The sequence below is a fragment of the Chionomys nivalis genome, chromosome 25, assembly GCF_950005125.1.
Source record: "Chionomys nivalis chromosome 25, mChiNiv1.1, whole genome shotgun sequence".
Taxonomy (NCBI): Eukaryota; Metazoa; Chordata; class Mammalia; order Rodentia; family Cricetidae; genus Chionomys; species Chionomys nivalis.
Window position 1 is genome coordinate 12355879 of NC_080110.1, and position 144179 is coordinate 12500057.

Genomic DNA, 144179 nt, shown 5'->3' on the forward strand with positions numbered 1-144179 from the left:
ATTATAATAATGCCAGTTTCTTCAAAGTTATCTCTTATTCTCAATAAATATATACTTTTAAAAGAAATTGATATCTGAATGTAAGGTATATGTGTAAAATCTAAAATTATAACAATCAAATATCAAAATAAGAGCAGCATGATTTGGTAATATATTACTTTACTATAGTGATAAAATTCCACTGTTTTATGTGAACAGAATATATTTATAAATCGTTGACATACAAAAGAACTTTGAGAAATAAACCCAGATATAAAATGGATGATTCTTTTCAATAAAAGTTTCTAATGACTGACTGATTAGCTCAGTTGATTAAAAAAATGGTGCAAAATAGGTGTCAAAGTAATTTGATAGAGGGAAATAATCCTTTGAATGAAATATGATATAATAATATTATTTAAATGTCCCAAAATGAGCAAGATAGAGACAAAAGAGAATAAATTTGAAAAAAAGCAAAGCAAAACAAAGCATATATTTAAATCTGAGTCAATAAAATCTGCTGAACAAGTACAAGATGAATTTTGTGTGACCTTGATTACTTAAAGAGCTCAAATATGTTTTAAAATAATAATTAGGCTTTTTAAAATTAAAATTGAAAGATTGGAAGCAATAATATAAACTATATGCTAAAACAAAAGATTCACAAAATATAGCTGATAAATATCTTTCATTTAGTGGGCATAAGAAACATTGTTCTAGACTCATAGGAAAAATACCTTGATTGTATAGATGAGCAACAGATTTGCAAAGTTACATCATCAAAGTTTATATACTAGTGCCAAATACAACTTGAAAACATGTCCATTCCATCATCACTAACCATGAAAGGTAAGCATATTAAGACCAAAGTTTGTTATTACTACATATCTAAGTGAATGTCTATAAAATTAAAAATGATGGAACTCAAGTCCTGGTGACAATGAAAAGCAACTGAATGTCTCACACACTGTGGGTGGGGATGTTAAGAATGAACAAATTCTTTGGAAAACAATTTAAAAGTTAATTCTGTGTCAAATTAAAATTATACTTACCAGATGGTTCTCCAATCATACCTCAAGCCATTTTTTTTTAAAAGAAAAAGACAACCTATGTCCTTGTAAATACCTATATCTTGTGGTTTGAGTGAGAACTGACCCCCATAGACACAGGTATTCAACAGCTGAGGAAGAGTTAAATATATGATGACATTCACTTATAATGAAGCACTAATCAGAAGTAAATAAAAACAGATTGCTACTATACACAAACAAGAGCAGCTGGACTCAAAAGAATAAATTATTTGTGTGACATCTGGAAAAGGTAAAATTATAGTGCCAAAAGTGTCAGCGGTGCTCTTCAGGGCTGTTTACTGGTGCAGTGGATGAATCACAAAAGGAAAACTTTGGCAAGATGGAATCACTCTGCCTTGACTGCAGTAGTAGAAAGAGGAACATATAGATATGTCTAAATTAACCAGCAAACTTAATATAAAAGAAGAATTTGAATTATTTGGTAACTTGATGTCAACAATGGGGTACAGATCTAAACAGAGAATTCTCAAAAGAAGAATTGCAAATGGCCAAAAGACATTTAAGGAATTGTTCAACACCGTTAGCCATCAGGAAAGTATAAATCAAAATGACTCTGAAATGCCATCTTACACCAGTCAGAATAAGTAAGATCAAAAACACTAGTGATAGCTTATGCTGGAGAGGATGTGGAGTAAGGGGAACACTCCTCCATTGTTGGTGGGAGTGCAAACTTGTACAGCCTCTTTGTAAATCAGTATGGCGGTTTCTCAGAAAATTGGGAATCAATCTACCCCAGGACTCAGTAATACCACTTTTGGGCATATTCCTAAAGGATACACACTCATATTACAAGGGCATTTGCTCAACTGTGTTCATAGCAGCATTATTTGTAGCAGCCAGAACCTGGAAACAACCTAGATGCCCCTCAACTGAAGAACATATAAAGAAAATGTGGTACATTTACACATTGGAGTACTACTCAGTAGTAAAAAAAAAAAAAAAAAACACTGACATTTTGAAATTTTAATGCAAATGGATGGAACTGAAAAAAAAAAAGAAACATCCTGAGTGAAGTAACACAGACCCAGATAGACAAACATGGTATGTACTTACTCCTAAGTGGATATTAGATGTAAAGCAAAGGATAACTAGCCTGTATTCCATGATTCCATAGAAACTAGAACAAGGAGAACCCTAAGAGAGGCAAACATGGATCCCTCTGGGAAGAGGAAACAGACTAGATCTCCTGAGAAAATCTGGGGGAGAAGGAAGGGAAGAAGGGAAGGGGGAGATGAGAAGGGAAGGGGAGGAGAACATGATAGAATAGGATGCTCCAGAAGGGGCAAGGACAGCGAAAGAGAGAAAAGGAAGTGATAATCTTGATTGAAGGAGCCATTAAAAGGCTACTGAGAAACAGCACTACAGAAATTCCCAGAAATACAGAAGGATGACCCCAGCTAAGACTATAAGTAAGAGTGGAGAGGATGCCTAAATTGGCCTTTCTCTGTAATCAGATTGATGACTAACTTAATTGTCATCATAGAACCCTTTCAACCACCAACTAATGGAAGCAGATACAGAGAGCTACAAGGAAACACTGGTTCGAGCTACCTGAGACCAGCCCAAGAGAGGGAGGAGTGATAATATGAAACAAATGGGTCAAGATCAGTATGGTGATACCCACAAAAATACCTGACCGGAGCTAGCAAGAGCTTTCTGAATCTGGACTGATAACAAGGGAACCTGCATAGGACAAAATTAGGCCCACTGATATGGGGGTCATTTGTGACTCTCGGGAAGTCTGTGCTTGAACAGGCTTTCTGAAGCCCCTTCTTTTTGGAGAGATACTTTACTCAGCCTAGATATGGGGGGAGGGGGCAGAACTTGGTCAAAGTGAAGTGTCAGACTTTGTTGACTCCCTATAGGAAGTCTTAGACTTTCTGAGGAATGGATGGGGGTGGTGGAGTAGGGGGTAGGTGGGGGAAGCTGGATGAGGGAAGGAAGTAGGAACTGGGATAGTTTTGTAAAATGAGAAAAGATTGTATTAAATAATTCTTAATAAAAAAGAGATAAATTTGGGTCAGTTTTAATACATAAACATTCTAGCTCATAGACCCCCAACTTAAAAAAAAATATAACAACAGAAACTGAATTAGAGAAATAAATGTGAATTACATGATTTAAATTAGTAACATGAAGACATCTATGTTTCTATGCTTTTACCTAAATCACTCAACTGTTAAGCCAGTAGGGATGGAAAGGTTCAATGAGCTAGTGATTTGGAGCTATTACTTGGTCATCTTATATTAAAATGAAACACAGAGTATTAGATCAAGAACAGGAAATTTTGATTAAAAATGTTATGTGCTTTAGAATTGAACTCTTTAACTTTCCTAAGTCTAGATTTTGTTTTCACCTAACAAATTTTAAATTTACGTCAATAAGGGTGTCTGTTAAGTAGAGTAGCATATGGAGAGATCTTCTATAAGACAAACAATGCTACCCAAATGCCGTGATTCTCAGTAGTCTATGGGCTGCCTTTAGAAACCATTGCAATTATTCTGTGGTGTTTAACATTAGTCACTAACAGATTACTGTGTTGGTTTCAGTACTGAAAGCTTATATCGAATAAAAGAAATGAGTCAAAGGATAGAAGAGAGGTATCGAGAAAAAAAATAATATACTGGGAGGGAAATAATCAGAAAGGCAACAAGGATTGGAATTGATCCCATCACCTTCTTATGTAGGAAGAATGAAGGTCATTTGTCACACACACACACACACACACACACACACGTAACAGTTACAAATGTAGGCAAATGTCTCAGTTACCATGGTTATTGCTGTCACCTGGATCTATCTGGTTCAGTTAGTCTACAGGATACATTAATTGGTAGTGAACATTTAAATTAGCTTACCAGTCTTTATTTGGTATTTTGCTTGTCCACTTGTAAGACAATTTCTGCCACCAAATATTTATTTTCTTTTTTGATCTCCTATCTACTTGCGTTTTAGACAGGTAAAAGGTAAGAAATCATTAGTAAAAATAAGTGCTTAATAATTTCTTGAAAAATATACATAGACATACAATTATTTTCTTCTTTTTTAAAACGAGGACTGTAAGTAGGATGTGAGATTTTTAAAGTGGTAAAGATATCCTGTATGATACTGTAACCGGTAGATATGTGCGATTATAGTGCTATAATCTGTACATTACAGCATTTGAGATGAAGCCTGATGTAAAACACAGACCGAAGTTAATAACATATAATTATTACTTTGAAGATTATAACTCTACTACCCTAATGATGATAAAATAAGAGAAATTGCTGAGAGAGAGGAAATGCAGCGATAAATGAGAACATTGTACATTTTGTACAATCTTCAATGAACTTAAAATTAATTTAAAAACTGCATTCTTAATATGTACCAAATTAATTTTACTTCAAAATAAAGAGTATGCAGATATTAAACTAACAATGGTTGCCTGGTAATTCACATCATTAAATATCACTCACTTAATTTTTATTTGATTAATCTCTAGTCTTATTTGAATGATAAATATGATTATCATTCTAAAGTTCTCCATAAGTACATCTGCATATGCAGATGTGAGATAGCATGCTAATATTATATATTTCAAAGACACTTCTTTTAAAATACATTTTTGTGATTCACAAATATTGTGTAGTAAGAAAAAATGATGTTTGTAGTTTCTGCTAATGAAAAGGTAGTGATTTTATTAGGCAATGATACAGAAGTATGAATCATGTTAGTAACACATGATTTTCTATCTACTATGAGAAAGCAAAAGTTAAACTAAAATCTGGTTTAAAGAAATATATTGGAGTTCAGTGAACCTTTATTGAGAAGAGCCCACTTGACTCTTCAGTTGGGTCTCATTGCTAACACTCACTGCTAATTTTGTTCTTTGGGCTACAAAGTAGTGAAAGCTGGCCCTAGCACAGCTGTGGGTACTTCTGGCTCAGCACTTTCTTATATGCTTTGACCTAATTGATGCTTTGAGATCGCTTCTTCAACATTTGACTATAAGTTTTATCAAACTTTTAGGGGAAAAAATACCCCCAACGTCTAGGGCTGTATTATTCTCTTGTTGCCCTCACACACAGTAAACACTTCTGTGCAAATCTTGACCAAACCATCACTTTCCTAGGGATGGTTTTTCTAGGAGAAAATGCAGATATACAGTACAATATCCACCCAAAGTTTGACCATGGATATCTCCATCTGTTTCCATAAGTTGCATATAGCAGAATAACATTAGACACCTTTCAATGACATTTTTTCCCTCCAGTTATGTTTGCTTCTATCCTAGGTCTCTGCGTCATCCAGCCTGCAGGTCCTGGTACTATCTAGCCACCCTTCTCCCAGACCATCCCACAGGCCGTCCAGACTGTAGGTCAAAGGAATGTGGCCAGGTTGCTTTCTCACTCCCTCCACTTGAAGTCTTGCCTGGTCATAGAACTATGGGAACCCTACAGAAGACAGAGAAAAGGATTTCAGGAGCCAGAGGGGTCAAGGATACCACAAGAAAACTCACAGAATCAACTCATCTGGGGTTATAGATGCTTACAGAGACTGAACCAATAACCGGGCAGCCTGCATGAACCTAACCTAGGCAATCTGCTAGGTTATACATTACAGTTGTGTAGCTTGCCTCTCTTGTGGGCCTCCTAACAGCAGGTCCAGGAGCTATCGCTAACTCTCTTGCTTACTTTTGGGACTTTACACATTTTGGGTCACCTTGCTAAGCCTTAATATATGGGAAGGTGCCCAGTCTTACTTCAGCTAGATATGGCATGCTGTGTTGATACTCATACGAGACCTGCCCTTTCCTAAACAGAAACAGAGATGTTGAAAAGGCCTCAAAGTAGGTCTATGTAATTGGCTAAAAACAGCAGTGCCTCTGGCCTCTCTGAAGAGGAAAAAGCACAATCAGGCAGGGTGGTTCAAGTTTACAATCCCAGAACTAGGGAAATAGAGGAACATGATATATTCCTCTGGCTTTAGTAGTACTCTGTTTAACAAAAATCACTAGATCCACATCACACTTACCAGAAGTAGATTATACAATGACATTCACAGCAACAGATGGGAGTCATTGGGGTTATTTTAAGGCTGCCTATCTTAGATGGTGAGATGAACATCTCATCTATCTACAAGAAAGTCCTCAACACATCTGATTATTGTAACCAGTCTTGCTCTGTCCCACCCAAATAATGACACAGATATTTATTATTAATTATGAAAGCTCGGACTTCAGCTTAGGCATGATCCTAACTAGCTTATAACTAAGTTATAAGTTATAACTTATAATTATATAGAGTTATAATATACATAATATAATTATATTAGTTATAACTAATTATAGCTTAAACTAACCCATTTATATTCATCTACATTCTATCATGTGTTGTTACCTTTCTGCCATCTTGTAGCGCCACCTTCTTTCCCATGTCTCCTGGCACTTCCCATGAACCTAGATTCCTCCTCCTCTTCCTTTCTCTCGCAGAAAATCCTGCTTATACTTCCTGCCTAGGTGATGACCATTCAGTTTTTTATTACACCAATCACCACAATACACCGTCATACAGTGTACAAATATCCCACAAGTTAGCTGACTGTTGTCTCTTTAAAATTAATAATATTTTTAAAGAGAACCACCTTTTCAGAACTTATCCCTTAATTTTGATCAGGTCACATATATCATTAAAAAGCTTTGCCTTATTTAGTGTATCAGTCAATCTTACATACATTGACATATCTTTGGGGTGTTAAATATAGTTTACATTTATGATGAGCAATTGCAGGTGATGGTGATAACTGCTTTTTTTTTCTGAAATATCATTCCTAACAGATTTTGGTTTTTCCAACTGAACAATCGTATTTGAAATTCTTCACTGTATTTATTCTTCTCTTAGGTTTAGTTCCTCTCTAAAATTTCTAACATTTGTAAAGCTTAAATAAATACCATTGGCATTTACTTTAAGATTTTCAATAATTCCTGAAAAATGGACTCTGAATTTTATTTTACACTACAAATATAATCCGTACAAAGAAATGCCCCAATGTTTGTTAAATTAGAATGTCTGTGACTATATATTCAATTGAGTCTGTCAATATATTTTCAAATAAAAAACTTCTCAATTCACTGCACAAATTTGAGAAAACTCAGAAGAGAAATCTTACATTCTGAGTCTCTTTAAACCCACAATATTCACTTTATGAGCAGTAAAGGAGAAAGGTCATGTAAAGTGGTAAAGGAGGTCATGGAGGAAGAAGCCATCAATCCTGATTTGTAAGACCTGTTGCGGAGGTATTAGGCTACAATTCTGAATACATTTCTGTCAATCTAAAATAAATACAGCCTGTAGCATTCATGGTCATGAAGATCAGATGGACTAGAGTCTAATAAATAGTTTTAAATCATTAAATGTCATAAAATATTAGTATTACAAGATTGACAGGACACAAAACATAAGTAGACATCACTACTGATGCCATAAAACTTTTTTTGCTAATAAGGTTTCTGTGTTGAAACAGCATCAGTTTCTCTCATTTATTTATCAGTCCTCTGAATTAGGTTTTGTGAGCAGAATGGGGCACAAGAAAATGAGAAATACACCATGATATCCAAGTACTGAAAATTTATTAATAAAAATTGCATTGCAATTAGTTACGTCACGAAATAGATGAAATTGTAAACAGTACCTGATTTTTTCAATAAACTAATTAATATTTGCAATTAAATCTGATCATAATTCAAGGTGACCCTTTTCTGAGTATACAGTGAGAATGACTTAAAAAGATTATTTTAACCAGCATAATTATGGAGGTTTCATTTCAGTAAATAATTAATTCCTTTAGATGCAGTAGGAAGTCCATTTGAAAACTTTTATTGATTATTTATATCCCCACATTATTTATAAAAATAATAATAATAATAATAGTGCATGGATGGATAGATAGATAGATGATAGATAGATAGATAGATAGATAGATAGATAGATAGATAGATAGATGATAGACAAATACAGATAGATGAGAAGGAGTTTGAAGAGTTAAAACTCAATGTTGACTTAGGCAAGTTATATCTTCAGAGCTCTACTTATTAAAGACAATGATTTTTTGCCTATTAAATATTTGATTTTTTTCTAGTTACATTCATAGAAATTTTCCATAGGAAAATATTTCACTTGCGTAACAAATTATACAGTTTAATTTATATAATAATTTATGCGATTTAAAATAATTATTTACTTATGTAATGGTCTACCCATTTGTAACACTGTATCCTCATATTTATTTGTGCTAGCTTTGGCTATGGTGACAATTTACAAAATGAGAGCAGCCATCTGTTCCTTTTCATATTACATGAAGTCTTTTGCTTGTCTATTTAGTCACAGATGCATGGATTAAAAGAAGGTCAGTATCATTTGACATTTCTTACTCTGTTTCCCACTGAAGAAATCACCTCAATCTGGCATAGTCTCATTACAGTAGAGTCAAGGCACAATGCAGCATGTTGATCTAGCCCAATTGCATGAAAATGTTTGTTCATATACTGTACCCACTCATATTCACAAGTAAAACACAAACTGGAATAGGTTCCATAGACAGTCTGTATTCCCACACGTATCTATGACAATACTTTAGCATCACAAAGTAGAAGTTAGATTTTTCTCAATCACTTACAGAATGCAGTAAAAGAGGCATGATGTTTTAGCTCACTTCTTCCATAACACTTATTTGTCCCCATCTGAGAGGGTCATGCTCAGTTACAGGTATTCTTAAGACACACTCTAACTAATATGATATGGGAATTCCAGAAATATTATCCATAGTGGTTCCAACGCAAAATGAGGATCTTTGATGGCATTTATCAGTATCATTGTAGATGTTTTAATTGTTAAATTTAAAAATCTATCTCTCTGTCCTTTATCTTGATTGTAATTAACTGAAATATCTTTGTGAAAGAGGATTTAAATTAACCTATTATGGTTTCACGAATGATAATTTTATAAAATAAGTTACATAATAATTTATCCAGGATCTAATTACTAGTTGTATGTAAGACTAGATAAATATACCGGTTTACTTTCACACCCAGTTTCTCAATACTTAATAAGGCTATAATTTTTTAAATGATTTCAAAAATGATATTATCAAATATATTAAGACATCAGGCTCATCGATATTTTACAAAATTTTCGGGAATAATTATTCTGTTTGCCTGTTCTACATAACTACGTCCTTTCCAATTGTTACCTAGCATTTGAGTCTAAAAAATGCAATTCCCTGCTAAGATCAGCCTCGTCTCAGACAGATGTATTGACAAACCCTGTGAGTGCAAGTTCACTGTACCTCAACGAGTAATGTCACCCCTGATAAAAGAAGGGACAACGAGAGCTTCAGGTAGCTAACTAAAGTTTTAACAGATCAGTCAGCAGCTTACAGAAAAGTATGAATTATACCAAGAAATAGATAGGCAAGGTCCAGGATTCACTATATCAGGCCACTGAAGCAAATAAAATCAGATATTCATTTTCAGAAAGCAATGGGAGTAATCAGATTCCTAAAAAGAAGATCAATTATGGCATTATATCCATTAACACAATTTGGCATTTTTTTAAGAGGAAATAAGAGTATTCTTTGTAAACATTACTTATTTCTACCTTTATTTTTATTTCCTATGAAACACTGTTGTGCCTGTATGTGGTTACGTGTACCATACATATGCGTACACCTGAGGAGACCAGAACAGAATATACAGGTCCCTTGAAATTGGAGTTACAGAAAGTTGTGAGCTGCCATATATTGCTGGAATATATCCAGTACCCACCAGTTCAGTTTTAAGATGTCATGGGCAGCCAAATTTCCTACCTCTTGATGTATTGATGTCACAGTTCATTTTCTCAGGTAGAGATCTCTTACTGATTTGTGGATTTAAAGTTTATAGATTTTAAAGTCCACTGTTCCAATAAACAAATAGTGATCTTCAAACTAAAAATTATTAATGTTGAACTTTTGTCTTTTATTATACAATGGATTATTACTACCAGTTTATATTTTCAATAAAGACACAGAACATTCATTTTAATCCTGCATAATATTATATTGGGAAAACAGTAATTATTTTTCCCTTCTTGCAACACATTTGAATAATTTACTCTCTGGATCTTTTGTGCAAAATGATGGTATAGATAGTTAGGCATGGCTATATATTTGGATGCATTCTTTCTCTTTTTAACTATGCAATATTTATACATATTTATGCAATACAGTGTGGTCACTTGATAATATATATAATTTGTAATAATCAAGTCTGTGTAATTAGCATTTCCATCTCCTCATCTGTTTGTATTCAGAGCCTTTGAAGTCTTCTAAATCTTCACAAAATGTATAATAATTGTAAACTATAGTCACTCTATTATACTATAGAGCATTAGAACTTATTACCATTATCTAGTTCTATTATGCAGAATTTATAATTTTCTCTGTATATACTTTATGTAGTTATTTGCAACTACTATTCCCTCTCCCCTTAGAATAATATAATCCGGACCGTGCTTATGTATTATGCTAATAATCTTGTTTTTTATCAGTGTGATAAATATTAATAGGAGGCAGAACATGATTATTTGAGCCCATGGAATCATCATTGTGATGTAGACGTAGGAACCTTTGTGATGACTATAATTTCTCTGAATATTCTTTTTTTTTTTAGCAGAAAACTAGAGTTGTTTAATGAGAACATGGTAAAGCAAGCATAGTAACAGAGCACAAAATCATGAACTTAGTACCACCCATTCCTAGATGTCTTGCTTAATTTGTTATTGATTTTGCCAAATGTCTAAGCTGTCATGTACATAGGCAAACTATAAGTTGTTACAACATCTTCACTAAATAATCTACTTGCTGTCCAATTGTCTGTGTTATTCCTTAATTCTGGATGAGTACATACTCATTTTCACAGATATAAACATGTCCTGATATGTCCTTCTTGATGTGTTTTATATTTCCACATGATAAATACAAAGGTGAAATGGTCTTAAGATTATCTAATAACCAACACTGTGATCTTTATTATTATCTTCTTGGTTAGAAGATATAATCATGTTTTCAGAAAAGTAGACATTTTGGGAATTCTGATTTCAACTGCTACCCCTACTAGTAAAATGTGCAAAAAAAATCAGGACTATTTTAATCAATAGTTACATAACTATTAAATATGCTTTTATGTCTTACAAATTTTGCTTGTAGACTCAGCAAGGCTTTCATTCTAAAGTATTTTAAGAGTTATCCTATCCATTTGCTTATAGTAGCTTGAGGCTACATGACACTAAGAAAATCAATTTCATAGTGGGCTAATAGATGAGTAATTTTAAAGAAATTATTCTGGAAGTATTGTACAAACCTACTGCCATGCTGAAAGCTAACACTGATTAAATTAAGTCTCTTTTGATTGATTATAACCAAGTCAGATTTGGATTCTATGAGAAAATAAAAAATATGAATATTTCTTGTTCCAGTTAATTAAAAGTACACAGAATTCCCACATGTTTCCCATATTTTTCTAATTAGGTAATCTTTGTCTCTCTAATTGGATAGTTCTTTAATTTATATCAGTAAAGTCATTTTGGTATGAAGTCATTATCTCAAATCTTCTTAAGCAATGCAAGCCTAGTCACGTCTCTAGGAGTTTTTAGAAAATTAAAAGAGTATTAAAAAATAAAACTTAAATTGGAAACAAGGATGATTTCATTAAAGACCTAGAGCAATTTTTAAAAAATAAATTAAATTGGAAGCTTTGTCACTTTCAAGAGTTATCACAAGGACACAGTGATCAGTGAAGTATGCTACTGGCAGCAAGAGCTCAATAGAATGACCTAGTAGTCCATGCAGTAAGAAGGCTTGTGAGCATGGTAGAGACTCAATTAGCATGGTCAATTGTTGCTTTAGAAAACACATATCAAAAGGGAACTTTGGGCCTTCATAGTACTCTCCGGGGCTTGATTAGACAGATGCATTCCAGAACTCTAGAACCGATGCAACGGGGAGCACAAGTAGATAAAACAGAACAAAACATAACTGTTAACTATAACAAAGTTGACGTCCGTCGTTAGAAGAAAGATCTTAAGGGCATCCTTCTCAGGAGACACTGAGAGGACATGAGTCACTAACTTTCAAACGATGAGAGAATAACCAGTGGCAAGTCCAGAACTCAGAGTCCTAGGGTTTCTGTTGCTGTGAAGCGAAACTATGACCATGGCAGCTCTCTAAAGGAAAACATTTAATTGAGAATAATTTATAATTTCAAAGGTTTAGTTCAGTATCATCATGGTAGGATACAGAGACATGTAGGCAGACATTGTTCTGGAGAAGAAGTTGAGAGTTCTACAGCTTGATCTGCAGGTAGCAGAAGGAGGTACAGTATACTCGGCAGAGTTTGAGTATATATGAGATCTCATGGCATGCTCTCACAGTGACACACTTCCTCCTAGGTCATGTCTACTGCAACAAGATCATACCTCCTAATACTGCTACTCCCTATAGGCCAAACATTCAAACACATAAGTATAATGGGATCATACCTATTTAAACCAGCACATTCAGGAAGCTAAAGGTAGAAAACATTAATGAATATTGACCCTGTAATAAAACCACAGGTGAGCCGGGCGGTGGTGGCGCACGCCTTTAATCCCAGCACTCGGGAGGCAGAGGCAGGCGGATCTTTGTGAGTTCGAGGCCAGCCTGGTCTACAAGAGCTAGTTCCAGGACAGGAACCAAAAGCTACAGAGAAACCCTGTCTTGAAAAATCCAAAAAAAAAAAAAAAAAACAAAACAAAAACAAAAAAAACCACAGGTGATGTACTAAAGATCAATGTGGAGCTACCAAAGTATAGCTAATTAGACTCTCCCAATTCTAATTATGTTCATTATATTTGGTTTTGGTTTTGGTTTATAAGAAATGACTAGGTAGGGATGGAAACTCTGAGAGCACTGATCATGTAACAGATATTGTTTGTTGTGATCAATGAGTCCATAAAATAAAAGTAGGAGTTGACCGTGTCAGTTGAAATTGTGTCAGAGAGAAACTCAAGAAACAGAAGCAGACAGAAGATACTGCTGTGCAGAAGATATACACACGAGACAGGGAAAATGTTGTAACACGGACTCACTGACTTCAAACCTTTATGTCTTTGTATGCACGTCTTGTTAAAATACATCAAGTCAATGTTGTTTAAATGTATCGTACCCATCTATATACGGTATTTTTCTATTGCTGTGATGAGACACCATGGCCAAGGTAACATTTAGAAAAAAAGTTTATTGAGAACTTAGAGTTTCAGAGAAACTTTGACCATCATAGAAGGGAACATAGCAGCAAGTAGGCAGATGCATGATAGAATAGACACAGAAAACTTAAATCTTTAGACACAACCAAGAAAGAGAGAGAGAGAGAGAGAGAGAGAGAGAGAGAGAGAGAGAGAGAGAGAGAGGAGAGAGAGAGAGACACTTCAGAATTGCATGAACTTTTGAAAAATCAAATCCAGACCCCAGTGACATACACCTTTCAACACCTTCTCATCTTTCCCAACTAGTTCAAACTAGTTCAGTGAACTGGAGCCAGAGTATTCAAAGACATGGAGCTATGACTGATACTCCCATCTGACCCACCACACTGTCACTCTGTATTATTGTCTTTTCATATAGGTGCATAAAGCCACACCTTTCATAGAACCCTGTGTAGTAAGAGGTATGCTTATTCTCTAGAAAATTTGCCTCTTGCTGACAACACAATGAAAGAAAAACTATCCTCAGAGTTGCTTGTGGTTGTAAACCAGAGGTAAAATGCTTGCCTGGAAAAGCAAGGTCATCTATCCAATTCCCAGCAATCAAACAAACAAACCATTCTGATCGTTCCTCAGTTCATAAAGGAATAGGCCACATTATGTGACAGAAAATCAGGAAAGAAACTATTGAGGACAACAAAGACCAGAGCAAAGTTGATAGGGTAGCAAAAGAGAGGAGTTGACAGTGAGGGAAACTGTGTGATAAGACTTATCTTGAGTAGACAAAACACAGATGTCTGTTCACTCAATACAGGGAACTCATGACATGCCAAAGTCATGATAGCACCAAAGTCTATTCACTTGGTGAATCAATCAATGTATTTTGTTAGGGTTACATACAGGATCAGAAATGACCCAAAGACAGCTGCATGAGCATCACTCACCCCAGCATTGTTGACAACTCAGGAAACCAAGGAAACCTCGAGCACATTGCGGAGCAAGCAGGCAATTCAGCAGGTTAGGGAGTATCTTTTCCAAATGTCTCTGGTGTAAATCTCTTCCCAGGACGTCTGCTTCCTCCAGGCAGGAGGTCTTGTCTGAGAGTCTCCGCCTTCACATCTTGGCTCTTTTACTCTTGGGAAAAAAAAAATGAGTCTTTGCATCTGATATGTTTCAGGGACTTCCAGAAGTTATTTTCAGTTTTTTACCTTTAAAGGAGCTTTCTTTCAGGATGGACTGTCTAAACACTGGAGGAAACTGTTACACAACAGGGGACAAAACAAAAATGTATTTCTGCAAAGCTACAAAGAGACCCACAATTTCAAAGGGTATCATAAGAATACACCATATTAATTATCTATCCTATCTGTTCTTACATTTTCCAATTATGATATTAAAAATAAAAGGAACAGTCACATATGCTACTAAATGTCTTATGCAATTGAAAATTTCAACTTCTAAAACTTAGATAATAATATGAAATCTCATGATCAATATTAATCCTGGACACTCTAGGAATAAAATTTGCTCCCATCCCAGATTATGAACTTTGAGGCAAGTCATTTTCAAAACACAGTCCAAGAAAGGAGTTATACAAGAATTCTGAGCTCTTGTGAGAAAACTCCAAGAAAAAAAAAAGATGAGAGTCTTGTGATCTCAATTTCTTCAAAAACCCAGAGTTGCTCTTGGAGTATAATTTCATCCCCGTCACAGGTGTAGCAGAGTTGACTTCAGAGTACTCATTACCGCTGGCTCTTGTTATTTGTTATGCCTCTATGGAAAGGCATGTTTTTGCCATGTGCAGCTTGCTTTTGTGATTGTATATAACTTAAACTCATGAGACCGTATAATTTAAAAGGTCTGATGCTCTGAATAAAAGTGACTGTTTCATGACACTTTAGTCCACCTCATTTTTCACTTTTAGGTCCTGCTATCCCAGGTTCACGCCGCCAGCTAGAGCAGCAGTACCACCCTAGCTGGCAAGCAATTTGAACTACCGTGTTTTGTTGTTACGGTAACTGTCTCAAATATTTGGCAGTTCTGGATGTATTAGAGTCGCATTGGTCCCGTGATTGTCTCTATCTGAAGTACTGTTAATTTTTTTTTTAACATCACCTATATTTTGACTACGAAATTAGATCAAGATTGAATTTCTGGCTCTATATTGAAAAGTATTGCTTTTATCACTAAAACTGTGAGTGGAGAGTGTGGTAACAGGTTTATGAAAATCAACTTTTTAATCTACAAGCCCAGAAATAAGCTACTATGCCAAGTCTGAAATATTTAAACTAGGACTAAAAGAAAGAATGGCAGTGAAGAAATACAGCCCAATATGCTGCTAGAAGATAAAATAAAGGAACAAGGAAAAGGGTATTGGTAATTCCAAACTGACTTCAGATTTCAATCTAAATTTGACTATAGTCAATTCCAGTCATCTGGTAGGAAAAGATTGTTTCAAAATAACTGGATTAAGGACAACAGATAAGTGGTGTGTGGTGTGTGTGCGTGAGAGAGAGAGAGAGAGAGAGAGAGAGACAGACAGACAGACAGACAGACAGAGAGAGAGAGAGAGACAGAGAGAGAGACAGAGAGAGACAGAGACATGTGTGTGCATGCTAACCTACTCATGGATGTTTGGAAGTCAGAGTTTTATACTTCATGTTTTCCTCTGTCATGTTACATGTTATAATATTGAGATAGGCTCTCCCAATGAACGCGGAGTCCTCTGTTTCAGCTAAACTGGCTGACCAGAAAGCCTTCAGTATCAACACAGTTTTGTACTTAAATTAGCAGTCTTATTTGAAGCATATTTTCCTTCTGCCAAAAAGTTTTTGCACTCTTCCCAATTCACTTTGAACTTGCATCGCCAAGTTGCTAGTTCCCTCTTTAATGAAATAGGTAGACTTTTGGCATATGCTTATCTTTTATGGTCTGGAAATTATGAGGTAAAATAGTATATACTCTAAACAGAACTTCTTAGTATTATGGACTATGTCTCCTGTCATAAGTTAGCATTCCTTTAGGCAATACCATCCTAGCATTCTCTCCCTTGACCATGCTTCTGTCATTTTTAATAATATGATACTTCAAATTAATGGAAGGAAGAAGTAGAAATTGCATAAGCAAGAAAAGTATGACAGTGATGAGTATGGAAAATGTTCACTTCAGCTTTAAGATAGTTATGAATTAAATGTGAGGTGAAAGCATTGATTTAATATTTATTTATTCAAAAGCACCACTTAGTTACATAGCCATAGGAAATTTGTGACAACAATTTCTGAATACTTTCTACATTTTCACTGTTTTAAAACAGGCAGGATTTTTATTCAAATTTAAGGAAAATGAATAAATTTGAGAAAAATCTGTCATTTTTATTCCATTTCCATTTACAATGATTTTTAAACATTTTTTTGCAGTAGTTTGTGTACAGAGAAAGCTTTAAAGGAAGGTACAGAGATTTTTCATGCACCATTTTCTGAACACAGGCCTATTTTTATATATTTATAAAAATCTTAATCTCTTCTGTTAAGGAGGCTATGGATATTTTGATATAAACTGTTTTTAATATGCAAGCCACGTTGACTAAACAATGCTGACTTATACAGATATTACCTTGGGTTTTCTTAATTTACTCTTTCCACAGTGTTTTAGAGAAAAACATCTCCTGTAGTCTCACGAGTATGAACACTTGGTCCCCAGTCAAAGGTGTTGTTTCATATGATTTAGGTGGTTAAGCCTGGCTTTGATGTGAAAAGCCTCAAGCAACTTTTTGCATTTGAAAATGTGAGCTCTTGGCTTTGCTCTCTATTTCCTCCTTCTTGCTGACACAAGTCCCTCCATGATAGACTCTTACCCTACACCAAAATAAACTTCCTTCCATAAGTTCCTCTGGCCATGGTGTTTTATAACAGAAAAATGAAAGTAATTTATACAGAAGTCTTAATTTTGGAGATTTTGCACCCCTTTAGTTAAATTTATATCTAAGTAGTGTAAGATTAGTAGCTACTGTAAATGGAGCTGCTTTTTTAAAATTTCTGTTTCATTCCCTTTATTCTTAGTGCATAGGAATGCTAGAGGTTTTGTATGTTGTATTTTTAGATTAACCTGAACTTTGTTAAATTTCTTTATTCTAATAATTTGTGTCTAATAACAGAGTCACTGCACCATTTCCTGCATAAAAGATCATGTTATCTGTGTACAGTAGCAACAGGATTTCTTTCTTATTTGAATGACTTTCGTTCTTTCCTTTGCCATTTCTCTGCTAAGACTTCAATCAAGGTGATGAAGTGAGCATCCTTGTTTCCTTCCAGACTTTCGGTTTTCCCCAGTCAGCGTGAGTTAACGTTGGCATTAGTGTATGTAGACTTTATTATATCCATCCTGTAACCAATCTGTTAAGGATGTTTTATCACAAAAATTTATTGAAATTTACCAAATGTCTTTTCCGCATCGTTCAGATGCTCGTAAGATTTCCATTATTCACTGTTTGATGCAGTGTTTCATGCTTATTGGTTTGTATATGTTGACTCATCTTTGCAGCCCTATGATGAGTCTCACATGATCCTGGTGAAGAGTCATTTCAGGGGGCTGCTGGATCCAGTGTGTTTTGCTAAGGATGCTAACTTATATTTATATTCATAAGGGACATTGGACCATAATTTTCTATATGTTTTACTAACTATTTTTGATATTGAGACTTTTTAGTATTGACTTGGGTTATATGTCATTATTAAGAACTTAACAATGACCAGGCAAGGTGACATAAACCTAGAACTCTAGCACTCAGGATGCAGGGGTAATAGGATCAGTAGTTCCGAGGGACATTTGGTTACATAGGGTGACTGTGGATAACCTGAGCTATAAGACACACTGAGTGAAAAGAAACTACAAACAAACAACAAGTAAGGAGGTGGTGATTCACTCCTTTAATCTCAGTGCTCAGGAGGCAGAGGCAGACACACCTCTGAGTTTGAGACAAGCCTGGTCTGCAAAGTGAGTTGCCAGACAGCCAGGGCTAGACAGAGAAGCCCTGACTTGCAAAAACAAAAAACAAAACAAACCAACAGAACATGAAACAAGCCAACAAATAAAAAACAAAGCCAAACTGTTTGACGTATTAGTATAGAATCTTTTCAGAAAAGAATGAACTATCCTAAGAAAATCTGTGTTATTTGTTCTTAGATATTTGATAGGATCCAGCTGTGAAGTTACCTGGACCAGGGTTTTCCTGCTGTTGAGAGACTTTTGATCTGATTCAATCCCCTTTGCTCATTAATGGTTTGTTCAGGTTTCCTCTGATTCAACGCTGGTCATGCGGAAGTGTGAGGAAGTCACACACTTCTTATTAACAAGTATGTCGGTGTCTTGACGGCAGCGGTAGTCTTAATTAGTCTTTGCCCTGTGTAGCTGCAATAGGTCTTTTTAATTTCTGATTTTACTAGTTTCAGTCTCTTCCTTTTGTAAAACTCTAGTTATGTTTTCCAAATTTGTTTGTTTTTAAATATCACTCATTTCCTATTATTTGTATTATTTTAAAATGAATATTTATTTAATTTCTATTCTTACCTCTAGTCTTTTTAACTATTAGTTTTTGTTGTTTGTTTTTGTTTTTCTTGCTTCTTTAGATGTAAACATACATTTTATTAGAGATTGTTGTGCATCTTAAATGCTATAATCTTCACTTTCTTCCAAGACTGTATTGGCTATACCCATTAGGATGAATAAGCTGTCTTCATTTTTATTTTAGTTTCCAGTATATATATACATAAGGATGTATCATCCTTAATCTATTGGCTGTTCAAAATTTATTTGTTTGAATTCAACAAACATGATAGTTTCTGTGTGATATTTTTTGTTAATGATTTATAGCCTTGTCACACTATTAAGAGCATGTGTTTGGTATATATTTTATTTTAAGAATTGTTGAGAATCGTTTGCAGCCGATAAATTTCTGTCTCTTCAATAGTGTTCCATGGCTCATGGATGCAAATGTGTATTCTCATGTTAAATGGCATGTGCTTCAAGCTTAACTAAGTTTTGACTGCTATGCTCCTTGTTGAAAGAGGGGACTCATGTTCCATCTTACTATAATCTGTTAGAATTTATCTACCCTTTAGAGTCATCTTTGTTGCATATATATATATATATACTATATATTTACACATATAATATATATTATATTTGTATATATTAGAGTTCTTTTACATGGATTATAAATTTCTATACTTTCATTTTCAGTTTATGTGTCATCAGAAAAGTGAGTCTTTTGTGTGTAGCATATATTGGTTCCTCATGAAAAGTCCATTTTTTTCTATTTCTCATTTCATAATTCTATGTATGCATGTGCTGTTTCGTTTGTTCATTGTGAAATGTCCCATTTCAGGGCTCATAATGGTCTCAAACTCATAGCAATCCTCCTGTTTCAGTCTTACTCTTGGTGAGATTTCTAGTGTGAAGAAGCACACAAGCCTTCATCTCTCTATATCTGCTAATTGAAGAATTTTAAGCATTTATATTAAAGATAATTATCAACTGATAGTGAATGTTTTATTATTGTAATGTTGCTTCTAAGTAGCTTTGCTCATTTTTTGGTGAGCAATTTATTTGACTTATAAGAATTCTTCTGTTTAAGTGATTGTTCTCTAATCATGTGTTTTATTTATGTCTTCTTATGGTTATGTGTATCTATTACAGAGCTTTGATTTGCAGTTATTGTGAGGCTAAAAACGTCTGCTGTTGATTATAGCAATCTAGTTTGTAATGATAGCAACTTAACAGTAATTGTATAGATAGAAGAAGAAGCAAAAATGAGATAAACAGGAAGATGTGTTCTGCCTTTAACTTGCAAAATTCATCAGGTTCTTCTTTCTGTGTCCTGCAGAATGTCTGGCAGTTTCTTCTGAGAAGCTGGATCTGATGGACCATTCCATCTTTTGGAAAGCTAAGCAGTCACATTTCTGTGTGTTCTGCATGTCTAGTTCTTACAGCATACCATCAAGCAGTCCAGGCAAGAGCAGTTTCTTGCCCAAATGGCTAGCAAACTCTATAACGAGCCTCTTCAATGCCCATCATCCTCTTGAAGCAACTGGTGCTGCCAGAAGCAGACATGTCTCACTGTCGAGACAAGTCTAAGTTCTTTGAAGTGCTAAAGATTATCTCATTTCTTAAATTGATAAAAATCTTCATATTTTTCCACAGTTCTCCCTACACTTTAAATTTTTCATCCCTTATCTTACAAGCTTTTGTGGCACTTGTTTATTAAAATATTATTGGTGGTAGATAAATGGCTCAGTGGATAATGGTGTTTGCTGCAGGCCTGAGGACCTGGAATCCCTGGGACCCACACATGGAAAAAGAGTCCTGTGTCCTGTGTCCTCCATAGGTGTGAAGTTCTCATGCATAAATAAACCAATATAATGAAAATATAAATAAATATTTAAGTTAAAAATATTAATGCACTGATTTTTTTCCATGTTTGTCTTCATGGTAATGATTTACAGTGGCTTTTAATCGTTTTTTTTTTTTTTTTGTAAAATTCTCTTATATTCTCTCTCTCTCTCTCTCTCTCTCTCTCTCTCTCTCTCTCTCTCTCTCTCTCTCTCTCTCCCCTCTCCCTCTCTCCCTCTCTCCCTCTCTCCCCCCAGGTTTATAGTGTTAAATAGCCATGCCTGCAAGCTTACGGATTTTTCTGTTTGATCATTTATACAGCACATTCTATCATGGCTTTAAATTTTTCACAGTATGCTTTTCTGCTTGAAGCTTTCAGTTTGTGTTCTAAAACTTTAGCTAGTCTTTTATACACATACTACTGTTCTGAGTGCCCTTTGGTATTCATCGATTTTCCTTAAAATAGCTGCTGAAAACTCTGTGAGTTCACCGTCATTGGTGATTTCATGGTCAACAGTCTAGTTTGCGTCTCTGTTTCTGTTATTAACACCATGGCCAAAAGTAACTTGGGAGAGGGAAAGGTTTATTTTAGCTTCCAGGTTGTAGGAAATTTATCATGGCCAAAGCAGAAAATCAAAGCATGAAACACAGGCCAGGAACTGAAGCAGAGACCATGGTAGAACACTGCTTAGTAACTGGCTCCATTTGATGTTTTAAGCACCCAGGACCACATGCTCAGGGACAGCACTACCTACAGTAGATGGGGTCATCCCATGTCAATGATCAATTAACAAAATACCCCCAACAGACTTCTCCACGGGCCATGCTAATGGAAGTCATTCCTTAAATTGAAGTTTCCTCTCTCTAGGTGTAGCAAGTTGACAGCTGATTTATCTGTGACAACTTTTAATGCTTTGTTTTGTCTCTTAGGATTCCTTTAATTTTCTCGACAATCACTGACGATGTGTTCCCATTTTCATAATCTGTGTTTGTTTCTAATGGTTCCTGGATGCTTTTCCCTGAGATTGTTAAATGCAGCCATTTCAGCACTAGAGGGTGCTTCCAGTCCAATTTTGCCATACACCTACAGTCGTGTGCTCTTCAATACTGATAGAGGGGGTGCTTTAAAAAATTATCTGTTTCCCCAGATCTCTACTTCAGTTTGGGATGGGTCCAGCCTTATCCACTAATTCCATTCTGTGATTATGTGCCACAAGATTCTTCTGATATTGGATCTTCTGGTAGTGAGTTTGGCTCTAGGAGCTTTTGCAATGACTTGCATCTATCAACTTTCTCTTTCCCCAGGCAGTTAGCGGGTCTCTCCATTTTTAGTTGTTGGAATTGTGATAGAGATGAACTAGGAAGCCTTTAAACTGGCGATACTACAACAAAAGTTCCCAGTGGATCATCAGAGCCCACCAAGAACAGCAAACACACGGATGGGAACCATGTCTACGCTGCTCTTGTCTATAGTGTCTGAAGAAACATGCATTCGCCGGAAGTAGTGTTGGTAGAATATATCTGTAACCTTTGTCATATAAGTATTTTAATCATTGCCAACCTGTTTCAATACAACTAACTCTAATTGTAACTCAGAGTCTATATATTCAAGAAGATAAGGACAAGATATTTTTAAGTAACTATATTATCAACATGAGAGATGTCTACTAGTTTCAAAACTTTCTTCAAAATGATTTTTAAAAATGACTTGAGGAGCTGGAAAAAAATGTCTCAACAGTTAAGAGCACTTAATCCTTTTCCAGAGGACTCAGGACAATTCTCAGCACCCGCATGGTGGCTCACAAACCTCTAAATCTTCTCTTCTTAAGTATCTGGGGCCTTCTTCTGGCCACACAGGATATTAGGCATCCACACAGTGAATTTCTCTAAGTGCTAGCAAAATATTGTGTGCATAAGGTAAAAATAAATAAACCTAAAATAAAAATAATCCTGAAATCTTGATTCTAAGCACAACACATACTTTCCAAAGCCCTTAAAAACACTGATAGTTTCTCTCCTGCATCTAGATCTACCATCTATGATGATGCTCCTCACCAGAGTGATTATATAAAGCAGTCCAACTTATTTAATGATGGGCAGTTTTAGGAATTTAGAATTGACTTCAAAATTATTCTACGTTAGAAATATGCCTCTGTATATTAAGACATCCATAGTGACAAACATAATGATTGATTTTATTTACTAACTTTAATGTAGGCAATAATGAAAGATGTCTGGTCATGCATTGAGATTATAATGTAAAAAGTCATGAAAATTAGCACGAGTGCTCCTGTGGCTTCAGAAATGCCTAGAAATTTACACTTATATGGAATCAAGATTGTCGGGATATAAACAATGTAAGAAAAATTCTAACTACTAAATTCTAAATACTTCATTTCTAAAAATATCATTTGCAACTTTTATTCATAACAAAGGTGTATGTGTCTTAAGAAGAAAGAGATTAATTATTTTAAAATATCACATTAAAGACAACAGGGTTACATTCAGAGATGACTGAATAATGATGAAATGTTATCTTACATATTATTAAAGAATTGAAGGTATTACGGCAGCTACAATTAATGACTACTCATTTCTCAAACTTAGCAAATTAATCATTTCTGTGCAGAAAAAGGAATATTCTAACTTGGTGAAGTGGTGCACCCCTTTAATGCCAACACTTGGGTGACAGAGGTAGATGCATCTCTGTGAGTTTAAGGCCAGCCTGGTCTAAAGACGTAGTTCTATGACAGTTAGAGCCAGAAAGAGAAACTGTCTTCAAAAACAATAAAACAAAACAAAACAAAAAGGAACAAATTAGAGTATCTTGGTAAGGTGTATAGTGTTTGGAAATCAATTCCCTTGTTTTGAAAACTAGCAATGTTCTTCAAATATGCAGTTTTATATTTTAGAATCATTATAATGTAACTGTATATGCTCTCCTTGCACTCCTTGCTTTAAGACTTCCAAGCCTGACCCTTGTGATGCTTTACATATTTCATACTATAGAAAATAACACAGTGGTGTTTCCTCTCATGCTGCAGGAGCTGTTTCCCTTCTCATTAAAATTATTTTGTTCTACTTAATTCACTTGTCATAAGTGACAAAAAATAAAAGTAGGTTTCATACTTTAAATTATGCTTGCCTTGGGTAAAATAGCCTGAGCGGCCTTATTTTCTAGTATAAAAGGCTACTGTTAATATGGTAATGAATTTCAAAAGTCACTTTTCTGATATTTTAGTAGCTAGGGGAAAGTATGCCTAAAGTAATAATACACATGCTAAGTGTATCAAGGGATATGTCAATTTTAAACACAAGTATTAATGAAACGTGCAGGCTATAAGTAGAAATTTTCTTATTTCTCAGCTGTGCATTGGCAGAGCAATTAAAGTTTCTTTATAAGTTGAAACAAAAATGAAATGCAAAACCAATTGCCAATTGATAGCATACTAATTCTGGGAAAGAATTTCTGCTGGTAGTAAGGTAAGCATTATTTATTATCAGATGGAGAATCACAGCAGATTCTCTCAGGGGAAGTCAGTAGGGGAGATAGCTAATCACTATGGATGTTAATTAGCTGAAAACATTCCCTCTGGCCATTGGCCTGTGGTGTTCAGTGTTGTGTTTAGAAGTGAAAGTCAAAGTTACTTTCAAATCAAATTGAAACCCAGAGCATGTTTAAATGCTTGGGTTGATAGAGAAGGAATATTCTTTTCATGAACCGGGAGGAGTCTTTTTACAGAAGCAAATAAGAGGGTTGGTAACAAAAAGTAATTGCACCACTTTGATGAAGCTACTGATTTTCATAAAAAGGTCTTCAATGAAATATATTTTTGGTTTCTACTGCAATAATCAGGAAATATGAGTAAATAGCAGTAGCTCGCTCTGGTGGGTTGTCTAGCCCATGTTTGCATACCATGAACTAAATACCCAACACCTACTTCGGAGTGGGTAGTGAGCTAGGATCCATGAGATGATGAACGAGGCAGGGTCCATTCCCTTTCAAAAGGTGAGACTCATGAACCTCTAAGAGATATTAATAATTCTCATATTCTAGTTTACCCTTGGAACTCAGTTCTAGAATCCTGACAGGATGGGATTAATGTTAGCATCTCAGACAATGAAATGATTTTCTTTTTTCTCCTTCCACCATGGGAATATCTGAATAGACCTGAAATGTATCTCAGTTTTGTGGCTATAAAAATGACTACTTTTAGTCTTGGATGATATTCAACTGTAGATATGGATAAATCATGATAAATTTATTAGTTTGGAGAATTTGAGGAAGTATACCACATACATTAGGTTATTTTTCCAAGACCTATAAAAGTTAGGGTAGATCTTAATGAATGAAGTGCATATGTAGTACTATGATAGAATATCTTTTTTAATTTTTGAATAAAAACTGTTCAGATGTTTTAAGTGAAAGCAATTATCGATAGAGAAGTAAGCAGAATTTGTGGTGGACAGAAAGTTGGAACAGAAAGAAAACCCAGAATGTTCCTGAATACTAACTGACAAAGATAACTGAAGGTTTAGGAAGGAGAGGAAAAATGGGAGATTTTTCTATCACACACAAAAGTCCAAGAATTTCATATAAAGTTGAGTGGAAAAAGTTTTCTAAGTTGACTCAAGCTACCATATTGATACCTTAGCTAAGCTGAAATGTTACCTACAGGATTCTGTCGATATTACTACTCCACTTCTGGAGCAAAGCAGGAGATGATATTGTAATGATGACTTTGCTGTGTTCAGAGATTAATGATAGATCTAACAATTGCATTTGCAAAGACCTTCAGTTCCAGTAGCATATTACAATTCTATTATTTACATTTCAGAAAGCTTCACAATATGAAAGGTCTTTTTTTTTTTTTTTTTTTTGTGAAAAGTAGCCACAATCTTCCAAAGCATGCTCTACAGAATGCTTCAAAAATGTTAAAGACAGGATTTGGATAGAAATAAAGTGGTTATCTCTGTTACAGGAATTTCAGAGCAAAAGTTTAGCTCAAGAAAACTCAGCAGACTCAACTAGGTTACCTGTCTCAAAAACTCAATTAAAAAGGTAGTTAATGATGAGAGGCAAATAAAACAGATTTAGTCTACTTGAACATGCTGGTAAGATGAAGCGGTTCAGTAACTCTACATCTTTAAATTTAAGTGAACTTTAATCTTAAGTGCAAGAATCATTGTGCCTGAAAAAGAGCAATGCATGTTAAGCAATCTTGTTCAAGGTGTAGTCTAGTTGACCTTTTTTTCTTTCACTTTTAGCTCTATAAAGGGTTCAAAGAAGTCTTTATCGCTTGATATAGTAAGCAGCTTACATAAGATGGCTGTTGTCTCTTGGGCATGGTTCTTGGTATCCAAGGTGATTGACAGCTTATAAGAATGACTGGAAGGTTTTATGACCTTTATGGAGGTCGGGATCAGAACACTATAAAAGCTGCGAGTAATATGGCTCAGTTACTCTAATTTTCATATCGTTTATTTTCAACCTTCTCTCTCTCTGTCTCTCTCTGTCTCTCTCTGTCTCTCTCTCTCTGTCTCTGTCTCTCTCTCTCTCTCTCTCTGTGTGTGTGTGTGTGTGTGTGTGTGTGTGTGTGTGCAATGCCAGGGTACATTCAGTATTTGGCTAACCACTCCTTGGGTAAGGAACATGTTGGCATACAGGGTTCAGCAGTAGTCTAGCCCAACGTAAAGGAGACACATACAAAATGAAGAAAAAGAGGCTGGTCTTTTGGCCAGTTTCAGTTACCTTGTGGACCCAGAATTAGGAATTAATTCCTTATTAGAAAAAGAAAGTTTTAAATGTCTGTTACATATTTGGTGCAATTTTAAGATTTGAGCACATACTATTGGGCTAAAAGAAAAGAACATGAAGAACTGATGGTATATTTCCTTTTCATTTTTATCTGTTATAATTAGATTAGATGTCTTGTAACTATGATAAAAAGTCCTTACAAAAGTCACTTAAGGAAGAGAGAGTTTATTTTGCCTTACTTTTCCAGAGAGACATGGTCTATTACCACAGGGAAAATGTGATCAAAAGAAAGGAAAGCATTGTGATAGGAATTGGAGGTTGACTAGTCACTTTTCATCTATAGACATAAAACTGAGAAAAGAGAGAGTAAGGGCCTGTTATGGTACCTCAGTGTGTGTGCAGGTTGCCTCTAGTGAGGTTCTAGAGAGTAGAGGTTCTCCTTTAATGAGGTTCTCCTCCAGTGAGGTTCCACTTTAGTGAGGTTTTCCTCCAGTGAGGGTCTCCTCCAGTGAGTTTCTCCTCTAGTGAGGGTATCCTCCAGTGAGGGTCTCCTCCAGATGAGGGTCTCCTCCAGTGAGGGTCTCCTCCAGTGAGTTTCTCCTCTAGTGAAGGTCTCCTCTAGTGAGGGTCTCCTCTAGTGAGGTTTTCCTATTGTGAGTTTCTCCTGTCATTACATTCTCCTCTAGTGAGGTTCTAGAGAGATGAGGTTCTCCTCTAGTGAGGTTCTCTTCTAATGAGGTTCCCCTCTAGTAAGGTTGTCTTCCAGTGAGTTTCCCCTCTAATGAAGTTCTCCTCTAGTGAGGTTCTCTTCTAGTGAGGTTCCCCTCCAGTGAGTTTCTCCTCTAACGAGGTTCTTTTCTAGTGAGGTTCTCCTCTATTGAGGCTCTCCTTTAGTAAAGTTCTACCTCTGGAAGGGTCTAGAAGTTTTCCAAACTGGGTTATTAGGGAGGAATCAAGTGTTCAAACACCTGTGACTATGACATTTCATATTCAAACCTTAGGAAAGTGATAGACTAGTATTTCCTAATTTTGAAACTGAAGAAGTTAAGTGCATGCCATACTAAGATGTTGGGTTGTCTAGAAGGTGGCCACCATCTGGAACTTTATAGGATAGTATAATAGAGAAAAGTTCTCCGTCAGTATAATGTTGTCATTGGGTTGCAACGTTTTATTTAAATATCTGTTGTTACACATTCATCAACAAATAAAAGACATCTTTAAGTAAGGCCTATACTAAATATAAGCATAAGCATCTTATAGATTAACATGGACCTACCTTGCTCATTTTACTGAAAATTCAGTCAATACATCTTAGTCTATACATCAGAGAGTGATCTTGTTTAGCTTGTTAATATTTTATGGAATAAAATAGTATAAAGTGAGAGGAATTCCAAGTTCTAAGACCAGTCAGGTATACATACAGGCATGTTCTTAGATCTTAAACATAAAAGGGCAAACCTTTAAGATCAAGGTACATTTCTTATATTTGTGTCTCCAAGTGTTTTAATAAAATGTTATAAATAGAAAGTAATCATTAGCTCTACATATTGCAAATTAAATGAGATGCAGAATGTCAAAGTTGGCATTAACTGACATGTAATGAAGTAAATGTAATTTAAAGGGGCAGGGCTATATGTGTCAATGAAGTAGGGATAAAAGGATATAACAAAAGCAAAGTGCTTGGGCTTTAGATAATTGCAGCAATTATATGTGTAGGCCTTTACAAAATTGGAGTTGCACCCAAATGTAAGATGGCACATTAAAATTATTTTTAATTATTTTAAATGATTCTTCTCATATTTGAGATCATAACTCTCTTACATAATTTCCCCTTCCCTTTCTTCCCCTTAAACCGTACCATATACTCCTCCTTGATCTGCTTCAAATTCATGACCTTTTTTTTCATTAATTGTTGAGATATATGTTGCTTATGTGTATACGCATGTACATTACTAAATATAACCTGGCAAGTTTGTGTAATACTATTTGCACATATGCTTTCAGGCCTGAAGAAAATCACATCCAACCAAAATTCAGAGCTGTGGAACCCAGTCCCAAAGAGTAAATCTACAAAAAGCTTCTGTACCTAAAGCTGGATCTTTAGATATCTATGTCCTATTTGGAATACACATAGAAGCCAGGAAACTAGTAATGGAGAGGGGCTTTGAGGGGATGAAAGAACACAGTGACTTAAAGTAGAGAGGAAATAATAAAACAAGAAGGTTAAACAGTATGGGATGGGAGGGTAAGGAAATCAGGGAGGGATATTACTACTTTCCAAGGATTTTCCTAAAATATAAACATATATATCTCAGAAAGACATATATATTTAAATGAAGTTACCCTGTAATGGGGCAATAGTGCCCCTATTATACACAATAGGCTAAGAAATAGATAGTCAAAAGTTAGGGATGGGATGGCTAGTGATATCTCATAGGTGCCTCAAACTATAGGCTGCTGCTTTTGTCTTAGATGATCATCTAGAACTTGATAAGACTCCATTGCTGAAGATGCATTTATAAGTCATAGAACATGAAAAAAAAATCAAGATGGCATTGACCTAGAGGAAAGTAATTATCAATTTTATCCACCTGTGAATTCTTCAAACTATAATAATGACCTGCCTGGCAAGATTTTCTTGCTGGAGCAACGGAGGGATAAATGCCATCAGAGTAATCAAGAGCTGAATGGTTGTATTTAATACTCGCCCCACAAAAAAAGACCACTTACCTGATTGGATACCAGGTGAGCCAAGAGCTAGCCTCACCTCATTCAAGGCTAGCTGTTAATCTGTTAATGGGATAGAGTATTAAAACAACTGCTAATGAAGTTTGAATGCTGCAGATCTAAACCCACAGTTATTTCAGGCTTATTTGTAAACGGAGACTACTTGTTCGTTTCCCCACCACCCATACCCAAATGATCACACAGAAGCTATATTGATTACAACGCTGTATGGCCAATAGCTTAGGCTTATTCCTAGATAGCTCTTACATCTTTAATTAACCTATTTCTATTAATCTCTGTATCTCCACGAGGGTTTGTCTTACTAATAAGGTTCCACTGTCTGTCTCCTTCAGCAGCAACATGGTATACGAACTTTGAACTTAAGCAAGACCAGATATTTTACAGAAACCGAACTTATAAAGTGCCTAAAAATTTAAAGACCATGGAACATTTAAAAGTTGAAATGCTTTATATTATGATATTAATTTTAACTTGACATCTTAGGGGGAAATGATTTTTTTAAAAAAGGGTTCTACTTGAACAGTAATGAGTATGTCTGACAAACTGCTAAGGGACCAATTGTCCGGGTGAGTTTTATGTCATCTTGACACAGCTAGAGTCATTTTGAGACAGGAAATCATAATTGAGAAAATGGCCCCATCAGGTTTGCATGTGGACCAGCCTGTGGGGGCATTTTTCCTTGTTGAGTATCATGTGGAAGGACTAGGTCACTGTGGGTACCGCCTTTCCTGGGCAAGTGGTACTATATTATAGAAGAAAGCCTGAAGCATGGCTCTTCCCCACTGTCTCTGCCTCAGTTCCTCCCTGCAGGTTCCTGTCCAGTTGAGTTCCTTTCCTGACTGCCTTCGATGATGGACTGTGATGTAAAAACAAAAGAAACTCTTTCCTCCTCAAGTTCCTTTCTGTCTTGGTGTTTTATTAGAGCAACAGAAACCCTTAGATGAAGAGGCTGCATCTGGTTAACTGTTCTGTGTCATGTCTAGCACATACCTGTGCCAAGCTGTTTTTGTTTTTTCAATTCTTGTGAGTTAGTAGTGGGATTTCAATTTGCATTGTTCTATTGGTTAGTACTTTTATATATCTATATAAATAAAGTAATCTAAGGCAACATGACAATACATATTTATAATCCCGACAGTACTTGGGAGGTGAAGCCAGGAGGACTGAGATTTCAAGGTCATAGAAAGTTTGAGTCTGTCTTGAATTATATGAGACCCACATCTAATAAAGTTAGAGGGAACTATAATTACTAGTTCTTAAAATTATACTTATGACTTTATACCCACTATTCTCTTTGTTGTAGCACAAATATCTTTAAATACTCCCTCATCTAAACTTGAAAAATTTTTAGTGTTTAACATTTTTCTTACTAAACAAAAAGAAGCTATTTTGGTTGTTTTTTTGTCTTTTTCTTTTTTGTTGTTAGATTATTACCAGACTCTTAAGTTGTTTCTAGTAATTTATTATTCTGAAGCATGCCCCAAACTTAACAGACATGTACACACTCATATGGGTATGTGTATATTTATCATTATGTATTATGTATGCATATATACAAATATGTATGTATATATATATATATATATATATATATATATATATATCTCACTAGAAGGCACAGGGTAGAATTTTTTTGTTCAGCTCTTTAATTCTGGAAGCTTCTGTAATAAATATTTCTGAGAACATACACTGTATATATTAACCTCTTGTATAATAATTCATAAATTGTTTTGATGTTTGTTAGCTGTGACAAATATTACAATAAATATGTTTGTCTTACTATAAATTAAATTCTCCATCTTTTCATGTTTTTGTCCAAGGAATTACCTATTTTTAAACCTAATTTTCCAGCAGATTACAGCTCTTTTCTTCCCTGAATATTTCAAAGAGGTTTTTAAATATGAAGAACACAGGTTTAAAGTCTGTGTTGAACAAATGGATTGAAAAAGTTGGGGAAATGTTCTGTGGGGAGAGGAAGGCAGAAATTAAGAGTTTGATTTTTGACAAGCTGAATTTGAGGTACCAGGGAGACATTCAAAGTAGATGTAAATTAGGCTGTTGGAAGTTCCAGTTTGGAACTCAGAGGAGAGAAGTGGGTTGATGGTATAAATTTGGTAGACATTAGCATAGAGATGGTAATTAGAGTTCTGGGGAAGGATGAGGTAATGTAGGAGGAAAAGGTAAAAGGCAAAAGCAACCAGGGCTGTTCCCCAGGACTCAGATAGTAAGGTGATTCTGAAATGCGGAAACCACATCAGGGGCTTCTTGAGTGATGTCTGATGGCCTTACAGCCTACATCACTTCGAGCACGAAAATGACATGCTGAGTCACCATAAAGGCTGATTGTTGGTAAGGATATGTTATCACCCAGAGATGCAGAGTCTGTGTCAGCACTAGCTGTTCCTTCCTTGAGGAACAACCAGACCCATACACCAAAGAGTGACACTATATACTTAGACCCTTATGGTGTACAAATATACACAAATATTCAGACATGTGCATGCATATGTATTCTGTGTTTTATAAAGTTAAAGAAATTTTTCCTGAAACCAATGGCTTGCAAAGGACCAAGTAAAGCAAGGATACATTTTTTGAAGCAAGAACAAAGGTTTATTCCAAATCTTAGTAAAGTGAGCTAGAGGATGGATGTCTGGAGATGTTCCCCTTTGCTCAACCCATGTCTCCGCTGATTTTATCCTTAGGTATGAAGGGAAGATAGGGCGTGGTTCAGGAAAGGATTGCTGACTAGGGATTTGGCCATGTAGAATGGCATCTGTGGCCCTGATACTTGATGATCTGTTTGTTATGGTGCCTCTGAGTTCCGTGAACGTTTTAGTCACTGTGTGTTCTTCAGTTTCAATGGAGATAAGGAGAACAGTGACATTTGAAATAAATTAACCTTGTATGAGACAAACATCACCTAAATAACTTAGAGCATTAACAGAAACATTCCGACCCAATGGCTCAGGTGACAAAGGAAACACATACCATGTAAAGATGAGATGCCAAGTTTTTTCACCTTCTTTTTATCATACATCAGATATCTGCCAGTGCATATGACCTTTAAGACCGTAAAAACTATCCTAGGAAATTATTTCATCATAACCCACACATCAAAGGTGTTATTCCTATTAAAACTCATCTTTCTGTCTTAAAATCTGTCTATATCATCTATCTATCTATCTATCTATCTATCTATCTATCTATCTATCTATCTACCTATCTATCCATTTATCTATTTATCTATCCATCTATCTATCATCTATTTATATATTAACTAGCTACTGTCTATTCTAATATATGTGACTCTCTTATATAGCTATATACTATTGACATCAATTTATCATCTATCAGTTTATCATCAGTCTATGTATCTATTATCTATTCACCTATTTATCATATAAATAGTATCAATATATAAAAATATTGATCAACCCATATCTATTATCTGTCATTCAAATATCTATCTTTCTGTCATCAATCTATCTATCTGGTTGTTTGAAATAAAATTCAGAGTCTTGCACATCAGTGATAAAATTATCACTTAACTCTATCCATAGTCTAAATTAATGATTTTTGAAGGCAAATTACCCAAAGAGTGTGATGCTAGAGCATTTGCTTAAGGATTTCTTTGGCTATATTCTTAGGCTGCCTACTCTCTGCATATAACAAATATAAAGATTAAAAAGTTAACCCCAAACTCTAAAGCAAAATAACAGCCAAACACTTCAAGGGTTGGGAGAATGCCTAAAGCTAGTCAGAGTCTAAAGAGCAGTAGAAATGTGGAGAAAAGAAAACAGTGTAAAAGGTAAAATTTGCATACTTCCTCTAATTTTAGTCTATCAGAGGAAATCACTGTTCTCCAAAATTAGATAAGCTTTACCAAGTCCAAGTCTTTCCAGTTAATTAATAAAGTAAGTTCAGGACAACCACTTCTGTTTGAAGTGAGAAACTAAAGGACCTAAAGAGAATAGACATGGATTCTGTGTGTCAACACTTTCCAGTATGTTGACTGAGGACTGAATCATACATACATACATACATACATACATACATACATACATACATGAAGCTCACTAAAAACAGCTCAGTTCAAGAGGAGGCTTGAGTGAAGGAAGAAATGAGCTGAGATTGAAGCTACACCAGGAGCTTGAGTTGGTAACTGAAATCTGCTTAAACTGATTTTCTGCATTAAGAAAAATATTAACCAAAAAATAAGGTATATTGGACAAGTATAAAAGGATCCAGAATTTTCACTTTATGACAACCAAATGCCCAGTACATAATGCTGAATTACTTATGAATTAACTTCTGGGAAAGTAAAAATCCATCGGGAAGACATACGACCACCTAGGGAGATAGCCTCTACAAGCCAGATATAAAAGACCTAGCTATTAAGGGATTGGATGCGGATTTCAAATCGATGGTGATGAATAGCACACTTCTTGCTTCAAAAGAAGTAAGTACTTCATCTTGAAGCAAATATAAGAGACCATGGCCAGGGACCTGAAATTTAGTTGCCTCAAATGGCATGTTTCCCAATGAAACTTTTATAAACACAGAGCAAAAGCAAGTATTAAGTCAGTACATTTTCCAAACACAATGGGTTGGGGCATCAGATAGACAAAAGAAAGCAAAGTAAGGAAATGTCTGCTATAGTCTCAGATACTGTCAAGTGACATTCTTAGCTTTCCAGCTGGTGGGAGATAACTGTCTGTTAAGTTAAAACATTCTGAATGTTTTTTTTTTTCCTTATAGACAAAATGATGTTAGGTAAGACACAGGGATTGTTGATATATGTATAACAAAGGTACCAAAAAGACTGTGGGTTCTTGTAAAATAAAAAATAGGTTAAATGTTTATCTATTCCAAGAGAGAAGAGTAAGGATACGATCACAATAAGATCAAAGCAAAATAAAAGTCCAACTGTGTAAAACTCTCAGTGTCAGGCATCTGGGACGCACTCAGCATCTTCTGAACTCCATAGGGCCTGGACCGCTTTTCCAGTTCTACTCTTTGCTGCACATGCAACTTGTCCACTAGACTCGGGTTGGATCTAATTCATACACGCTGCTGTCCGTGGTTGCTATCCATTGTACTGACATCTGAAAAATGCTAGAATATCAAGTGCAACTGGTCTGTACCTTCACCAACACCACCGCCCCCCCCCCCCCCCCACCCAACAAACACACCTGCGCTCTCTTCTGGGACTCTGGTTTTTCCATGTCATGCAAAGCCTCGAATTTTCTCCATGATCGCTTAAATTCTGGGGCTTCTACTGCAATTGAAGATCCAACTTCACCTCTCCTAACCTCTCACAGTGTCAAACATCAGCTACTCTCCATGACTGCTTCAGGTTTTCAGAACCAGGGCCACCGGCAAGATTCTTAAAGACTCCCAAGTTTGGCTGACAGTAGAGCCATTGTCCTCTCTGGCCATAGGTTCTATGTGTTGATTCTATGGAAACATTTCCCAGAGCATTTCACTTCAGTGATGCTAGTCTCTTCTGATCAAGGCCAATGTTTCACCTCTAGCTACCCAGCATCAATTGCCCTGTTAAAGCAAAACTCTTAATTTAAAATACTGAACAGCCCTAAGAATCTTCAAGAGACTCTCAAATATCCCCCTGAAATTTCACAAGCCCACTCTCTATTTGTACTGTTCTCAAAATTTTTGTCTTCCAAGCTTATACAAAAAAGCTGACCAATTTCTTAGGACACAATGCCTTTTCCAGCACCACAATCTTCCCAAAAGTACATTGTTAGGTCTGTCACAGAAATACCAAAATCCTGGTGCCAACTTCTGCCTTAGGGTTTTTATTTCTGTGATTAAAAAATAATTTCCAAAAGACCTTGGGTAGGTGGGAAGAGTTTATTTCACCTTACAGCTTGTAGTTCACCAACCAGTGAAGTCAGAAACTCCAGGCAGGAACCGAGAGGCAGGAACTCACAGAGACCTTGAAAGTATGCTGCTACTGGCTTGCTCCTTATGGCTTGCTCACCTTGCTTCCTTAAACAAACCAGGACCATCTCCCCATATTGACCTGGACCTTCTCACATGAATTATCCATCAAGAAAACGCCCCCCTTGTTGGCCTATAGACAAACCCAGTGAAAACATCATCTCAATTGTGGTTTCCCCTTCACACTTCTAGCTTGTGTCAAGTTGGCACAAAATTAACTAGTACACAGTCTAAAATACAAGTACTGGAGCTCTAAAGTCATATATATGTAAACAACAAACATGCATTCAACAGATTGTGTGTGTGTGCATGTTTGTGTTTTAATAGTAATAATCAAAGAAAAAGTGGAAATCAATTTGAGAGAGAGAGATGGGGTCACACTGTAGGAGTTGGACATTTAAAGGACTGAATAAAGAAAAGGAAATGAGTGAGGTGATATAAATATTTTAATTTAAAAATATAGTAAAAAAAGAATTATGTTGCCTCTTTAGAAGTTAATCTTATGTATTTTTTGTATGACTCAGGCACAGTATTTTACCAAATGCTATGAAAGCATATGCCTACAGAGACTTATGCATATACATTGAGTGATACTGTGAAAAACAGGCAAAATTAAAATCAGTTCAAATGCCCATTAACTGGTCAGTTTCAGCTGTGGGAAAATGACTTTGCCTCTGAAGGCTTTGGGGACTTATCAAGGAAAATAATATTGTAATTAAAGATTCAGATTTCAAGGCCTTGTTCTGGATCCAAATGCTGGCCTGTATTGTGAAAAATAAATGACCGTGTTTGTTTTGTGTGTGTGTGTGTGTGCGCGCGCACACGCACACACATATTATTAGCAGTTGGATCATACCTCTGGGGAATGAAGAATTCTCAATTGGTCTTTACCTCGCCAACAACAGTTTTACAAATTGCATATGAAACAAAAGCCAGGGAACCCAAATATGCAGATTCAGTTCCCAGACCTGGCAGATTAGAGCCTGGTTTGGGAAATGAGTCTTTCTCATGTTGCTGGGTGTCAGGCCATATGGGGTAGTCCATTTTCTCCCCTAGAGTGATATTTGCTGTGGGAATCCTGATTCCCAGAGCTCCTATGTTAGTGTGACATTACACATGACTCTTTAACAGGAGTGTTATTGTGTGGGTTGGCTGTATGGGAAAAGTAGTTCTTTAAAGTCTGAGACTATCCTGAAGGGCAGGTGAGGAGACTTCTACTGACAATGGGTCTTTCAGAGAAGAGAGGGCTCAGAAGGAGGCAGAGTAGGTGTTACTACTCAATGGCATAGCAGAAAAACCTGGGAGTCAGAATCATTGACCTCCTTTGGTCTCATCACTAGAAGGCTAAATGTCCTTTAATTGCCAGTAGCTGCAGGTGTTACAGCAAAAACCCTAAATGGATGAAATAAATTTTTGCCATTTTTAAACCAATATAGTTTAATGGGTTGAACTGGGTGCTAGCGTACTTTTCAGCTGAGTGCCAGAGGTTGTGGAGAAACATTTAAGAACAGTAATAGGATCCATATTGTTTCATTTACAGATCAATAATGGAAAAAAATACAATTAGCAACAAGTATAAATCTACAGGAATATATATATATATTTTTCTGCAATACTAACAAAGACAAAACTCTACTGGCAGGGAATTTACTAGTGGTATCTTAGTAAGGAGATACAGTGAATGAGGGGTAGAGAACAAAGTTGTATATATTCATGTGTACAGGCATATGTAATCATGTATGCACATATATACTAGCATAGAGTTTTCTCAGTGTAAAGAATCATTCTCATGTCATGCTATGCTCTCCAGTTGGAGTAGATCTCTGTCCCTTTTGCAACAGTGTGTCACCATGCAGCCTAAACTAGACTCTTAATTTCCTCTACAGCTCAGGCTGGCTTTGAACTCAAAACCCTCTTACTTTTGCCCTGCTAAAAGAATGCTATATATTTTTTATAGCAGTGTTGTTGGTAGTTACCAAATTCATATTATTTAGATAAATAGAACAATTTTTAGTGTAAGAAATATATAAAACTAAAAAAAGTGAAATCTATTTTATATATTAATTATATTCCTCAGAGAAAGAAGAATTAAAGATAATTTTAATCATCTTTTTATTTTTATTTTTGTCATTGATGAAAATCATAAGTCATTAGGACAGCAGCAAAGACATTTATTAGACTAGCTAAAGGGTAACTCTGCCAGGATGCTATCCAATATGGGATGTGGTGTAGGTACCTTTTAAAATGGTATACAGGGAAGAGGAGATTTCTATAAGAAAGTTCACTCTTCTTAGATCTGATGACAGGGTACTCTGGGAAAACATTGAGAGTCAGATGTTTCTGGGGAGGACATTAAGTCTTCTTGATTGATGGTTTGCCACAAATAAATAGTGCACCAGACTGGGAATTTGTTGATAAACTAATTAGGTCGTTACCTTATTTGCAGCCACAGAGTCTCAGCTATTTAAGAATCAAGTTAGTCCATGGGGGTCTCCAAGGATGAGTTGCATCTTCTCTTGCAAGAGCTTAGTGCCCTGATTGTTTCTTGCATCCTGACTCAGGGTCACACAGGACTACTCTGAGTGAGAAGCTGCCTAGGTCGTGGTAAGTTGCATCACAAGGGAACACTACTTTACCACCCTCCACCCTACAAATACACAAGGTAGAGTGCTGCCACATGGATATGTTTTTCCAGAAACTCATGGACCCGGTATCCACTGGGAGTGGGAAAAGAAAAGCATGTGGAAAAGAAGACCATTTCGGTAGATCCTTATAGAGCTACATCTAAATGTGATGCAAGTGCTTAAAAGGACAGTAGAAGGACAGGACCACTTGGAACAAATGCACTGACTTGGTTGCTAAGCAGAGTGCAATGCAGAGGATCTGAAGTGGAAAAGAACTAGTGAAGACATGATCAAAGAAATAACCAGAAAAGACAAGGCCATCCTTAGAAAACTCTCTACTACAGAACATTACTGTAGCCATACTGGCTTGAATAGATGATAAGTTGACATCCACTTGATACACACCTTGTCAGTAAGGCATGACATTCAACTCTGAACCTAACAGCGGTTTATTTAGAAATGCAGAAAGATTCAGAGACCTACAAACCTCAATATTAGTGAGGAAAACCTCCTGGGAACTGCCTCCTTCTGCATCTCTGATGTATTCTCTGAGTCTGATGTAAACTGTCCAGACTCCTCCTTGGTTTTGTTTGTGTCCAACTGGGTAAACACAGAGTTACAGAATTCCCTTTCTGTTGGACAGTTTGCATAAACACAAATTTGCTGGACTGGAGGAAGCTCTCTCTTTTTCCCATTGGAGGTCTCATGAGGCTGTAGAAATGTTTGCCCAAGTAGAGGTTAAGATTGCCCAAAGATTAAAAAGGAGAAACATGCAGAGAAGTGTAGATGAATGGCCTGGGAAGTCAGGGAGAGCTGAGCAGGGATCAAAACTCATGTTACAGAAGAAGAAAGAGGCATGTAGGATTATATCTAGCATGACAGGAAGAAGCAGACAGCAGGACTGGAATTCTGGGGCAGCTGCTCAGAAGAGGGCAAATCTACAAAGAAAGGATATATGGAGTATCAGCATAATTGTTGCTCACTTTTATTCGATGCTCATACTTCCAATGTAGTTCAGTATTATGTAGTCTCTTCAACCAATCCAAGCATAAGGACAGTGGATTTGCAGGTGGACATGGACTTTACAATAATTAGGATCAATCATGGAGACATGGAAGGGTATGGGCATTACAATGATTAGGATTGATCCTGGAGACATGGGAAGGATATATAGCTTGGTGGCTTCTTAGGCCCAGTAGAAATCTAAACAAAGACATGAATGGTGATGACCTAGAAACAAAACAACAACCAACAATTTTTTTTTCTTGATAAGAAATATTCTGGTTAGGGGAGCCTAAGAAGGACTGGTTCAGTTTTGGGAAAAAATATTTTATGATTGGACAAGTTTATGGAAAGAGCTAAACAGAAGAGTAACTTTAAAGATCTGCTTGTTGTTTTCCCTGCCTTCATGCTTGTATCCCTTGGGGATTCTGCTATCTGAACATCTTCAGCTGATCACTCAACCAACTCTAAAAATATACTTCAGAAAAGTCTCTAGTATTCATAAATTTAATATTATCTGTAGCAATCTACCCAATGTCATTTTGCATTTCTTTCTTTACTGGGAGTTGCTTTATAGCAGAATCTTAGTTTTCTGTTGCCCTTTTGTGGTAGATGGATACAAGCTAGATTCCATCACATTTGCTCTTCCAGTGGCCAGAATATCTGGGTTAAGGTCTTGCTTTATGTCATCATAGCTTTGTTTTCTTTCTCCTAAACACCAGTGCCCTCATCTCAAAACCGAGACAAATGATATCAGTGCTGTCTGCTTCCTAGTGAGGTTATGAATATCAAATGCTTCAGAAAGAGCCTTACATACTGCAAAAATCCAACTATAGGCACAAGATGTGCTTAGATGCATAATAGAATATAATAAACATACAGTAGGGGGCAAAAAGGTCATTTTAAAAATGTAATCAGTAACAGCAATAACACATTTTTTTTTATTAAACAAGAACTACACATCTCCTGACCTGCAATGCAGCTATACCTTGTGTGTTGAAAACAAAGATATCTAAAGAATGTTGTGCTATACTTTAGAAATTTTAAAGTCTAGTTTGGGAGTTTGCAAACAGCTAATTAAAATACAAGGTCATTGTTGGCATTCCAGACATGCTGAGCCTGTCATAATAGGATGCTGAAGATGCAGAAGAGTCCATTAACTCTGCCTGAGAGAAATGCTTCAGAAAAAAGCCAATGACAGGTATATTTTGGATTATTCTTTCATCAGAGGTGGGATTTAGGATTGGAAGATAGGAATGAAGCTCTAGATTTAGATTGTAGTCGGGTTTCAGAAAGCCAGATGATCATTCTTCGCATTCATATTTGTATAAAGAAGATAGGCCTACATTATGCAGAAGTTGCTGCAGAAGTTCTAAACTAGCAATAGTCTACAATTACAGCTTTCTGAGTGGATGAGAATAAAAAAAATGCCATTGCAACATTTCATGCTTTCAGAAAATGACTGGCATCCTGCATTACTGTATGGATCACAGAATATAGGATTTGGTATAACTGTTGTGGAAACTATATCTACTGAGAAAATATTTATTTCGAATTTAGAATTCTATAAAACACCTATCCAATCTAAATGAATCTGATGAAGAGCAGAATCAAGGGTGGGGTTTAAAGCTTCCTAAATGATGGAGTAAGTGATCAACAGATCTCCTTGAGTTTTGTACATCTAGTGGGCTTGTTGAAGTGTTTTGCTATTTCCTTCTTCTCCCACCCATAGAACAAATAAGAAAACATTGCTTTTTGATACATTATTTCTCAACTCAAATGCCAATATTTCCACTATGAGAACTGCCAATGAAGAATAGTGATCTGAGCATTAATATTTTATGAACAGCTTGAATTTCATCCTTCAGGCAATGGGGACATTGGCAGAAAAAAATGACACCTTTAATTTTTGAAAATGATGATTTTGATGGATTCAGGTCAATAGAATAAGAATGAAGTTATATATAGTTGGCAAAAGAAAGGAAGAACAGTTTTGTAGTAATTAGCAACATAGATATAAAATGGTTCAGGGTTGGAGCTGGGGGTAGAAGTGGTTAAGAGAGTGAGTTTGAAAGTCTTGCTCTGAGGAATATTTTTATGTAAGCATTAACAGAATGGAACAGGTCTCCTATAAAGAAGCAATGTGGAGAACACATAAGGGTTCTACTTGTAGAGTTTAGAGTTCAAACAAGTCATCTGGTAAAGTATAGAAGACCACTGGAACATAGAGAAGGGTAGCTGAAGGTAGAGAAGAACATTGGAAGGTAGAAAAGTACATTAGGACAAGCTTACTTATCAGAAACTGTGCTATATCCAGATAGACATGACAATTTCATTCTTGATTATTGCATATATGTCAAAGCAGTAGATGATCTTTCTCTATATAATGAGATCCTTTACATAGAAGTGTGGGGATACTCAGAGATTCTTGAACTCCAAGAAAGTCTTAGGTTGAAAATATCATTACAGATTCAGATCTTTCACTGTGTGTGTGTATGTATGTATATATGTTTAGCTTGAGTTTTCTGTATATTATTACTTCTCCAATTTAGTTTCTTAGATATATTGTTCTTTTAAATGGAAAATATAAAAATATATACTATGTGTCCAATATAAAAATGAGTAAAGATGATAATTTTGATATCTGTAATTAATTGTTGAATGTTGGTACTATATAAAAATGTATTAGTTCAGATTGCCTCCAAGCATAAATGACAAATGGATGTCTCAACAACATAATTGGCTAGAAACATTTTTCTATGATATTTAGCAGCCTGAACTACAGTTTTTTTCCAGAGGATCACTGATTCTATATGGCAGTTTCTTAAAACTCTTCATATACAAATTTTGGTGATGCAAATGTACACACTGCCCCATAGAATGGAGTAATGGGTTACGTTTTCAAATGTTTGAAATTTCATTGGATAAGACATTGCTCTGAGGTAGCCCAAACCTAGAAAAGGGACAGCACACCTTCCTTCTTACTTGTGGATTCTAGTTCTGATTTTCTAATTTGAGTAGATAGACTGGAATGTCCCAGAAGAGTGTGAAGTAGAGAGGGGTGATGAGAGGAGGAGAGGAGAAGTTGCTCTGTAGAGAGATGGTGGGACGTACAGACTATACACAGGATAATGAGAAAAATGAGTGGGTACTGTAACTGGGGAGGGGAGAAAGGGTAATACAGTGGTGCTTTTACCTTAATGGGGACCCAACGCTGTCTAATTAAAATGCATGCTCACTTTATAGGAAAGAATTTGTGTTTGATACTACAAACCTAGCCAGCTACCCATGACTAGAGTGGTCATAAACCCTAGCTAGGGTAGACCTCCTACTGCTATTTTCCTAAACCAGTATATTTTCTAAATATGGTCTAAAATATTTTTATATCCATAGACTGTATATAGATCTCACCTGTCATGTGTTGGTTGCCTCTTTATAAAAGAGATGGCTCTTACTATAGAGATCTACAGCTGATCCAAATAAGTGACTAGGAAGTTTCTATCCCAATTGTTATATCTGCAAGGTCACCTTCATAGCCAGGGCTCAGGGAAAGTTGCAGTAGAAGCAACGGGGAGAATATAAGAACTGTAGGTCCAGGATGCGTGCTGCTAGATGATTTCCTATAACCACGACAAAGAAAATATTTCCATGGAATCTCAACAATGCGTCTGTCTAGACAAGACATGACAACAACAGTTGAGATGCCAATGTGGAGAGGGGACCTTCCACACAGTGCTAAGCCTGAATGAAGAGCTGAAGGTAGTCAATGGCTGCTGAGAAAAGAAGAAACAATCTCCTCAGGAATAAACTCCCAAGTAGATTGTCCAATCCCAAGAGATCAGCCCAGAATAGACACATGTACAGAAATTCAACTCACTGGATGGAACCAGTTCATGCACGCACACACATTCATACATATGTATACACACACTATATATATAGAGAGAGCGTGTGAAAAGAGCATAAGAGTCATATGTATCAATAATAACTTTAAAGGTAAGAATTGGAAATGGGAGGTTCTAAGGATGAATGAGTGGGAGTAATGTAGATTCAATGCTCAAGTAATAAGTGTACCAATATAAAATCAAAAGTATGTTTCAATTAAGATACAACATTAGATGTGTTTTAACATAGCAATTAATTAAAAACAAGCACGTCTTATTAGAAATAAAAGAAAAAAGAGGAGAGATTAAAATGGGAGAAAGCAAAGGGAAAGAAGAAGAAGAAGAGGAGGAGGAGGAGGAGGAGGAGGAGGAAAAAGGACAGGATGAAAAGGCAGAGAAAATATAGAAAAGAGAGGAGGAGAGGAATAAGAGCAAAGAAGCAAGAAGGGAAGAACAAAATGGTGCTGTTACCACAGCCACCCAAAGACATGTACATCACAAAAGAGCAAACTTCAATCCCACATTCCTGGGAAGACATCCTTATTTCCTGCAGCTGTTTGTACTTGCTGCTATCAGCTCCTCCCTGAGCTGAGGGTAGGGCAGAAGCTGAAATAACATGCTACCAGTTAACTATCTGTAATCAAATGTTACTCTAACATGCTATGAAAAGCTAGAAAATTATGTGATAAATAATAAAGAAAATCTGAATAAAGAGTAAAGTTTAGAGAAAAGAGAATTCTAATTTTTAAAACTTGAGTTAAGAGAAGAATGAAAACCTGTTCAGAGGTCAGTGGCACGTGGATTGGATCTTCCAGGGGCCTCAACTTTTCGGAAAAAGGGCTAGAAAAATTTTGCTTGGAGAGTGAGAGAGTGCCAGAAAAGTTGGACAATTCTTTGCAATCCACCTTGATCACTGAGAGTGTGTGCATGGACTGATTTCTATGTGTCATGGAGAAGTACAGAGATCATGCAGACCAGAAAGTTGAGCCCATCTGTCAAGTTCATTATTGCATATGCAAATTCAGTACAGATCTAAAGTCTCTGCATTGATTTAAAAAGCATAAAATATTAAATATTCTCAGGTGTTCATAAAGTTATACCATATATGTGTGTATGTATATATATAATACATACATAAAATAAAAATAAAATGTTTAAATCATTGAGCACTCAGACAGAATAAATTTTTATAAATTTATTTTCTAAATATTTAGAAATTTTAGAAATTTAGAAAACAGGTGTGTTTTATTAGTCAGTCCTATCTAGTAACAAGCAACTCTGAAAATTGTGGCTCCCATCAAAAGAAACTGTGGATGAATCCAACCTCCTCCATCTTCATGGAATTTGTAATTGCTCCCTTGTAATATGTGCTTCCTCTGTCAGATCTATTAATATACACCCCTGGATTTGATCACAAAAAGGATAAATAATTCCATGTGCACATAGTTTCCCCCACTTAATAAACAATTGTCAGAGGACAGGGGACAGGAAAAGGAAAGGAAAAAAATATCCCTTAACAAATACAGTTGAAGTAAGATAGAAGTTCATCCTTCAGGTTTGTCTGTTGTTACTCTATGTGTTTGTGGATGAGTAAGACAGATGTATTGGAGAATTTAATGTTTTATTATCCTTTCATCCCCTGAAGCATTGTTTATAACAACTTTTAACACTGAAATTTATCCATTGATATGTTTTCTTTCCATGAATACTTAATTTCTCAGCTGCTTTTGGTTTGAGAGGGAGGTCCTTCTGTCTGTGTGTTGCTTTTATTGGTTAATGAATAAAGAACTGCTTTGAGCCTATGGCAAGGGCAGAACAGAACGAGGTAGGAAAGGCTAGGTTGTATGCTGGGAGAAAGAGGGCAGAGTTGGAGAGAAGCCATGGAGCCACCAGAGATAGATGCTGGGAACTTTAACTGGTAAGCCTTAGCCACGTGGTGATACACAGATTAATAAAAATGGGTTAAATTAATATGTAAGAGATTAAACAATAAGAAGATAGAGCCAATAAGCCAAGCAGTGATTTAATTAATACAATTTCTGCTTGCTTATTTCAGGGCTGAACATCCTGGAATGAAACAAGCAGCCTCCTGGTACATGCTCTGAAGACATTAAAGCAAAAAAAGGCTAATTAGATTACAACTGGCCCCTCAGTGGAAAATTGGGAATCTCTTGTGTCTTTGCTCCACAGCCTAGGATTTACTTCTATTCTACTTTGAGAAAGAACAGGCATTGAGCATTGAATTCTAATCTTGTTGGTAGAGACATGTTAGCAAAGGCAACAGTCCTGACCTTTCCACTCCACTGTCTTTAAGTACACAGCTGTGTGGAAATAGCATTATTTTGATTTTTAGATTGGGAGTCAGGGATGCTTGAGCCTTCTAGCAAAACAATGTTGGGATGGGATACCTTGATTCTTGCAAGAAAAATATTATTTTCTTCTCTAAGTGCAAAGTTTTCTTCAGCTTGCCAAACACTGATTTTATGAAAGGTACTATTTATGATACAGGTGATAGAATAATATTTTACGGTGACAAAATTTAGTACCCTATCTTAGATATCTTATTCATGACATAGTGTAGTCATGATTCCTGTTATTCTTTACGATGCACCAAGGAACTCTGGACTTCTTATGCACAGAGGGAAGACTCACGGGGTAAACAGATGGTGGATTAAGTGGTAGAGGAAGGTCTGATTGATGGGGATGCAAGTATCATAAAGGATGTGAGATAAAGCTTGACACAGGAAATAAATGCCTTGAGCTAGACTCTGGTTGATTAGATGCCTCTACCTCTGTTAGGCAGATTTTTATTAATGTAACAAAATATCTTAGGTAAACATCTTTGGAAGATTGATATTGGTCCACAGTTGTGGAGATTTTAATTTGTGATTTCTTGATTCTATTGCTTTTGGGCTATCTGCCAGACAACACATCATGGTTTAAGCACAAGTCCTTTACCTTAAAGTGATTGGGAAGCAAAGAAATAAAATAGAGACTGAGATCCCACAATAACTTTCTAACATATTCCCCAATGCCCAGGTAACTCTTAGTAATAGGCACAAAGATACTTTATATTAATTTTGTTTCTCTTTTAAAATACACATCCTCAAGAATAGTCATTTTTGAGTTTATGTTGAATTAATCATATTTATTTTCCAATCAGTTTCTCTTATGCTTTTAGGCTACATTTATATATAAAAATTGATAAACCTGAAATAAGAAAAAGTATGAAATCATGTTTTGTTGTTGGGATACCTGGCGTCCAGACACAAATTTCTCCTGTGATCTTGAATGTTTTATTCAATAAAACATAGTCTTTTCTTTTTTCCTCTTTGACAATGTCTAAATATTGCATAAAGAGTTTAATGCTCATCCCATTTTTCCATAATATATGCTGCATTTTATAGTTGCCCCTTAGTTATCACTCTGATAACTATGATGGTGAGTACTGGTGTATCAGAGCGATGATGAGCACCATGAAGGATGTACACCTTTTCCCCTAAGCACTGACTGTAAGACTTATTCCTAAGTTTCACTGTGGTTCAGTGTGGTCCTTGTTCCTGAAGATTAAACATTCTAGCAGGTGTGCATCGATCCAATCATGTATGACTTTAGTCAATCTCTTTCCATGAAGCATTTCTACTAAGAGAATTTTTTTTCTCTTTTAACCAAGGAATGGGTTAAAACCACAAATGAGACAAAACAAGAACAAATAGTGACATTGCTGAAAGTACCTTCCAAATCGGTAGGCATTCTAGCACGTCTTCTTTAGGAGGGACTACCTAACAGTGGGAAGCTAGACTTGTTCTCTTACACATGTCTGAACGACATAGATGCACAGCAAAAATGGCTTGCAAAAGAACAAGAGAACCAAAGTATTAACATGAAGTAGAATGTGTAGACATTTATTTTTTCCTTTTATTTTCCACATACCATGAACATATCACTTGCATATGTAGTCAAGACATATGCCACACTGGAACCTAATGCATAGGAAACCCAAATATATTTCTAGCCAAACTTTTCCATAAGCCAGAAGTCCTCATCAGTTGCTCAATGTCTCTTCACACCCTACACCACCCTCATCACCAATTTTCAGTTCAGAAAGACAATTTTTGTAATGTTCAGGACTTATGGGAGAGTCTCTCAATTAACTGTGTGTGTGTGGGGGGGGTATTTATGTATATGTGTATTACGTTAGTGAATATGTTTGTGAGTGTACATAACGGTTGCACAAAGAGAAATTAAAAATGAAAACTTATGACTAGAAATCAAAGTTTGTTTTTTGTTGTTTTTGCCTTAGGAAATATAAGATTAGTCTCTTTATTTGGCAATTTTCATCTTGTGATTCAATGTTATGGTATTTGTTCAATTCAGTTTTATTCTGTGCAAGTACTTTTAGAATTAGAAATTTATACTAATATATTTGCAATTTACTATTGTTTTCAAAGATTTTTTAAAATTGTTTTTATTGAGCTATATATTTTTCTCTGCTCCTCTTCCTTCCTCTCCCCTCCCCTTCTCCCCTCTTCCATGGTCTCCATAATCCTAGTTTACTCAGGAGATCTTGTCTTTTTCTAGTTCCCATGTAGATTAGATCCTTATATGTCTCACCTAGGGTCCTCATTGTCGTCTAGGTTCTCTGAGATTGTCAATTGTAGGCTGTTTTTTCTTTGCTTTATGTCTAAAATCCACTTATGAGTGAGTACATATTATATTTGTCTTTTTGGATCTGGGTTATCTCATTTGAAGAAGGATGCTTAAAAAAATCCCACACTAGCTAAGAATAGAGTATAATAGAGGTTTATTTATTTAGGGGTAGACTCGCAGATCACAATCCTCTCCTGGAACAGGGAATAGCAACTGAATTCGGCAGCCAGAAAAGAGGCCTGTTCCTGTGGAGGTTGCTGCCTTGTATGTCCTCCTGCAGAACTTGCTTACAAGAACTGGTTTCAAAGATTTAATGGATAGTTCACTTCCAATTGATACAATAATTTTAACTCTTCTAATCTGGGCTTCAACACTGCCCCAGAATTATTCAGAATAACCTTACTTGTTATTTAACAATTCACTGGAAATGGATTGTCTAAAAATTCTTTTTGTTTTACAAGACTTGGCTTTGAACAAGAAAGAACATCAAAAGTACACATAGTCAGAGCCAGTAGCTATTATTATATCCAAGCATTCTAACTGATCCTAGGCATAGTGATACATGACTATAATCTCAGGATTCTACAGACTTAAGAGACAGAATACTTCCCAGTGATAGCCTTTGACTAGTATTTCAGTGTGAAGTTTGAATTCTTTCCTGTTGAGCAGGTCAAAACTCTAAACAGAAGGTAGTTAGTTTGACCTCTAACATTTGTGTGATGTTGCTCCAGTGGGCGTACTTTTCCCTGGCAGATTGGTAATTATACATAAATACACATACAACATATATATGTATACACACACACACACACACACTACAAACTAGAGGGTCTTGGGTCTCCCTGTTTTTTCTTACATGTTACATATTTTATTCATTTAGTCCATTCCCCACCTCTTCCCCACTCATTACAAACCTCCACCCACTCTCATCACCATTTAAACCACAAGCCACCATACCCACCTTCTTCTCTCACAAAACCTGTGTTCTACTATTGCCCCAATTAGATTACTTAATTGGGTTAAAATTTGTTTCTATGTGGCTTTTTTATATGCCCTTCATATGGGTCTTCAGATGGACTAGTTTCTTCAAACTTCTTCATTTCCTCAATTCCACTCCCACTTTTTGCTTAAACTTTTCTGACCCTTGTGTGTCCCTCTATACGTTTGCTTTACCTATGTTCAAAATATAAAATAAACATAAAAGGATAGCAGAATCGTACTGACGAAAGCTGGAAAGAGAATGATGATGATGCTTTAACTAGTACTGAGTTGGAATCAGAGACAACTAGAAAAAATGTTGATGCTCTTTTTAAAATAGCAGCTGAATAAGGGGAAAGGATCACATTGATGGTACTGCAATTTGCTTTACTTTCCACAGGCCTCAAATTCCAAAGATGAACCTAAAATTAAAATGAGTACGTGATCCATGCTTTCTCTGAACTCAGCTCTCCCTATATACTCACAAGGCAAAGCTGAGACATCTTATCAACTTGTCATTATTTTCTTTACATAGTCTAAAATCAATAAGCACACAATAAATGTTTAAGGTATATCTCAAAATATGATGGATATCAATTTCGTGCTTATGATTTTTATCAAGAGAGGAGTTTTTAGTCCTATCAGATTTAACCCCTACATAGACCTAACCATTAATGATCTTACTGTATTGGCTGTGTGAAAAGGTTTAAATCAGCTTTTATTTACTCCACATGCTTATCGTTTAGAGAAATAACCTTATATTCTCTTGAGAATGTAGTCACTGGAAATGGGACTTTATAAAAAGCACAGGACGTTGAAGCAAACAATTGGTATTGTGAATCTGGTCCGGGTGAATGTTTGTACTATGTGGCCGTTTCCACGTATCCTCTTTTAAACAATGTAATTCACATCAACACTGCACTCCACGAGGTTTCTATTTTTGCTTTTCTTGAACAGTACCATGGGAAGAGATTAAAATGGAACCTTCAGGGAGAATTTTCTGGGTGACACGGAACTCAAGGAAGTCTAATCATGGAATGATTTCAAGACACTTTAAGTTCTTGTTGCCTGGCTTAACTCTGTAAACAATCGATGTATGCTGAGCGCCCAGAGGCTGAAATGTTGATAACCCATTTCTATTACATTTATAGAAATTTAGCAGAGCCTATGTACAAGACGTGTAAAAGAACAACCAATGTTTTACCAGAGTTTGGCTTAAAACACAAGACAGAAACAAAAACAGAATATAAAACAAGTTAAAGTATATGTGTCCCTCTATTACGTTGATTTTTCCAAATAGAGAAATATCTAAAACAAAAGTTTATACAATTATTTTGAAACAGAATATGTTTTGAAATAACAAACAACTCAATAGAAACTTAGATGTGTTTTCTCTTTAAACTTAAGAATACGTACACTTAAAATATCTGCATTTTCAACAAACTGCTGTGTTTAGGGACAATCTCAAATTATTTGGATTATCAAAGAAATATCAGAAAGAGAGCAAGTTGCCAAAACAGATTTAATTTAGAAACTTTTTCAGTGGGGCAATAAGCAATCTCAGGTTAGAGCTAGTCTCGATGTTAACTAAATACGAAAAAAGAGAAAGTAAGTATCCCAGGTAAAGTGCAGACTTGCTATGTGAAGGGACCTATGAGGATTCCATCAGAAGATAGCTTGATGAAACCCAGGAAGCAAAGAATTCTTCCTAAACTAATATAAGTAGATTCAAAATGGAGAGATTCAGTTCCAACAGCGGCAGATACTATATAATGTGGCCTAAAGGATCCAGCGTACTCCAATAGAATAAGCCCCAAAAAACATTTTTGTTAGAATTCACAGGAAGATTCAGTGTTATCTAAGAACATAGTGACTGGGTATGGGAAAATCTTTCAAATTCCTTCATTGGAGGGAGGACAAGGAAGGGGGAAAAACAGTACAATTATATATTGAGTAATAAAATTTAAAAAAAATTCATGCATTTTTACCTGTTTATAAATAATGTTACAAAGCTTGCTTTTGCTGTTTTTCCCTGTGATACAACATTTCAAAAGATAATTTCTAATTTTTTTCCTTAAGCCAGAATAAATTTTTTAGTAAGAAATGCAATAAATTCTGTCATTGGTGAATCATTTAGCAACGAATAGCTCCAGGCCTGATTTAAGGACCACACTAATACCCGAGGCAGAAAAGGATGCAAAAATAAAATAAAATCTGGTGTAAGTATGTTCTAAAGAATTAATTTAAGACATTCCTTTCTCCCTCACTTCTTATAACAAAGTAATGACATTTGGGAGTCTTTTGCGTGGAACTAGACTCAGGCAGCCAATGGAATGCAGAAATAATAGAGACGGAAAATTCGAGTCTAAATTGTTTCAGAGTGTGAACTATACTGTCGTAAACACGGGAACTGAAAATTTTACACATGCAATTTGGAAAGACCGGCTGTTTTAGGACAGGGTTGGAAGCATGCAAACTGCTGCCGCAGAGGATGTGAATTGGGTTCCTGCATCAGCATCAGGAGGTGCACAATATCCTATAACGTCAGCTCCTGGGGATCTGATGCTATTTTCAGAGCCCACTAGTACCAAATATAAGGAGCAAATATAATATATACACATTTCTTTCCTTTCAACTTTTTTTTTTACCTAGTGAGAGCAAATGCAATTTTAATCATTGAGAAATACCCAGACCTCTTTTCTGAGAATGTATTTTTGAAAATACTGCTTCTTTGTGTTGACTTAATTTTCATTTAGTAATAAAGTAAAACTTTAAATAAATGTAGTCAAGTATATTAAGTACACATTTACGGTGTGAACCTTTTTACACCTAATAAAAACTAAACAGTTCTCCAAATTAATAGTGATCAACGTATAAAACCATTACATTAAATAAATTATTCTTCTTGTAAACTAGAATCATTACTACTTTTCTATGGTACTTAGAATTGAAGTGAGGGTCATGTACCTGCTAAGCAAGTGCTCTAATTTGGAACTAAAATCTCATGCCTGAATTTAAATTTTATTTTGAGACATAATTGCCATAAATTTCCTAAGCTGCCCTTGTACACACACTATATCCCAGGGAAACTTTGAACTTGCAGTCCCTCTGCCTCAACTTGTTGAGTAGCTGGCATTATAGTGCATACCACCTATCTCATCAGTCACTTTTGTGCCCAGCACTAGCAAGGCCCCACAGAAATAACTCACTGCAGGAAAACTTTAGTTCAAAGTTTCAGAGGGTGGCAGACAATGATGTCAGGAAAGGGTGCTTATTGGGGAAGCCCAGTTCATGATTGCAGAAGCATTTGGGGAAGTCTGTTCACGTCATTGTGCTACAGGAACCCCCACAATGTTACTGGAACCAAGGACCAACCATCACCTCTGAAGGCCTGTCCGTAAAGAACTACTTCTGTCAGCTGGTATTTCACCTCTAAGAGTCTACAAAATGTGCCACAAACTGACTCTAGCCAACCCTAAAATGGCTCCCTTGGTTAGGATAACTTCTTCTCTGCTCCCATAACCACCCTTCCTCCATCTCAATTATCCCATTCCCCCAAGCTCTCCCCAATCCTCTACCCTAGTTTTCTAAATTTCAAACTCCTTCTTCCCTATTTATGACTAAAAGGCCAGATTCATGTTCTAAGATTTCATATCTCTATTTATAAACCAGATACGTATGTTGAGTTACTTTCTTGATAATGATCTTTGCCATGAACAATAGGTACTGTTTTCCTGACATATTACACATATCTAATCCTATGTTGTAAAAATAAACAATGAACATTTTACAGTTTTGTTGACATCTTTCTTGCCTCTCCCAATCTCTTCTCTTTTTAATAAGTTTTCTTATTGCATAAATGACCATCTCTATTAACTTTTTAGAGTGGGTATCATCTCTACTATTTCAATGTATATTCTACTACCCCAAATTACTCTTCTCTATCCACCCTTCAAACATGTTCAGACTCACACCATGCATCTGTGTGATTCTCTCTTCATGAGAACAGAAGAAAATCATTTCTCTGTCATTGATGTTGTTATGGCCTTCTGCCTCACTGCCACTTATCCTGTCACTTTACTATTTTTAATTTTTTTTGATAAGCAGTGATTTCCCCCAAAATATCCTACATCATTTTAATCCTCTGTTTTAAGTCATACAGATGCTCCCATCTCAATCTGCTATGGTCCCATTCTTTCTCTGTCCTACAGTGGTCACTATTCTTCTGCCCCAGCACAAGCACATCCTTGATGGCCAAATTCAGGCAGCAGCTTGCAGTCTCAGACACGCTACCTGTCACTTGTCAGATAATGCCAAGGCTTCTTTTGTTTACATTGCTTAGTATTTGCTTTCGTAAGTTCTTCATCCACCCCCTCTATTCTAAAATGCATCCCTGAATATCCTTGTCTTCTCCAATGCTCTTGAATATTTATTATTTGATCTATTTTTAGAATTTGTCTCTTCCCACTGAACCGAATGTTCTAGAAACACTAATTTTATGTGGTTATTCTGCATTCCATACTAGTACTTCTCAGAATCACCAGCCATTCTTATCAATAAATAGCATGCAATAAAACAAATGGAAAATAATCTGTTTACAATATTAGATGAGGAGCTAATTAATACTTCTAAATTAGTGACATCCATATATACTTACCCAAATATATTTCTTGGACCTAAAAGGATATGTTTGAAAACTTTTAGGGAATAGAGACACCACTAAGGTTAATTACATGGACGTGGTATTAATATGCTGAGTTCAAGTTCTGGTTATGACATAAGCTCTGTAGCATTTGTTTGCTTAAATTTTCTAAGACTTGACCTCTTCTGCAAGGGTTAAGAAACTTTCTTATGATTTCTGTAAGTCCGTATTCATCACCTAAATGGTTTGAAATGCCATTCTTGGTATTAATGGTGTATTATTATAAAGCCCTCAAAATGGGGACCACATATTCCCAAATGTGCTGAGAGGCAATGATGGCCTATTTAGAAGCTAACCCTGTTGATTCTTGAGTAATTTGCACTGAGTATGCATAATGGCATTGCATGAATCATGTGATCCCTTATCCTCCATCACCTAACAGAAGGTAATAGACATTGATCCTAATTTTGCTCCTCTTTAGAGACTGAAATGAAACAAGACTTCAGAAATAAAGGATCATTTCAGTTTTATAACTGCATATTCATTAGTATATTTACATTCCAAATTAATGTTTTTGAAAATAGGATACCCTCCAGTGCATCCACATGAGCCCAGATTCTCAGCTGATGTTCATGTTTGTAAATTACTGAGAAACTATATGGCATAGCAATGAGCTATTGGACAATATTTGACCATTTTCCCTTTATAGGTGACTTTATACCAGTGAATAGCATGGCTCTTGGATTTACTGAGCATCCCTACTTATTTCTTTATGCTTCAAAATAATAAACTTCAATTAAGTAGAATAACTACATTTATTGATTTGCTTAATAACAAATATCTGGAAATAATACAGGATTTCTCTAGTTTATGTATTATACACAAGTGACAGGGATATATTTTTTGTACAACCATTTTTTGTGTAAATAACATTAGTAGAGCAATGTAATAAAAATACATAATAGAATTTGATGTTGATTTGGGTGTTTCCTGAGTATACATGGATCCTAAGAGATTATTCCACTAAAACCACAAAAGACAACTTTTCTATGTTGGTTTTAAACATCTAATATTGTCATTTATATGGCAAAGAATTTTTGTAGTAAAAATTAATAACTATTTTTTTATTCTTATTTTTTTTGTTGTTGTTTTGGAGATTTTTTTTTGTTTGTTTTGTTGTTTTGTTTTCAAGACAGGATATCTCTGTGTAACCCTGGCTGCCCTGGAACTTGCTCTGTAGACCAGACTGGCTTCAAATTTACAGACTTGTCAGCCTCTACCTCCTGAGTACTGGGAATAAAAGCGTATGTCATCACAGGTTGCTAAATAAACAGACTCTTAAATCTCAACTTTATGCTGCTCCTGAAGCAGTGAGTGGCTAACTTAGAACATTATGTCTTTTAACTCAGTTCAAAGCAAGGTGGTATTGTAGAATTAAGCCTATCTGCCCTTTATCAGCACTGAGTAATATTTCCTTGTCAGAGTTTCTAAATCATTGTTCTTATTTACTGACTCCAAACATGCTTTGTATCATTTCAGTTGCCCTCCAAATCTATTTTTAAACATGGATTTGTCCTATCACATCAGCTATCCTCTGCGCGACTCACCGAATCCTGATGTGGATGGCATTGTGTTAGGCAGAGCATAGCTGGGAAGATAAATGATCAGGTCTGAGTGTGTCCATTGTCTGTTCATCCTTATAAAATGTATGAAGCATCATAAAATTTACATATAGCCTAAAACATGTATGAGGTAGTCTCAACAGGAATATCACAAAACTGGTACAAAAGTAGAGAGCTAAAACATGCATGACAGACACCTTTATGACAAAAATGACAAAGCAGCATGGATATAAATGTAATGAAAAGCAACACAAAAACAAAACACAATATTGAGGATCATTGCTAAATAAAGTCCTATACAATTTTTACTTTTTACCATGATGAACCTTATTAATATTTCTAAGATAAAAAACTGGTAACTTGATCATTCCCATACATAAAAACATACATACATATATACATGCACACATACACACATACACATATACACATATGTGTGTACATGCATATATATGTACATATATATAGCATTCATATATGGACATTTTTACTTTTCACCTTTGAAAAATAGTTCTAATTATTTTCTTTGGTTGGGGATAAACACAGAACATGAAAAGCACTATTTCTTTAAGGAAGATTTTCTTACCATTAACCCTCATGTTTCAGCTTTGTTAATGTTTGTTCCTTTTAATTTTAGACACGGAGTTTGTCTTTGGGGCAGAGTGCTCTGACGGAGACCAATTTCTATTTGCCTAATTAGAATGCAGAATGTGATGAGAGATTCTGAGAGTATTTAAGTGGTTTGCCAAAATCTGTCCTTTTGTGGCTATAACTCAAATTCTTCAATTAAACTTAACTCAATGAAAATATTTCCTTTAGGTCTTCTGGTTAAAGTTATCAAGAAAGACAAATCATGACAAATGACAGAACACATCTGTGATAGTAACTGAAAAACTTTTTGTTTATAGTCCATAATAGATGTATGAAAATGGCCTAAGAAGAAAACTGTCAAGTACATTCTCATTGGAACCTCTTTCAAAGGATCGAGCAAAAAATGATAAAAGGTAACAATGTCTTAGTCTTCTGCTCCTTAAAAGTAATTTAGAATGAAAGAAGCACCAATATCAATATGTTGAAGGTCCTGATGGATGCTACTTTGTCTAAGCCTTTGTTTGTGTTGTTGTTGGTGGTGTTGTTACCTTCTATCCTTGTCCATTTTTTCTTGGATCACACCCAAGGTAACTTTTGAGAAGTGCCTTAGGCTTAAAGATTAGGATAATGTGTGTAGTTAATGGGATGGAATGCACAGCTCTGGGGCTTGGTTTTATAATACAGTTCACTATTTTTACTTAAACCCTTCTATTCACTTAGTAAACAAATGGTCAAAGTTACAGGACGTTTAGGACCATGAAATATGTCTTTGGGCCGGGCGGTGGTGGCGCACGCCTTTAATCCCAGCACTCGGGAGGCAGAGGCAGGCAGATCTCTATGAGTTCGAGACCAGCCTGGTCTACAAGAGCTAGTTCCAGGACAGGCTCCAAAACCACAGAGAAACCCTGTCTCGAAAAACCAAAAAAAAAAAAAAAAAAAAAAAAAAAAAAAAAAAAAAGAAATATGTCTTTGCTGTAACCCCAACTAACCTAAATAGAAAATGACCTGATGCTCCCTTATCTTGATTAGCTGTTAGCACAACAAATCAAAACATCTGATTCAGGTACTAAGACACTAATTTCCACCTCTGAAGAAAATAACCAGTTTCGGATTGGTTTATCTATTGGCACAATATTTATTCAGGCTTCCATCCCCCAAACAAAACACTGTAGAAATCAAGAACAGAAGACAAAAGAAATAAGGTCATTTAAGACTGCTAATCAAAAATAGTTGCAATGTCCTAGGCAGGTTCATGAGTGGCTAAGAGACAAAGTGGGAAACAATTTTCAAGTAGAAGCTACACATTAACATAGGGAACCATAAATAGTTATAATGGAGCCAAATGCTGAGCAGCGCGCCAGGTCCTTACTCAATTGTTTCATCCTTCAATTATCCCTCTAAAAGAAATACCTTTTAAACTCATATAACAGCTGAGAAATCTGGGATCCAGAGAGGTTAAATTGTATTCATGGGACCACAATTATATAAAAGGTCAACGTGCTTCATAATTGAAAGCATGATAAAATGAAAAGCAAAAAAATTAAATTAGCAAGTTCAGAAGTGATGAAAGCAGTCTCATGGGTTAAGCCTCTTGCGGGGGTCGAAAGGCAGAAAGCACCATGGCTGAAGGGCATGCAAGAGAGGTCTCATGAATAGGAAGGCATCAACAAGACCTCAACCACACTCTCTAATGGCAATTCTCTCTTAGAAATTAACTGGGGTTCCACAAAACTATACGAAGTCCTTCCATATAAAGAACCTTCAGTGAGCCAGCCATGTTCCTCCAGGCCTCCTTCCTTATTTTAATTGTTGATAAGGATAATACATCTGTTTTTTCTTCTTTTTCTTTTGACTTCTGATGTTCTTAAAGTTTAAGGTGTATTATTTAGGAATAACAATATCTAAAAATATAATAATGTTTTATATAGTTTGTAAATCCCTCCTTCTTAAAAAAAATAGCTTATCCACGTGTTTCAGATAATATATTAATTGTTATTTTAAGTCTGCCATGGCTACATATTTTTCTATTTATTATCAGTTTCCTATGTTATTGTTCCTTGTCTCCTGTTTTCCATGAAATCAGTTCAGCTTCCCCTTCCACCTGCCCTGTAGCTTTTTAGCCATAACTCTAAATTTTATACTGGTAAAAAGATTATAAAATGATCAGAATCTATAAATAAGCCCATTGTAAGCTTACTGCCTTGCTTTCTGTAACTTGCTCAGTCTGCTTTCTTACAGAATCCAGGACCACCAGACCAGGGATGGCACCATCTAAATGATCTGGGTCCTCTCCAATCAATCACTAATTAAGAAAATGCTTTAGAGACAGATATTATGGAGATCTTTTTTCAATCACGATTCCCTCTTTTCAGATGACTCTAGCTTGTGTCAAGTTGACATGGTATTATCCAGCACAAACAATGCTATCAGTTTCTAGCTATACATTTCAATTTCTGTCATATTTCCACAATCACTCAGTTTGAGGTTCTTTTTCTTTTTCTATTCTGGATTACAAAGATAAGTGTGACCAACTTCAATATATGCAATTTTAAATTTGGATTTATAATTTGCTTGTTCATTGCCTCTAGAAATGACCTCTCTTTGTGCTATGTGCCCTTCTGTTTTTCCTTAGCCATTGCCTTTAGTCACTGAATTTTAACAGTTTAAAGATGGGTACACATTTTAAAAGATTGGTATGTGTTTTCATCTTCTCCATTTGAGCTTCCTAGATTAGTGGTTGCTTGGAATAGTTTGAAGGCTTTGTAAAGCATTGATGCAAGGCACATAAGAGCTTTTAAAGTCTGGGATTCAGCCTTCCCAAGAACCTGATTGTGTAGACAATTTTAGACATTAATAGCATGTGCTCTTAGATCTAAGAGCATGACTAGAGTTTCATTCCATTATGAGTCAGGGCATTACTAAAATGCCATTGGGGAAAACAGAACAAGGAGTGTAATATCAAGAGATTAGGATAATGGAAGTACAAAGTACTTTTTGATAACAGAAAAGTAAAGGAAAAACAAGCAATTTGCTTTCAAATATAGTTAAGTAGAAAATATAATTTTGGAGTACATCTTGACATAAATCACCCCTGGAAGACTTTTTAATAGAGGGTGATTTTGTGATTCTTGAGAGGAATCTGATGGGAGTGTGGTCAGATGGAACAGTTTCAAATATACCTTAAAGGGAACAACAAAAAATAATTTTGCTTTCTTGTTCAGTGCTGTTTTTAGGGTTCTTGCCCCACTCCATTTTGTAAATTTTGGCTTGCATTCCCTCCTGTTAAACCAGCTTTTTGAACTTTGATCCTTACCTTTACATTAGGTTCAGTTCAAGAGACACTCTTCGTATTCCTTCGAAGTAAGAGCTGCCACGCGGTCCTAAGAATGGGATCGATTGAGGGAGAATGGAGGAGTGGCAATGGCACTCATACAGTGTGTGCTTTCTTGCATTCATCTTCTCAACGCCAGTTCCCATTGTTTTCCTGGTTCAAAAGTGAAATTTTCCTATTGTTAAAAACACAAAACTAAAAGGTCTTTCCTTCATTCTCTATAGTCACTTGATTCTACTGTCCTGCCCATGCCCACCTCCCTGGACATACCTGCAGAATCACACCTCTGCCCTCTCCACTACCTGAATCATCTTCCAACTGGCTGGCACCACTACACTGTCAAGATGTTCCCCTAAGGTTGCAATGGTTTCCATGATCTACAATTTTAATTTTTGAGTTAGTATTTCTTAATTTGGATATTTTTTAATTTCTGATTTCTGTCCTAATTTTGACATGACTGACCATCCACTTTCAACTCCATGACTCTCATCATCTCCAATGGCCTTATGGTTAAGTGGCTATGTTTCCATACAACTTTCATATTTCCTTGATATTGTTCAATAAACCTACCTGACTTTCTTCTAACGTCTTCTAGAGACATTTTCAGTGTCTCTCTAAGATCACACAAATAGCGAAATATTTACCCAAAGTCCTTAATGAGGAATCATATTTTATTCATTTTGTTTAAATATCAAATGTTTTTTTATTTACCTGTAAATTTACCATTTTATTTGTGCTTTGTATCAATGTAGTGAGCAGTAAGGTTATATCTTCAATCTTTGCCAAACCTATATGAGGAAGCAACTCCAATTTGTCCTTCAAGGATCTCATTGAATGTATAAATGCTTAGATTACACTTGCATTTCTCTCTCTGATAACATGTAGCAAAGAGTGTTTCAGTCTTGATACATACACTTTTATTAATTGCTTTCTTCTGCAACCCTCCACTTTTACATATAATATTGATCATTTCTTCAATATAAACATAAATTCATGCAAACCAATTTTATTTCAGGAGCAAAAGAGAAGCTCCACCTACCCCAACATATTATTACATCTTGTATTGGAATTAAAATCAATACACAACTCTGTGCTGCATTCTTCTCAATTTCCAGATAGCAGAAGTTGCCTTATCAATAAATACATGAATAAATTCTTCTTTGTTCTATAGCTCAGAAATCCCCATGTTTCCTGAAAGGAATCACTGACTGGAAATGACTTACATATGGAGTCAAACGATAGCACTACACGTTCATAATGAGAGCTGATTAATATAATTGCTATATTTAGAAAGTGGAAACACTGAGCCTGAAGTGAACCATTTAAATTTATCCCAAACCATAATTTGCCATGCCCCATATGCCATGATACACAGTTATTCTCAAAGTAGGTTATCCATGTCTCATTTGTGCTAGTTATATAATGTGGTCTTGTTACCTGAAAGTCATTTATTAAAGCAATTTATTTCATATCAGCATTCATTATTACCTCTTTAATTTTTCTCTTTCTTGCGGTCATCATTCACAGACAAACTCCATCTTAAAATACTTCTTTTTGATTATAGAACGGACAGTTATCTGGATGTTTCAATTTCCTCCCTCTTTTTTAGGTTTATATTATCATGGAAAATAAATCTTAGGCCATTCAAAGTTTAAATTTTTTGTGGGAACATAAATTTTCTTAATTGGATATGTATACTTTTTTTTTCTACATCTACAGGAGTCCATGTTTGTGTTCATTAATTTTCCCTTAATGAAATGCCTGAGGTAGTTAGGTTACAAAGATAAGAATTTACATTGGCTCACAATTTGGGAGGTTTTAGATCTGGTGCAAATAGCCCACTGTTCGGTTTCTTGTGGGTGTACCCATGGCTACCACAGACTCAACTACAGGAAGCAGTAGAAGAAGAAGGGTTTCAGTTTGCTTAATCCTTTTCAAGCATACAAACCCAATGAGACTACCTAAAGCCTATGGCCAGTTCCCATCTCTGGAAAGCTTCAGTTTTCCAATAGTACCCCCAGGGCCACGCCTTTACCACATTAGAATTTAGGAACCTTTAAGGGCACACTACCACAATCATTGCACTGCTTTTGTCTGTGTTTCATTATCTGTTTCCTTTTCTTTTAGAGGTCCCCTTGCCTACCTCCAGAGTCCAGACTGTTGTTCCATTAAACTCCTACCTCTGGAAAGCTTCAGTTTTCCAATAGTACCCCCAGGGCCACGCCTTTACCACATTAGAATTTAGGAACCTTTAAGGGCACACTACCACAATCATTGCACTGCTTTTGTCTGTGTTTCATTATCTGTTTCCTTTTCTTTTAGAGGTCCCCTTGCCTACCTCCAGAGTCCAGACTGTTGTTCCATTAAACTCCTACACTAGTTTCAGCCTTGCTGACACGGTTCCTTCTTTTAGTTTACATGACTTTCCTGATGTGGAGAAACTTATCAAGCTTATATATATCGCTAGTATATATATATATATATTATCTCTGTGACTTCAGATTTTAATTAGACAGCTTATTTTTCATTCCACCGCAGTCTTTTCCAAGTTCACTCTGCCCTTGCTTCGACTGACTACCTCCTTACTTCTGGTTAGGTAGTCTTCAGATATCCTAAGATGGTTCCATGTCTCACAATAATAGATCCACGTCAGATTTGCTTAAAATATGATGCACCGTATTGTTTATTTGTCTTTGCAAACAGCTTTCACAATAGGCATTTTGTTTTCTTTGAGACTATCATGTAATTTTGCAATCTTTCTTAATTGTAACCTATGACCTCCATCTCTCCCCGAAACTCCATCACATTTTCCTCCTAACTTCATGATCTCCCTTTAAAGGTAGTTAATTAATTAATCTACTGAGTTCAATTAGAGCTGCCTGTTTTAGTCTGGATGTGACTATATCCCCACACGTAAGTGACTCTACCTCTCCCAGAAGCCACCAGCTCTGAGGGACACCTCAAGGCAAATTGTGCCTCTTAAACCTATCATTTCTTACAATTTCTACTGTTGAGTGGTAAATCTAACATCATGTCTCTAGCGCAGTAGTTTCAACATGTAAGTTTCCCCCCTTTGTGAGCCAAATGACTCTTTCAAAGCGGTCACTTATGACTATCCTGTATATCATATATTTATATTATGATTCTTAAAGTAGCAAAATTACACTTATGAAGTAACAATAAAAATAATGTATGTTTGGGGGTTATCACAACATGAAAACATGTATCAAAGGGTCGCAGCATTAGGAAGGTTGAGAACCACTGCTCTAGTGAATTGCCCGAGTGACTGCTTTCTTGATTTCTAGCTCTTTACCCCTGGAATCTATTTTCCCGTTATAGTCCCAGACTAACTTGTTTATTACGCTACAATTCTACACTAAGTTTCTTCCTAACAAAAATTGCCTGGCATTTCAGTTGCCTTTAACCTTTTTTTTATCACATCATAGAAAAGACTTTATGTTCAGCATTCTTTTACCTGTCTTTGGATCGCCTTTTCCCATGTTCTATGTTCTGGAATATGCTTCCTACTAAACTTTCTGAATATACCCACTTCAAACAGCAACTTACTATATACCATTTAAAAAAATGTAGTCATAGTTTTTCTCCTTCTAGTGTTTCTTTATCTTTCGCGTCTTACATAATACTATATTTAGAATTGCACTTGTTTTTCTGTTTCTTTGTTTGACTGCTTACCATAATGAAAGCACAGCTATTTAGGGAATACCTATCTTGGCTTAAGTCAGTCTTTGTGCCATTGCATGGGGGAAGTTCAGTTATTTCCCAAATGAATGCCTGATGATGGCAGATTTATGTGTCAAGACCATGTGTCAAATTCAGGACTAGGGGTGGCTGCTCTGGACCATCCTGTTAGAGTTGCTTCCAATGTTCTGGCTGCCTTCATGGTATGCTGTCAGTTCTATTTGCTTCTATATGGCTGGCAAAGTATATGAACATACCTTTGCACTGAAAACAGCATTATTAAATAAAATTAGCAATTCCATGCTCTTAAGGCTGATAGAGTATTAAAGAATTATAACATCAAAATTAGCCTGGTGGTACAGACTAGGAATCCCGAGATTGGCAAAAGAAGAGGCAACGACAAAAGAATCCTTGATAAAAGGACAGCTTCAGCTACCTAATCACATAACCTGCGTCAAATGAGCAAATGACTAAAAACAATTTGCCATTAACACAAACAGAGCATGCCAAAGGGTAAATGGAGAGTAGATAACACATGCTTTGATAACCCCAACCATACATTATTTTTGTTGTTACTTCATAACTGTAATTTTGCTACTGTTATGAATCATAATATAAATATCTGATATATAAGACTGTCTTAAGTGACAATATTGTTATTTTACAAACCTGGAAAATTCAACTGAGGTTTGAAAATGCCTCTGAAGGAAAAATTAGATGAAATGCAGAAAACCAAGATCAAGTTATCCCAGTGAAAGAATTTTTTTCAGTAATGTTTGGATTTGTGTATCCTCAGTATGCAAGTGACAGTAAAATAAAGCATATAGAAAGTAATCCCTCAAGTCCCAGGGATTGCTGAAAGTATTACACAGGGCTGGAGCAAAGAGAAAAATGTTCCTAGGGTCTGCTGATGCTGAACTAGTTGACTTCCAACTCAAAATCTCACTATCATGATCGTGTAAGTTCACAAAGTGGGATTAATATAAAGTGCTTGTCATTAGCATAGAGAAAACACTAGGTGAGCATGACTTTTAGCCTAGAATCAAAATCTAATCTAAATACCCCAGGATGGTTTTCCAATATGACAGGGTGATTACACAGTAAAATTCTTCCATTACACATATGGGCTTGTGTTCATACACATGCACATGAAAAGTAAGCACCTGAGGTAACACATGTAGCAACACTTGTTGCTGAAAGAGTGCACAAACTGGGGAACAAAGCAAAAGAGTGCAGGCTTTTCTATTTGTAGAGCCCCTCTGCTCCTAAACTGGTACAGAAGATATTTTCCTGAGGGTTATTTCTGCCAGAGGGGGCAGACTCACCTGAGGACAGAAGATGAAAATGGAATACTTTTTGCCACAGTAAGAAATTTAGAAATTACTTACCTTGGGGATGGGTCCATATAGTGAAAGAAGCAGCCCATTAAGAAATGTAACCTATATCTACATATTCATGTACATATGAAAAGCATTATTTTATATGATTTATATAAAAAATAAATAAAGTTAAGTTAAATCATCATAACCAACAAAGAGCTATAGTCAGAAGATTCTGGAACTGAGAGGGGATGAGTTATGATTTGATCCTCATACTAGAAATCATACTTATTGATAATTGATAATTGGGTCCTGTTGATATGCAGTAATTATATGCCATATTAAAGCCTCACATTCTTATTAAAGACATACATCGCTAAAAAATTAGAGGTATAAAAGGTTTTTTTTTTAGTTTTTCGAGGCAGGGTTTCTCTGTAGCTGTATAAAAGGTTTTTAATCCATGATATCTAATAACATTTTCAAATTTCCCAGTTCAATTTCAGACTCATGTCTTCATCTAAAGACTAAACAACTCTAGTCCTTCATATACATTTTCAAGGTGTAACAAGAGAAGACAAACTACAATAAAATAACAAAAGCCTTGAGAAGTTTAGCACTTCAAGAAAATTTGTGGGTTACTATCTCATAAGAATAGTCAATTTACTACCTAAAGGAGTTTTATAATAAATCTTGTAATGTATAAAATTCATACCATGGCCATGTTGTATTAAAATTTTGTAAAATTAGAATGTTGGTTAGTTCATGCTGCCACAATAAATTAAAGCAGAAGAAATATATAATTATATTAACTAATACATGGAGAACTTAATTAAAATTTTAGAGCTTCATAATTATTTCTGAAATAAGCTTAAGAATGAAAAGAGATTTTCTCCATTTGACAACTCAAGCGGTATAAATAGCACTGAGAGATTTGAAGTTGATATCCAAAATAAGCCATGTATAATTCTTAGAAGTCATCATAGGGCTAAGAAAGTTACTAGTATAAAATCAACATTCTGTGATCAATTGCCTCTCAAAAACCAATAGGATATGACTAAAGATAATTTCTCTGTTTACGTATATGGTGGGTGAGCTGTTGTGTATGTCTGTTCACATGTGTATGTGCACACATATATTGGATGCACATGTACATGTCTGCACATATACTATTTGGAAAATGCAAGTTGCCATTGCATGTTTCTTCCCATAGCTCAACACTTTATTTTTTGATGCATGAGCTCTCATTGAACTCAGCAGTCTCTGAATTGGCTATTCTACCTGCCTAGCAAGTTTCCCAACAACCCTGATTCGCTAAATGAGCTTGGGAATGTTATGCACCTGGCATTTGTCTTAGCTAGAGAAACTGTTTTATCTATGAGCTACCTTCCTTGCTCTAAAGAAACAAATTCAAAAATTCTCTTTAGTAATTGGATAATGGAATAAACACCTATAACAGATGTGTTACAACCACATGGATATTCAAAGGTTTATACTATTATTAAAACTTCTGAATTAATGAAACCATATAATTGTCATGATGAAAATTCACCCATTAAAGACAATAAAAATTGCCTTATGTTTGTGAGCACTGGAGTGGCAGTATCAAGTTTACCTTGTACTCATTAAATTGATGGATCTAAACAATATAACTTATCTGTACTGACAAAAAATAATTCCTGCTTGTCTGAAGACTACTGGCTTACAAAAATGACACTGAATATTTATTTTAGATAGATTTTGTTTCTCTGTGCCGTCAAAAATCAAGGACCATCACTAGATATTATATGTGTAGTCTGACTTTCATTAAAACTGCTGTTCACATCATCTGTGAGACAGAGTGGAAAGAAGGGAGACAAGTGAGACAGATGGTGGTAAATTGTGTTGTTTCCAGCCATTAACATTCCAGAGCTAAGATGATGAATTAGCTATTTCAATGCTTTTGAAACATATTTTTCAATGCTAATTTTAAAAAGTTACCCTTTTGCCATATTGTGTTGGAAAATGGCTATAAAATACAAAGAAAAGTTTAAACGAAAGGTATTTAAGGATAGGGGATTCCAGAAATCCTAAAGAAATAATGGTCTGTCATTCCCTCCATTCTGTGACTCCTTTATAGAAAAGGATAGAAGACATGACCGTGGAAAGGCTGATATTGCTCAGAGGTTTGTCTTTCTGATTGGTGCGGTTAATCTCTATCATAGAGCTGAAATGTTGACATATTGCAAGACATGATAGATAAAGTCATGACCATGCTTAATGGGAAGCATCAAGACTAAAATTTCAATATGAAAGGCACTTTATATACTTCATATCTAATTTATTTAGAACAGGTGAGATTTGTGACCTGCGTGCTTAGCAGAGCTAAATTAAACAAGCTTCACAGAAAGACATTCTCTTCTTAAATAAAGACACTTTATTTGTTACTAATAAAGCAAAATACAGGGGAAAAGTTTTCACTTTTCTTCTCCTGAGTCAGAACTGAAATGCAGTATAAGAATGTAAAATCATGGAAATGTGTTTGCAACTTAGATGTGACATCATCTTTGCTTCCTTGTTTGGTGAGAACAATTCTTCTCAACAGTAAGTGTACTAGGAGGAAACAGAGAGCCATGGCCCTGAAATGTGCAGCTGATTTGTAAATGCTCGCATTTGTCTTTAATTAATACACGCCACCCATCTTAAAGCCTGAAAAGAAGCACTGAGAAAAATGTAAACCCAGAGGAGGTAAATCTTTAAAATGTTAGAAAAGTCATTTATGTATTATGTGGAGTCATCCTTTGGTACTTTCCTCCTTCCTTCATCTTCCGTTCAAATATACATTGAAAATAAATTAATATGTATTATTTTTCATAAACATTAAATGCTACAGATTAAGAATGACATAGAGCTGGGTGGTGGTGGTGCACGGCTTTAATCCCAGCACTTGGGAGGCAGAGGCAGGCGGATCTCTGTGAGTTCGAGACCAGCAGGGTCTACAAGAGCTAGTTCCAGGACAGGCTCCAAAACCACAGAGAAACCCTGTCTCGAAAAACCAAAAAAAAAAAAAAAAAAAAAAAAAAAAAAAAAAAAAAAAAAAAGAAAAGGAAAAAAATGACATAGAAATTGCTATAGTAAATCTGCCTTATTAAGCATCAGGTTAGTAAGAATATCAACTTCTTCCATAAAATATAATTGACTATTGCTAAATTAGCTGCATTGAAATTAAACTTCAGACCATGTAGTTGCAAAATTTGTTTTATACATTGTGTTATTCCTTTTACCCTCCGACTTTTAAACTAATATTCTACTGCATACTTACGACAGTCATTTTTTACTTACGTATTTGTAAATAAAATGTGCTTCTGCCTAGTAGTGCACAGAATGCTCCTCAACATGTACCAGCTGTGGCAATTCGCTAGACCTTAACCAGATGTGGAGATTTACATTTTAATTTATTGAAATTATATGCAATTTAAGAATTCAGCCCTTTGGTGTCTTGCATTTCATGTTCTCATTCACCACACGTCATGAGTGGTTACTGCATTAGACAGCCCAAATATAGAGTGTTTCTATTATGGTGAAAATGGACAAGTCTACAACCAGAAAGCACTGGAAAGGATTTAGGGGATAGGGAATCAAAACTTCAGGAAGTGTTAAAAAATCCAAGAATTATTTAGCCCTGGACAAAGAAAATGGTCTGGCTCCATGATGGTCTTGGAATGAGAGAAAGGATATGAAGTGAAGCATTCATCTGTTTTTTATATACTGCTTTAAAACACAGGGAACTAATTTAAAAATATAGTGGAGAGATTTAGGTTAAGCAGCAAAATGAAGGTTCTAAAACAAATTGAAGACTTCCATGAATCTTCCCTTCCAAGACTTCATATTCAGGAGCCATAGACCTACTGACAATAATATTTATCCTTGATATTTAAGATAACCATGTTAGCATCCATCAAAAACTCAGAGATGATAGATTAAACTAATCTATCAATAAATATTTGCACACAGTTACTAATGTGATAAGCACTGTAAGAGGAAGCAGGTGTTCAAAAGAGGCTCATAACATGATTTGCCTAGTTCTTACCAACTTTCAGTATTAGAACATGAATGAAAATGATGGATATAAACACAAAGTCACTTAACGTAACACAGTAAGGGAATGAGTAGCATTTGACTATGGGAATTCAAGGAAGATTTTTTTTTTTAGTAGGTTACAGTTACAGTGTGATTTTCATAGCAAAAAGAAACAGCCATGAGAAAATCCAGTAGTTTGAGATACAAGATAAGAAATAACTAGTGCTAAACATTCAACCTGCACATATTAGGAGGAGTATAAAAGGCAATGTGTCTAGAAAACAATGAAGAGAGGTTGAGATGAGTTAGAGAAATACAGTGTCCAGCAAATATTTGTATTCTGTGGAACTGATGGATTTATGCCAACTGAGTTGCAAAAGTAAAGTCAAAGGAAAATGAGCAAGTCCATCCTGACTTTCCACTGGGATGCAAAGATGTTAGGGGAAGCATGGTACAGGAAGCATTCAATCAAGGATTCCATGGTGGACTCTGCTTTTGCCAGCAGACGTGTCTCTAAGTAGACATGTTTAATTTGTTTCGAGTTAAAAGACACTTATAGGGTGTGTAGTACACATTTTAGCATTTTAGCAGGAGCAAAGGCAAGATGATAGGTAACAGTAGAAATCATTGATACAGTGAAGACTTGCTGGAAGGATGGGGCAAATTTGGAAACATTTTCCTGTTGAGTCTACATATGTTTATCAGATATCTTGGTCTAATTATCATTTATTTACAACACTATAAAAAGTACTAAAAATACATATTTTCTAAGTGAACCTGAAAGACTGCCCAAGAAAAACCATCTGCTAGCCAATAAAGTAAGTCTTATTCAAAGACTAAAATCATTAAAATTGAAGCCTAAACTGTACCAATGAACCAAATTATAAGTCAACAATAATAAAAGATGTAGATGTATCCAAATATTTTTATGTTATGTAACCTGTTTGTAAGTAAACCACAATTTAAAAATGCTTAAGCTAAAGCTAGAAAAATGATTTTATTGAGTGGTAAGAAAAAATAACAAAAACAACCCATTGAAGGTCAGTAGATGTAGCTAAGTATTTATTTAAATGGACAAATGAATAAGAAAAAAGAAACAAATAAATTAACTTCATGCATAGTTATATATTTGCTTTAAAAATACATTCTAAAAATTCTGCGAAAATAGTACAAGAATTGAAAAGGAAATTTTGGAAGGTACAATGCACACAAAATTCTTGTATAGATTTTTCAAACTGATTTGTCTTACAAATACACTGATAAAAGAAAACTTACAGTATTCTTCAAAATGTAAGTGTAATAAAAAAACTTTCCAAATAGGAGCTCTTTTGCTCACGAATGAAGATCAACAATTGGTACCTCATCGAACTCAGAAAGCTATGTATACGGGTGAGGGACAAGTAAAGAAGATAAGAACAAATGGGAGAAAATCTTTGACAGTTGTACATCTGATAGAGATTTCATTCCCAGAATAAATAAAGTATTTAAAAAACAAAGACATGAAAAACAATCAATTAAGAAATAAGATTTATGAGTCTGAACAAGATAGGGAGAGCAGGGGGATGAGAGGCAGAGGAAACTGGGATTGGTATGTAAAATAAGATTCTTTTAAAAATAAATTTAAAAAGTCAAAAAAGAAAGAATTAAATGGTTAAGTGTTTTTGTAAAGTATTCAGTGTCATTAGTTAGCAACTGGAGACAAACTAGCAAATTACTATCAGATTTCATCTCACCCTAGTCAGAATAACTAAGATAATAAAAGCAACTGGCAGCACATACTGACGAGGATGTGGAGGAAGAGAAACTTTTATTGGATGCTGGTTGAACTGCAAACTGATGTACTACTATGGAAAGCAGTGTGGAGAATTCTCAAAAATCTAAACACAGGCCTACCTTATAAAATATCTGTATCACTCCTTGAACCATGCCAAAAACTCTCAATTCTTGTTCAGTCACATTCCTTGCTGCTTTATTCACAATAGAGAGGAAATGAAAACAACCTAAATGTCTTTCAACCGATGAAAATATTGTGCACATACACAAATTAATTCTATTCAGCTGTAAAAAAAAATGAATTTTTGACATTTTCAGGTAACTAGATGGAAGTGGGGAATAGTACACTAAGAGATGGAATTCAGACCCAGAAAGACAAATGGCTTAGCTTCTCTCTTATCTGTGCATGATAGTTTAGAGTCTTTAACTATGAATATGTAACCTGGAGTGAGTGAAGGTACAGGAAAATAAAAAAAGGACCATGAGGTAATTGAGGAGAAGGAATACTGGAAAGGGAGAGCATAGAACACAAGTGTTGTAATAGGGAAAAATTGAGGGGAAGCCTTAACTGGAAAGTAGAAGGGATCAAAGTGTAAAGGAGAACAGGGGTCCAAAGACGGATACATAGCATAGTGGATGATTGAAAAAGTCATAGGTAAATATTTTATGTTTTCATAAAAATTCATATATAATGCATGTTTGTTTATATATGTATATATACATATATAAACATAAGTGTGTCTAGATAGATGATTGATATATACATGATGCATAGATAGATGATAGGTAGGTAGATAGATAGATAAAAGCAGTTACATTATTTTCCAGTTGCATTTTAGATACTTATCCTTATACCCACAGATAATTGATTTTTATACCCCTCATCAAATAAGCTTTTTGTTTTTTTGAAGCAAAGGGACATTATTAGAGAAATCAAAAACTGGCTAAACCGAAGAGAACAACTATACCTGGGGCACCTAAATCCAATAAATCCAATCGATGCATTTACAACACAACATCAACTCCTATGGCTTGCGAAATGTTACATAAATGGAGGCAGAAATATTTCAAGAATCAAGGAGCAAGAAGATCTCCTGGGAGATAGTTTACTCTATGTATGACAGAGAAGCAGCACCCATGAAATCTCAACAGTATAGTTGCCCAAATAAAGCTGCAAAATACATAGTGATACCCTTACACTCATAAAATAAGACTAAGCAAAGCTTCTTTAAAATTTTGATTATCAAGTATACAAATATTTTCTAAGTATCTCATATCAGGTGATGTGCTAAATACTTACATAATAAGATGCTGGGCTATTCTGTTTTGCTGTACAATGAAGTGACATTCAGATCAATAATAGACAATAAGACACAATTACTCTCTATCTTTAACAGGTATTTACCAGAATAGCTAATTTCATCTCCAGATGCTTCAGGGATCTTGCTATTAATCCTCAGGTAGTTAGGTTCAAGAGCAGGCAAGATATCATTGCCAAATGAATCAGAATGTGAAGAGACTGGAATTTAAAATTTAATGGAACCCATTTTCTGAAATAAATATTGAAATAGTTTGTTAAAGAAGAATTTGATTTCTGAGTTTTGTACAGATGTGGACAGCAAAGTATACTGTAACTACGTGACTTGTGTGTCTCATCAGTTGCCCTAAATATTAAAACATAATTATGCAATGTGGTCCTCCCGACAGTTACATCTTTATCCGTATTTCCAAAGGAAATAGAGACTTGATGTAGCTGCCTAATTTTATCTCACTTGCGTGATGCTTCATTGACATATGTGAGATCCCATGTGCTTTCCATCCATCAGTCTCAGAATCCATCCTAAAGAAAAAGCTGATGGCAGAATGATTCCAACAAAACCCACTGTAACTCTTTCTTGTGGACTCAACTTCAGTTAGGTTTCACTCATTTTATCCAGTGTGATCCATGCAATAACTCTTCTTCCTTGCCTTCCTGCTTCTAAATAATTTCAGAAGGAATGTCCAATTAGAATCCGCTTGATACCTTTTCTACAGTAATTTGACTGGGTTCATTTCAGAAGCAGAAGGGCACTGCATGGATGGAAGAGCTTACCCAAGGAAACGCTAGTGTACAGCATGCTCAAAGCCATTTTAGGATGCTCTGGATCCGGTTATTCTCCAGAAAAAAATGAACATGACACCCATGAAGCAATGCTCCAAGTGTATCATTTGCCTCCACTTTCAGCTTATTAATTAAAGAATTAATAAGAACTCTTGGTTGTAAAAAAAAGATATGTATGTTGGAACTCACAACATTATAATTTGTGATTTGACTTTTGAACAAATATAAAAAGATATTTTAGCAGAGAAACAATCTAATTTCAACTCTACCATATAATAATGCAAAGAAGTCTTTATACTTTTCAAACTATTCTGAACTCTAAGAGAGCTGAGTCCCTTGCTATCTTTACCCAGTTATTTACTATTTACTACTATTTTACATAATCAAACCTAATGACATCAATTTTGCCATTCTTATTTTGAACTGAGTACAATATTACTGGCTGTAATACCTACTATATTTAATTTTATCTATTCATCTTAATTCTTATAATTTTGTTCTCATTAACTAATTGGTCTTTTCTTTGGGAAATTATTGATTTTTATTCTGCCAAGTTGTCAAGAGGTGCCAACTTTTATATTTGCAATCACAAATTGGGATTGGAATTTTAGATTGTACCCTGGCAGAGAGCAGATATTTATGGAAGTTTTCTCAAGGAGAAAATAAGGGACACCTGTTCTGTCCTCTGTCCTGAGAGCCTCTACAGAATGCTTCTCCAATATACCAACTGAAGCTATTCAAAAGAAAAAAATAGAGAAAACAAATTCAGTTTGCATGAATATGATATACTCTAAAACACAATAAAATAAATTAAAAGGCAAATGTATCTGATGTCATCATGAAGCATCATTTTCAATAACCAAGCAATATATTGTGTGTAGAGAATTAAATCCTCTTTGTCATCCTCTTCTGACAAAGCACTGCTAAGGTTGATAACGCGGCCAGGCCATTCATCATTGCCAAACTTCCTTTGAGAAAGCCAGATTCCCTTAGCAAAGTCTAGGTTGGAGGGGTTGGAGCAGACCTGAAAAGAAGGGATCATATTTCTTTCTAAAGTGAGGAACCAACTGTTATACTTGTCCAAGTCAACTACGTGAAGCAAATAAGAAGCCAACTCGTATATCTGTCCAGTTCAGCTACACGAAGAACCCAGGGCAAACAACACTCAGTGTCCCCTTCTTGAATTGTTTCCTTCAAGTCTTTGCATAAGAATTTCTGAGTACGTAGTGATCTGCTTTGTCTTAGGTTAATCTTTATCATCAATCTTGTTTCTCCTAATTATTTAGAGGGACTTCTGTTCTTTTCCACTTTCATTTTTTCCTCTTAAGTGTATTTTCAAAGAGCAGAAATAAAATAAGGGTAATAATTGTTTCATCGGTTTCTTAAGACTTTATACAGAAAGAGAATATACTATTATAATTTAAATGTACAGGACTGACTACAAAATTACTTGTATGATCATAATTTACCTTGTAGATAACATCTATTATCATTTAACTACATATTTGATTTTAATTTTGATCATTTCATTTTTATGTTTTCAGTATTTTAAACTCTGTATTCAGGAAAGTGTTCAGTATATTATTATAGCACAATCAGGCTTATTGAGCACATGGCGTTTTTATCATTATAAACGGCAGAAACGGAACTCCCAAAATATAAAACACTTATGTTGGATAAACAGCTGTGCGGATTTGAATGAGAATGACCTTAATGTGCTAATATATTCAGATACTTGGTCCTCATTTGGTGAAACTACTTTGTAAGGATTAAGAGTTGTGGTTTTAGCCAGTCGGTGGCACATGCCTTTAATTCCAGCACTTGGGATGAGAGGCAGGCAGATTCTCAGTGAGTTTGAGGCCAGCCTGATCTACAAGAGCTAGTTCCAGGACAGGCTCCAAAGCTAAGTGAAACCTTGTCTCAAAAAACAAACAAACAAGCAAACAACAATAATAATTTCTCCTTGTTGAAAGAGAAGGCAGGCTTTGAGGTTTCAAAAATCTTGGGCCATTCCCAGTCTTCCATTCTCTGCCTCATACTTGGGATCAAGATGTCAGCTCTAGGCTGCCCCAGCCTACATTCTGGCTGCTTGTTTCGATGTTATGCCTCCACCATGGTCTTGTAATTCTCTGAAGCCATAAGCCCAATTAAATTCTTTCTTTATAAGTTGCCTTAGTGACAGTATTTTATCAGAACAGTAGTAAAGTAACTAAGACAATACCTAAATAATGTCTTTATTCTGGAAAGAAAAGACACATAAAAGTTCTTATTTTAGGATGCTAAATAAGCATCCTAAAATAAGAACTTACATTTGGGCTAAAATGTAAGGATTAATAGGAAAAAAGAATTTTCTTATGTGTACTTGATAAAGTTAAAGACCCATAATTCACTTATCACTGAGATGTTAGAATAACTGTATAATGTTCTCTGTTCTTTCTACTCTAAATATTCCCTGGAGACTGAAGAAGTTGTTTATATTTCCAAGCTAGATATGAATATCCTTCTAAAGCTGTGTACTACAGTATAACCTACTCTAGGCATGTTAGCATGTGTTGCTCATTTTACAAACCATTACATGGGAAGCCCTATATTCTCATTTTTCTGTTGAGTGAACTAAGGCAGAAGAGAAGAATGTTCATATTGCCTCAGGTGAAGCTGAAACATTCTGCACTGATTCTGAAATTTTATTATAAATATTTTATTAACAGTGGAGAATGGAGATAGGAAGGATATAATGAGTGGCACCGTGCATTTATCCTACTGTACAACCCAAACCCTCACTCTTTCACCGAGGATTTGGTATTTGTTGCATTCTGTTTTTTTGTCAGGAATGAAATTTCTGATAGTCCTCATACGGAAACCTATGGTGAAGGAGAAAATAACATAACCTCATTGGGCTGTTCTGAGCCTTGTAATTAGATGGATATAAAACGTGTTTGAAAAGCACAAGGGTACATTTCATAGTCATTAACTGCTTTTTAAAATAATTTCTTTATTAAAGGAAGATCTCGTGCTGGATACAAGAGACTTCACAAACTCATATTCTTATAGCAGAAGCAGTTCAAAGTAACCAGAATGTCTATTTGAGCTCAAATGCATGGTTACAAAATTAGACAAAAAAAAATGTTTGGGGTTTTTACTGTCTCTTGGTGAAGTTTTGTTGCATTTGTGACACTTGCCACTGGCTGAGAGGTCTCCTTTGGGATTGAGGACAGATATTTCTAGTCACCGCAGTGGTTGTCATTAAATCTACACACTCCCCAGTTCAGTTTTAAGAGGGAGACATTTTGTGTTTTGTTATATGTTCATCAAGCATTCTTATGTTTGACTTTGCAGTGTTTTCAACCTTAAAATTTTTCTCCTGTGCTTTTCTGTGTTCTTGATTTCTGTTTTTGTTGAGTTAGGGTCTCATGTGGCCCAGGCTGGCCTCATAATGGTTCTTAATTACACTGGACTTATACCACGCCTTATACAGAAGGACAAAGTTGGAATACAGATATTAAAATATTTACAATGACAAGATCTTTTATGCTCCTTGGTTTGATATTTCATTAGTTTTCATTGAAATCATGTGGTATTTTGCACAAAGTGTCAACACAAAATATGGAACTTAAGTCAATGGGACTAAGAACCAATGACCCTAAGGGACCATGGCCTAGTAACACAGATTCAGATTACCACAAATACCATGCTCCAACATGGTAATGTATTCATAGAGTTTTTACTATAGTAGAACAAATAAAACCATTAATCAAGATAGAACAAATAAAACCATAAATCAAGATACTTCTCTACATTGTATAAACATGAGTCATTACGGCCAAGCAGGGTAATTCCCATTACAAGACTCATGGTTTCTGATGGCACCTGTAGCCATTTGGCTGGTAAAAATGGGGAACTGTTTCACCTGGTAGTCATGAGGATGTTGCATTACAACGAGAAGTGTGTGATACACGGCTATTTGGAAACTAAGAAACATCATGGTAATTTGGCTTTGCACTTGAAACATTCCAACATTCTGCAATCATTAAAGTTCTAATCAGTTGGCCTTGTAAAACATTAAATGGAGGTGCAGTATCCCCTGCCCCAAGATCTTTGGTTAACCGAAGGTAATGGAGAGCAGGGCTACAGTGTTAATCTGTTATTTCATCTTAGTTGACATCTAGATACTAAAAAGAGTAATTTGCAGGAATGCCATTCAGTCAGGCACTGTCTCTAATGCCATTCTATACCCACTTTATTGTAATTATGCTCAAAATTAGCTGTTTTCCAATAGGAACCAAACCCATTTCAGCATATTCACATGTGTATGACAGGAATGCTTGGGTCATCAGAAATTAAACTTAGCATCTACTTGCGCAATTAATTTCTTATACATGGATTCATGCTTATTCATGAGTTGTAGTATTGCGGTGATCTGATGGAGTTGAAGGGAGACAGTTTATTACTGGAATACATATACTGGTCTTCTTGCAGCACAGTGGCATGGCCGAGTTATTTAATATGATTCTGTGTCAGGTTGTTCAGCATCAGATGCGGAGGCAGCTCAATAACTGGCCTGACAGCCCTCACGACACCACAAGCTTTGGCATGTTTTGATAAATTGCACAATTGATTGGAGTTCAAGAGAGGAGATGGAGAAAGATGCAAGGTTCATTTTGCTTTGTTTATTCTGAGGAATTCGTTGTAAATCTAAATGCTAGGTCATTAGATCAGTAAAAAACGGTTCCTTCAGGGTGATTGTGATTAAGTTCTATCATTTGTATGATGCCCTCTCTTGTCTTTGTACACTGAACTCTGCTAGGAAATTCCTTTGGGCCATGTCTCGTGCCCCGAAGCACTTAACATTCCTAACCTGTCTTCTTAGAACTAGCTTTTCATTTCCTGAGCTGTGCAATCCAGTGAATCTGACCTTTCTTCTCTAAAGAATGCATTTCAAGATGGAGCAAGAAGAAAGATGGTGCCTTGTCACCTTTTATACACAGGAAAGGGAACACCTTTAGAACTGAGTGAGCAAGCAAGAAATCAAATCACATATATAGCTATGCTCCTAACACAGCTCCCCACATGCTTGCTAGCAGATACTTTTACTGACCAGCTTTTACTGTCAATGCTGATTGATTCACTGATTATAATACTGCAAAGAAAGATAGCATTTACTTTGCATTCTCGTCCTTACTTGTATATACATCTAGCTATCTTTGTTACTACTCAGAACACAAGAACAGTTAAGGAAATGGTAATGTTGGTGGGAAGTGCTAGCAAGCAACTTATTCTTCAAGCAGACCATGTAGATATTGCGTGCATACATTCAAAAGTCGCTACTGAAATGAGCAGTTGATATTTTTATAAGACATATTGGTGCTCATTTGAAATATCTACTCCCTTCCTTAAATGTATGCAATTTCTGGAATTTATATTCTCCAGGATCTATATACTAAAATGGAATCAGAATATAATGAAGCATGATTCATAAAAGCTCAAGGTCAGAAATTGGGGTTCAACCTGAAGATCCAAAAAAGCAAAACAGCCAGCCACTGGCTCTTACCTTGACCTCAGTCTGAAATGGCGATCCTGTCTCCAGGAATGTCAGAAGGAGACTGTCTGAGAGCTGTCTCACCCCGTTTTATATTCCTCTCTAGGGCTGGGATTAAAGGCGTCCACCACCATCATTCAAGGCATTTTCTATGGCAACAGTGTGGCCACTGGGATTAAAGGTTTGTGCCATTATGGCTACTGAAATTAAAGGTGTGCGTCATTGTGGCTACTGAGATTAAAGGTGTGTGTTAGCATAATCTGGTCTGTAAGTCTAACCAGTTGGATTGTTTTACTCTCAGATCTTCTGATAGTCTTTATTTATTAAAATACAGTGGAAATGCCACTACAGCATAATAACTCTCAAAGACAAAAACACAGCTCTTACTATAGAGGAGATAGCAGTTTAGTCTGGAGATAAATATGAGTGACCATGGCCCAAGGACTTAGAACCAACTCACCTTAAATTCAACCTTTGAAAGTGAGAGCAGTTTTGTGATGGTTTCTAGGGACAGAACAATGAAAATCGTGAATCATAGTGCTTTTCAAATAATTGGGTGGAAACATCAGGTGTGTGGGTTCCAGTAAATCAGGGATCTCTATGTCATGGGCCCCAGGTGCTATCTTATGCCATTTCAGCCTTTGGGTTGGTGAAGGCTAGACTCTATGTAAGGTTCCAATGTATACATGGTGGTGAAAAGATGTTAGATCACAGATCACATGTCAGGTGGGTAATAAATGGCTATTAAAGGGCTAAATGATGAGCTAATACAATGCTGTTCTAGATTCGCAACATTTCAATCTCTCCATCTCACTCCAGTTCCAATTAGTTAACAAACCTCCTGGTAAACTCGGGGTAAGGAGCATTACTGGTTTCCAGGAATGTTTATTCCCCCACAAATAAACAATTATATTTAAGGGAAACATACATAACAGCATTCACAACTTTCACCTGACAGTGTATGAGTAACATTCAAGTTTGTTATTTGCATTTAGTGAAAATTACACCTTTTGGTGGTCTGAATGAAAATGGCCCCCAGAGGGAGACATACCACCAGGGACTGTGGCCTTGTTGGAGTAGGTGTGTTCTTGTGGGAGGAGAATGTGTCACTGTGCCTCAAGCCACACCCAGTGTGACAGACAATAAGTGGATATTTTCTGTCCTCCCCTGTCAGCTCCAAAATAATGTCATGGAGAATTATTATTAATTATGAAAGCTCAACTGATAGCTTAGGCTTGTTTTTCACTAGCTCTTATAACTTATATTAACTCATTTCTATTAATTTGCATGCTACCTCATGGCTTGTTATGTTTACTCTCTGTGGCCCATGTGGCTTTCTCTGAATTCTGGCATCTCCTTGAGACTCTACACTTTTCCTTCTCAGTGTTGTCTCTCCCTTGAAAATCCTGCTTAGCTATTGGCCATTCATCATTTTATTAAACCAGTTTGTGTGACACATCTACACGGTGAACCAAAGATTATTTCACAACAGCAGACCGCTTCTTCTTGCCTGCAAGTAAGGATGTAGAACCCTGGGCTACTTCGCCAGCACCATGTTTGCTTGCTTGCCACCATGTTGCACCATGACAATAATGGACTAAACATCTGAAAATACAAGCAATCCCAGTTAAATGTTTTCCTTTATAAGAGATGCCATGGTCATGGTGACACTTCACAGCAATAGAAACCCTAACTAATACATATACTTTACTTGCTTTTTACTTGACTGTATAACGAATATCTCACCAAAACCATCTTACAAAGTCTTTAACATTTAACATACTTTCTGTACCTTTATTAACGATGGACACTAACATAGATATTGAAGATATTAAGTGAAATAGAGCATATCTGTCTTCAAAGAGGTGTGCAAGAGAACGTATAGTTCGTGGGGATTGGTAGCATCTATGACCGGACTAGCAAAATAAAGTTTACCACAAAAACCTACATTTATATGAAAAATCCTATCAATCTGATCCTACAGACCTCCAAGACTGTGGGGAATTGGAAGGCCATAAACACTAAAACCAAATATTTCTTGAGTTTTATTTATCCCTGTCAATAGATACCCCTGCCTCTATCTATGTCTGACCTCACATCCTTGTGACAATCATATTTAAATGTGAAATGTATTAACTAATCTGAGGATGCCATCTGACAGCATCTGAAACCTGTAGAAGAGATTTCCTTGCTCTGATATAACTCAGCTTCCATATTTCCACCAAAGAAAGTGACTTGAGTTTTAAATTGCTTTTGTGCCACAAATATTAAATATTCATCAACCTATATTCACATTCAGTTCATTTCTACTTCTGTGATAAATTACCCTTACAAAAGCAAACTTGTTTTGTGTATGGGGGTGCTATTCAAGGTCACAGTTCCAGATTACAGTCTGTCATGAGAAAGTCAAATTGCCAGGAACATGAAGCAGTTAATCACACGTTGTCCGTAATCAAGAGTAGAGAACAATGCATTAATTCATAAATGCTTTCGGTTACTCGATTAATATTCTCTATTTTTATATAGTCTAGGACCCAATCACTGAGAAGAGTACTTTCAACTTTTAGGCTAGATTTTCCTTTACATATTTACATAAGCAAAACGATCTCTAAAGCCTAGTTCACAGGCTACCATATTCTAGAGAACGTCTCAATAGTATTATGTTCCCAAGGGACTCTAGCTTGTGCCAAATTGACAATTAAAACTAAATATCGTGGTTTGAATGAGAAATGTCGCCTAGGTATGGGTATTTGCATACCTGCTCTGCAATTGGTGGTGCTGTTTGGGGAAGGTTTAAGAGGTTCAGCCTTGCTAGAGGAAGTAAATCAATACAGAGGGTCATCAATATAGTTTAAAGTCTCATGTCATTTCAAGTTTTCTGTTCCTTGTTTTGTCTTTGCATTTGAAGATGCGAGCTCTCAGCTTTCTGTTCTTGCTGTCATGCCTGCTACCTGCTGCCAGGCTTCCTGCCAGCATGAAAATTCCTCTGGAACTGTAAGTTGAAATAAACTCCTCTTCTATAGGATGCTTTCAGTTATAGTGTTTCATGATAGCAATATAAAAGTAACTAATACACTAACTCATCATTTGGTTCAGCCTAAATCTATGTTCCCAGACTAAGGTCACTCCCATCAGCCTCAAATATGAGCTATGCGTGATTATTTTTGAGGTGAGAGCTGTTTTGTGTCGAAAGACAAAGTACAGAATGCTGTGTAAGGACTTCATCTGTGCAGACTGGAGGATATTAAGGTATTTTAGCTAAACCTTGAGGTAGGGAAGTAGAATGAAAAGGAGTAATATATTGGGTAAAGAAACTTCCATGATGTGGTATAGCCTAACTCAAGTGAGAGAAGCTGATAATAGAATGATTAATACTTGCAACTTCCACACAAGGATAGCATTCTGTTCATCTGTTCATCGCCTTGGCTCGTCACTCCTGTAACATCTAGAGATAATTCCGCATTCAAATCTTTTAAAGGAGTTGAAACTATTAAACTCAAATTGAGATCTCATACTGAGATCTCAAAAAATGTCAATGGCCCTAGTTAGCGTTTTCAATTACTGGAACAATCAGCAATTAGCTATTGAGTTTGTGAATTATGTTTTCCACCATAGCACTAAGATTAGATTGAACTAGCCAAATGGTTATGTGATGATCAGCCAACATTATGACCATCATTACAATGCAAAGAGTTCAATTATTCAGTTAAGCTCGGACATGTCACAAGACATCCGTGAAATTAAAATCAGTTAGAAAAATAAAAGGACATGCAAAAATGCCTCACTTTACTGATTAAATTAAATTTCAATGAGGAACATTGAAATGACTTGGAGAGGAAATGGTGACAATAAGCTGTTATTGTCTGGGATTGCCTGAAAATGTAGAAATTATCTCACTGTATCTTCAACACATATCTATTTTAAGAATCAAATTTGTAAAAAAAGACAAAATAATTTTAGACTCTAATTTCTATAAGTTGAATTATTTTGAAATAAAACATAGCAAAACCTTATGGGTCTCCTAGAAACAAGTTACATTTCTCTTTAGAGACAAGAAGATTATTTATTAAAATGATTTCCCCAGAGAACAGTTGTATTTGATAGCGAGTCATTCTCTTAGAATACATTCAATTAGAATACATGCTTCTTATGTGGCTAGCCCACTAATGCATATTCAGTATCAATAATATTTTGTTCTACCAACAACACCAATCAATCACCACTTCTTAACTTTGCCGTGCCAGGTGACAGCCCCCCAGCACAAAAACCTTGAGGGTAAATACATAAAATTCCTAACAGTAGATCTCCAGTTATCACAGTGAGTGGAGGGGGGTCAACTGCAACTTTAATATTATAGAAAAGAAATTTTAAATAAAAAATAGATTCTGGGCAGTCTTTTCCTAGAATATATTGAAACAATTCTCTATGTCCTTGCTATAGTGATTTTATCAATTTTTGTTATTTTAATTCCATAGGAAACTTTTGGAAGCAACAAATTTGAAGTAAACAAAGATCAGTGTGTAATGATATACAAGCTCTGTTTTAAGTTCTCTAAGAAACTGATGACAATAATTTAACTTAGAATGTTGACATTCATGATTTGCTACAGAGAGGAAGAAACATGTGCAAACAAGAAATTGCTGTAAAACAGTATACTTTGGAGCTGGAGGTCTTTGAGAAAGTCAGATGTTTGTTTTTTCTGTTTGTGGTTTACTTTATAAGGATGGATATTTCATTAGCTTAAATCATGCCCTTTCAATTCCAAATTTCTCATGAGTCTATGAAATGTGGAACAAAGCGGGTGGCTCCATTAGCAAAAGAATGTCATTAATACTAATGCCACAAAAGTTCCGCCATTACATCATCAGTGACTTTGTATCCACTACCAGGAAAATAAATTAGAATGATTGTGATATGGTTTTGTTCAGTTTAAATAAATTACACAGGGGTTTAGATGGAGCATCGGAGGTTATTTATAGAGCTAATGTCAACTCAATAATCAAAATTGAAGATGAGCTTTGAGACGATGAAGTCAAAACAGTCTTTGGTAGAACCCAGTGTGAGAATAAAGAATTAGATGCAAATTGTTAACTGAAGTTTCCTCAAAAAAAGAAGCTACCTCAAAAATCTATAAAGCTGATTGGTGGACTGCAATGATTGCAGACAGAGTATTGCAAATCTAGAGCCAAGTTATTTCTTACGTAAGCAACTTATTGTTCATCTCTTTGCATGCTTTAATACCATTGTGACTAGAAGGTAAACACTTTTGGAATAAATAAACAGCACCCTGGATTCCTCCAATGCAAAAGCAAAGAATGTCATCTGAAGACATTCGAGGCTACGCCAGAGTTCTTCCTGCTTTACTTTAGTCCCCTTCCCTGATATTCCCACGAAGACATTTTAATGTCTTTATGACTTTCCTTTGTTTCCACAACATTTTCATGAAGCTGCCACCAAATTGCAAACCAGTATTTGAAGCCTTCTGAACCTGTGTTCCAGGATCAGCACCAATCGTATTTGCCTGGATAATGAGTTCTCTGCTCTTCCTTTATGAGGAGAGAGGTATGTCTGTCTGTGCATCAACTCAGTGGACTAAGAATTGGTCATTGTCCTAGTTTCTTTTACTGTTGTTTTGATGAAACACCATGAAGGAGAAATTTTTAAGGGAGAAAGGATGCAATGATTTATGATTTCAGGTGATAGTCTGCTATTTTAGAGAAGCCAGGGCAGCAGAGAAGTGAAGCATTTGGTCACAGCGACGAAGCCGTTAGACACATCTATAAAGCTGTTAGCCACATCCATGAAGCCATTACTCGAGAACACAGAGAATAATTGCATGCTAGCTTGTGCTCAGTTCATTTCCTTACTTTCTTATACAGTCCAGGACCCAAACCTGGGAATGGTGCCATCCACTTCTCATCTGTATAAATTAACATAATCAGCACAATCCCCACAGAGACAGCCTTAGGCCATTCTAATCTAGACAATCCCTCCGGACTCACTTCCGAGTGACAGTTCCAGAATGTGCCAAGTGAAAAAAAAACTGTCACAGTCGTGATGAACATCTATTGTTTAAAATTTAGCTATGATATAAAATACATTAAAAAGTGAAGGGTCAAAGTACACCATGTATGTGTGTGTGTGCGTGCGTGTGTGCACATCCACATGCACATGCATGTGTAGTGCATATAATGTTTTCTAAAACCAGCTAATGTTACACTCAAATGTATGAATCAGCTTTCTTGGCTAATTTTAGGCTTAGAATCCCTTCATCAACTGATTGCATTGTGTAAAACTTTGAAGTCTATTTTGTAAACAAACCTACTTGTCCAATCATTTTTAATATTTTATACATTTCTCTAAATTTGATTATAGCTTAAGATTTTAAAAGAGTTAATCAAAGTATTTCACCGACCAAATATCAATTGACATTGATAAGTTTTTAAAAATAAACTGTGCAAGCTTGGCATGGTGGCTCAAGCTTTCAACCTCAGCACCCAGGGGAGGCAAAAGTGGGTGGTTCACTCACTCCCTGTACATCAGAGGCCAACCTGGTATACCCAATAAGTTTCATGACAGCCAGGGTTGCATAATAAAAGAAACCTCCCTAATAAATTAAAAATTATAATAAAACATGCAGACAAAAGACATTAATTTATCTCCACATGAACAAGAACAAAATTAAATAAACTAGATGAGAGTATCTAAAATCATAAGATTTAATTTTGTAAGTTCAGTTTCAAGTATTTCAACTTGTAGATTTCTCACCTGGTTTCATTTTTATTTTAATGTGGCGTATTTATATTTTACAAGGGAGATGACTAAGGTTCAGAAACCCAATGTATCACACAAACTTAATCTTTCTAAGAATTTAAAATAAATAAAATAGAGGGGTTACTTGATTGATTCTATTTTTCGAAGTATTTATGGAACATAAGTACTCAGTAAAGCCAAATACAGACTACATAAGACTTTGAGGTTACAATGTTTGTGCCATCAGTTTGAAACACAAAGAAAACTAAGGATCCAGGTCACATTTTACTTTACAGAATTTGACTGATCTTTTTAGGTAGCTCAAACTCTATCCACGAAGTATTTTGCCAATTAAATGATATTTAATATTCAGGGAAGTCAACCAACAATATTATTTTTGTTGAAGATGTCAGCGAGCACCAGATTTAAAGACAACACGCCTGGTTTCTGTGCTTTGAATACATTCTACACTTAGAGAAGAAGTCTGGGTTGCCCCACCGTCCTTACATGCACCGACACAGTGCAGAGGTGGCCACTCAAGGAGGAAGCTTTAAAATACTTGTTCCTGAGTTATTACAAACAGAAAAGTGAAAAAAGTAATAATTGGAAGCATGTCGCTTTAGGAATTTTCATAAAATGAATGTACATCATTAAGCAGCTATAAATCTTGCACAGGTTGCTTCCAATGTCTGGGATGTGTCCTTGTACCCCCAGTAGCATAGATTCCTCCTCCTGCTACTCCAGTACTACAGCACAGTAACTTAAAAACAGAACTTGGATGCAGCTGTCAATAGGTTTTTTTTTTTATTTTATATGGATGGAATTGCATCTTACATTTTTTCTCAGATTTATTTCATTCTATATGATTCTCATGTGATTCCTCACTTTGTAATCAAAATTGTTAACTTTTAATATTCTTATCCTTATGTGATATTTCATTGTATAAACAAGTCATAATGACTTCCTATTCTCAGCTACTCTTCATGAACAGATCAGCTGTTTCGAGTCTGCAACTATTTATATAGTATCGATATAAACTTTCCAACATCAGTATTACCAATTATGTATATTTCTAATATAGACTGTCAGAATCCCGCTTTTTAAATCATATTAAATGAATTAAGGTTTCTACTAATACACTCTCTCTTTTCAAACTCCCTAACCCCAGAGGTTATCAGGTCAATTTAATGCCTTAAGTCGGTTTTTAACCATTCACATATTTTCTCCTTCGACTTTTTTCCATCATGTATTCTTATAAACATATTTACATAGTCATTCAATTTTCTGCCCCTATATGGTTTCCACTGGTAACTGCAGCATAGTTGTGAGGCCATTTAGCACCACCCTATTGCTCTTCAACCAAGTGCTCTCATGTTCTTCCTGTAAAGACTGCCAATTAAGTGTCAGTCCTCACTCCTTTGACTGTAGCCTGATAATAGACTTTGTTCCTTTGGAACAAGATGAATTACAAATAACTACATGAGACATACAAATAACACATTTCCCCAAATAAATTAATGTGTTTACTTCCAGTGCCAAGCTTGGTGAAATAAAAAAAATGGATTTTAAAATTTTCTTACAGAGAATCCTTAAAAGAGAATAGTTACTTTTACATAAAATACATACCCAAAAGACTGACTTTTGACTTTTGTATGCCCTGTGTTGGATTAACTGGCAACACAGGTGTTATTCTTCTTGAGTTAACTTATTTAAGAATCAGATGTTTGAATGTTAGCTTATAGTTTCCTCTGTTTTAGTACACTTTTCTCTTTAAGGTATGAATATGCTGGCCAGAAATATTATTCATTCCTTGAAAACTTAAAATATTTAAGAAATGTGTTTTATATAAATATGTGTTTAAGAATAAGGTAAAAGCCATATTTTACGGACATTAACAAGAAACAACTATTTTAAGAAGAATTTGTACAACCTAGTCTTCCTTTATGGTTACTTTATATGCCTGAAGCATTTCACACTTAATGTTATTCTTCTTGTTTCCATATTTTTCACAAACTTTCAACCTCTATATTCTTAATAAATGTTGAGTAAATGCAACTATACTTGGTCATTTTAATATAAATACAACTTGTTGAACAAAACATTACATAAAGTAAGTTTCCTGATACAGGAAGAAAAATGATAAAATGATAAACTTCTAACAAGTCAAAACAAGCAGATTCTGATCTGACACACAATAAAACATATATTGACATCAGAAACTAAATTCTTTGGGGAATTTACAATCTATCTGCTGAGCCTGGTTCTTCATTAACTCATTTTATTCAGGGAAAACTGTGCTGCATGGAATATAGTAAATAGGAAATGCAGAACAGGAGCCCAAATCACATAGACTTAGGGTGTATTCTGGCAATCGACAACACTGGTTCATATTAGAATCTCAAAGTCTTTAAGAAAACTTCTTGAGGAGCCATTGAACTAATCTGGGAGCACAAATCCTCATTTTCAAGGAACCTTACATTTCATAGAGCATATACGGTGTCAGCAGATGTCATGAAGTAGCTGCCAAGGTATCAAGGGAAGACATAGTCATCAAATGTTCTTCAGTGTGTCTGAGAGTGGTGAGAACGTGCAGGTCTTTCCCCATTGAGAGCTAGGCACAGACCGAGACTCTTTTGAACTTTGTACCTCAACATCTAGTCTTTACACGACGGAATGATTTTATAGTGTTCTTTACCAAGTAGCTTGCAGTGCTCTTCCCAAAACTCACCGCTTTCTTCTCCCCACGCACATCCAGGTCAAATATCTTCCTAGCCCACCGCTGTACTTTGCTCCTGCCTACAGCATCTCACTTCCTCCTCCCTAATTCCGCCCTTCCTTTAGAACATTTCACTTTCCGCCTACCTGCACAAAGATTCGAAGATTCCCTTAGAGAATCCTAGATACTTGTATATAAATAGACGAGATTTGGGGGGGGGGGATTTTCTCTAAAATTGGGGAAGTTTGTTTTTCTACTCAAGGCCAGGCCTGATATTCTACGCATAGCTTTTTAAAGGTAAATTATAGGAAGCTACTTCTTAGTGGGTACCAACTCATGAAAAAATTCCCCTTCGTATCATATAAGACCTTCATTATCATGTTTTTATTACAGGGCCTCACGCTGCATACTTTCACATGACTGTCTTATGAGCAAGCAGCAAAGAGAAACATTTTATTTTACTCATCAATATGTCATTCTTCATTATCTTTAAATTTAAAAAATGCATAAACTTAACACAAAAGTCATCCTCTGGAAAATGTAATTTACTTAGTGGTAAATTCAGCCCTTAACTAACTCAGCGAATACAACTTGGTGCCTACGATTTCAAGAAATTCTTCAAAAAGAAGAGGGTAAAGAGTAAAGGGGTAAGAAAATAAATACAAATCAGTGACACCATGGCAATAAAAGCTTTGTTTGTTTTACTTCATTCTGCTTGATTCTTGTTTCTTTATTAATGGTTGGTGGTCCAAGGAAGAGATGTGTTGTAGCAGTAGAAGGGGCAGGTGCAAGCATTTGAATTTTCTTGTAGGCTACTTGACATTTTAGATTTCTTTAAAGACCTGTGCAGCTCCACTACCGAGAGCACTTTCCTTTTTGTTGCCACATTTAGATACAAACCACTGCCATGTCTACTGTTTACCTCCATGGCATCTATCTCAGTCTCTAAACATGGAAGTGCTGAGGGAACTGACATTCAGTTTCAATCTTTTACATGTGTTTGATTTATATACATGAGTCCTTAATAATTAAAGCAAAGAAATTTATGCATAGAAAGTGAGGTACTGAAGTCTCTCCACTTTAGAACACAGGGTTCATGGACCCTTAAGAAGCGCATGAAAAATTTTGTTATGTCAACTTATATGAGAAAAATATCTATATTAATTTTTATTAGAAAATCTCTTAAATGTATAATTTTTAAATTATAAGTGAACTTCAATACTATCAGCACTCCTTGTATAGTTTTACCAGTAGAAGTTGCAGATGTTTTGTATTTTAGCATAGCTGTTAGAGATGTCTACAGTTATCACTTGCTCCCGTCATTGTTGATCAATTACAGTAATTGCTGGATCTGTACCCAAATCTTATGGTTGAATGCGTTAATAAAAAAGCACGTACATTACTGCATCAGAAATTTTTCTTAAATGTCATAAAAACATCACCTCAGTATAATTTCTTTCCTATGGAACTATGTGTTTTATTTTCTGAAATAAACGAATGGGATGTCTTAAGAGAAAATGACTATGTGAGACAAAAATGGAAACTTAAAATAGAATATACATATTGTGTTCTGCAGTCAGGAAGGGACTCCGCAGGATGTGATATTTGAACTGACAGCCAGGGTGTAGAACAGTGACTCATGAAAAGTAAGGAGGGTGACTGTGGAGCAAGGGTACAAGAAAGACAAAAGCCTTCAAACAGGAAAGTAGTCGGGTGGACATTTCTGGGAGGCTGGACCAGGAGGGTGGTAACACAGAAAGAACAATGCATTCATTTCCAGCTATGCTCAGCTATGTGGGGGCAGTTACAGAAGCGGTGGATGGATAAATCTTTACAGCAGTTTTCATCACAAGAGGTTGACAAACCAGAAGCAGAGGGCTAAGTATGTGTACCAGAAAAGGGTTGATGACAATGATCACCATAGAAACAGAGCAAGGCAAGAATTACTAACACTGAGAACAGAGATTTGAAGAACTGTGAGAGAATAGAATTTCAAGTTTGTTGGTCTTAGTGCAGCTCAAAGGATGCTAGAGATGAATAGCAGGCAAGGCACATAGAAATTTACTTGTAGTGCTGGCAAGAAGAGTACGGGCATGCAGAGGAACGTATGATTTAAGATACCAGTGAGTCAGTTCAGCAAGGTGACTTTCTTCACTGGCAAATTACTTCCCTTCTGTGAGTAAAATGTGCACTGCTGTATTCATAATATTTGTATTTTTCCTCTCTGCAACACAGAAGATATTTTCTAAATATCAAAAAAAATTTAAAATGATGATGTGTAGTTTTGATTAAGGAATGTTACCAGCTCTCCTAATGGTTGTAATTTTCTAAATTGGAAAGTGAATGTATAACTATTTCTTAAATATCTATAAATTATAAATACGACCCCTTTCATTATCGATAAAAATGTTAATTATGTTCCAATTCCAATAGGATGCCATTGAGATTCTATTTCACATCAGGTATAGTGGCTTACAAGAGGGAACCAAATGACAGGAAATGTTAGAAAGAATGCCAGGAAAGGGGTATCCTTATTCACTGTTAATGGTTTTGTAAACTTGAAAAGCCATATGGAAATCAATGTGAAGGTGTCAAAAGGTTATACATAGAACTACCATAGGACTCAGCTATAGAACTGTCAGGCATATACCCAAAGGATTCTATGTCATACTGCAGAGAAACCTGATCATTCATTTTCAGTGATGATCTAATCACAATAGCCAGAAAATGTACCAGGTCTAACTAGATGTCAACTAAGTAATGAATATATAATGTAGTATATAAAGGAGTTTTCTTCAGCTCCAAAGAAAAAATAAAGAAAAAAATTGAAAATATATTTAGAAAAATATACTCAGTGAAATAATCCATTTCCAGGAAGGCAGATGCCACATAATCTGTCTCGAATATGGTTTCTACATTTGATTATTTAGATCTGTGTGTTTCACATGAGTTCTTCTAAAGACTGAGAAACTAGAGGAGACATCAAGTCAGATACCTTGGAAGAGGTTAGTATAATATTGGTATTGTGGGAATAGAGGGAGAAATACAAAAGTTGTAGAGATTTAAGAGGAAAGAAGAAATTGAGGAGAGTTAACAATGAAAAGCTATGTGCCAAAGGGCCATATGGAAGGCCACTATTTTGTAAACCAATTTAACGTCTATAGAGACAACTCAAACCGCTGAGAAACACAAAGATATGTTCAACATATTAGCCATCAGGAAAATGCAAATCAAAAGTACTTTGAGATGTCATATTAAAGCAGTCAGAATGGCTATCAGCAAAACAAGTGATAGCTCAAGCTGCCAAGGATGTGAAATAAGGGGAACACTCACCCATTGCTGGCAGGGAAGCAAACTTTTACAGCCACTTTGGAAGTCAGTGTGGTGGTTCCGCAGGAAGATGGGAATGAATCTACCTCAAGATCCAACTCTTCTACTCTTCAGCACATGCCCAAAGAATGTTTCATTCAACCATAGAGACACTTATTTAACCATGGTCATAATAGCCAGAAATTGTGAACAACCTAGATGCCACTCAAGAGAAGAGTGGACCAAGAAATTGTGGGACATTGATATAATGGAGTGTTTCCCAGTTGCTAAAAAATAAAATAAGATCATGAAATTTGCAGGCAAATGGATGGAACTAGAAAGAAAATCACTCTTGAGTGAGGTATATAAGACCCACAAGGACAATTGTTATTTTTTGTTTATATATGGCTATTAGCCCTTAAGTTAATGATAACCAAGCTGAATCATAAAATTATAGAGGCTATGTATAGAGCAAGGGACTATAGGGAACAGAGATCTTGTTTGGAGAGAGAGAGCAAGAGGGGATGAAGGACACCAAGAAAACAATTAATATGAGTAAAACTCATATGAACTCACAGAACCTGAAATAGCATTCACAGACATGGATCTGTGTCAGGTGTTCTGCACTGATATAATGGCTTCAAGATTAGGGTTTTGTTTTCTTGGTTTGAGGGGGATTTGTTGTGGAATTTTTGTTTGTTTTTTCTGAGAAAGAACTTAAAGTTATATGAATAAGAAAAGGGGAAAGGAAAAAGAAAAAATTATGAATTAAAAAGAAATAAATTAGAATGAACATTGAGATGCCCTTCTATATTGGATAAGGCTGTTTCTAGAAGCCATGGGTTCTAAACAAAAATCTCCAAGCCAGTAGTAGAATAACTCATTTTATGAAATGTTCCTTGGGGAGACTCTAGAGCCTCCCAAACAATATAAGCATTTGCCACTACTTTTAGTTTAAAAACTGGTTTAAAAGTAGAGTTTCAGACCCAGCTAAACTATTAATCAGAAGTGAGATTAATGCAATTTCAAAAAATAAAGACGAAAAAGATGTTTTTCTGAAACATGTTATTGGAACTATACTTGAGTAAAGTCTCAAATTATTCAGGCAATCAGTAAAATGTGGAAAGGTCCCATGTATAATGAAATGGATCATCTGTATTATGTCTTTACTGAAGCCTAAGATTTTTAACCAATTTTGTTATCTCAGCAAATAGGCAGGTTTAATCATGATAATGATGCTTTGATACCAGGTTGCACACAAGATTCCATGGGGAAGAGGAAGATGGAGCAACCACAATGAATTCTTTGGGCTCTATCTCATGTATCTTTTGTACCAATAAATTTTTCTAAACTTAATTAAAAATATTCTCAAGGAATCATAACTTTGTAAATGAAGACTCATACAGAAAATGGGTGAGATCAGAAAAGGGGTATTAGGCAATATTAACATCTTAAAGAGAACCTTCCTCCAAATCATTTTTCTCAATCATCCTTCACAAAATGACAGTACGATGAAGAACAAAACTTTCTTTCCTTCCAATAACACATAAAGAAAATATTATAAATACATGACAAAGAGTAAAGGAAATTACCCATAGTCACAGTGGTTGCTGAAGCTTCATATTGTTTTTTTTTTTTCTATGAAAATTACAGACTGTCCTATCTCCATGTCTAAAAGTTCCTTCTACTTCCATTTGTAATATTTTGGAAACCACCTCAAAATCAAAATAAATTATAAGAAAGTATGGAAGAAAGGACAGAAAAAAGCTGAAGGAAGAAAGAAGAGGAGGCAAGGAAAGGAAGAAGGTAGAAAGGAAGGAGGGAAGGAAGAAAAAAGAAAGAAGGAAGGAAGAAAGAAGGAAAGGTGGGCAGACAGATATCAAATTGATTAATGTATCAGTAATTTCTGATATTGTTTTACTCAAGTGTTCATTAGCAAGTAGGCAAAAAAAATCATCCTGATTGCTCTGATTTTGTCAAACCCCAACTTAATCCACGTTTTCATATAGCCCCTGGTTAACAGCCTCCCACGCCACAAGAACAATGGAACTCTGGAAGCTATCACCGAAAGAAATTAAAATGTGCTTCAAATTTGTGGAGCTCATAAAGAAAACACATTTTTCCTTCATGTATTTTTAAAGAGATTCTTGTTTCATTATGTCTTGTAAGTGGTTTATCTGTTCACTACAGCTTATAGGACTGAACTGCAGTGGGATTGTTCAGTTTAACAGAATACCATTCAGTTTTAATAAAGAAGTTAATTGCAATTTTATTAGCATTGGGGACCTGGTTACTCTGTGGGGGAATGTGTAATGTCTGTGAGTAAACTAGGCATACATCTTTCCTTTCTCACATTTTATTTTTTCTTAAACTTTAAGATCCAAGCACTATTTTTTTTCCCAACAGAAAATGAAATTAACTTTTGATCAGGGATATTTCATACTTTGTTTTTAGTAGCATATTAGTTCTACAATAGGTAATATAAACTAATATTTTAAAACAACATTTGTGTATACACATGTTTAAACCTATTTCCTTTTAGACCATATTTTATGGAAAGGTAATAGATTGAACACTGTGGCATTTAAGCTTATGGCTAATGTTAACTGTGGCTCTAAACTTTGAAGACTGATGGAGCTGGGCTTTGTATGCGATCATCTAGTGAGGCAGCCTTTCCTTTTGATTTTTCACAACTCATTTTCTATTTGCTTTTCAGTCCTAAGTCACCCAAAACAGAATAATTATTTGAAAACTGAATAATTCATTTCAACATTCTATTTTTAATTATTTATAATATTTTATGGCATTGGGAATAAATATTTGAGAAGAAATGGAGTTAACACATAAAGAGGTTTATACATTTGGTACTTTTGAAAAATAATATTTTCATTGAACCCAATAGTCTAAGACTTATTGCAGATGCTACTTTTAGGCACAAAAATTGTATAATTTTGATATCTAAGTTTGTTGGAATTATAACAATTACCTTAATGGGATCTCATAGTCCCTGTATATGTACTGACTTGGGACTTGAACAGTTTGGATGTCCTAGTTGGGTCAAGAGCTCCAAACCTGCTTTAGTGTTTTAGAGTCATAATAAAAATGTTACTAGGTGTTCATTTTGTAGGATCCCTACGTACATTCAAAAACTTTAGTTACCCCATTTCAAGACTAAATTTTAATTATCTACAGAGTTTTCAATAATAGATTTTATGGTCATGTATCTATGTTTTTTTAAATAGGCCATTGAACTAGTTTTCATTTTCCCAAGCAGTACAATTTAGAAAGTAAATGTGGGTCATTAATGTTCTTACTATTTATTCCAAGGGCAATATTTCTTGTTCCTCTTAAATTCTCAACAATGACTCCGAGATTAACATCAGCTTTCTAAAGAAATCTTTGTTTATTTGAAGGAAAATTTTAAGAATTTTTCATCAGCTACCCAGTCAATTGTCTTTCCATTATCCCTACCACATCCAGAAAAATATTGTTTTTTTATAGAGAAAGTCAAGGACTATTATAAAGGCTAATCAGAGAATATATCTACTACCTACTCTTGATACTCACCACTCTTCATTCAATACATGACAAAGGTACTTTGTTGTACCAATGGAATCTAAATTTTTGTAGTTGAGCATGGGTATAAAAATTATATCAATAATGCAATGAAAATTTTATTTTTATTGCCTCTGCAATTATTTCATTACCACATGTAATGAAAAATTAATATTCAATACACCAGTCAGTGACTAAATTGCTCTCTTTTCTTAGCGTGTATAAATATAGTACATAAAATTCTGGGTTTCTTTCTGAGCATTTCAAAGCATATGAAAAAATGGTTTCTTTTTTAATAAAGATTTAATATTTTGTCTTTTATATGTGTTTTCCTGCATATAAGTATATGCACAGCATTTATGTCTGGTAGCTTTAGAGGCCAGAAGAGGGTGTCAGATCCCATGGAACTGCAAGTCATCCCTTGGTTCTGGTACAACGCTGCTACATTTTATTTTTTCATATTGCAATTAATGTGATTGTATCATTGGAAGATGCCATGGTCTGTAAGACCACCCAATGACTAATTGCACTCTAAATGACACAGTTTAGCTTGACCTCATATGAGCATCTTTTTATCATAAGACAATATTAGAAACATTACTTATTTTCCACAACATAGTTATACACAGTCTTATGTGGGTTCAGAGAGGTAGTGTTCTTTCTCTGGAAACAGACAGGCACAGTAGCAAAGCAGACAGCCCAGGAGAAGTAGCCACATGTCCCTTTATATAAATAAAATCCACAGAAAACAACTGGCAAGAAGACAACCATGTGTAGGTTCATCTGCCTCTTTCACAGGATGATCCCTTTTATATTGAAAACAAAGGAGAGTTAATGAGCTACTAGGTATGGTAGGCCAAAGTTGGAATTCATCCAAGGTAACACAAATTCCAAGTACAGTTAATACTTAACCAGGTGCCATTAGAATGCATATCATTGAAACTTTGAAATCTTTGACCGATATTTTTCTCTCTCTCTCCTCTTTCATCCCTAGCCTCTGGTTATCACCATTCTAATCTTCACTCCCTTTTTGCTCTACTGTTTATTTTAAGTTCTGCATCAGAGGAAGATCATGAGATATTTTTTCTGTCTGTAGTTTATTTCACGCAGCACCCAATTCTCCATGTTCACCACAGTTGAAGACAATGATGATACAGTGAATATATCAAATTGGCTAAAGGATGAGATTTCAAATTTATTTACTCTAGAAAGTAAGAATTATTTTAGATGATGAATATGCTATTCTACAATACAGATGTGAAATTAAGCTTTTTAAGGAAACTATGTAAAACTAGATTTTTTTTTCTTGAAAATATCATATATACAAGCAAGGACCAAGGGACAAATGAGATAAAGGCCTCTCCTTTTATTTTCACCAAAACTCCCCTCCTGATATTTTAAAAATCTGACTTAAATCAGTTTAGTTAATGTGAAGTAATATTCTAGAATATATGTTAGATTTAATCATTTGTAGGTCAGTGGAGAACTGACCCCTGATTTATCCATTTTTCTATTATGAAGGATGGTGGCATCCAAGTTCAATGGTGTAATTTCCTTACTTAGAAGAGAGCCATAAAAGTAGAGCTCTGATTAGATGAATAAATCCAGGAAGAAAATAAAAATGACATACTTACTTGTCTGTATTTCTATGTAACATATGAAAAGGATTTCCCAACCAACACACACACCAAAATATTGAGAGTGCTAAAGGTCATTGAAATGAAGAAGAACCATCTATAAATATCAAACCAGAGAAATGAAAGTTTGCAGTTCAGTTTGATATACCAAGAGATGTTTTTTCATCAGAATACTGGGCAGTAAAATCATTGAGGAACATACCAATTATGTTCAGAGTCTTTCCTCATCAATTTTGGTGTCATAGATTTTTTAAATACTAGTTAGGGTGAAATCAAAATATTGGTATTTGTAGACACTGGAGAATATTGAAGGCCCCAAGAGAACTCAGTATTGTATTTTGTAGACATTGAAATGACAGATAATCATGAGTATAGATGTAGTTCATCTAATGAAAGCATATTCGGGATATAGACTGACTATGCCTAGAATATAAAAGCTGGCCTCTCCTATTTTCTTGTTCTCAGCTGTGGCCTAGTATGAAAAGCCTCTTATTCACCCACACTCAAGTGCGTAGACTCTTCTGAGCACTGGGGACACTTGAACACCAAGAGACTGCTGAGAAAAGAATCACTAAACTAATAAACCGTAGCCAGTATCTCAAGGAGTCTCACATTGGTGGTGTAAAAATATGATCTTTTCGTCCATATCCAACCTAGTTTTATTTCTTAATAATTTCTCTTAAAGATACCATAGTTCTCTGGTAATTTAGTTTGCTTGCTGAATGTTATATTCTCCAGACTAAAACTTCTGTCTCATATTTTATTATTATTATTATTATTATTATTATCTGAATGGATGTGAAGTCAGACCCATGGTAATGGTGATAGCTTAATAAAGAATACTGATTAGGATTTACACTGTACTACAATTGATTATTGTTCTCAGAGTTGAAAACAAAATATGTGAAAAATATATACTTTTTGGTTCAAGATAGACATTAAAAAATCAAAGTTGATTCAGAGGCAGCAAAATTGGCCATATTCTGAAGGTCGTATCAAACAAGTATTCCACTGAATGTATGAAATGCCTTTGGAAGAGGAATAATAATAATAATAATAATAATAATTATTATTACATAAAACAAGCCAATTTAAAACAACCAGTCGATTAAGAAATGTAAAAACCCATCCTCGAGAACACCTTCGCTAAGAATGACTAAAGATGCTTACAAGGCTGAGAGTAGCTGAAATCTGGGTGGGATGCTGTGGAGCTGGAATAACAATGAGAAAGTGAAACTTTTCTACACTGAGAATAATCCTTGCCCATATAATGTATGGGGAAGCCTTTGAGCCTCTAGCAGAGCTTCACAATGTAGTCTGAGATGGGCTGGAGGTGGGTGAAGGAGAGGTGGTGGTAGATTAAACTAACAGTGAGGATGAGCTGTGTGATTTGTTAGGGAAATTAGTCAAGGTAGCACTAGAACTTGATGATGAACCAGAAATGTGTGTGTTCCGTGGAAATCATGAAAATTAAAAATGGCCCTTTGGTTTTTAATTTGGCATTATAATTTATTGAAATGAGAACAGGCTATTTCGCCTATTGGTGTTGGTTTGCCAGGTCTCCCTAATAAAACAAATTAGGACAAACTGTGTGGCTTCAATTACCAAAGCTATTTTCTCATAATGCCTGAGATCAAGGTACTAATATTGTTGGATTCTCTGAGGCTTCTCTCTTCACTAGTATTAGACATAGCTTTCTATCTTCCCCAAGAACTGACTGCGACAAAATTTCTGCTTTTTGTAAATAAAGGAGTCAAGCTGCATTTATACCAATGGCCTCAATGGTATTTGCTATGTGGAGAATTATTATTCTAGCAATTCAGTTTACAACAATGCTGGTATTAGTTTGCATATCTTTCAGGGGGATAGATAATAGAAATTTACATTAGAAATTATTTAGGAACAGAAATTATGACTCATGCCTTAGTCTTGTCATTTGGAGACCGAGTCAGCCATGAGTTTGATGACAGGATGGGCAACAAAAAGAGTTTCAAGCCAGACTGGAATACAGGAAGAAACCCTATCTCAAAATACCTTTTCAAAATGTGTGTTTAATAACAATTTTAGGACATTTAGGAAGATACGAAGGCTTTATAACCATCTTAAATGGATATGTCAAAGCATCCCACATTGAGTAGTATTGGCTTCCTTCATTTCTCCAATTGTCATCAGACACAGTTAACTTTTTCTATGAAAATCCTTTATATGAAGAATATCCCTTTTATATGAAGCTTATGTGGGCCAGTTTCAATTTCAATGTCATATCTTTGGTTCATATATTTCTCTACCATCATCCTATGATTTTTCTACCATCATCCTATGATTTTTGGATTCATGGGGAAACAATCCACCAAAATAATAGTTACAATGATTTTGCTACTCTTACAACCTTTAAATCTGATTGACGCCCATCTGTCACACTAAGGGCTGTTATTTCTATCCCAACTTTGCACACATGTAATACAGCATCTTTATGTAAAGTGTATGAGCTATACAAAGGTGTGTAATACTGGATCTTAACATTTAAGTTATTTTCCAAATCAAGAACAAATGAATTTTTTTATTATTCATTCAGCCAACCAGTATTAACTAAACAATGGCAATGTTCCACAATTGTTCACATATTATATTAATTCACTTCTAATAAAACTAGTTACAAAGATTAAACTATTTTCCTCATTTTACAGTTGGGAACACCAAAGTAGTAAGATGCTAAGGAAGTTGTCCAATATCAGACAGTCTATTCTTATCCCTGCTGTACCTAGAGCTTAACCAGTATGGTCTCACAGTACATTCTATTATTATACTAAGTTATGGTTTCTGTACGTACAATTACGCACCAAATTAAGTAGGCAGCCTAGAGGTATGTCTTAATTTCTTTTGTGTTTCTGTGATAAAACATGAACCAAAACAAACCTAAGGAGGGAAGGCTTTATTTGACCTGCTTGTTTGGGTCCATTATTGAGACAAGCAAGCCAACGTAGGAACTCAAGGGATCAGTCTATGGCAGAAATCAAGGGGCATTGATAGTGTGCTTTTTTATACATGCAGAATATAGAATCTCCCTCAGTGGCCTGTGACTTCTCACATCAGTCATTGATCACAGGAATGCTCCACAGACATGCCCACAGGCCAATGGGATAGAGACAGCTTCTCACTTGAGAGTCCTCTTCCTTGGTGACTATATTTTGTGACAAGTTTACAAAACTGAGTACCTGCATGCTATTACCTAACACAATAAAATGATCATTTACCAGTAAAGATAGCCTATGGGCCAGAGCAGATCCTGTCTCAGTCTACCAACTTAGGAATTCTTCAAATCCTGTCAATAATGGGCCAGATCAGCAAAAAAATAAATTTTCAGCGTCTCAAAGTTAGGGATTTGTTGAAGGTAGAAGAATGGCAGACAATAACTTCAACTAGCCCTTTAGTGTAACTATCACTTTCCTAAGAATGATTTTCACTATCACGACCAAGTCAGAATTTAATTCAAAAGCAAAGATGGGGTCTGATTGAAGGAAAAAGAAAGCAAGAGCAAAGGAAGGAGGAGAGAGTAGTCGTAAGTTGCCCATTGCCATACAGGAGCCGCATCAACACAGCTGCTCTTTTGCTTCAAGTTAAACAGGTCCTACTGCCTTGTAAGTGGATGGTGACTGCATCTCCACACACCTCCTGCATGCATACCTCAGCAGAGCTTGAAGTTAGAAGTCAATTTGCAAGCTACGAAAGAACTTGGACTTGAGCCAAAGGTATTCAGAGAGTGAATGAAGATCTTTTGGAAAATCTGTTGTTGGTGAAATATCTGGCATAGGAAACATGTCTGGCAGCAAACCTATCCTTTAGAACAAGAAATCAAACGCTGTTGACAACATGCTTTGTTTTACAATTAATTACTTCGGTCTTTGCCATTAATGTTCTCAGGAAGTGTATTCAATGAGAGTTAATCACTCCTATATCTCGATGCTGTGCACAATGGACGTTTAATCAACTTAGATGGTTTGGAGTGAGACAACCGGGGAAAATGAGAAGGCGCACAATGAAAGGTGGTTAGCTTAATGGCAAAGAACTTTATTTAAGCAAGAAAAAAAAGAGTGCAAAGTTATGAACAAAGAACAGAAGACCTAAGTCAGTTCTGAGAACAAGGATAATTTTCTTCAGTGGATTTAGAGAGCTGAAGGAGGAGCTTTAGAAGTGTTGTAACATTACAAAGACTGAAACAGCAGAAGGTTAAGAAAACAAAATCCTGGATTTGGCTCACCTGTGGAAACACTGGAGTTTCACTTAGGTTTTGACAGTCTCTTCTTCCAATTATATTAATTCCTGTGCATTAAAAATGCCAGGTATTGTTTGTATCACCATTGTTAGCAGTAGTTTAAAAGAAGTAAAGATGAATATATGATATCACAGAGGGATGTATGGTGCTAGATCCTGGTGTTGTTAGCACTGTTACCATTTTAAGCAGAAAAAAATATTGAAACTCTGACTAGAGTGACATAATTTTCTATATAGCACACTGAAGTTAAATCTGAACAGACTGTGAAGATTGCCACTTTGCTATCTTCCCAGGTGCAGGAAACTCCATAAAAACAAGATTCTCCAATTTCTGTTTAGAAGGTTGAATAGCTACCTATTTCTTAAAAATTATTTACACTTAATCTGGGTAGCTTAATGTGATCTTATTAACTGTGCCCAATGCCAGAGTCTGAGTAGAGGTTTCAGAAAGAGTTAAATTAACTAAGAGTTTTCTGCTTGACTTGCATAGCCTTGACTACCTCGGAATTTCTTTGTGGCTTTCATTGTTTCTTAATATACCCTATTCTAGGGCTATGTTTTGTGGAATTTCTTCTCTGTGCTTTGAGAGAAGGGGCAGAGAAGAAAATGACCACACACTAGACAGTTTTGCAATTTCAGGGGGCTGTTCTCTGTATTATATTAAGTATTTCGCATTTAACTTTTAGATTAATAGAACAAATTACATTTTATTCCAATTATGCAAAGTTGTATTGAAAAGAAATGATGCGTGTACCTCATTCTTTTCAGAAGAACCGTATTAATTGCTAAAAATTGATTTAATAATTTGCAACTGTGTGAACCACATACCTGGCATATTGCCCCACTAGTTATGCCAATCCCAGGCAGAAGTAGTCAAGTACAACATTTGAACGCACGTGTTTAGGACAGAAGCAGCATCCACACTATTGGGGAAAGAGGGTTAATTCACTATTAATAAGATGTAGTTTTTAAAAGACATTTATTAGCACAGTAATAAATTTTGTTATAATTAATTGAGATTTTCTTAATATGTTTTTATATTAAGTATTAAGATCCATTGGCAAAGTGTGAAAAAGTACTTTCTAACATAAAATGATTTGAGAATGAAGTAATAATTCATATGGGTTAGATAGTATTAGTTATGAAGAGAGGAAGCCTCTGTGCAATTAAAGGCATCTGCCTTTCTGTGAATATGTTGGCACACATACAGGCAAGATAGCAACTTAATGTTTTGTTTCGAATAGGTCACTCATTTGTGCAAAGCTTATTTCCCAATTCACTTTGTTGTAGTCAGAGTCCTTTGTCATCTTAAAAGAGACTTCTCTGAGGATTCTTTGTAATCATATTAATGTTACATTTCAAATGCACATGCCAGTACTATTGCCAAAATGATTTTGCATTTTGATTTTCAGAGCTTGAGTAAAAGAAAAAAAAAGTGACAAAGACATTGGTTGTAAAGAAGATACCGTTTCTTCAAGAGCTTAAAAAAAAAGAACTATAAAAACCTGTAATTGTCTTACCTCTCTCCACTTAGCAGTGTGACACTGAGCATTTGCATTCCCAGACGGCATCAGGACAGAATGTGAATCAGAATTCTCTCTGTCCTGTCAGGTTCTAAGGAGGGATTAAAAAAAAAAAAAAAAAAAAAAAAGAAAGAAAAGAAAAAAAAAGAACTAGCTGAGTGGTATGAAACCCGAGAGGGATTATGGGAATTGTAGTCAGCTGTAGTAACTCAGTTTTTACAAGGGAAGGAGAAAAATACCATTTGAGATGCACTCACCATGCATCTGAACTCACTTGGCTTGATCCATGAAAAATGCTACTGGCCTGCCTGCACAAATAAAGTTAAAAAATATAGAAAACTTTCTCACAAATTGCCATTTTTATTATGCTTCTGTAGCAGGTGCTTCGGGAAATGAGTTTGAAAATTCCTCTACTTATGTCTGGAATCTCCAGTTTCTCTCTTTGGGTGAAATTTAAAATGTTTTATCTCTTCTGGAGACCAAACATTTCAGTTTATTTATTCCAATTCTCTAAATTCAAACTAGAGAAATTCAAAGAAGGTAAAATTCCTGGTTAGCGTCTGTCCAGATACTCAGTTCACTTTATTTGAATTACACCGTTTGCATTTTTAATAAAAGGAAACGACTTTGGTGTGACTATGCAGTGTGCTTGTGGTTTAAGCCAAATGTTCTTTCAAATGAGTCAAATGTTAAAAAAAATTAAAAGCGTATGAAGTAAAACCTTAACTTAAATAAAGGTTAATTTATTATTGAAGAATTTTTATGAATTCTGTGGTGTAGATGCATTGTTTCTCGCATCTACAGGAATGTACTATGCTGCCCTAAGCTTGTTTCAGTCAGCAGTTGTTCGTTAATTTAGAGCAAATCTCAATTCTACAAACTTTGTACGTGAATTTACTGCTTTACTTTTTCTTAACCTGTTATTCTGCTCCTGCTAGCTTGAACTTTGTTTAGATCTACAAACACTAGGGTATACAAGTCTCTCCAATATTCAGTGGAATATCAAGCTATGTAGTTTTGTGCTAGAAGATAAACCAGCTAGGTCTCAGAGTCCATATACACAGTAGACTGTACTATATTCTATGAGAACTGAACAATGAAAACATCCCCCTAGGTTACTTTTTCTTCAGAACTATTCCCTTAATACTAATGAATAGATGGTTATAAATAATTTATAAATAATATAAATAAATAAATTATGCTCAATTTCTGATTCTTCTTGGAAATTGACACGTGTAAAAACATGGCCTTAAATTTCATGATTACCACTGATATTAGAACGGAGAGAGTCACTCCCTCAACACATGAGATATCCTCCCTGCTATTAATATATTTCATTTCTCTGACACTATGACCAACTATTGTATTCTCTGGTGTTTTAATCAACCCAAGAGTCTCAGTATAATTTTCTTTTCTTATTCTAGAAAACTTTTAACCTATATTTTTTAGTCTATATTTTATGACTTTGAACACCTGCTATGGATTTGAATTTGTGACACCTGTTTGGTTTAGCTACAGCTGGTCTGAAGTCCATGACTGAGTGCAAACTATTGAGCCCAGAACATAGTCTCCAATCAAGTATTTGCCATTTATCCCACATCTACTTAAGATTTCCTCTTTCCACAGTCAGGATGGGTAAGATCAAGAGAATAACTGCCCACAATACTGGCAAAGATGTGGGAAGAGGGGAGCCCTCATTCACTGGTGGTGGGATTGCAATCTGTTGCAGCTATAATGGAAATTACTATGGAGAATTCTCTAAAGATAAAAGTAGACATACCACATGACTCAGGTATACCACTCTTTGGTCTATATCTAAACTACCCAATATTTCATTTAGGAGATAATTTCTCAGCCATGTGTCGTGCCATTCAATTCGAAATTTAAACATCCTAAATGTCCTTCAACTGAAGAATGTATAATGAAGATGTGGTACATATAGACAAAAAATTCTACCCATTTGTAAAGAAAAAGGAAGTAATAATTTTTGTAGGTAAATGGCTAGAATTAGAAAATATTATTCATAATAAGCTTCAACACATACACATTAGCAATGCCTTTAAGAGGGACGGGGGAGACTTAGTAGAAGTTGGAGGGAGGGAGTACATGGCAGATATGATACAAAATGCTGTGCTCATGTATGAATTTTTTTAAAAAAAACTTAAAAAATAAATTTAAAAGTGAAAGAGAAAAGAAGAGTGGAAAGGGTACTATTCCTGTTCCCAAGGATCTTAAAATCTTAAAGAAAAGGTTTTGTTGATTTTTGGATTTAATCTATTGTTACATGCAGATGGGGCTTATTATTATAAACAAACACGGGGAATCCATATCACTGCAAACTAGGCTGAGAAATCTAAGAAAACTTATCTTATGTGTTGAAATATGAACCATTCACAGAAGGACTTTAGGAAGCATTATAGATAGACATTTAATGATTAAAATACTATTTATAATTCTTAAATACTCTCTTATTCAAAGTAGGGGTTTTTTGGTGTGTGTTATGAAGGCTCCTAGAAACCCATATGACTTTCTTCTCCCTAACCTTACCTCATCAAGATAAGATCTCTAGAGTTTCAGCTCAGCTGCATTTATTCTCTTTCCATTAAAACTCTAGGCCTCGAAAAGGCATTATGGAACTCATGTCATAGTAGGTTAATGTTGTATGGATAATTTGTTCTTGTCAGACAAGTTTGGAGCAATTAACCTGGGTACATAATTTACTTGGACAATCTTTATTTTAGAAGGTATACGAGTGTGTGTGTGTGTGTGTGTGTGTGTGTAAGAGAGAGAGTTTGTATTAAAATACAGAAATACATAATGACAGGACATTGAACTCTTAATCACTTGACATTCAATCTATACATTTTTTATATGCTCTTATTCTGATATGAGTGAATTTTGTCATCAATGTTTTAGGATATGTGAGACAAAAATCAATATACCTTATTTAATTTGTGTTTTAAATGACTTACATGTAATTCTTAGATGTGGCATTTTAAAATATAAGTGACTGCAGATAAATGACCAATATTGGTATCTGTATGTAACAGGACAGACCAAACTCTAAACTGATTCTAGGAAGAACATTTTCTTTTGAGTAGAGGGAGAATCTGTTTTATCATAGTGTAGATGTGATTATCATATTCTGTCAAATAGTATTTAGAATATACATGTAATTATACATATAAATATGATCTTATCTATCATGTATATTATGAAAATATGCTTCAAATGACCTCTATACATGCATTCCTTAAAGAAAAGCACAAAGTGGAATTGGCTTCTCAAGATAACCACAAAAGTTAGATATTTTAATGCCTGAAATATTTTATTTAAATATTAGAAAAGATGAGTTATGCTTCAATTTAATCATTGTATGTTTATATTATTAAATAGAATTTATTTACATATCCTCATACTTAAAGCAATGCAATTGTATCCTTTTCCAAAATTAGTCAATTTATTTCACTGGCATTAATTCATAAAAATTAATGTTAGCGTTGTCAACTTGATGCAACCTAAAATTAAGAGGAGCTGGACCTCTGAGCATGTCCGTATTATCTTAATAATTTTACTTTTTTATATTATTATGCAGTCAGGACAGTTATATTCTTTTTTTTTCCATTTTTTTTATTCTTTTTTAATTAAAATTTCCAACTGCTCCCAGTTTCCCATTTCCCTCCCCTCCTCCCACACATTGCCCCCTCCCCCCACTCCCCTCCCCCATCCCCACTCCTCTTCTCCTCCCCCCAGTCCATTTCCCCTCCCTCTCGATACTGAAGAGCAGTCCAAATTCCCTGCCCTACAGGAAGACCAAGGTCCTCCCACTTCCATCCAGGCCCAGGAAGGTGAGCATCCAAACAGGCTAAGCTCCCACAAAGCCAGTTCATGCATTAGGATCGAAACCTAGTGCCATTGTCCTTGGCTTCTCATCAGCCTTCATTGTCCGCCATGTTCAGAGAGTCCAGTTTCAACCCATGCTTATTCAGTCCCAGTCCAGCTGGCCTTGAAGAGCTCCCAATAGATCAGTTCCACTGTCACAGTGTGTGGGTGCACGCCTCGTGGTCCTGATTTCCTTGCTCATGTTCTCCCTCCTTCTGCTCCTCATTTGGACCTTAAGAGCTCAGACCGTTGCTCCAATTTGGGTCTCTGTCTCTCTCTCGATCTATCGCCAGTTGAAAGTTCCTGTGCCATTCTCCTTGGCCTCTCGTCAGTTCTCATTGTCCGCCACATTCCGAGAGTCCGGTTTTATCCCATGTTTTTTCAGTAGCAGTCCAGCTGACCTTGGTGAGCTCCCAATAGATCGGCCCCCCTGTCTCAGTGGTTGGGTGCACCCCTCATGATCCTGACTTCCTTGTTCATGTTCTCTCTCCTTCTGCTCCTCAAAAACACCAAGGATAGCCTTTGCTGGAGAGGTTGTGGAGAAAGGGGTACCCTCATCCATTGCTGGTGGGACTGCAAACTTGTGCAACCACTTTGGAAATCAGTGTGGCGGTTTCTCAGAAAAATTGGGATCAACCTACCCCTGGACCCAGCAATACCACACTTGGGAATATACCCAAGAGATGCCCTATCATATGACAAAAGCATTTGTCCAACTATGTTCATAGCAGCATTATTTGTAATAGCCAGAACCTGGAAGCAACCTAGATGCCCTTCAATGGAAGAATGGATGAAGAAAGTGTGGAATATATACACATTAGAGTACTACTCTGCGGTAAAAAACAATGACTTCTCGAATTTTGCATGCAAATGGATGGAAATAGAAAATACGATCCTTAGTGAGGTAACCCAGACCCAAAAAGAAGAACATGGGATGTACTCACTCATAATTGGTTTCTAGCCATGGATAGGGGCCACTGAGTCTATAATTTGTGATCCTAAAGAAGCTAAACAAGAGGGTAAACCCAAGGAAAAACATATAGATATCCTCCCAGCTATGGGAAATAGACATGACTGATGGGCAAAAAATTGGAATCTTGGGGGTGGGGTGGGATGGGGATGAGGGGTGATGGGGAGAGAAAAGTGTGAAGGAGAGGATGAGGGGAACTGGGGGAATCGGGGTGATTGGGGATAAAGGAAGGTTGGATAGGGGAGCAGGGAAACTCATACCTTAGGTAAGGGAGCCACCTAAGGGGTGGCAAGAGACTTGAACTTGGATTGGCTACCAGATGCCCAGGGCAATGTCCCCAGTTAGTTCATTGGGGCACCTGAGGATAGGGAACCTGAAATGAACCTATCCTATAATCATACTGATGAATGTCTTGCATATCGCCATAGAACCTTCATCTAGCGATGGATGGAGATAGAGCCAGAGACCCACACTGGAGCACCGGACTGAGCTCCCAAGGACAGTTATATTCTTGATCCCACCTTGTGACTTGCTAATCGTGAGTGGTACTATTTTCCAGGCAACAGATCCTGAACTGTATAAAAGGAGATAAGGTGAGCTGAACACTAACATGCATACATTTTTTTGTTCCTTGCTCCTAACTATAGAGATGGTGTGGCAATCCCTCTCAAATCCCTGTAACTTCTCTTCCATGATCTACTACTATGCTAAAGTGAACATCTATTACCCTAAGTTTATTTTTTAGGGTATTTTATTAAAATAACAAGAAAAGAAACTATTAAACGCTACTGTGGAGGATAAGCATGCAATAACTCTGTACTGAGTCCTCATTTCAAACTGTCCACTGGGACATAAGAAGACGTAGCTGCACTTCTTTGAAATGTGATCAAGACTAATGAGGAAAGTTACGAAGAAAGTCTTTTTTTATCTTCAGCACATTTTGGACTGGCTGTTCTGTAAATTACGGGTCACAGTTTACACTAATGAGTGTACAGTTCACAAAGCAGCAGGGATTTCCCCTGAGACTCCTGTCTACATTCTTCTGTTGCTACAAGCATAATTTTTTGCACTGTTTTGTAGTTAGGATAGTTCTACACTTGATACCACCATGTGATAGAATTCAGTAGTTTCATAATCTACTGATAGAATGGAAAGTAGCCTTATAACAGGCTGTAACCGTGACTTGCAAGAGGGCAGAGTCGTAACTGCGGTGAAACAAAAAGAAGTTGGAATGTGGTCTACAGGACAGATGTAATTGTGAGAAACTGACTGGCTAAGAGAGGAATTCCAGAAAGCTTCAATGGGTATCCATAAGTTTACAATATCATGCCTGATATCATCTGAAGCTCGCATAGTAACAGACTATCCCATCCGAGTGATAGATAGGATCCAAAGGTGTGAAATCTCATAGGTTAGTGTTAATTGTTGTATCATTATTTGACCATGTAGAATAAAGGCTAGCAAGTGAATTGTGTAGAGTTTGGAAGTTAGGGGAAAGATGCAACTACAGCAAAGGAACTGTGGTTAAGGAGATCCTATCCTCAGGAGATATGTGCTCATTTGGCATTGGTTACGTTTTAGATGAGCTTTACTGGGAGATGGAACCCTTAAGGAAAAGAGCAGGTCTTCGAGTCCTAAAAGGAGCTTCATTAAGAGAGATACAGTGTCATGACACAGACAGTCTTAATAGAGCCTGGAAGGAAGAAAAAAACAGAAATTTCCTGCTTAATCTAGGGAATAAAGGAGATTTCTAATTCATAACTTTTCATCAGGTTAGGCAAGTGATAGATCATATAATCTACTCTACCCTGGCTTCAGGGACAAGGAGTATAGAATCAGTCTTTAGGTTGGACCGTGATGGTTTGTTATCTAACATATATATCTCATTCAAATATTTAATTGACATGATGGTGTCTTTTTCTTTAAATTTGTTTAGAGCTGCTAAGAAAAAATGAGAGATTACAAGTGAAGTACATTATTAGAGTCAAAATTATATTACACTACACTACCCTATGCCCTTGGAACCTTGGAAAGAAATCTCTCCTTACCTACTATCTTGTTCTTTATAAGAGAAAATAAACTGTAATCAACAGCAAAAGCAACAGATGTTCAAAGAAGGATGGGAATAACTTAGGAAATGATGATCTTTTGTAGGACTTGCTAAGTAAAGATGAAATATGTGCAATCTTTTTGCAGGTTCTTAAGAAATACAGGATCTTTATAACTTATTCATTCTTTTCAACCTTAATTTTGAACTTAGTTTTATTATAATCTGTTCACTCTTTTTCATTTTGAACTTCATGTAATTATAATTTGTTCATTCTTTTTCAGCCTTCATTTTGAACTTAATATTACTGAAAAAGAATAAAATGGCAACTAAGGATTCATTTTTATAGCAAAGTCATAAAGCTGAGAGATAAAATGATTCATTTCAGGACATAACTCTCTTTGTAGTACTAGTAAAGAAAATATTTGTGTTAAGTTTTCATGGGAAGCATGAAGAAATATCTGCTCATCCCTGATAGGGTACCAATAATGGGCCAACATGTACTTCCACCACAGTTCAACCATTTGACACATGTCATCTTCCAGAACTTAGGTAAGGAGTTAGTTATACAAATATGATGTACTACAAAATGAGGTGACCAGGAACACTACTGCTGTGTTGACTTAAGAAACATAACTTTCCTCTTGAATGGCATAAGGGATTTTATCCTGAAGCCAAACTTACAGAATTAAGATTTAGGTAACTTCAAATTCCATGTTCCCACATGGCAGAAGTTTAAAGAAAACATAATTAAAAAGTTACAAAAAAGAACACTTTTCGGATACATAGGTGGAAACCCCAGGTCATCTGATAGGTGACACTATTCTTATCTTAGGGTTTTGCATAAGCCAAAAGTCTATATATCTATTCCAAAGCATTTAGTATGTAGACACAAGGATGATAGATCAAAGATTGAGATGAAAAATAAAATATTATCAAGTGGCAAAAATTAGCCCAAGATAATCTGGCCCTGGACTTACAAATTTTCAACCTTTCCACATCATTGAACTCTGATCAGATAATCAGTCTTGGAGTAGGCTCAGTGTAGGATGTGGCTTCTATCTGAAAACAATTCTTTAGTTCCTTTCCCAGGACTTTCCCTTACATTTAAAATAGGAATGCCACTCAGTGATCTTGTGTGCTCCCTGATCAACCCAAACACAAATTGGAGCTGTATCTTGTTGTCCCTATGAAAGGGGTAGCTCATAAATCATTTATTAGGAGAGCTTTGGTAATGACCAAATGGTGTGTTCCAGAGCTGACCTAAATGTAAAATACTATTAAATAATAGATGATTATATTTTCCCATGCATTTCAGAACTACTGAGGTATGGTTTGCAGGCGAGAGACACTACATTTTCTTTCACTATTTTGGATTGTTTTTCCTTGCAAAGGAAAGCTTGAATAAATAGAACCCATACATGTACATATATTTACACATAAGGGATTTATATTTTAAATTTCCTAAAGTTAATTACAGTTGCAGTGACATTAAAAAGAAAAATGCAGTGATGGGCTACCTCAAAAGTGGGACCAAATTCTTCCAGAGGTAGACTGACATATCCCAGGTCACATCATTTACAGAGTGTGTCTTTGAGGCATTTCTTATTTCATCTAAATGGAAGTCAATTCATGAAGATTAAATTGTATCACTTTATTATTTATTTTCTTAAAAACTCCAATTATTAAGATAATTCTTTTCTATCAGCTTCTTATTAATACTATATGAGGCCTGAAAAAGAACTCTGACCACATTTTCTTAAATTCACCGTCTTCTAAGGCATCATTTTTGGTACTTGGACCTTAATGAATTAATCGCTTCTTTTTATAGTTTTCTGATCTTATTGTTTACCTAAAATTCAGACTTGTAGATGTCTCCTACCGTTATATAATTGAAATGATAACATTTCTGACAGCTTCAGTGCCATAACATTCAAAAATCTATCCTTTTTTTCTCCCATAACCGTACTAACTTCGATCTGATAGCGCGAACGTTCCTTTGCATACCTGTGACATTATTTCTCGGCTTTGGCAATGCTATTCTGTAGTTCACTCTGTTTTAATTTGCTGAGAACTTAACAGTTCTTTCAGAAAAAAATAACAACATCCTCAAAGTAGCTGGTGTAGTGGCCCTTAGAACAGAACATCAGTCATTGAAAAGGAAGGAGTACAGTTCCGTTGTAAAGAGCTCACGTCACATCCAAGAGGCTCTCAGTGCAATCACTAATCCTGCCAAACAAAAGCAATTATCAGGCTTATATGAATCAATGATCTCATTCAGTCACAATTCGTACTGATAGGAATATCTTTAGTCAGCCTGTATGAATATGCACTACATATACACCTGATCCCCCATGGAGGTCAGAAGAGAGAGTCAGGTCCCTAGAGAGGAGTAACACATGGTTATTAAATTCACGTGTAGGTGCTGGAGACCAAACTCAGGGCCTCTGTAAGAGCAACGAGTCCACAACCACTAATGTGATCGCTTGAGCCACTGGGGACATTTAATAATTTTTAAAACATTTTCCTGCTTTTGTAGTAATAATTGTGGTATGTTAGAGTGGAATAACTGAGCTTTTGTATTTGGAATATATGCATTTTGTATTTGTGAATCAAAAGGAAGAAACTGCTTTGTTGCTCTACTTTATCATGTAGTCCAAATGAGAAATGAGAAGGGAAGCCCTCACAGCTTCCTGCTCCTTCTCCCCTTCTCTCACATATGCAGAATATTTTATATAATTTATAATTAATCTTATGATGTAAGAAAAGTTTAATTCTATCTTAAGTCAAGAAAAGGGGATCCATGTATTATTTTCTCATCTACAAATTAATGAAATTGGTATACACTGGGTAGATTTTAAGCATTCGAAAAAAACCCAATTGAAACTGGGCTGCAGCTTCTAGCCGGGAACTGTTGAATGAGAAATCTGTACCCACAGCCGGAGGTCTGGAGTCCAGCATCTTCAGGTCTGACTCAAGTTCTACCACTTACTGTCCATGCATTGTGAGAAAGCAGTTGAATCCTTGTATCCAATTTTCATATGTTAACTGGGGATAATAACAGCATTCAGTTTCTATGCATCTTTGAGGACTAAATTTAGTCATTTCATTTCAATTATCAAGAAAACTGTGTGGTGCATGTAAGCATAGAATTGTTCTTAGTCTTCTCTTTATCCTCTTTATTATTTTAAGGAGTATTAAACAAATAATGAACAAAGATAATGGCAGCTAAGGATGAAGTGTGAATAGCTTGTTACTCTGTGCAAATACTCTGCTTTTGTTCGCCTTTTTCTTATAAACACATCCTCTGACAAACGTTGAATCTTCACACCTTAACCGTATGTGTTTGCCTTTTAAATTTTTATTTAATCTCCTGGCATGTAATTTGAATCAGCATTAAATTCATTCTTCTGCAGTCTTTTATGTTTTCCTTCTCCTTATTGACTTGTCTGTTAATAATTAGCAGTTAGCACTTCCAAAGAGAGCTTTTCACATGCAAGCACTGAAATTATTTGAACTTAAAAGTATCTAAAGTACAGAGCACATTGGAGGATAATTTTTTAAAGATAAATATGTTTGATTTGGAAATGTATTTTTAGCATGCAGTCACTATTCTTTGGTATTGGTTTTGCTGTTAGTTTAAGGACCATTTGATCACAGGCACAATTTATTTCTAAACTGAGTTATTTCTAGCTTCTTTCTCTGTAAAAAAAAAAAAGAAACCTCTGGGGGAAAAGCTAGCTAGCAATTATTACTAAAGTAAATAGGAAGTGGCATTGGGGATGTAATGATTCAGTAGTGGCAGTGAGGCTTCAGACATACATGAAAATAGTTTCTAAGGGCTACCACTGAGTGTTAAAAAAGTATGTCTTACACATATTTCTGAAAAATCCTTAACTTTTCTGAAACATAATCTCAGTTCTTTTTCTTTTTTGTCAAGAAAAAGAAAATGGAGACCTATTAACAGCATTGACTTTTTGATATTCCCTGGTTACCAGGAGTCTCAAAAGCAAAACTGCAGTTTAGATCCAGGGAGTACATCAACTCTCCCAATATACATCAGATTGTATTTTATTCAGCATGATTTTTTTATTTGATAGTATTATTATACTTTAATTAAGAGTTGACTTACATTTGTAATGGAAGAAAAATTAATGTATCTTGTAAATAAATTATATCTTGAAACTCTGAAACACTTAGTGAAAGTATTTCAGTCTCTTTTTCTCCAATGAATAACCTGGTAACTTCTGTGGACAACAGTGCAATTTGCAGCTAAGTCAACAGAATAAAAGGTTCACCGGCAAGAGACACATGCTTCTTAGTCTCAGATTGAGATGCTCATTTTTAGCAGCACTTGGAAAGGAGCATGAGGTGGAAGACTGAAGGGTGGGACAAATTGACCTGACACTCTCATTCTTAGAGTGAAAATGCTATATTAAAATTTTCACCTTAGCATGTCACAAAATTTTATTTCCTTTCTTTCTTACTGATTAGTTAATTCTTGGAAAGTCTAATATAACTTTCCTAGGCATGTGGTTAACAGTGTTAAAGTATGAATTTATATAATTCATTAACATCATAGCTTTTAAAAATTAAGATATTTTTATACTTACTGTGTGTCTGTGTACGTGTGTGTGCATGTGTGTGTGTGTGTACCTGTGTGTGTACCATGTACTCTGTGGGATCCAGTACTCAATTCATGTTGTCAATCTTGTAAGCAATACTGAATTGCTGAACATTCTTGCCAGTCTGAATATCATAAAGCTATGTTGTGTTGAAACATGTAGGCAAAGTTATGCTATAAATTATAAATAGCTACTGCTAGAATATACTTAAAACATTTATGTTAGATAATTTTCTCCATGGTCGTATATAGGTGAAGACTGCTCGTTCATTTCCTGATCATCCATATCCAAAATAATCACACAGAAACTATTAATTACAACACTGCTTGACCAGTAGCTTAGGCATCTTTCTTGCCAGCTCTTATATCTTAAATTAACCCATTCCTATCATTTTATATTTCACTATGGGGCTCTTGGTTTACTGATAAGGTGCTAGCATCTGTCTCCTTTGGCAGCCACATGGCTTCTCTCTGACTCTGCCTTCTTTCTCCCAGCATTCAATTTAGTTTTCCCACCTAAGTCTATTCTGTCCTACCGTAGGCCAAAGTAGCTTTATTCATTAATCAATAAAAGCAACACATATACAGAAGGACTTCATCATTTTCCTTTTTCTATCCAAATAAAAAGGACTGTTTTAACTTTAACATAGTAAAATTACATATAGCAAAAGATATATCAAGTAAGAATTGGGATTAAAAAGGATCATATCATTGGATTCAGTGGATCAAGTTAAATATGTCATTATATTGCAAATCTATCTATTATTTATCTTTCATTACGGTCTATACATAACATGCCCATTGTAAGGTCAATTGAAGGATTACATAGACATTCATTATATTAGTTTCTATAACTTTGTATAAAATATTTCACTAAGAATTAATGCAACTAAGTGTGTTTGTGCAAGTCTTTCCCCTAGCATTCAGGGGGAAGATGTAAGCAGATCTCTGTGAGTTCAAGGACAACCTCATATATATAGAGAGATCCAGATTAGCCAGAGCAGGAATACATTTGGATTCATTAAATGCATCTGTACCTACAAACACTAATACATTTACTTAAAGTTTGGGGAAGTTACTTTTGTACATCCTTTATATTTTTTTCTACATAAACATCCGCCTTGAACAAAAACAGGCCTATCAAATCTATATGAGCTTGTTTATTTAGTGGTCCTCTCTAGGGCAGAACTTCCAGTACCATTTCATGTGAGAGAACAAGAGAAAACACACTGCCTTGTCTGGGACTTAGGCTAAAATTGGAGAGTATGGTGTGGCTTTCAAGTTTTTAAAATCTCTATGGTCTTTTCTTATTCTCCTGAAATATTTTATCTATTTATTTATTTTGCTTGATGTTTCTACATCTTTAGTCAGCCTGTATGTATATGCACTATATATGCACCTGATCCCCATGGAGGTCAGAAGGAAGAGTCAGGTCCCCTCGAGAGGAGTAACACATGGTTGTTAAATTCACGTGTGGGTGCTGGAGACCAAAATCAGGGCCTCTGTAAGAGCAACAAGTCCACAGCCATTAATGTGATCGCTTGAGCCATTGGGGGCTTTTAATAATAATTTTAAAAACATTTTCCTGCTTTTGTAGTAATAATAGTGGTATGTTATATTTACTTGTTAATATGGTAAGTTGAAATGGATGGTTTTCCGAATGATGAACTGCCCTTGTGTATTTGTTTTTCTGCCCCCACAAATAAACATGGCAAACAGAAACTCTTACACAGTTCTGGGGACACGGATCATGAAATTGCCATATCAGCAGAGCTCTTCTTTCTCTGACTTAAGGATCCTTGCTTGCCTTTTCCAAACTTCCTGTAACTGCACAGATGTCCTTGGTGCATGCCTGGCATCACACACACACACACACACACGCACGCACACACACATGCACGCATGCACACATGCGGGGTCATGGGTACTGGACAGAGAGATAGAGAGAAGTGAGCTATAATCTATTGCTAGTACAACTTGAGAAAATTGATCACAAAAGACAGTTACTTTATATTTCAAATGTCTTTGCCTTGTTTTAATAATAACATTGATCTCAGTAAATGAATATTTTAAAAGTTACAGCATTTTAAAAATGCTGTGAAAAGGATCGATACAATCCATTACATGGAAGAATATATTTGTAAAGCATATTTTATACGAGAAAGAACTTCTATTTATTTATATCAAGTGCTCTTAAAACTCAAAGGATCTGAATAAATGTCAGCAAAAATGAATAAGGAAATAAAGATGAACCACACTTGAAATATACTCAAAACAGTTTTTCATTGAAAATATTAAAAATTAGGATCACAGTGAAATAGCATTAAACGTGTATTAGAAGGGAAGAGGGGAGAGTATAAGAATGGGAGGGAAAGTTTTCAACCAGCTAAAAGATGAACTGAAATTTTCCTTCAAAGTTTTCACCATCAATTGACTCAGGCCTTTTTCTCATATATTTTTAACTTCTGTTGTTTGAATTCTTGAGGACAACCTATAGGACGAAGAAGTTGTTGCTACCATGTGTGGTATGGAATCAAACTGAGGTCATCAGGCTTAGCGGCAAGCATCTTTAAACACTGAGCAATCTTACTGGCTCAATAAAGATTCTTAATATATGAACTTCTTCTCCTGAGACAAATTTGTTTCTGTAGTATTCAAACCTATAACATTCCAAGATTCCTGAATTAATTATTTTGCATATTAAATTTCACTTAGTTTGTGTGTGTGTGTGTGTGTGTGTATGTGTGTGTGTGTATGTGTTTGTGTGTCAAGTGCCTATGGAGTCCACATCACCCGGAAACTAGACTTACAGGTCACTGTGAGTTGCTTAAAGGGAGTTGCTTAAAGTGGGAACTTAACTCAGGTCCAAGCAACATTTGCTTTTAACCACTGATCCATATCTCCCTACAGCAAAAATGCATTTGTCTCTTCGGGAAAATAATTCTAAAATGAACAGAATGGTCCCAAGATTAACAGCTAAGAAAAAAAGTATGGAATGTGAATACTTAATTTTCCAATTGTAAACATACGATTGCTCCTGACACGTTGATCTATTCCTGAGAGAATGTTGAGCACTGAACGCCATCCACTTAGAGTTTGTTTTCTTCTTGGCACAATTTGCCTTTGGGCAACAAACTGTCCATGCCTTGAACACAAAATACATGGTGTATAAGCAGGACACAGGAAAAAGACTGCCAAACCTTGCCAAGACAGGGTAAAATGGTTCTGCAAATTTTCCTGCTTTAAAAAATGGTCTGTCAGTTACTCTAGGCCTAGCCAAAGTTCGTTGCTTCAAAATTGCAAATGAGACTTTGGGTGATTGCTCAGGTAGCCAGTTGTCTCTGTTATCTACTGCACATTTTGGAAGCTGATTGATTCCACTTCCTTCCTACTCAAATATTATTATCTCCCTTCTCAGGCCTCCAGTGGGGTTGAAGATAGATAGTCATAGCTACCTTCTTCTAATCTAGCCAAATCATTTCCAGCACAAAACTTAAACTTTTTAGGATAAAATGTTGATTAAAACATTTAGCATGTGTTCCTTGCTCGGTGTTGTTTATGCTGGTTGTTATCTTTATTTTATACTTAATATCTGTTCCTAGTGTATATAAAAAGAGGGAGGTGATGGGGAATCTCTGTCAGCCAATGATCTTTAAGAGGTTGGACTAGATTTGGGCGTGACCTTTTGGGTACCCAGAGAAAACTGACAGCCTGCCCAGGGCTCACTCTCTCTGGTTCCTATGCTACAAAGCTGTGGTTGAACTTCTCGTTACTGTTTCATGAGTTTGCCCCTTATAAGAGAAAAAAAATATAATTAAAATATTTTAGAGTTAGCCTGGAATTCTTTGACTCACGTCCTCACCCTCAACACTGAATAAATTATTGTCATGAAAGAAATATAATGTCAACAAAGGAATAGCTGATTTAAGATCCTTCTACAGACATCATAAAGGCAGTAAGAGGAGTGACTAGCTGTCCATACAGCTGCACAGTGGTGTGTCACACGCCTTACCTACTCCTGAGACTGTTTGTAAATGGAGTTCAGTTGGTTTTCATGACAGAAATGACATGAGTCTGACTCACAGAGTTACAAAACTGGTGCATGTAACAGACTCTCAGGTAGCTTGCAAAAATGAATTTTTTAAAAGAAAGTCATTTCTATGTGTGTAGATAAGCTTATCTCACACTTTCTGCTTGAAAGTCCAGGTCACTAAAGCAGTTTGTCAAACTTTGTGCAATATATATATATATATATATATATATATATATATATATATATATATATATATATACACATATATATATATATTATTAATAGTAGTACTACTACCATATAGTAGTAGTAGTATTTGGTTCTTTTGAGGCATGGTTTTTCTGTGTATCACTGCCTTATTGCTCGTTTATTTTTACTCCTTGACTCTTGATTCTTTGGGGATCTGCCACCTGGCTTCCAAACAAATCACACATGGAGGCGTATTATTACTTTTAAATGGCCTGTTTTAGCTTGGCTTATTTCTAGCCAGCTTTTTTTAACTTAATTATCCCATCTAACCTTTGCCTCTGGGCTTTTTCCTTTTCTATTTTCTGTATATCTTACTTTCGCTTTTACTTCATGGCTGGCTGCATAGATGAGTAGCCACCCCGAGCATGCTTGATATAGCTTGCTTTCCTTCTATTTATTGTCTCTGCCTGCCAGCCCCACCTATCCTTTCTCCTGCCTTGCCATTGGCTCTTCAGCTCTTTATTAGACCAGCAGGTGTTTTAGACAGGTAAAGTAACACAGCTTCACAGAGATAAAAAGATGCAATAAAACAATACAACACATCTTTACATCATCAAAACAAATTTTTCCACAGCATAAACAAATGTAACACATCTTAAAATCATATTCCACAACACTGGCTGTCCTGGAACATGCTCTGTAGACCAGGCTGGCCTCAAAATCAGAGATTGGCCGGCCTCTGCCTCCTAAGTGCTAGTATTAAATATATGTACCACCACTACCTGCCAAATATCATTAATATCATTAATTTAACTGTACAATTATTTATAATGAATAGCTGTCTGGTATCCTGGTTTGTTTAATCCTTACATTTCAATTAATTATGATTTATGTGATTCACTGTTTATACTGAGTCTTTTGTAACTCTATTTCTGGTTTGAATTTTATTGAAAGAATATAAAGACTCAGCATCTTTATATTTTTCTCAAATACATTTTGCCTAACTTATCTATTATAATTACCACCCAAGTCCACTTAAGTTTATACTTGCCTTACATATGATTGTTCATATTTTTAATTTATGCACTCATTCTAACCAAGTTTTTGTTTAGATTTGCTTTTTAACAAGTCATTAATCAAGTAGTTTAATTTAATTAAAAAATCATATACCTTTCCATTTTAATTGTAATACTATAAATCATTTTTGTCTATGTCAATAGCTGTACTCTGTAACTGAAGCATTCCTAGAATATGAGATGTCTGGCTTCAGAACAAAGCTACAGGCATCATTAAAATGGGACCTTGTAATGTTTAACATGCCATTTATATTGAAAACGTTTTTGCATTTAATATGTGGTTTGGTATCTCTGATATTATTTCATCTCACATTTTAATAAGCATATTTCTATTTTTGACTCAGCTGCATGATTAATATTATCTTTGGAAAAAAATCTCTGTCAAAGTTGCAACAGAAGTTTCCATAATCAGTCTTCTTAAAATGACAAAAGGCATTTGGAACACTCTGTGTTCTCACATCAGTGCTCTGCTGATGAATTAAACTCAAAGAACAGCAATGCTATCAATTGTTGGCTTCATGGCTTCTGTTTGCTTTAAAGGAATATGTGCCTCTCCTAGGTTCATATCCGTGTATAGTATTTATATATGTATAAATAACATTCAATACACATTAATTCTAGTAAAGTCACTAATAATGTCTGCTAGGGTTTTTTTATTATTGTTTATTTATTTATTAAAGATTTCTGCCTTCTCCCCGCCTGCTAGGGTTGTTATACCTTGATTTTTAGCTACCTTTTTATGTTAGGATACTGTTTATTTATAGATATTTAGAAAATTATATAGACAATTTTTCTTTACTCTGAACATGGTCATTCTCAACGATTCCATCTTGAAAGGTTGTAGGTAGAAGGACAACCAGAATATGAACACTGATAAGAGTTGAGATACGGAATATCCCTATCACCAAAACCAAGCAAAAGGATTTGCTAATAGGGTACCTTAAACACACCATAAATATTTAAAATGATTATACAGATTCCTTATCTTTGTCCTCTTTGGGTATGCTCAATCACCCTACTATTATTGCCCCTTCACCACCATGCTAAAATTTGGAGTACACTGATCTTGAACATGTCTGTGCATGCTCCCACAGCCTCTATAAGTTCATTTGTGCAAGGACCCTGTCGTGTCTAGCAAATATGTCTTATACCAGTGGTCTACTATACTGTCTCTTGCAATCTCCCTATCCCCTCTTACATGATGACTCCTGAGACTTGTGCCTGAGGTATGAAATGGATGCTTCATTTAGAGTACAGCATTCCACCATCTTCTGTCCTCTGCACTTTGACCTCTGTACTAATCACCATCTACTGTAGTATTCGAAGAATAGAGTTTTTTCAAATGTGCCAAACATTATATACTTCCTTGATTTTCTGGTTTTAAGTTTCAAAGGTATTTGACTTATCTTTATTACTTCTCTAATGCTCAACTGTTCCATTTTCTGACTTTTTGAAAACTAAAATGGGAATTAAGATTATGGTTTGAGACAGTCCCTAATTCTCACATATAGATTTTGTTTTGTTTTTATATTTACTTCCAGTTTGGCTTCATGTGTCACACATATTTCAGAGTGATATTTTTCTTTCTCATTCAGTTTCATGCACTTTTTAGCTACCTTTGAGACTTCTTTGACCCATCGATTACTTAGAAATGAGCAGTTTGTTTCCAGAGTTTTTTCTTTGTATGCAATTACTAACCATTCCCACTTTGGTTGAGATCTTCATATGAATCTTATGTTTTTTCCTTTCAAGGCAATATGATTTTGAGCAGATCAGTCAACTTTATTTGATAACTTGGAGGATTCATATATTCCATTTTATTGACTTTGCTTATGTTTTCTTTACATGTTTTTCATTCCCTTACAATAAAAATAGATCTTTCACAATCATTTTTAGTTTGATATGTATAATTAGGATGCTGTAATTTGTAATTCATTTCTTGACTCTACTGTGTTGGCTTTTGACAAATGTTTCTTATATTGCAATTCAGTGGCAAATACTTATTATTTTTCAATAACTAGAAAATTATTAACTAGCAATCCAATTGAAATAGAAAAGGCATTTGACAAAATTCAACATGCTTTTCAGACAAAAGTCCTAGAGAATTTAGGAATTAATTAAATATTCCTCAAATAATTAAGGCTATATATGACAAGGTTCTAACCAACAACATGCCAAATGGAAAAAATCTGAGATAATTTCACCTAAAATCTGGAATGAGACAAGAGTGCTTACACTTTCCTTTCTTGTATAATGTTCAAAATTATAGAGAATCAGTAACTTAAGAGAAAATATAAATAGGATAAAAATAGCAAAAGGAGATATAAAATGATCCCATTTGCAGCTGACATGATTAGAGTTAATAAACACTTTCAGGTAGGGTGCAAGATACATTATCGACATACAATAATTAGGTCCATATATACCAGTAAGGAACTTACTTAGAACAGATACACAATTCAAAATATCTCATGTCAAAAAAGTACCTAGGAATAAAACAAGTTAGCGAAAGACTACAATAAAACACTAAGACACTAAAGAAGGAAGCAAAGACGCTGGGTTATGTAAAGAAGTATTGTTTTCTTTGATTGGCAAAACTGATACTGTGAAATGGCTATACTTCCAAAATGAACTGACTGGTTCAATTCAATATAATACTCATCAAATTAGAGTGACATTCTCCATGGGACAAAAATTTTCAAAATTGATATGATATCACAAAGTCAAAACTATTCTTCACAAAAGTACACTGTTGGAGGCATCACAGTACCTGACCTCAAATTATACTACTGAGCTGTAGTGACAAAGACAGCTGAGCACTGACATAAAAGCAGATATCTAGACCTAATAAAGCACCAGACAAAAACCCACATAGTGAAGGCAACCCCATTATTGTCCGCAATGTAGAAAACTTGCATTAGAGAACAAGAAAGCCAGTTCAACAAATGGTCCGAGAACAACCACAATAATAAGAAGGAAAATGGATCCAATCCTCACTCTGACCAAAAATAATTCAAAGTGGACCAAATGCCTTAATGTAAGATGGTAATACTTCTAGAGGAAAATATAAGGATGACTCTTCAAAATACTGGGAGAGACAGGAACTTTCCAAACAAGGTTACATTAGCACAGGAGATAGCCACAACAATTGACCATCAGGATTTTATACAATTTATAGTTTTCTGCATCGCAATGGCAACTATCATGGAAAAGAACAGTCTAAAGAATTGGGCTAAAACTAAACATGAGAAAGGAGGTTATTTTTTAGGATGCAGGCAAAGAACTGCAAAAATTAAGTCCTTCGAAATTAGGCTTTCTAGTCAAAAATATGTCCAACAAAATGAGCAGATGTTTCTCCAGAGAAGAAACTCAAGTGGATAATAAGTACTTTAAATTATTTAAGATTCTTAAAAGAGCTTTGAGAGTGTATCTCACTCGTAGCAGAATGTCTGCTATCAAGAAAAGAGACAATGACAATTGCTAACAAGGTGGTGGGCAAAAGAAGAGCTTTTATTCATTCCTATATGAGGACAACCGGGCACACCAATTGTGGAAATCCATATAAAACTTATAAAGAGAACTTCCATAAGTCCTTAGTTCAGCATTCCTGGATATATTCCCAGTGTATTCGACTACAGAGTAATTAGTATATCTGGGGTACTGATGCAATCTTCTAATAGCCAGGGAACAGAACCAGTGTAGAGGCCCATCAACAGAAAAATGGATAACTATACTACAAATGTGCAACAAAATTTTATTAAATAGAGAAAAGTGAAAGCATTAGATTTTAGGGAAATGGGTAGACTGTAAATCATACTAAGCAAGGTAGCTCCAATCAAGAAAGAAAAAATGTACTATTCTGTCTCATATGGAAGTACTAATTTATAAGGTTCATATATATTTATTCACAAGGGAAAAGTCACAAAGTATAGGTTATTAATCTAGAAAGCAGTCCATAAGAGGGGGAAAGAGGCACTAAGGACACAGGAAAGATAATAGGACAGGAGGAACATAAAATGGAAACAAGGCTACGAAGAGAGGGTGGTAGAGATTACAATATAGGTTAGAAAAAACTCACACAAACAACAAAAAACAAAACAAACTAAAAGATAAATTAGATTGTGAATTCTAGAATGGAAACTAATACTGTATATTCTAGCAAGCAAGGAGTCAAGCAATCAAACAAACAAATGCATAGTAATAAAGAATATAAAATGCAATCAAGAAAATTTGGAAGGGATATTGAAAATGAAGTAACTCATATTTAAAAATAGAAATTTCATTTTCATGTCTTCTCCTATTATTGCCACTAGGAACTATAAAGATATATTTCAGAAGAATCATAGTTTTTTAGCTTAAATGTTTTGTAGATTTTAGACTCCGTTTCACCTGGTACCTTCAATCACAACTGAGCGTCTCTTAGCAACCAGTGCTGATGATATTTTCAAGAAGTAACATCTATCTGTCCTGTTCTCAGATCTCCATTTTCATTATTGAAACAATATATTCTAATTAAAGTCTTTCCCTGAGATTCATAAGAAATAATAACCTAGAATGAGTGCAAATTGCTCTTGGAGAGGTTAACACACTCCTCGCATATTGTGTATAAATTCAAGTTAAAATGATGATCTGAATTTTACCCCATCATCTGGTAAATAAAGGAGTGAAGATTTGTAGAATTTCTGTCTTCCTTTGGCTAAGTATTTTTTATAAAAAATGAATAAGTTTTTTTAGAGAATGCAGTATTAGAAATATAAAAGAAAACCTTTCTGCCAAATACTTGAACTTATGGAGAGAAAAATAAAAAGGATGAGAGAATCATAATACAAGAATGCAATTTTCTATGACTACAAAAAATCATAAAATAAATAAATCAAAATAAATAAATCAAAGAAATAAAAAATAAATCTATGAGATTGGATTGAAGCACTCTTTTATAATTCCATGTGAAAACTCATTATGAGAAAGTAAAACTAATATTTGAAAAACAATAACAGTTCAGTTTTGCAATAAAAACATCATGTTCAGCCATCTCATTTTTTAAAGAAATAGTTGCTGAGAAAATAAATGAAGCCTCGGATGTTTTTGTTCCTTCCATTTGAAAATTTCAAGCAGGCACGCATCAAATAAACCTATATTTATGTTCCTCCCAGTATGCATTAAGATATGCTAGGAGCTGGAGACTACAATGGCATCTAGGGCCTCGCCTTCTACAGTAGGCTTTTGACTAAGTGCCAGCCAAGCACTCTGCCTTTGCTAAGTGCAGCTACTCTTGGAATTAAATTATTCCCACAGTAATTTAGCAGCATGAGCATTTAGAAAAGTGTTCTGTGAAATAACTGTTATTATGCACAGCTATAGAAATGGAGAATCAAGATAGAACAAGGTTTTCTTGAGCTTTAAAGTATTGATTAAGGTGCAGAAGAGTCATGAAGGAAATTATGATTAACACCCCCCCCCCCAATAAAAAGGGCTTGATTTCTTTCGTGGCTTTCCTGTAAGTAATGCCAAATAATCTTCAGTCTATAGAATTCTGCTCATTAGTGAAGGCAGTTTTAACAATAAACCCAAATGTGGGAAATTATCAAGGAAATTCTTTTCTTTGTTAAGTATTAGTTCACATTGAAAAACGAAATTGATTTTTTTTCATCTTTTTCCCCCTTTAAATATTTGTTTAGGCGGCCTAAACAAGACCTGAACAAGAATAAGAGCAATAGACATACTAACGTTAGATAGGGAAATGCCACATGCACAAATCCTACCCAAATTATCATAAGACACAATGGAATACTGAGAACAAGAGAAATAGCCTTCCCCAGGGAAGAGTCCTGCCCTTAATTTGTTAGCCAGTAGGAGAGAGACACATCTGAAATCGCATAAGTAACATTATATACAATGAGGATGCTTCATCTATATATAAAGTGTGTGAGTGTGTATGTATGTGTTCACGTGTGTGCATGTGTGCCTAATAACAACAAAGAAAAAAACCTACCAGAGTGCATAAATTTGATGGAAAGCAATGGTAGGGACTGTGATGTAATATGTGGGAGGGGTTAGAAGGAAGGAAAAGAAAGGGAGAAACGATATAATTCTGTTTTAATTTTTATTTAAAAATGAATTTAAAGAAAACAACTTATTCATAAAATGCAAAATAATTTTGAAATGATGTTCCTTGGCTCTAGGTTGATGTGGGAAGTCTTTCTGTCTACGTGTTCTTTTATTGGTTACTGAATAACAATCTGATTTCAGCCTATGGCAGGAAAGTACAGAACTAGGCTAGAAAAGCTGGACTGAATGCTGAAAAAAGAAGGGTGGAGTCAGCAAGACACCATGGAGCCGTCAGAGACAGAGACGCTGAAACTTTGCTGGTAGGCCACAACCTCTTGGTGATGCACAGATTACTAGAAATAGGTCAAATTAAGATGTAGGAATTAGCTAATAAAAAGTTAGAGCTAATGGGCCAAGCAGTGTTTTAATTAATATAGTTTCTGTGTGATTATTTCAGGGCTGAGTACCCAGGAATGACCAAGTGGCCTCTCTCCTGCGACACTAGGTAAAATGGTTTTGTGGGAGGGGTTGTCATTATTGACATCCTTCTGCACAGTGTCAGTGTTTGGCATGGCTCTTTGCCTCCTTTACAACTCTAAAATCTGATCTAGGAAAACCTCTTACCAAAGTTTTTATGAAGATTCCATGGCAGTCATGATTATTAAGGGACTCCTCATGTCTTAGGGTATCATCAAATTTAGGAATCATTGAAATCTTTATAAGATGTCCCTGAAGTTTCTAAATATCTGTTCTGAGTCATTTGTTACATTAAGCTTCAATAAACACCTTGGGTACAATGAATTAAATTAATAAAATTTAGCAACACTACGGTTTTCTTTTACAATATATTTCTGTAGCAGTAATAATACAAATAAATAGGCAGATTGGTGATTGATTAATAAACAGCAATATGATTTTAAAATACTGCTTTCTCCCTAAAAGTATCTTTCTATATTTCTGCATTTCTTGGTGTAACTATTAGTTAAAGATACTTTAGTTCTTTAGTGGAATTTATGTATACATGATTTCTTGATTGCATACTGCATACTAACTACTACTCGTAATAGTAGAAATGTAATAATGAACAAGAGTAAAATTAAATGGTCTTAATGAATTGACGTTTTAATGGGATATAAAATGAAAGAACTTTATACAATATTTAGAAAGCTCATGAAGGAATATACTAATGTAACATCTTATAAAGTATAAGAATGGGTTTGACCACTTAGAAAGAATGGTCTGTAAATGAAGTGTTAGAAAAGTAACATTTGTAAAAAAAATTCAAAGAGATGAAAATTAACCATACTGGAGGCTAAGCAAGTGATCAGGCCTTATGGTGGACTTAAGTGTAGTATTCACGGAGGAGAAAGAAGTCAGTGTTGATAGATAGTGTACAAGAAAGATCTTCTAAAATGATTCCTTGTTGTGGCATTTAAAGTTCTCTATAGTCTTACTAATCTAGGTTAACATTTCATAGTGAGCATCAAAGTCTCCTATGCCCACTGGCTCTACGAACACACACATTCTGCAGTTCTCCTATACTCTTAAGTTTCCACTATCTTTTTGAACAATTCGGTCTCACCTCAAGAAATCCTATTACCAACGAAACAAACACTATCTTTAATCCAAAGTGAATTCTCATTATTTTCTCTGTAAATAGCATGACATCAGTTCTTTCACATAAATACATACACATATGCCAGCTCACACATTTGTATGCATGCACCTTCCCAATAACATATTTATATTTCTCCACACCTAAAATTAAGACATGAAAAAATGGAGTGCTATGTTAGCAGCTTTCAGTATCCTGTAGCAACCAGAGTGCCTTACAGTAAGTCAATTTTTAAATAGATTTATTCACATTTCTCTGTAAGATTGATAGCTCTGTTAAGTGAGGGATTTAGGTTTCCATTTGATAAACAATATTGAATGCTTCCTAAATATTGAACTAGAGTAGAAAATAAAGCTGCCAGTTCCTAAAGACAAACAGATCATAATCTGCTGTAGAAAGGAACCAGAAAACATGAGGGTACAACATGAAATAATTGAAGGTCTAGTTAATAACATGCAAAGACACTTGAATTTTATTCTGGATTCTGTGAGAAACAGACTTAACACTGTACCAGGATAGGAATAATATGCAATGATTTTCATAAAGGAAATTCATCTTAAACATAATGAAGAATAAGCAGAGAGGCTTGAGAAATAGCTAGATTATGATTCCAGTATGATGGAGTTAAGAGAGATAGAGAGCAGATGCGTTTATCCTAGCCTGCTGTGTTCCCTAAGGAAGACCTGGTAAAAGAGAACAGTCCCTGGAAAAAGCCAGAATTTCTAGTCCAACATATCCCAGAAAAGTTCGATCCTAGTCTTACAACACTAATTACTGAGTAGATATATCCTACAGAAGCTGGGACCCTGGCACAAATGTAGTCATTCAGGTCAGAACATGGCCGCTGGTTTGTTGGGTCAATGATTCTCCTTGTAAGTAGGATGCTGGTGAGATGTGGGTCATGGCTGTCAGGCTGTAGAAGCATGCTATTCAACATGTGACTCAGAAGGAATTAATAAAGGACACTACACAGCGACCTACACTCGAGTTGACTCATGTATCTCAATAGTTAACCCCGCTAAGTGATAAAGAAAAATCCTCTGGTGAAGCTGAATCCTTAGGGCCAGGATAGGTTCAGGAAACCACATAGGGCTGATGGATAAGGCAAGTGGTGAGCACAGGAAGTGAGCACACAAAACTCTTGAAGAACTTCCCTCTCCACACAGGCATATGTCTTACAATAGGGAATTGCCATAGAAAAAGTTAGTTCAGGGCAGCTGCAGCTGCCTAACAGTCTACTCTGATGGCATTAAAACTGGAATGTCATCTTGCTGCCATTTCATCACTAGACAAGTTGCTAAGCTGCAATGAAATAAAAAGAGAAAAGAAAAAGAAACAGCTCATATCTGGACTTTCAGGAGAAAGTTTTAAACTATTTTTTATGGGTTTGGGTGTTGCCTGCATGTTTACTATGTGGGTCTTTTTGTCTGTTTGGTTATTACTGACATGTATGTCTGTGTCTGCTCGCCACATGTAATCCAGTGCCTCAGAGACCAAAAAAGGGCATGGAATCCTCTGAAACTGTAATGATTGTGAACATCCATCACAAATTATCAAATAAAATGGCAGTTGGTGGGAAGTGTAGTAGAAGTAGCTATTTACAATTATGAGTCATTTCTAAGAATGCCTTAAAACAGACTGTTCTTCCTCTAATCCAATCAAACTGTTGGATTACGAGCTCCTTGAATGAAGGACTAGGATCCAAATAACTCAAGGCTTTCCTATAACCTCTTCCTCTTGCAAAAAAAAAAAAAGTTCATTACTGAATACATGAGTAATAACCTTCCATTTTAGATAAATAGAATTATATACCCTATGTGAAAAGCTGCAAAATTCCTGTTCATTTATCTGCCCATTTAATTCTTTTTCGACAAGAGGCAGATGAAATAATTGCAAATATGTTCTAAAATATGAAGTTATTTAGATATTGTGTGAGAGAAGTTTGAGGAAAAGTTATGAATTTCCAGAGACTTGATAAATATATTCTTTATAAAGAAAACATATACTTTATGAAGAAGTATGAATTTGATGCTAAAAGCATGTAGGACATCATTGATGGACCCCCTACACACACAAGAGAATAGTATAGTACTTTAAGTCACAGACTTTTGTAGCTGACCACCATCAAAAGTCTTCATTACTCTGGAATATTCTAAATGCATAATGACATACTACTGATTAAACACATGATGACTAGGCTTCATATGAACAAGTTCTTGATGGTAAATAGAATAGGCTATGAGAAAACTCAGACTTTTCACAAAGACTACATTTTGTCATGGCAGTGAGCACGCATAGAAATTTACTGAGGCTTGAGGGGGAGAAGAGAGCAAAACATTCTTATTCTTTAGAGCAAAACTTTCTTCCCTTATGAATCTAAATTTTTTGCAGTTTGATTTAAATGTAAACTTGGGAAGATTAATTATCTTACAATTCATTAAATCCTAGCAAGCCCACATACACATTGTGTATGCAGATAGTTTCTGTCATAAATCATCATGTCCTGACTGTAATGAGATAACACCGAAGAAGATGCAATAGCTTTATTGTTTCTTTCTGAATTCATCATAGTTGGAACTGCTCTACCAGCCTTTAACTAATTTTTCTTTCTTAGGTGTTCAGTCAATTCAATCTCTGACCAAGTTGAAGATGTGGCCTAGACTTCATCTTTCTTCAAAGAGGCAAATACGTACAGGAAGTTCTGGTTATTGATGTTTTAACCATTTTGCCCTCCACTCTCTCCAGATTTCCTCTTCCTCTTTCCTCTCCTTTGAATAGATAGTATGCCTTCCCAGCTGCTTTATATCTGGTACCTCAATAATATGCTACAAATAGAAACCTGTCTTAAAACCACTTAGTCAAAACAACAAAATCAAACAAGGAAAACAATCAATCTATTAAACCAGTTCATTGTCCATAAGCCAATGCCTGGCTGAGCACATCTACGCAAAGTCAATATTGATTTCAGATCTTTCTGTATTATAACAGCTGTTAGACTTGGTTGGTCACATTCTTCTGATGCTTTCAAACCTGCCTATGATCTGCCTGAACTTTTCTCCTTGTGGACATCACTCCTTGTGAAATAGTCTGTACTTTAAAAAAAAAAAGCTATAAAAAGACATTTTTAAAAAGCCAATAACATCCTCCTCCCTGTCCAGGTTATTCATACTGTTAAGAACTCAGCATGTTGGAACATGCTCAGATTATAGTAGTAGCTAATACTGTATTTAATTTTGCATTGTATACTCCAATAAGAATGTGGGATTAATGCACACCAAGTCAAACAAAAGTAATTTTGGTGGCATAAAATGTTTCTGACATAGACTTGCAACAAGAAAGAGTCAACATTATTATACAGTTTTTCAAGACACATTGCTCGAGTTAAGCACATTTCGACCAATTCTGCAGCATTAGTCAGCTCTCTGAGTTTAGAATTCTATATTGTTTAATATTTTTCACTGCTATGAAGATAAACACAGTCATTAATCCAAATTCTTGGCAACAGCAATGTTTTGTTGTGAGAAAGTTGATCATCGAGACTGCAGGAAATGCATGAGTACACAGGAAATTTTGACACACAGTGTTTGGGAGAATGTATAAATAACATTCTGGAAGGCTATGTGACTGGATGCTTATTCTATAAATCACCATAACTATTTAAGCAAGAAACGTAAAATGATGTGAAAATATTTCTAATATAGTCCAAAATAACTCCACATATATTTCAAATTTATTTTATACTACTCATTAAAACTCAAATTATTTTCTCCATATCCTCTCTGTCAACGAAATAGGAGAGTACTATAGATTCAGCTTTCAAAATGCTATATTTGAGAGTAAGTCAAATATCTAGACCTATTCTTTCTTCAGTATATAAAGTGCAGGGGAAAATGAAATTTAATTCTTTACTTATAAACTCCATTTAGAGCTCATGTATCTTAATAGTGAATACTAATATTTGTTCAGATTGTTTTGTACAGCATAAACTTCATTTACAATAATCATTTGATCCTTTAAGGATTCCTACAGTTTACTCAATAAGAAAAGGTGGAATAAAATATATAATTCTATATAATGAGTTTTCCTTTATTGAAAATAGATTTTTTTCCATACAATATATTCTGATTATGGGTCCCCCTTTTTCTACTCCTTCAAGTTTCTACCCACCTCCTCTGCCGTCCAAATCTACCTCCTCTCTCTCTCTCTCTCTCTCTCTCTCTCTCTCTCTCTCTCTCTTATTACAAAGAAAGGGCTTCTAATGAATAATAATAAAATATAATGGAATAAAACAAACACAAAAGAAGAATTGGAATATGTTAACAAAAACAAAAGGAAAAAAATCCAAGAAAAGTCACAAGAAACATATAGAAACCGCGACCCACTCATTCTCACACTCAGTAATCCAATAAAAACATTAAACTGGAAGCCTATATATATGCTAATCGCCTAGGGTAAAGAGAAATACAAATAAAATAAAATAAAATAAAAATAAAAAAGAAAAAAGGACATAACAAAAGAAGAGAAATGAAGGAACAAAGGAAGGAAAGAGAGAAAGCAGAAAGAATAGAATCTCTGACACAACATTGTGAGATAAGAAACCTCCTCCAATGATCTTACTAAGTTGGTTTTTTGTTGCCCATCTGATTCTGCGAATGTACCCTGCCACTAACAATAGTTTGCTTCCCCAGTGAGATTCCCTTTGAATAAAGCAAATTTTCATTTGTAAGTGGTGACCAATTGGAGATAGCATCTAGATTGGAGATGGGAGCATGTAGCTACTTCTCCTTTCTGCTCTAGAACCCCATATAGTACTGACCCATGCAGACCCTATACATGCTGCTTTAGTCTTGGGAAGACAGAGAATTAGCTAATGTTGTTTTGTCTAATCAGGGAATTAAAAGATATTGCTTCATCTCAGTATGGTGAAACAAGAAATCAAAGTTTAACCAGTATGGTCTAGAGGTGTGGAGTATTCATAGAAGTAACTGTCTGGACATTATACTCCTGGCACGTAGTAGACGTAGAAAATAAAGAATAAGAGAAACAACTGAAATAAGGAAACTTGTTTTAAAGTAAAACATTATTTAGATTTATATACTTTATACTGAACATTTAGATACCTAAGCTCAGCCAGCATTCTCTGCATCTGCCTCCTTGAAACAAGCTCAAATTCAATTTACCTATACCTTGAACATCAGTTACCACGATACTAGTGCAGTCAGGTATTAACAAACCTGGGGAAGAAACTCAGGTGGGGATGTGTGGGATCAACAGAGATTTATGGAATCCAAGCACAACTTAGTTCTTGCCTGGATTTGTATGGACCATCAAGGAAGAGAGTAAGAATGCCTGGAACTATAGATCAGATAGATTACCATTTGGGAAGTTCTCTTTCTCCGTTTGAATAGTTAGAATAATGTTGCAGACCATTCCTGATTCCATGTATGAATACACTGCCATGAGACTATCAACATGTCCCCCGCATTTGACCATGCTTATATGATCCCTTTCTTTCTTGAGAGATATTCTCAGTATGATTTTTCTGTTATGGGGAAGCTATTAATACGGAGAAAAATCTTGTTTTAATCCCTGACAGCTGTAAGACCAGATTTTGAGCAGCCACCAAGCAAAGACCGACGTTTTTAAGGGAGTAAACATGCAGTTGTAACTGAGACATTGAGAGACTGAGTTGTTATCATGTTATTAAAAGCTTAAATGTAACTATGTACTTTTGGAATTTTGTGAGAAAATAAACCTTTTATGTTTTTCTCTGCTCTGAGGTTGAATGTTTTTACTCATAACTGTAATAGTGTGTGCGATGGTAGCTTCCCTCCTCTGTTATTAACTGATGAAAATTGGTGAATCAAAAAAGAGGAAGAACTTGAATCCAAGAATAAGCATAAGACTCAAGCTTAAGTTCAAAGGGACAGTTGTGTTCTTTGCAAAGAAATTCACTAAGCAGGGTGAATAAAGGTCTTCAAGAGCACTCGAAAGAGATTTCCAGAAACACGCCAGAAATAATCAAAGGAATTATTTAAAAACTGGAAGATAATAATTTAGCAAACACTGCATGTTTTATTTTTTATCTTATCAAAATGGAAAAGAAAGTACGAAATGGCCAGATCTATAAGAAAGTCAAACTGGAAATGATGCTAATTTAGAAGTTGGTGGCTTCCAGAAGAGACATTTATCTGTTTTACTAAAGGCTGAATGCTTAATCTGAATTAACACAATTTAAAGATAAAATGGATAGAAATCTAGAGATAGAAAATTTTTCAGAAAAACAAGGAGTTGAAAAACGAGGATGTACAAATTTAAGTATTTCTTTTTGTACTTAATTATAAGACTATCAATCAAGACCAACTGAATTGCCATCATTTGATAAGACATTTGTAAGTCATCTATGCTATTATTTATGATAGAAAGTGAATCAATGAATCAGCATGAACCAAGGTTCAAGAAGATCATGCTATATTTATGAATGATCTATGTCCTATGAAGAGAGGAACCACCTCTTAAAGAGCAAATTCCAATTAGTTAAAGTGTTTGGTGTGGGGTCAAGAAGAAGATAAGAGAAAGAACATGGGAGTGGTCAGCATTTGTTTTATATGTGTGTGTATGAAATTACCAAAAATAAATTTTTATAATAAAGAACCCTCACAAGTGTAGAGGCTTAGAAAGGAAGACAAAAGTTACTTTAATTCACAAACCATTCAGTATGAAAAAGTTTATCCTAGATCCTCCTGTTTATATTTCATAATATTTTAAAATTTTACAAGCAATTCTGTTAAACCCCACTTGTAAAAGAAAAGTATTTTAATTAAATTTTAAAAAATAAATTTTGTGTTATATACTAAAATTACTATCACAGTATAATTAGTATTGAGACAATAAAAAACGAGAAACACTTAAAAATAATTTAAAAGACACTCTGAACTCTAGTTCAGTCCTTAGTAAGAAAATAAATGTTTAAAAATGGACAAAAAATTTGAAGAGACACTTTCCCAAAGAGATAGGAGACAAATAAATATATAAAATGTGTCAATATAGTTGATCATTAGGAAAATCAAATTAAGCCAAGATGAGATACTTTAATGCCTGCCATAAGGTCTAGGTACAAAATAAACAAACAAAATGTTAGCATACCGAGTATTACAGATGTTGCACAGTAACTACATACCTTATATGTTCCTAATACAAAAATCAGTGTGCCAAACATCTTAGAAAATAGTTTTAATACTTCCTTAAATAGTTAAAGGCACAAATGTCATACCTTTCCTACCCCCTTAAGGTGTGATATTTTCTCCACAGAGGATAAAACCACATGCTCTTACCAAACCTTGTACAATAATGTTTTTAGTACCTTTATAACTAATAGAAACTGAAAACAGTCATTCTGGAATGATTATGTGAGCTACACCATGAACAACCTCACTTCTCAGAGACTCAACCATTGTAGTAAAACTCATTAAAATAAGAGCTGGGCGGTGTTGATGCACGCCTTTAATCCCAGCACTTTGGAGGCAGAGGAAGGCGGATCCCCATGAGTCTGAGAGTTTGAGGCAAGCCTGGTCTACAGGAGCTAGTTCCAGGATAGGCACCAAAGTTACATAGAGAAACCCTGCCTTGAAAAACCAAGAAAGAGAGGGAGGGAGGGAGGGAAGGAGGGAGGGAGGGAGGGAGGGAGGGAGAGAGAGAGAGAGAGAGAGAGAGAGAGAGAGAGAGAGAGAGGAAAAGAAAAGAAAAGAAAAGAAAAGAAAAAAGAAAAGGGTGAATAACTATTTAAGGTCAATGAAAATTGTCTTGTGAGCACACAAGAACAACCATTCAATTTTAATGAAGAGATAGAAGACATATGAGACACATGCTCTGTCTTCTCTCATCTCTGGCTTCATAGGACAGAAGTATCGTGTCATCTGGGCAGATGTGGCAAAAACTCCCATCTCGCAAATCATCACAAAGGGCTGCAGGAACAGCTCAAAAGGGAAAAAACAACTATAGCATCTATCACGTATATGTTATGTCTTGGGAAGCTCGGGATTGAACTCTGTCAGTCAACATCAATCTTAAATGGTGATTCAAAGGAAGAAAAAAAGCCCAAGGGGATGGAGAATAACTCCATGTCTCTGAGGGTAACAGTGTATACTGAATACTTTTTCTCCCTCCCTGCTGACACGCTGTGCCAAGGACTTTACCAGAAGAGAGAAACAAGGCATTAAGACAGCAAACTTTAACGTTTTACTCAATTGAACTAACATCACAGAAAGTAGAGTGTGAGAAAGTTCTGGAAGAGGGTCACTTTTAGACAATGGAGACTTGGAAGAGGAAGATTAGGGCTAGGCAATTAGGAGTCAATGGGCAGTAGTAAAGAGAAACAGAGACCTCAGAAAGATTCCTTAAAAGCACTAACCTCGAAGATTATTTTTAGAAAGTCCACATACAAAGGGGCCCCCACATAAATGGAGCATACTGTGGAACATGTTAGACCCGAAGGGCATTACTACAAGCAATACTGGAATCAGCTGACAGTTTGTGAACCGTAACACCTGTGTGAGCTACAGGTAGACTATAAAAGGAAAAAAAGTGGGAAGAATCAAAGAGAACTTTATGAAAACCTCGCTGTGCTTTGCTAATCCTTGATGATCACACACACACACACACACACACACTTACATGAAAAGAGTGGCACAGAGGCTTCAGATGTCAAGGAAATAAACTGAATAAAACACAAGTTACACAACCAGTTTTCAGTACAATGAATTACGGGAAAATATAACAAAAAGCATTATTACCTATATAGGAAACACATGTACTAGAAACAGACTGTGGGAGAGGTCAGATATCTGACTTATGAGAAACTAACTATAGGAAATTTCTTTCTAAGGCATAAATAGATTATTATTTGTTTGTTTTCTGGTTGACAGTATCAATAGCCTCTTTGGTCTGATCCTTAGTAAAAGTGGTGGAAAGAAACAAAGGCAATTGATGAAAATAGTTACATTGAAGAAGAGTAAAATACTAGAGAAATTAAGTCCATACTAAATGAATTTATCTATATAGAAATTTAGACTATACAATTTAATCTGTTAACTGAAGATAGATCAACAGTAGCCTGATTTCAGTGGGGGCAGAAGCTAGGAGTTATGAGAAACTTTGAAGGGTTATTGAAATGTTTTTATATTCATCATACTCTTTCAAAAGTAGGCAAATATTTCAAAATATATCACATTTTGCATATAGCTAGAAGTGATTTAAGTAAATCAATAATGCTTTCTGTAAAAAGTCAAAAATACCACACAGAGAAAGTCTCAATTCAGAGGAGTGATACCCCAAAATTATTTCACTCAGGAGATTTCTTTACAGGCTATATAACCATATAAGGCAACCTAATATCTCATTATAAAAACTGTTGACATTTCAAAACTTATATCAGATTAACACTAAAACAGCATAGAATTAACTGTGCAGGCAAGCAGAAACATTTTGAAATTCTCCACCCATCCTTGTAATCTTCAGTGATTCAAGGGCTATACTAAATGCAGAATGGTTGATTACTTGAACATCTGCAAAGAAATACTTAGTTTGTTCTTTTCTCAGATTAGTGTTTATCAAACTTCAGTGTGTACAAAAATTGCTGTTTGTTTTACATTCATGATAAAACTCTGTGCAGCCATACACTGCATAAAGATGTTTCCATCAACAGCAAAATGTATACACCATGGCAATCCTATAAAATCATATTGCCTAGCAGAATCGGAGCCAATTTAGCTTCTGTTAAAACCACTGATATTAATACGGTAACAGCACTACTGAAGGACACACTTTTCAGAGCTTAACCATGCTCAATCAGCGTGACCAGTATATATGGAATGTTATAAATCTCAAGGCAGAGAACAGGGGATGCTATGACAGAAATATAGGTGGACAAATTTATGTCTTTTTGTCATGTCAAATTTATGGACTAGCAATAAATTCACCAGCTGTGTCACTTTCGTTGTCTGAAATTTACCGAAATGTCCCAACTTTCTTGACAGATGACCATTAGAAAAAATGGCTACTTTATTCCATTCTTAATTTTAATATTATTCTCAGATTACAATTACATATTGAACAATTTTATATAAGTAATAATATATGTGTGTATATACATATATATGCATAACACACACACACACACACACACACACACAGAGTCCCCTAGGCTATTCAATGACTACAAAGGGTTTAAAGGGTCTGTAGATTTCAGAGAACTCACAGACAGCTGAGGCAGATACAGTGAAAGACCCTGCAGGTTGCAGGTGGTTGGAGAAGCTATTAACACACTCAGTTGCAGAGCTGCTGGAGGCATGCAGAGCAGCCGCAGGCTGGCAGGTCCAGCCAAGCCCCAGTGTTGAGTCAGACTGCAGAGGCATGGACAGAGGAAGGCACAGAGATCAGATACTGGACCACTGTTGTGAGGCACAGAACCAGGCCCAGAGTAACAGACACTAGATCCAGATAGCCAAGTAAACAAATCCTTTAGTTTCCTGTAACCAGTATTTCTAGTAGCTTTTTGATCACAAGTATTACAAATTGGTCTTTGTTTATTTCCAGATAAGCTCCTTGCTGTTTCCTTAGGGTTAACAAATAGACTCTTACTGATTACTAAATTCTGCCTGACAGCAATCTAAAGTCAAGTACACAAAATTTTCAAGGTTTTTGTTTTCTTATTTGTTTTGCTTTGTTTTCTGTTTTCTTTTTAAACAGTAACTCCTTTCTTCCCAGTACTGGGTCCTCTGGATCCTCTATCAGTTAGTTAACTGTTAGTTCCAATGAACCAGGAAAACTCAGTCCTTAGAGGCTGACCATCATGCTGATTTACTCAATTGCCCTCGTGTGGCTACTTGAGGTTGAACTTGGACAGACGGTCAACTCGGGCCTCTCTCTCCTGTCTGATAGTTGATGCTGTCTTATATCAGGACCTTTTATTTTTCTAGAACTTCTTTGTATATTGATCTTAAGGGAGTAATCTAGCAGCATAAAAGAAAATACTGACATTTTCTACGTTTCTTTAAGAGTTCTGCCAGGCGGTGGTGGTACACACCTCTAATCCCAGTATTAGAGATGTGGAGACAGACAGATCTCTCTGAGTTTGAAACCAGCCTGGTCTACAAGAGCTAGTTTCAGGTCAGGAACCAAAGTTATACAGAATAAAAACCTGTCTTGAAAACACACACACACACACACACACACACACACACAAGGAACTCAGCTAACTCAGCTTCTACATACACACATAAATTCTGGAATTCTGGTAAATTCATTGATTATAGGGTTAATAAGGTCATCCAATATGCAAAACTTGTGTAACTGGGGTTCAACTCTTGATAGTAGTTTCTACAGAAAATTTATGGCTATATCATAAAGAATAATACATCATAATGCAGTGTGAAAATGTAGCATTCTAATTGTTTTTATATATTTTATATATCTGCTATTATCTTTATATAAATAAGTTTATAATATTATTACGTCATTATTCCCTTCCCTCCCTTAAGCCCTCCTTGTTCTTTCAAATGCATGCACTCTATTTTCATTGATTTTTTTAATTACATATATTTGTGTGTGTGTGTGTGTGTGTGTGTATATATATATATATATATATATATACTCTAAATACATAAATGCTACCTTCTCAGTCTGTAAAATGTTGTGTGTGTGTGTGTGTGTTCAGTGTTGATAGCATTGGATAACTAATTGGTGTGCTTTTCCCTGGGGAAGACTATTTGTTCTACTCCAGCATGCCTTAGCTGCCTGTACTTCTTTGTTTGGAGTTCAGGCCTTGTGAGCCTTCCCATTTCCCAGTTAGCACGACTATTTTTTTGTCCTGTTCAATTCATATTTAGGAAGCCATGCTGGTGAGATTTCATTAGTGCAGCTCTCTGACTATCTACAGGACACAACCTCACAGCAAACTCCCTGTTCCTACATCGCTAACAAAATTTCAGCCTATTCCTTTTAATTTAATTTTCTAAACACATGATAACTGCCTTTAATTGTTTTGAAAAAAAAAAAGCTGTGTTCCAAAGATTTAAAGATTTTGAAATAAAATTTCCTTGGTTTGGAGTATCTTATCTCTCACAACAAAACTGTTGAAGGACAGAAAGCATATCGGTTTGATTGGCTTCTTCATAAGGAAGATTGCTTTCAGAGTGTGCTACTGAAACATTGATAATTTGAAGGTAACACCATGGGGAAAGATGATAGGTCATTGGTGAAGTGCTTGCCAACTGAGTGGTGTTCCCAGAACCTAAATAAAACTGGCCTGGTGGCACTAGATTTTAAACCCAGCACTGGGGAGGTGGAGCACTAGGGAGGTGAAACACAGGTGATCCCTGGGGCCTGCTTAGTCTGATTAGTGAGCTGCAGCCCATTGAGAGACCTTGTATCAAAAAAAGGTGGATGATCCTTCTGGAATCATACCCAACATTGTCCTGTGGCTTTCATACAACCCGCACAAGCCCACAGTTCTCACAAGATAACACAACAAAGTACAGTCTGCATGTACATGTAGCTTGAAATCTAGTTTTATTTTCTGTTCTATATATATAATCAAAGATATTTTCTACCATATACTTGCTTGGGGTAACCTTTGTACAACTTGATTTCATTTAATAATCTGACTAAAAAGTTTTGTCACATTGATTTGATGGAACTGGTAGTATCTGCAATTGTTTAAGAGTATCTAAATTTACATAATGCATTGCTTTATTGATGATATTCCAAATTTTCCTCTGAAACAATCCTGGATAAAGATTTTTGTTTTAAATTGTTTATGTGTCTTGTGTGAATGTGAAACTTTGTCAGTCCTACCAATGCTGAAAAGAGAATAGGAACTTGTTCAAGTATTCAAGGTATTGCCACAGTGTTGGCCAAATGACTATGAGAATTTATACTACCACACTAAGTATACGGTGGCTCCTGGGACTCCATGCCCATTAATTGACAGTGTTGAATATTTTATTTTATCAATAATCAAAGTGCTTAAATTGGTACATCACTGTAATTATGTAATTCTTCCCCTCCCTCCCTCTATCCCTCACTCCCTCCCTCTCTACTTCCCCCCTCCCCCCTCGAGTGTGTATGTGTGTTTGTGTCTGTGTGTATGCATGTATTGTACTTCCTCAGGAAAATTCTGTCACACAATACATATAATGAGATAAAAATAACTAGATAACTAATACAATTAACTGAGAACAATAGAGACCAGCAGTCTTTGAGAATATATAACCTTCAAAGATAATAATTAATAAACACTCAGTTTCTTTTCATCAGTCTCTCTGAGACACAAAGTCAAACATAGATTTACTAAAACTACATCTTATAGATCACCTATCTTACATTATGTTCTATTTTTATTTATACTAGAGATCCTGGTATAAGAGTTGCGTTCAGAAAATAATAACTAATATTTTTTTAAATAACTTAATAAACAAATGAATTATTCCTAAAATCCACTAGTCCACACTTTCCTGGTTCTGCCTCTGAGGGCTTTAATTAGATGACAGAAGAGGAGTCTTGCAGAAAGATGCCAAAAATATGTGAGTGATTACATTTCAGTAATATTACCTGATACATAGAAGTTGAGAACTTGTATTATTAAAGATGTAAATCTTAGCCATCTTAACCAGACTGTTCTTTTAAAAGCTTACTTTGTAGCCTTATAAATAATGTAATAAGGGATTTCAAGCTATGAAGTAATTGTTATCGATTAAAAAATTTTCTATTCTTATCTTCTCTGTTGAATTTTTAACAGGTAAGTCTGGTAGTCAGAGTATTCATAATCCTCAAAATTCTGCAGAGATGCTCATCATTTTAAATGACAATAAGCAAAAAGTAAAACTAAATTTGTTGCACATACCAAATGTGTAAAATGGAAAAATATCAAACAAGAACTACTTATGAAGTGAACAAAATAGAAAATTTAAGCTTTAAGAATCCTTATTGGGAATTGTTATTTTTTTACTGTTTATTTAGCAATTGTTCTTTGTTTTATCTCAAATAATTATATGTCTCAGCCAGGATACTCATACTATTTTTGCAAATAGGAACCTGTTAGAGCATGGAACTTTTTCCTTTCTATTTTCATGATCTGCTCTTTAATTCTCCCTTTTGTAAGAAAAGAACTTTATAACGGTTGGGAAAATGGTAACAGCATATCTCCTTTCAAAGCATACCCTTGCACAGGGCAGAACAATAGTTAAGGGCTGTGTCTTGAGGATGGAAAGATGGCTTTGTTGTGGAGAATTCTTGCTGATCTCGCAAAAGTCCTTGATTTGTGTTCCATCATCCCCATGGTGGATCACAACTACCTGTACCTCCAGCCTTAGGAGATTTGCTGGCCTATTCAGACACAATATATACATGGTAAACATATATACACTCAGGCACACATACACATACACATTAAACAAATACTATTTTTAAAGAACCCATCAGAATGCTTTCTGAATACCCTCATTTGTACATATAAACAGGTGCTACTCTCATACTTCATGAGAGAAGCCCATTTTTTTTTTCAGTAAATGTTGGTAAATGGCTCCTCAAGTTTCCAAGAATAATGACTAATGAGTGCTAAGTCTTAAGAAAGACATTTATATCACACCTTCTAAGACACAGGAAACAGCTGAAGAGGATGTTGAAAGAATGTAAGAGTCACAAGACAAGAATAAAGCCTGTGTCCTTGTTAGTTGTGTATCACCTTGAGACAGGCTAGAGTGATTTAGGAAGAGGAACTCTGAAATGAGAAAACATCCTGACCAGATCTGTCTGTAGGTAAGTCTATAGTGCTTTTACTTGATTAATAATTGATGTGGGAGCCCAGTTCACTGGCATCAGTACCACTCCTAGGCAGGGTATCCTAGATGTTACAGAAGAAAAGAGGCTGAGGAAGCCAAGAGAAAAGAAGTTAGGAAGCCATGCTTCTCATGGCTTCTGCTACACTGCCTGTCTGCTTGAGTTCCTGATCTGACTTCTCTCAGTGGTGGATGGTTGCCTGGAAGTGTAAGAAGCCATATCCTTCCCAAGTCACTTTTGGTCATGGTCTTTATCACAGCAGTTGAAACCCAAGACTGGCTGCCAGATGCCATCTTCCAAAAATGTTATAGCCATTGTAATCTTGACTCAAAGCAGCAACACTTACAAAGGCCAAGACTGGCCCTTTGACTAATCATTGACGGAAGAGGCTCTTTTGGTCCAGTAGAACAATTTATAAAAACTCAGAGACAGATATTGCAGTTTAACCTGAAGGTCAGAAAAGCAAAACAGCCAGCTACTGGATCTTACCTCAACCTCAGTCTGAAAAGTTGATTCTACTTGCTGGAATCTCAGAATGAGACTGTGACTGAGAGCTGTCTCCGCCCATTTCCCAGTCCTCTCTAGTTCTATGATTAAGGGTGTGCACCTCTACTGCCTGGTTTCTATGGCAAACTAGTATGGCTACTGAAATTAAGGTGTGTATCATCGGAGATACTGAGATTAAAGTGTGTGTCACTGCTGCCTGATCTGTAAGGCTGGCCAGTGTGACTGTTTTCCTATATGGATCTTCAGACAAGCTTTATTTTTTAAAATACAAATAAAATGACACTACATTTCTCCTTTTTGTCTAAAATAAAAAAGACTATAACTAATATAACTATGGTTGCTGAAATACTCAGTTATGTACTATTGATAAGATTTTCAAGTTCCAGTGGATATTTTCAAATGCAAATTGCCCAAAAATAAAACCAAGGATGCACGCAGTTCCTCCAGACAGTTGATAGAAGTTATCTGAAGCAAGAGTTCCTGAATGATGGTACCTTTAAATGAGAGACTCAATGTTCATAGTATGAACTCTCAAGCGACCCAGCATCCTACCTGAACTGCTGAAATGTTAAACTCAGGGCATCCGTCTCTGTAATTTCAAGAAACATTAAAGGAGCCTGGAACACTATATTTACATGTAATAACTATTCCAATATAGTCTCATCTCTAAAGTGACCTCATCATTCATTTTAGTATAATGTGCTGTGTCTAGAATGTAAAAATTAGCTGATGTTAAAGATAAGTGTTTCTTCAAAGTATAATTTTGTCTAATCTTCATGAGAAGTAGAAAAAGACAAGATCTCCTAAGTAAATTGGGAGCGTGGGGATCATGGGAGAGGGTAGAAAGAGACGGGGGAGGAAGGGAGGGGAGCAGAGAAAAATATATAGCTCAATAAAAACAGTTTAAAAAAAGAAAAAAGATGTATAATTTTGTTCTCTCTCCATGGGGAGTGCATGCTCAATTATAATTTGAAATGCAGTAAGAAAATGGGAGAGACGGGGGAGGGGGGAGGAAAAGAGAAGAGACCATTTGTGTTTTATAGCCATGAGAAGAAATTTTGTACCTCTGGGAGTTTCATTTGAGGTTGCACCAAATACTTGCAAGAATTTTGAATTTTTTTTCTGATTTTCCAATACTTTCGCTTAAACTCAGGCAAAACAATGCATAGTTCTACAGGAAAAAGAACAAGCAAGACACTAGCTTTTGATAATAACGAATTTACTAAATCTGATAAAATTCATTTGAATGAAAACTAATACTCTAGATTAGTGAAAGGACTTACAGATTTTTGTATATATGTAATTTTTTATCATGTTTATATATTTATCAAATTTTCTAACATCAACATGATTATACAGCATGTCCTACCTACTCCCAGGGTGACTATGTATCAGAGAAAGGCTCTGGAATTGAAACAATGACAATCTGTGAATATTAAAAATATCCCAGTCATTGTTATGATAATGATCATGATGTTTGGTATGATGACTATGATCTAATTGGTTTTCCTTCTGCTTCATCTTACACAGTGTTATGTGCAATCTAAATTCTTAGCAGATCAGTTCTGATACTGATGTCGTTGCTTGTAGCAATGTAGTAAATTGGTGGGATTCTGATAATGACCTTCATTTGAGTTATGTAGCAATTAGTAAGTTCTACAACAGCATGTGCCTTATCATACCAAGCATAAAAGGAAAATATTTAATTAGACTTGAAGGTAAAGTGTGATTCTTATTTTAATCCTGAATATTCAGGTTTCTTTTTTAAACCTTGCTTTGGCTTAGTAGGAGAGTAGGCAACCTCAGTGAAGAACCATTAGTTATCCATTATTTATATGTATAAAAAAAATCTATCATTGGTTTTCTTTTTATTATTAATTTTAATCCTTGTCAAAAGCTAAATTATTAGCTTTCACCTATTTATATGTTTTAGCTTGTAAGAATTTTTCTAAGCTACTTAAATTTCATTTTCAAAGGCAATAAATAAACTTTCCCTCTATCCATTCCTTTGGTTGAACCAAATTTCCAGAAATGGCCACAACTTCTTCATAGAATTTAAAAATAAACCTGTCTTTAAATAATACAATGAATTGTGATAATTTACTTCCATTATTGTTGGCAATAACTTATTAATACATGTTAATATGAAAAAATAACTCTACAATGCATGGTTTATGAAGAAATAATTAACTTATAAATTTAAAAATATAAAGAGAAATACTACTAAGAATTGCAGTTTAAATGTGTGGACTCTTATTAGGCAGCTATGGAAGTCCTAATAGAACAGAAAAAAGTCAGAATGTGAAGGCATTGTCAAAGTTGGATCACTCAACTAAAAATTTGTTCTCAGATGTAAGTAGGAGTTTTTAAAAATAAGTTAAATAACTAAATGTTTATTTATATATAGTTTATACATGTAAGTTTATATATAATAGCTATTTTCTGGTAAATAAAAAAATACAGCAAAAGAGTGCTTTCTTCCTTTGCAATTCTGTACATCACTTTCTCCAAAAATACATCTTTAAAAAGCATTAAAATATTTCATTATCAAAAAGCAAAAGATGCAACAGATTTAACACACACAAGTCCATTACCATGTTTGCACTCAACACTGAAGACATCACTACAGCTAATGTAAAATTCTCATTCATTTCATACATTTTCCTCTGGAAGTAGGCATAGAATGATGCATGCATCCCACCGTAACGTATTTATATTCTTACCCTATATGCCTGTGTTTCTGACAATTATTATTCTCTGTGCTTTTAATTTTCCATTTGATTGGTATTTTATATAGTACCCCATTTTCTAGTACATATATATGTATGTATATATAAGTCAAATATCATATGTCAAATATCAAATATATTATGCTTAAAATAGCATAAAATACAGCTTAAAAGTAGCTCGTTACTGTCAGTTTTTCCTCAAAAATTCTTAATATAAACATCTACTATTTATTGTATTTATTGGTAGCTGACTTAGCCTAGATTTCACAACCAAGTACACTATTATTCACATCATGGCTCTGTCTCCTCTTCAGTAATATAAAGATGATATAGGGATATACTATAAAGAGACATCATTCATATATGCAAAAATGAGTATTGACCTGATGTTTCCACATTATCAAACAACCTTAGCGACTGGGCATCACGAAAGTCATTTCTTTCTTCTCGGATGACATGTGAGAGTACAGGGAGATGCAGATCTGACACCTGCTTTGTTAAATTGAATCACATAACTGAAAAAGAAAGCAAGAAAATGAGCTTGCCAACCACAAAATGATGTGCTGAAAAATGTGGGGAAAGTCAGTTACTGAGAAACTGACAGACATCTTTTCCTACACATAACGTAGCAGGCAATTCTGGACAGGAAAGCTTATTAAACTCATTATGAGTTCAAGATTCAGGGTGGTGTTCAAGGTAAGGTGGGACTGTGCTGTGATATCCAATCTGAGCTTCTTGGTACACTTAGACCCTGTTGCAGAGTCAGGGACTCCAACTTTGTCTGGCCAGCAGCAGGACAGGATGTTCACACAGCACATACAGTAATCTGACCATTAGAATGTATGAAGCCCAGTTCCAGCCCAGTTCCATA

General features: G+C 35.5%; 1 long non-coding RNA gene across 1 annotated transcript; it reads right to left on the reverse strand.

The window, feature by feature from the left end:
* Positions 1-14271: 14271 nt before the first annotated feature.
* LOC130866502 (uncharacterized) lies at positions 14272-100833 on the reverse strand. The gene is made up of 3 exons (XR_009056349.1): positions 100751-100833; positions 58487-58657; positions 14272-14461 (listed from the first exon to the last, which is right to left on the reverse strand). It is a non-coding gene; the product is annotated as an uncharacterized LOC130866502 (long non-coding RNA).
* Positions 100834-144179: the final 43346 nt, after the last annotated feature.